General features: G+C 43.1%; 1 protein-coding gene across 1 annotated transcript; it reads left to right on the top strand.

Moving 5' to 3' along the window:
• The first annotated feature begins 7,781 nt into the window (after positions 1-7,781).
• On the top strand, positions 7,782-96,453 carry LOC147896766 (uncharacterized). Its single transcript, XM_087381515.1, has 13 exons — positions 7,782-7,913; positions 7,994-8,130; positions 8,211-8,259; positions 8,403-8,570; positions 24,744-24,880; positions 24,961-25,030; positions 25,131-25,221; positions 43,758-43,827; positions 61,978-62,073; positions 62,236-62,335; positions 82,343-82,417; positions 95,619-95,713; positions 95,931-96,453. The coding sequence occupies exons 1-13, from the start codon at positions 7,805-7,807 to the stop codon at positions 96,057-96,059; spliced, it is 1,326 nt and encodes a 441-aa protein (XP_087237641.1). The 5' UTR covers positions 7,782-7,804; the 3' UTR covers positions 96,060-96,453.
• Positions 96,454-144,179: the final 47,726 nt, after the last annotated feature.

The following is a 144,179-nucleotide window of genomic DNA, read 5'->3' on the forward strand; positions in this document are numbered from 1 at the left end:
GCATCTACTGCTGTGTGAGGTGAGAACTTGTGTAAAAGCTTTTCTTGTTAAAGGTGTTTTGATTTGTGTGGTATATCATTCAAAGTATTCTTCTATGTTAGATTAGTGTTCAATCGCATGCATTTGTATCTCAATTTGCCAACAATCACGGCATTTCTTAGTGCATGTGCATCTCAAGCTCAACGAGTCATAACTTCTCACTTTAATATTTGTGTTGGGGCCTCTCTCTCTCTCTCTCTCTCTCTCTCTCTCTCTCTCTCGATGGAGATTGTCTGACCAGAGGCATCACTATCAATATGGTCCATAGGATATAAAGATCTTGGAGACCACGTCCCATGCCACATCATGAGATGACCAAACAGACTTACATATGAGATATTTTTGTAGGTCACCAAGTTTGGTATAGTACAACACTCAACAAAGGGTCTTAGAGAGCCCCTTGCCTCAGCCCATAGCGGCTTGTATGAGCATGTGTCACTCTAATATTGTACTTTGACTCATAGGCCCACAACGCCTCCTGAAAATGCTAATACATCTCTCTCTCTCTCTCTCTCTCTCTCTCTCTCTTGCCCCTCTCCCTCCCCCCCTCCCCCCTCTCTCTCTCTCTCTCTCTCTCTCTCTCTCTACTATATATATATATATATATATATATTGATACCAGTCAAGTGGCTCCACCAATCAATTCATTGTATTAACTTCTTTCAGTCTCAATGACCCTTTTTTAACTTTTAATAGACTCTCTCTCTCTTTCTCTCTCTCTCTATATATATACATACATACATATATATATATATATATATATGTATGTATGTATGTATATGTAAATGTATATGTATTATAGGAACACACAAAAGGCGACACGTGTCAACACAGGGAGCATCGGGTATGAGGGGTCCCACACCCTTGCCCCATAGCCATGCATGCCCTCTCCCATTCCCAAAAAGAGCCGGCGGGATACAAGAGAGGGGTTTAATACCCTTATTATATCCAAGGCCCTTTAGGCCACATATATGCATATGGGATTAATCATCCCACAAATGTACACATGTCACCAAGTGCCTCCATGAGCCCTTTTTTTAAACCACAAACCACACAAGGGGCTTAGGACCATGTTCCAACACCCCCTTGTGGGCCAAGCACCTTGAAACATGGACATGGCCAAACAAAGGTCAAGCCCACAAAATAACTAGGAATGACACGAATAAACTATACGGGGGTCGACATAGCAAAGCCGCTCCAATGTACCTTCAAGTATGTGCCAGGAGTCACACTCCAAAGTCCATCATGAATCAATCGGCTCACAAAAAGGAGATGAGGAGAGAACGTGGGATACAAGGTTTTGGGGGCATAGCTATTCTTTTTAGATCATGCTTGAAGCTACCCATATTCATGAATCTGTTGAAGGAGGTGCATGCATGGCACATGTGGTTATGAGTTCAACCACTAGATGCACAACCAATTTTTCTTGCTATGTGCTACTTCCCCCCATATATATCATCTTATGTGCATAAAGTCACCATAGAGGGCCACATCCCATATGAGAATATATATAATGATAACATCGGGTTCTCTAGATAGGGTGATATCCTCCTTCCAGTTGACTACAATGCACATATAGGGGATAGGTAGGTGAGCTTACTTGACTTTGGATCAGACCCCTCAAAGTTCTAGAGATAGACCCAGTAGAGCTTGGGATAGTGAGACACTCGAAGGATGCACCACATGAGACAGGATATGGGCAACACTTATTGGAGATGGGAGCACAAAATGACTTGACTATATGCAATGATCTTCAAAGATGGTCGTTATCCCTCTTATAGGGATCACTTTTTTTCCACATGGGTTGACTAGTAGTAAGTACATTGGATTACTTGATGGTTCCCTACCACTTGTGTCGCGAGCACATAACTTTATTGTCCCTTCCCCCACACTTGGTGCTGGCCACATATCTAGTATTCAACCTTTCAAATGCCATGTTAGCCCCATAAGATGAGACCTACTTGCCCCCACCCATGTCCAAATACAATTTGAGCATGCTCTTGATGCGATCTATATGAGAGCCACCAGTCTATATGAGCTTGATGAGGTCTATATGAGCCACTAGTCTACATGAGCTTGATGCAGTATATATGAGCCACTAGTCTCATGAGTAATCGACCTTCCTTGAAGATGATGTAGGCCTCAAATGACTCAATTATTAGTGGTTTAGGATGTTGTTGGCAAATCCTTCCCCATGACTCTATTCTTAGCACACCTGTAGTTGGGAAGATGCCCTACAACCCATGGTTTGATGATGAGCACTGAGAGATTAGATCTTGCCTCATACATGAGTAGGCTTTGGGGAACTTGACAGTGGACAAGGCACAACAAATCTCATGTTGGTTGATATGCGGCAAAAGGTGGGATTTCCTCTCACATATTATGATGGATGAGATGATTGGACCATTTTGAGGAGGGGACCCCACTACTGCATGGGGGCTTCTCTTTGAGGGAAAGCCACCTATCCCAACACATATCCAAATATCTAGAACACATATGCAACACCACTCTATGACATCACAGTCCATGCCCTTGTCCTCCATTCCCTGGCCCACCACATCCATTTTCTTTGCTGCATAGAATGTGTGAGGCACATTGCATCGGCTCCAAAGCTAGAAGCTTGGGACCATGAGCGACTATGGACTGAGCACTTTGCACATGGATAGGATGTATTTCCCCCAATCTTTGTGCAAATGTTTAATCATGCTATATGTCATGGCTTCCCCCTTATTGCAAAGCAAGGAATCCCATGGACACTGGAAGCTACTGTACTCTCATGATTGGTCACATATTTGGCCAACCCTTTCTTGATAGACTTTCAAAAGGCCTTTGACACAATCCCATAACCTCACATGATTAGGATACTTTAGGAGATATAGATCCCAAAAGACATGATTTGGGGGGTGATGGGTCTGTTTGAGTCAGCCAGAGGGAGAGTGTGTTCCTCTGGAGGTTTATCATATTGGATTCAGGCCATGATTGGAGTGAAGTAGGAAGGACCCCTCTCATTAACACTCTATAAATTGATGGACTACGACTAATATTGAGGTCCCGATTTTTAGTGCACAACTTCACTTACCAAGGAGATCTAGCAGAGATCGTGCAACCATAGACATATCATGGGGTAGTCTTCATGGGATTGATTTTCATCATGATACCAGGACAAGGAGCTCTAGCATGATTAGAGTGATCATGCTTCCAATCACACTTTCACGACCCGTCGTCAACAATATGTTTTTTAGATACACTAGTGAGGCAAACAACCGTGTATGTAGCACCCTTCTTGGGGAGTGATCTCTTGGTGGCCAATTGATGGAGCTTTGAGAGGCTATATGTGATCATGGGGTCCAAGATGATTTGGTGTAAGCCCTCAGTTCCTCACCAAATAGTACAGGTAGAGTTCATCATGGCACCACTTCAGATTGATGCCGAGTCACGACTCATCCAGATTACTAGTTGAGAGGGATTAGCATGGCTTGGTACACACAAATATCCAGATGGTTTTCCAATCAAGTATTCATATGGACTGACTCCACCACTTCCAATATAGCCCCATCCCCTTGCTCCCACAAGATGAGATCATACAATTGGATCTACTCTAGTTCTATATGTCTCGGACTTTTGGCTTAGTTTTGTGCCACTCTCTTGATTGATCCATGTTCATGACCATGCCTGCCTGCGTTGGCCTCTATCTAATTGAGATGCAGTGACATTGAGAGACCTTGTTGAGAATAGCAAGTGACAGTGCCATATGGGGAAGAGACAACGCAAGCACAACTACATGTCACCAATTTCTATGCATTTGAGTCAGCCTTGAGACATAGTGTAGTCTCAGTGGAGTAGAGGAGGAAATAGTTGACATGAGAGTAGAGGTGGTAGGAGATGCACAATGGAGGTCCAACCTATCTTAGCTCTCCTTAGAGGAGATTTTCTAAGACAAAGTGTCATTCTTGATATGTCCTCTAAGTTTTGCAAGTAGGAAGGAAGAGCCAAGGAATGCCAAAATTTGTGTTCGAACAGTATGTGGAGGAGGTTATGCCACATTGCATTGTGAATAGAGAGTTCCATACTTGAGACATTGTCCATGATGATTAGCTACTTCTTCCATTCAATTTGAAGACAAAGGAAGAGTTGAGATAATAGGAGCATGGAAATACTAGAGTATTAGGAATATGACCAATATTAGAGTAGTTGTCTAAAAATTCCCACCTTTCACCTTTCGCAAAACAAGCTTGCAAATTTGATCACATCTCAAACAAAATAACACTACAAATGGTATTTGGGACTAGTACCCACACATTTTTGTCAAATACAACCAAGGGGAATCAAAGAGACTCTTGACCTAACATGAGGTAGCAAGCACATAGCTGGAAAAAGAGTTGAAGGGGTGAATCAATGATTTTTACTAGACATAGTCATTGTTAAGATTTGGAGGCTTCTCTAAGGGATTTGGTTTATGTATCTTACTCAGAAAGAGTGTCTTCCATGTTAATGAATGCTACAAGCTAGGATCAAGGGCAAAAAAATAGATGTTCATGGATGACCAATAATTATTGTTGCTAATACAAAAAACAATGATGCTTGAATAGGAGCTGGTGCTACTAGGTGGCTATTAATCTACATGTTCCTTCCTAATGGTAGTCAACTTTCCATGTTCCTCCCTAACGGTAGTCAACTTTCCATGATGGTAGTGTGGAAGGGTAATGGTATCCTTAAAATATCGCACTCCAAAAGGTAAATAGACGAATCACATTTGCCGATTTGCTTTTAATAAAAAAGAGAGATCTATAATACAATCCCACCACATTCATGGGGACCAAGTAGATAGATGCCTCTCTTTTCTTAGTACTCTAGATGTGCTTCTCCTAGGAAGCAAAGGTAGACTATTTACTATGCTATTGGATTTTTGTTCATTCCTATTGGCACGTAGATCACCAACAAGAAATATCATAAGACTAGCCATGCCTCAATTATCTAAGGACCTAAATGCTCTTTTGCTGTCTAAGTGGGGCTTCGATATAGGACAAACTTATAAAATGCGTAATAGCATCACATACATCAAAGCCAACATATCGCCATTAGTCTACATAAAGATTTGGTAAATCTTTGTAGTTGAGAGGCTTGTAGAGTAGCTAAGCATTAGCAAATATGGTCTCAAAGGCTCAATACAAGATCTCCATTAGATTCAAGTACATGTGCTCTCACAAATAGAAAATGAAGGGGATTATTGATGCCATAGATCAGCTCTCTCATTACGAAGAAGGCTTTCACCTTGAACAAAAACATCGAGGTCTCAAAAACTGTGATAGATTCATATAGCTTCATGGAGGAGTTGAAAGGATGTTCTTTGGAGGCTTATTAGCAATAAGTGTTGATATAAAGTTTCTATATTTTGGTTTCCTTTGGATGTAATACTATTTTTAGGTAATTATTTCTCTATCAAGGCTTTGTCTTGCCAATGAATGAAAACTATTCTAGTTGTTGTCTATATTCTAAGTGACGGCATTACCTCTACCTAATTCAAAAAGTTGATGGCCAACATGTGAAGCTTGCAAATTTCTTAACTCGATCATTTGAACTAGTAGAGGCCAACACACACAAGAGTACCTTGTGCACTACCAAGTAGATCAACAAGCTACACATGAAACATTGTTCTTACGGAAAGTAGTTATTTGGATAAGGGTAAACCTCACTCCTTTGAGTTTTGCACAGGCAACAAGGTCATCTAAGACTTGTAGTTGAATCAAGGAGGGAATAATGGATGCCAAGGCCACCCAATTTCACCCTATATATAAGCCCTCTCGATTGATTTTAATTTCCGACACCAACCACAATAAGCATGAGAGAGAATTCAGACCATATAGTATGGCATACCAAATACACAATTTGGACCCACCTATTGTGCTACTATTGAGAAAAAGAAATCTTGCACCTCCTTTCTTTTGTATGGTTCTTATTGTATGGGTGTTTGAGTCTTGCTTTGTAAGAGTCAAGAGCACTAGTAAGTGCTTGCTATGGATGAGAACTTGTAAGTAGAGCTAGGACATTCAAGCGGAAGCTACAAGTAATAAAAATGAACGAGGCATTTGAATACCTTTAAATGCATCTTCAAAATGAGTGTTGCGTGCATGGATCTAATTTTGAGTTACTTGTGATGTTTGACTACCTTTCAATTAGCATAAAGTACTATTAATGAGCTCTACCGATCATCATGGATGACATATAAACTCAAAGCCTAAAATAGAGTAGCTGTGGGTATTAATGAAAGGCTATTACATATGTGAGAGCTCAAGCCAAACATCAATAGCATCTTTATTGACAATTAATTTGGGTTCCCAGCCACTTTTGACTATTGACAATGACGATGAAAGAAACCACCAGGGAGGGCTCACTCTCTTGGTCTTTATAAATTAGAGAGGAAGCGTGCTACCTCTTCCCCAATCCTTGTGACGATATATTATATATGTAATTGCATGAATATGTGCTATGTATATTATATTCTGGTTTTAATTTCCACATACATTTTTTAAATTTGCATCTACACTACATTACGTTTCTACAACTAACCTATTCTTTTATATGCATGTACTTTAACATGGGTTGGAGTAGCTAGAGATTCACTGTTCTAGACAACAATGGACATGTGTTTTGAAGGATCATGCAAAGTTCAGTGCTTTCATGTCAAGTAGCTACTATCATGTGCTAAGTCAAGCAAAAATGTTATATATTGGGTTTCAATTTATCGTAATAGCCAACATTTGGCCTCCAACTGCTTGGAAATATAAAGCAACTCTACTCTTTATAGATTGCAAATAGAATTTTGTCCTCGTGGCTAGTACATTCCTCATCTTTCTTCTTTCTTTTGTTGGGTTCTTTCTTCTCAAGATGGTATGTGCATTAAAATAACGAGGGCACAAATTTCCAATTTTTACTCAACAATTTATTCTCACATTTTTTAAAATGCCATGTCACCAAGGCCTAGCCAGGGGTTGAATTTCACACATGGCACACATGCGCCTCAACCACCAAGCTAGGATCCCATTGGCCTAATATTGGTCTTACCATAGATCAATATTGAACAAAATGAACACATCTAATATACAATGGATGAGTTCATTCTCTTCAAAGTTGCCTTGAGTTATATTGAATAATATGGGTTCCAACTATAAACCCCACAGGTCCCTTAAGATCCACTTGCCCCCCTCCGCTATTAGCTATAAGCTCCCTATGTCGAGCCCAAAAATCTGAGTATCCATGGGCAACCAACGTTGCCTGCCCATGGATGCGCATCGCTACTGCTAGCCAGTGGTCGTCTCTTCCACGAGTCGAATCCGATTGTCATTGACCATCCTTGCCTGGCCGTCCCTTTTTTTTTAAATGTGCGGTTGAAGGGCGTGGGTGGGCATGTTTGGTAAAGGCTATGGTCATCCTTGTCTGCCCGACCCACCCATTTTTGGTAAAGGGCGCCCAACAAAGGGCAAGCGGGGGGGGGGGGGGGGGTCAGGCAAGTAGTCAAAGTAAAGACGGTGAGGAGGCTGGGTTGATAAGGGGTAGAGGCCAGGGATGCAAAAGGGGAGTTGGGTGAGGCACCAATCGAGGGAGCCAACCATACCGACCAAAGCATGAAGGAGCGAGTGCAAGAAGATATCCAAGTGGCATTTGAAATTTGACTGAATGGGACAGAATCCTCCAACAAGAAAGACAATCTCTATAGACAATCATTTATGTATGAGCAAAAGTGATGAGTTCCTTGGGAAGAACTCCAATGATGAGTACCTTGGGGTGGCAGTCCTCCTCACGCTTGTTTACTCATTCCATCTCAGCAAATCATCCATCCACCATTCCCACCCGCTGCGAAGCTTTCACCACCTCAGGTTTCCTTTTCTAGTCTTTCTCTTTGTCCTCATCTTTTTGCTTCTTTCATACTCATCGCCTTGCTTTTTTTTGGTATCAGCTGCCTTCCCTCCTCACGTCCTAAAGTCTCTTTCGACCTTAACCTCCACTTCATCTGGCTTTCTATCCAAGTTTTCTCCCAAGGATTCCTTGGTAGCAGGAACGTGGGTAAAGCTTATCTGCGGAGCAAGTTTTGAGGTATTCTCTTTTCGGAAGCAACGCAAACCAAACATTATGACGACTGCTCGACGCCTTATGGTTACTTGCTGGCTTTGTAGGATGTGGCTGACGTTCGCAACCTATCCTTGGTTTACACGCTTGTTGGCGGTGGGTGTCCCGTATTTCCTTATAGCTTGAAAGTACTAATTTTATGGCGTCTCCATTTCGTTTTTACCAAATTGGTCGTGTGTTTTATACTACGTACGTAATTGGATTTTAGCTTTGTAATGGTACTGTCGTTGTTGTGATAGTTGATTGCATCGACTGTGCTGCGGATCCGTCGGTAGTGCGCGCAGTAAGGGAAGGTATAAATGCAGCTATCCACGTAGTTGAGGCACTCGATAACAATACAGGAGTAAAACGACCTTGGGTCATGGTCAGCATCAATGATGATGAAGATCTTCACTTTCGCAAAGCTGGTAATATGTTGTGGACGTTTTCGTTGTGTTTACTTGCATTTCTTTCTAAACCAGCAAATTTAAAGCTGTTTTTTAGCTGCGACTTGCACATCCTTATTGCACATTCTTGTAGCACCGTTACAATGCAAACATGGCCTTTTCTTTACTCGATTTTCTTTCATATCAATGGAAAAGAAGAAAAATTAAATGACAAGATGTTAGCTAGCAAAATTTCATTACTAAAGAAAAGCATAAGATAAAACACTCAAAATGAATGTTGTGCAAGCGTCTTGCGCTACATCTTTCACCACCATAGACCGATTCACAATAGAATCAAATAAAGAAAAGGAAATTCAAGGCCAAACGAGGATGAGAACACCGTATAGCTTGGGCAATTTGCTGAAATACTGTGAACAACTGAAATATGTTTTGATTGCAACTTGCCTACGACTAACATTTGGGCAAATTCTGGCAATTTTTATGTTTGGATGATTTCTGGATAATAGTTCGTCACCTTTTTGCGATTTGTGGTGGATTATTAAGTGCAACTTTCGTAGGCGGCCGCAACTCTACACTAGTGATTGGCCGTCCGTCTTTGGGTTGGCATGGACTTTGAGACTTTGATTTGTCGAATCTCCTATATTTGTCTCGCATCACCCTTGGGTTTGTGGGCTAGTCTTGGGTTTGATTAGCTCACCTTCCAAGGTGCTTAGCCCACGGTGGGTGTTGATATGGGCTAAGCCCCTTGGTGTACCCCCCTTGTGGCTTGGATAAACAAAGGGTTGATAGGCTCCTTGTGGTGCTGGTTGACACATGTACAATTGCGCATTGGACTAATCCCATATGCAATTGGGGATGAGTATGGGCCTTGGATATAAAGGAGTGTTGAGACCCCCCTCTTTCATCCCACTGGCTTTTTGGTAGAGAGAGGGCCTGGCATGGCTAGGATGCAAGGAAGTGGGTTCCCTCGTAACCGGTGTCCCCCCCACGTGACACGTGGCATCTAATACGGGGCTTAACACTAGGATCCATCTCCAAAATGTGGTGTCCCCCCCACGTGATACGTGGCATCTTCTACGGGGCTTAACACTAGGATCCATCTCCAAAACAAGGCACCTGAGCCACTAGAAATAAGAGTAGCAAAATCATATCTTCAAAAACAGTCACGGAGTCCATCCAAGTAACTTCTCGGGCTTGCAGTCTCCACTGTACTTTGCCATCTAAGCATGTTTTTCTCCCAGAAATCTTTTGAATTGGGAAAGCTGCGAGGGGCAAGGGAGGGGAAAGGAGGCTAAGAGGAAGCAGGGGGGAAGGGGAGGGAAGGAGGAGAGGGGCTGGGGATGAGAGGGGAGAGGGGCAAGCTGAGAGGGAGGGAGGGGCTGAGAGGGGAAAGGAGAGGAGAAGAAAGGGAGGAGTGAGAGGAAGAGAGGGGGCGGGAGAGCAAGCAGGGAGGGGGCGGGACAGCAGGGGAGGGGGCGGGACAGCAAGGGGGAGGGGGCGGAGGCAGGGAGAGGGAGCGGAGCAGCAGGGGGGAAGGGGCGGAGGCAGGGGGGAGAGGGGGAGCAGCAGGGGGGAGGGGGGGGAGGCAGGGAGAGGGGGCGGAGCAGCAGGGGGGAGGGGGCGGAGGCTGGGAGAGGGGGCGGGACAGCAGGGGACAGGGGGGAGCAGCAGGAGGGAGGGGGCGGAGGCAGGGAGAGGGGGCGGAGCAGCAGGGGGGAGGGGACGGAGGCAGGGAGAGGGGGCGGGACAGCAGGGAGAGGGGGCGGGACAGCAGAGGGAGGGAGCGAGGGACAGGCAGGGGGAGGGGGCGGAGCAGCAGGGGGGGGAGGGGGCGGAGCAGCAGGGGGGGAGGGGGGGGAGCAGCAGGGAAGGGCTAGGGACAGGCTGAAGGGGGAGAGAGACGGGCTGAGGGAGGGGGAGCAGCAGGGGAACGGGGAGGAGCAGCAGCCCCCAATCCTAACATTCAATGAGCATGAGTTTCCAACTTTTGAAAGATAATCCTAAAAAAATGGCTATCAATCTTACTATCCCGGTCACTAATGATACTAGTGGTGAACCATATAACCTGAAAACTCCTTTGACAAGCATTCTTTGCTAGAATAAAATGGGACATCTTGGTTAATCGATCAACTATTGCCCACACAGAGTCATGAATTTTGGTAAACCAATAATCAAATCCATAGAGACACTTTCCCATTTGCAAGATGAAATCTCCAATGGATGCAGCAAACCGACTAACTTAAGACCTTCTGCCTTATTAACTTGGCAGTTTTGGCATTTAACAACATAGTCTTGTACACCTGTATTCATACCAAGCTAGAAGAATTGTCTTTTCAAAAGACGATAAGTCTTTTGAATCCTCGGATGTCCCCCACTTGGACTATCATTACACTTATATAACTACTGGTGCCTAGTGTCTTTGTTATCTTGGATACAAATCCTACTCTTATAGAGTAGTAGCCATGGTAGATAACTATCTACCATGGTATACATTCTCCATTTTCGTCCTTGCTTAATACTAACTATAGCTGCTTCACCAACAGTAGGCACATTTACTTCACCTTGGAAGCCTTACTATTGTCACCAACATCTGTTGCTTGTTCATTAACACCAACTATCGGTGTTGAAATATAGGATAGTCATCATCAAGATATGAAACCTCTACCAGACCCCTTTCACTTTCTAGATGTCAAAGAAAAGGTGATCATGTTCATATGTACCCTTCATTCACGATAATAATTATGCCTTCTTGAAGGGGAACACAGCAGCACCAAGCCCAGATGTGTTATGCCTCTTACAGGATTATCCATAATGTTGAGGAGTAGCCTATTAGCTGTTATGACTCACTTCAAAAATCCATGACATCTTTCATATTCCATTTTGAAATCCCATGTAGGTCACAATGTGCAAGACTGTCTAAGTTGTCATCCATGGAGAACGAGGGCCACATCTTCTACATCTCCGAGCACATATGGGTTTCAAGGATTGGGTCTTTTGCAACAATGTCTACATAGACTATCTCATCTCCCGGAAAGGCCTACCTGAAGATGAGAAGATTATGGCAGCCTGAGAGCATTGTGTAGGAGCACAATTGTATGGGCCATATAATTTTTCATATAGTATTTATCTAATTTGGCATTCTGAAATTTCATACTTACATCATAAGTGTCCTAAGTGTCATAGGTGTTTGAAGGATCCTAGGGGTCCTAACTGTCCTAGGTGTCATTTTGGTCATAAAAGTTATGGAACAATTCAACATGATTATAAAAGCTTTACAGTGATGATTGCTGAGGTTACAATAGGACTTTTGTCCATACATGCCCCTAATGGGGTAGCTGGCAGGATGCACTTTTGGATCGCCATCTTACAGACTCTTCTAGTTGCTCAAACGATGTGGCTTCAATATGCTAGAGGGTCCACATAATATCAGGGGAGGAGGAGAGGTAGACATTCTTAGAGGCAAGGATCGTGTGGCTTGGGAGGAGCTCATTCTCCATGTGAGAGGACATGATCCCTTGCACCTAGCTGAGTTTGGCTGCTCACCAGGATCTCTCCTCTTTTCTAGATAGAATAGACAAGTGTACGCCTGCAGGTTCTCGAGGTTCTGATAGAGGAGGGATGACCTGCATTGTTCCGGGTATGACCTTTTCCAATCTTCTCCCGTACGGATCATTCTTTTAGAGTAGCAGAGAGGGGAGCCTTTAGCTATTAGGATTCCTTACTTCTTATGCATGAGGTTTGTCTCAGCAAGCCGATTGTTGAGACATGGAGATCGAGGTTCTTTCTGAGGGGCAATCACTTAGCACAACTTAGAAACAAACTTCAACAACAACAAAGGTGAGGCTAGAATGCCCCTGCTCAATGAAAATAGTACATAGTGCACCCCACTGGCCCCAAATGCCTTGGCGCCCCTTATGGTATTTATTTAATGCTTCTGAATGGGAATGCTTTACAACAGGGGTTCAACCCTACACCATTCCTCTCTGCAAATCCTCTACTTGTCTTTAAGGCATCTAATCCAAAGTGCACCACTAGAATTCACACTGGCAAGGCATACCCAGGCATCCATACCTCTGACAAACTGAGCTCAAGGCAGCCTCAAGGCTATCACATGCATCCACACTGTCCTTAGGCCTTCCACGGGAGCACCCTTGTCTCTGGGTGCTTGCTAGAACCTGTAGGAGTCCTGAAAGGACTGCAAACAACACGCATGCACTGCAAAAAGTTGCAAAACAAGAAAGAACAAGGAAAAACGGAACCTGGAACTAATTCCTGCCGTCTATGGCAGAGGGGCGAGCTCTTTCCTCGCACCTATCCTCTGTCCAGGCTCCCCGCAAGGTGCAGGTGTCTTCTAGTAATTAGGATGAGAGAAATGAAGGTAGAGAGCAGAGGGTGAACAAGAAAGAGCTGTAGAGGAAAGATGGTCCACAAATCTGCCCCAAGATGATTGCCTCGAGATCTGTGCCCGAGTCCTCCTAAGAGCACATGCCAAAAGCATAAGGGAAAGTTCTTGTTGCAGCATGCACTGGTCCAGGACAGCTCCTGAAGTCACCATGCAGCCAGAAACAGGTGCAAAAAGGTCCAGCACAGCAAAAGACAACCCTAGGCACTTGTTGGAGGCAGCCGTACACGTCCACACGGATTCCGTACAGTCGTACAGACGTCCATATAATCCGTGCGAAAATTTTCAGAAAGTTGAAAAATGACTTCTGGCACTTCCTTACTAGCCTTGGAACAGCCAAAACAGGCTTAAAACGACTGAAAACAGGCTTGAAACAGCAGTTGAAACAGCTCAAAAACTGCACAAGAATAATTGAAAACGTCCAGCACCTCTGGGAGAGTGAGGGGAGAGAGATGGAAGGTGGGGGAAGGGCATGCATACACATGCATGACAAATGGCACCTCCTCCTTGCCATTTGTCCCTTCATTAAAGTCCTAACCCCATACCAAGGACAACGAACCAAGGACAACGTTCGTTGTCCTTGGGCCCAACTTTTAGACCCCTCTTTTAGAGCCTTTGCCTTGCCCCTAGGACATAGTGGTGCACCTAGACTTTGCCCCTGGGAAGTTCTAGGAAGTGTGCACTTCCTCCAGCCAATCCCTCACGGCCAAACCATTACAACACTTACCCATGGTTAACCTCGGGTTAAGCGTAGGTTGAGTTACGAAGATACTTTACATCACTTTTCACGTCCTTGTGACATCTACAAAGATTGGAGGAGAGGGCGCCAAGGAGTCCTTGGGTTGCAAAGAAGATGCCAATTGCTAGATCAAAGATTCAGGCCATGGAGGAGGTCAATACATGTTTCATGCTAGGGCTGCATTCTAGACTCAAAGTGGAGACTTGTTTGACTGAGGATATACTAGACAGACTTTCAGAGGGGCTGTATCATCTTATTCCTAAGGGTAGCAGAGACAGGCTTGAGACTTCAAAGGGGAGGCCCCTTACCTTGCTTGGATGTGCTTACGAGGTCCTAGCTAAGGCCATTAGCCTGAGACTTGCCCCTTTCTTACGAGACTTATTCGGCCCACCTAGACAAGCTTTGTGCGGGACCGAAGCATTTTAGATAACATCTTTACTTTTTGGGAGGCCATAGCGTTGGCATAGATTTTGAGAAGGCTTATGATACAGTGGATTGAGGGGTGCCAACACTCTACTCCTTGGCGCATAGACAAATAGGGAGATTAGTGAGATAGAGATGTCCCTTGGCCCCTCTACTTTTTCTATTTATTGCATGGGCTATGAGCAGAATTCTGAGAGGTAGAGGCACAAGTCTTCATGGCATTAGGATGCCCATTGCAGCTTTGGAGGACCTTCTTGATGTAGATGATATGACAATATATCTCGATAGAGGGGTAGGTGTGTCAACACTGTACTCTTTGCACATAGCCAAGATTTAGTCAGGGGAGCCAGAAGGCACAGATTTCATATAGCCAGATTAGTAAGATAGAGATGTCCCTTGGCCCCTCTAGTTTTTCTATTTATTGCACGGGCTATGAGCAGTATTCTGAGAAATAGAGGCATAGGTTCAGGATGCCCATTGTGGCTCTGGAGGAGCTTCTTGATGTATAGTTCACAAATGATACGACAGTGGATCTTGATAGAGGGGTAGACAACTTCTGGGCATTTGTTTCAGCCATAGAGGTTTTTTCCCTTGCTTCGGGAGCTCTTATCAATTGGCACTAGTCCTGCAGGATTTGGGTCAATGATACACCACACCCGTATTGGAGACTGCACGGAGATTTTACTTAAGTCCTAGTGCGATATGTGGGATGTCACGTAGGGCTGGCACTAGTCCTGCAGGATTTGGGTCAATGATACACCGCACCCGTATTGGAGACCGCACGGAGATTTTACTTGAGTGCTAGTGCGATATGTGGGATGTCACGTAGGGCTGGACATTTGTACAGAGCAGCAGTTGGCACCACTACTTCTGAACAACCCTTGCATTAGAGCTTGGCCAAGCTATCCTTGGCAGGTAGAGTAGTGGGTTGCCAACTACGTTTTGCTTGCTAGTATGTCGTACCTAACCTCTTACTGGATCTTGCATTGGCCAGGTGAAGCCACCCATCAGGAACTTCATTTGGTTAGAAGGGGATGGCCACCCAGCCCATCATTATCCCTCCACAATCTATAGGAGGGCTAAGCATTGTGGACCCAAAGTGCAGTAGAGTGTTGGTCTCAAAGTTCATTGTCAGAGGCATGCTGCCTGGTAGCCATGGGAGTCCCATACTAGGGTAGGAGCTGACTTTCATCCAAACTCTGGACTTTATACAAAGGCTATGGACGCCTGGACAGTGTCATATATGGGAGCTGATGGCGAGCATCGTTGTTTGGTATGTATGGTTAGCTAGGTGCAGACAGGCTATAGAGCAGCATATCACATCAGCCTCGGAGATACTGGTCGGCATTTGGGTAGATATCATTCATGCTCTCAAAGGTAGATGGAATAGACTCTAGGGAGATGGGACAGACTTTAAGGAGATTTGGATTGAGCTGGGTGCAGGAGGGAGGCTTTTATCAGTATATGAGAGCCAAGCCCTTTCCTTCATTTCATAGACGGTGGTATAATAGACCATTGGAGTGGCTACTGTGCTCGCTGTTTGGTATGTATGGTTAGCTAGGTGCAGACAGGCCATAGAGCAGCATATCACATCAGCCTCGGAGAGACTGGTCGGCATTTGGGTAGATATCATTCATGCTTTCAAAGGTAGATGGGATAGACTCTAGGGAGATGGGACAGACTTTAAGGAGATTCGGATTGAGGTGGGTGCAGGAGGGAGGCTTTTATCAGTATATGAGAGCCACAAGCCCTTTCCTTCATTTCATAGATGGTGGTGTAATAGACCATTGGAGTGGCTACTTGTTCAGCCCTTTGTATGGGGTAATCCCCCATAGAGCGGCCAGCCAAGTGGTTTTCCTTGTGATATTTTTCAAGCATATAGGCATGGTAAAATGCATGAATACGACACCCATTGAGTGTGACAAATCACAAAACATGAGATCATAGATGAATAGGTGCCCAAAATGGAATAACCAACCAAATTCCAAGTGCACATACACCGGAAGTGAAAATAGGTATTGCGAGGAAGTCAAAGGGAGAATAAAGGTATCGAACCTCCAGCTCAATGGACACTCAATATAGCAAAGAACCTCAAGTGGTGCAAAACTTTCTCAAATAGATTGGCACCCAAAACTCAACAATGGTGTGGGATCTCTAAATGTATATCTTAAGCCTCACCATCAACAAAGCTCTAAATCACATACCTTTCTCAACCAGAACACGAGGTAAAAGAGAAACTTTGCCTTAAAAGATAATTTTGATCAAACTTGATGCAGAACATGAAAAGTCAAACACATGTATATGTACATGTGAAACTGCACAAAAACTTGACAAGAAAGCAATCATGGAGGAGGCCTGCAGCTAAAGAGGGCATCCTCACCAACATTGTAAGAAATCCTATATTTACTATATTTAGAAAATGTGCTAAGGAACAGAAAGGAAACTGAAATAGCAGAGAACAAGAAATATTTGTATTGCTTGAGTGTCTGTAGTGTGTCATCCATACAATTGGGCCTTTGTTATATAGAGAGTGAATAGTCACACATGAAAAGGTGTGTACTCCAAAGTGTATGTGCATGAAGAGGTGTGTACCCCTTGTGAAGGGTGTGACCCTTGATGAGAGGGTACATTACAATAGGAGTGTCTCTTCCATAGAATGTCTCTTGTGAAGGGTTGTGCCTCATAGGAAGTGTTCCGTCGAAAGGGCATACCCTTCCACAAGTGTCCATTCATCAAACCATCCATAAGTCTAGATATAGAGAAAGGAATACGTCACAGATCGTGACATCCCCTCCCACTCAAAATAAGACCCTGGTGGAGATAATGAACTGATGTAGAAAATATCACGGTAAATTCTGAAAATACTGCTGTAAAATGTTAGGATACTGCTGTAAGTCTTCATCAGATTGCCAAGTAGCGTCGAAATCATCCAGATCTCACCAAAGAACAAGGAATTCCGTGATAAGTCGTTGTCGAGTCTCTCGCTGTTGATGGTCCAGAATACGCTCGGGAATAAGGAGAACATAATCGTCTTCGATTTCTGGGACATAATCACCTGCGGGAGGAATTGCTTCATCGCCTAGAATGTACGTCTTTAGCTAAGAAGTATGAAATGTCGGATGGATTTTACCCCATGATGGTGGTAATTCCAATTTGTAACTTAAAGGTGAAATTTTCTTGATGATCCGGAAAGGTCCATAGTATCTTGGTTGCAACTTAGGAAACACAGACTTAACCGTCTTATAGCGATGCGGGGCTACAAATAAGAGCACCATGTCACCAGTGTCAAATTCCAGGTGACGTCTATGTTTGTTGGCAGACCGTTGATACCGCTCTTGCGCTTTTCGCATATGATCCCTGACTTGGAGTAGAATGTCGTGCATTTCTTGAACCAGTTGATCAGCTAGGGCCACTCGATGTTGAAGTACAAAATTCGTCGGTACAATCGGAGTGTGTCCATAAGCTGCTTGGAATGGAGTCATGCTGATGGCACTATGGAAAGAGTTATTATAAGCAAACTCAAGGAGTGGTAGATACTCTTCCCAAGCTGCTAGGCATGACTGAATATAATGTCGAAGCATTTCTTCCAGAACTTGGTTGACTTTTCAGTCTGGCCATGTGATTCTGGGTGGTAGGCTGAACTAAACAGTAGAGTTGTACCCAAAGATTCGAACAGTGAAATCCAAAAGTGACTGGTAAACTTAGGATCTCTGTCGGATATGATATTCTTGGGCAATCCATGGTGTCGGAAGATGTGTTGTATGAAGAGTTTGGCGATGTCCGGAGCCTGTGCACTGCTTTTGCAAGCAACAAAGTGTGCCATTTTGGACAATCGATCAACAATTACCATAATCAGAGTGTTACCTCTGGAGGATCGTGGTAGTGTTGTAATGAAATCCATGGAAATACTTTCCCACCTTTCAGTTGGAACTGGAAGAGGCTGAAGAAGTCCTGCTAGAAGTCGTCGGCTTGCTTTCATTTGTTGACAAGATAAGCAAGATGTAACCATTTTGATGACGTCGCTTTTCATCTGAGGCCAATAGTATGTTGCATTGAGTAACCTATAAGTCTTGTTGATGCCTGGATGGGCAGCATAAGGAACTACATGATGCTCTTTTAACAAAAGACGTCGAACATCCTTGTCATGTGGTACACAGACGCGATCTTGATAATACAGAAGGTCGTCCGTATAAGAATAGGATGAGAAAATCTTCTGTTTGGAAGTCGAAGGTTGATCTTTTGAAAGAACTTGTACTGCTGTGCTGAAGTCTTTATCATTGAAATACTTCCCTCTGAATGAGTTCGGAACATCCACAGATAATGTAGAGATTACCATAGCTGATGCTAGAGTTAACCTGCTGAGAGCATCTGCAACTACTTGCGTAGTCCTGGAATGTACTCAATGGTCATGTGAAAGTTGGCGAGAAACTCAACCCAGCGTGCTTGTCGAGCGTTCATGACTGGCTGAGTAAAGATATACTTTAGAGAGTGATGGTCTGTCTTGACCACGGAGTCGGCTCCCATGAGATAATGTTTCCAAGAGCGATAAGCATGTACAACGGCAAGAAACTCCTTATCATAAACCGGGTATCGGGTTTGGATATCGGAATGTTTATGGCTGTCAAAAGCAATAACTCTGCCTTCTTGCATCAAGACTGCTCTTGTAGTGATGTCGGAAGCGTTGGTCATGACCTCAAATGGAAGGTTTGGGTCAGCAATAGCCATAACTGGTGTGGTAGTGAGTGCTTGCTTGAGTTGTTGGAAACTATACTCTGTTTCGGAAAGCCACTGAAAAATTGATGTGCTTTTCAATAATTCGGACATAGGAGCTGCGATTTCGGAAAATTGATAGACCTTTGTATGGTAGAAGTTTGCCAATCCGAGAAAAGAGCGGACATCATGAACATTCTTAGGAGTAGGCCAGTTTTGGATTACCTCGACCTTCTTGGGATCCACAGAGATGCCTTGAGCTGAAATAACATGTCCCAAATATTCGAGTTGGGTCTTGAAGAACTCTCTTCTTAATGTTGATGTAGAGAGAATTTGTGCGGAGAACTTCAAAAACTTGGTGAAGATGTTGTTTGTGCTCATATAGGGATCTGCTGAAAACGAGGATGTCATCGAGGTAAACGATGACGAACTTATCGAGGAAAGGCCTGAAGATGTCGTTCATTAGTGTCATGAATGTGGCCGGGGCATTGTTTAACCCAAAAGGCATGACCAAACATTCATAGTGTCCATACTTTGTTCGAAAAGCTGTCTTGTACTCATCGCCTTCTCGTATGCGAATTTGACGATAACCTGAATGAAGATCAATCTTTGAGAATTGTGTTGCGTGTAGAAGTTGATCGAAGAGGTCATCGATGCGAGGCAATGGATACTTGTTTTTGATAGTGAGCTTGTTGAGGGCTTGGTAGTCGATGCAGAGGCGCATTGACTTATTCTTTTTTTCCACAAGTAGTACAGGAGATCCGAAAGGGCTGCGATTGGGCCGAATGTGACCTTTGTCAAGTAGTTCGGTCACCTGTCTTTGGATTTCTTCATTTTAAGTATAAGAAACCCGATAAGGAGGTTTCGACGGTGGATTACTGCCGGGAATAAGTTCGATTGGGTGATCCACTGGTCGTCGAGGTGGTAACTGCTTTGGCAATTCCTGTGGAAAAATATCCAGGTAGGGCTGGAAAAAAGGTTGGTTGAGGTATTCAGGAGGATCCTTTGTTGGCGTCTCCTCTACTGCCGTAACCAACAGAAGTGAAGTCTTTACTTGACATTTACGAACCCACTTCTTTACTTGTAGGGCAGAGGCAACTAGGGTTGAAGGAGAGTCCCTAGAACCAGTTAGCTCAAAAAGTTTTCCCTGGTGGACAAACTGGATAGTATGGCTGCGAAAACTGACTGATGGATCATAGTCGTAGAGCCATTGTTGTCCGAGTATGACATCGTACCGAGAAAGAGGCATGATGTCGAAATTCAACTTGTCCGTATAATGTTGGATGCGAAAAGACAAGTTTTTGATCCTGGTGTTGCACAAGAAGGTAGTTCCATTTGCGAGTTCAATCTGATAGTCCAGGGACTAGGACTGGTGGTCAACCGAAGTTTATCGACCATAGAACTAGCTAGGAAGTTATGAGAGCAGCCTCTGTCGATGAGGATAGTGACCGTTGTTCCATGAATTGATCCTTGGACACAAAGTACTTGAGTGGCCAGGGAAGGTTCGGGGTTGCTGGCAAGGCTCATGTGGATGGTATTTGCCATTCGAACAGCTTTGCCTTTCTTTTCTTGTGCTGGGGTAGCATCTTCTGTTTGGGAAGTGCTAGGTTCCATATTGGAATTTTGCTTTGGTCGCTTGGGACAATTGAACCATCTATGGTCGCCTGTACAGATGGTACAAAGTCCTTTTGTGCTGGAGTTGTTCTTCTTGTCAGTGGCCGCACCTTTACATTGGGGATGACGGTGATGACTTTGTAAAGAAGAAGAGGCGCGATTCTTGGAGGAGTGCTTCTGTTGGAATCCAGCATACGATTTCTGAGACTTGTGGGGATCTTGAGACTGTCGTTGACCTTGATTACCCAAGTTTTTTCTAAACTTGGGGTTATCTTGAGGGCGAGCACCTTTGGCCATAGTAGAGTGCCGTGTTCTATTAGCACTCTGCTTCCCTGTGTTTTGGAAATCAGTAATGCGCTCTGCGTAAGCAATAGCGCCAGCTGTGGTGGTGATGTTTACTTTGAGGACATCAATGCGTAACGAGGGGTTTCGGCCTGAGATGAAAGCATGAAGGCAATCATCATCAGTTAAACCATCAATCTCCAACACCAATGTGGTGAACTGAGAGATGCAGGAAGACAGGGAGCCTGTTTGCTCCAACTGTCTAAGTTTTGAACGTGCTTGGAAGTTCGCATTGGCATGTATGAACTGCTTACGGAGCACGTGTTCAAAACGTTCCCAAGTTAACACACTTTTGCCGTCCTTTAAGCGTCGTTGCCACCATAGGAAAGCTGTATCCTTGAGGAGTGAGGCTGCCAAGGCAATCTTTTTGCCTTCAGTGAGGTCAATAGTATCAAAGTACATGCGCAGTTTTGCGAGCCATTGGTCAACTGCTTGGCGATTTCGTTGACCAGTGTAGGCTTCCGGAAGTTTAATGTCAAGTCTTTTAGTTTTGGAAGCTTGGAGTAAACAGTAGAGGGCACGGAGTTCAGTGTTTTCTACCTCAGGTGGGAACGAGTCCACATAGTCGTCCGGTTGCGTCACGTCATCCTCTGTATGTGTGGTACTGCGAGAATCTTGGAGTTGTTGGACTTTGTGGACCAAGTCGGAGATGCTGTCCTGAAGTTGGGATATTTGAAGTTGAAGTAGTGCTTCGCCTTCTAAGTTGACTCGAGGGGTCTTTTTTGGACTTGAGTCGCTTATCTCCGGAGAGGCTGCACGCGAGCGTTGCGACATATCTGAGATCCCTGTGAGAAAAGCATGAACCTGCGCTCTAGTTTGTACCATTCCTGGAAGAAGATTTGGGCTGCTCCTTGAGGTTGCTCATGTTGGAGGGGGCAGGAGAAGCAGGATTGAACCAGCCGTGGAAATCTGGTAAAGGAGGTCCTATCTAAGGTAACACTGGTGATGCCGAAATGGGTGTTACTGCTCGTGAGAGTATAGGGGTAGGTTGCAGAGTCCACGGATCTGAGAAGGGATAAGGAGCTGCTGTGAGTGGAGGATATCCAGGAGAAGGAGTGCCTTCAGAGTGTAAATACTGTCTTGGGGAAGGTAAAACCTGTGCAGGAGGATATCTGGGAGCTGAAGGAGGTGGAGAGTACCCTGGAGATGCTGAAGCTGAGGGGTAAAAATCTCTCCAAAGATGGAGAGCAAACTCGTGAGGAATATCGGGTTCTGGGTATCTACGTGTCTCGTGGAACACAACCTGGACTGTGCTGAGGAAGTAATGTAATTGAGGTGCCTCACGCATAAGGTATAGGATGTGGTCCAAGTGAGTGGAAGGGCACGTGACACAGAAGACCCATGATGCAAAAGCTCTGAAATGGGCTGGTTGTGCAATCTGAACACGATATTGTGTGGTAGATGATGCCTGAGGTGTCCTTGAAGGGACTGGGGAATTACCAGGGGTTTCCATGCTTTAAGGGGGAGGCTTTCATTTGCTGTAATTTGATAATGAGCGTCAATTAACAATATGAAAGAGAATCCTTAGAAATAGAATGGAAAGAATCCACCTAGAATAGATTAGAGCTGCCCGACTGTGCTGAAAAGCGTGTACCAGCGGTGGGCTTTGGGCTGGAAAAAGTACAGCATCAATTGCGAGTTGAAGGAGGTCCTGATGTCAGGCTTCAAGTTTCGAAATTAGGGTTTGCTGTAGAGGGAGGCGATTCAGCGACCAAACAGTCCGGTTGTGGGCAGAAAGATGTTGCCAGCAAAACCACGAACCACACAGGATCTCGATCTGTTGTGTAGAGGCGAGGTTTTCTTGTACAAGAGGGGCTGGCTGAGGAGATTTGCTGGACAGCAAGGCCTCTGTTCGCAGGCTGAGATGGCGAGGTGAAGAGATAGAGCAGGCTGTGCAGAGATGGGCGTCAGGCTGTCACTCTTCAGAGGCGATGGAACACATCCATGGCTGAGCAAAGGCTGGCGAACAGATTCAGAAGGCTGTGGGCATGATTGGCATGACTATGGAAGGCCGCCAAAGGCTGCGCAAAGCCTGGAAACAGAAAACGGCAAGCTTGGTGTGGGCTTGGCGTGGGCTGGCAAGCAGAAATTGGCAAGGGAGGGGCAGAATCGGCATGATGGTGGCGCGACTTTCGAGAAGAGGGCGCGACTTACGAGACGCCAAAGGCCGATTTGCGAAGGCTGCAATAACTGCTAGGCCTTGCTTTTCCCAAAAATTAAAGGTTGGGTTACTTGAACGCAAGGGTAATCTTGGGTTGGGCCTTAGGTTTAGGGCTGGTTGCCCTTTTTAGGCCCTTTTGTAGGGTGCTTGGTGCCGGTGTGCCTATTCTAAGGGGTGTGACCCTTGGAATAGGTGTACCTTTTTATGAAGGGGTGTGACCTTGTTTTAAAAAGGGCTGTCCCCACACGAAAAGAGGTGTCCTTTTTTCCATGATGGGGTGTGTCCCTTGGGTGAGGAGTCAAAACTCTTTGTCAGTTGGAGACTTTTCTTGCAGGTACTTTGTCACACATTGGCACTCTGTTTCAATGTGTGGATACTATGGCATCGAAAGGTGCACCTTGATCTTTACACAAATCTTTGCCAGATAGTGATTCACAGGAAGGGGACTGCTCAGGGTCTTTGTCATACAAAATTTATTTGCCATATTTGATTGGGAGATAGTTACATGTACTTAAGATGCATCTAAAAAGTAATCTCTCAATGTAGACATGAAGCCATGCAGAAAGACAAAACTTCATATTGGATGAAGTCGCATTTTCATGGTTTCACCCTAGACCCTCTCCTCTCTTACCTCATAAGGTCAGGAATCAATCATGTATTTGATATGGTTGGGGCAGGCCTTTATTTATACAATTCAAAGAACGAGTTGTATTTTGTCTTCTTACAAAGTCAGCAATCTTCTAGGCTAAAGGATTCACCTAGACAGGCGGTTTGTAGTAGTATGGGATGCCATGGAGGGATCATTGGACAGAGAGTCTACGTAAGCTCGGAGGAGCACGCGGGCTTAGAGATCTAGAGGTGCCAGGCAGATAGGAGGATGACATTTTGGTGAGATCATGGTTTGGTGGGACTAGGCATCTCCTTTGTAATGTGTCCAGTTTGTGGACGGATGGAAATATATAAGTGTTGCTTCTATATTTGGCTTGGATTCTGGCTTGCACATACACATCTATGGTTGTGAAATACACAGTATATGAAGTTTGACTCCATAGTGAAATACGTCCGTGTGTAATTCCTAGGCTCATCTATCAGTCTTCCACTCTGCGGGATGCCCTCTGATAGGATTTCATTTTCTAACAGGCATAAACAAGACTTATGATCTCAATGCAATCATGCTCCTGTTCTATTAGTAAGAGACTTGCCTAGACCAATGCCACAATCTTTACTGCAATATGGATCGGAGAAAACTGCCCTCTCCTATGTAAGCTCCCCTAGCCAAGTGTCCTTGCAAATCAGTCAGAAGTAGATCTAATTTGGTGCTTTCTAAAAGCCCACTATTTGCTTGCTGTCAATATTTGCTGGCCACTGTTCCATTTGCCTATTTAATGGGGGCTTAGATTTGTAGTGGAGTACACTTCCTTCCATGATCCTCTTATGCTGAGTAATCAGTGGGCTTTTGTTTCCTTGACTTCGTATGTCTCGAGACTTCTATATTGATAGGAAAGAAGAGAGGCCGAAACCATTGAGGAGAAAAATAACATTCTCTCGTTTTCAAACTTAAGGGACACTTAAGAACTATGCATCTTATAGCTCAGAAGATTGAAGCGTTACACATCTTGTAGGGTGGAATAACTCTTGGAATATAAAGATAAAGTCAGATGGAGTGTATCCTTCAGGGAATCTTTAGAAGTAATCCCAAACTTTATTTGGTGTAGCCATCAGTTGAAGTGTGTTTTGATTTTGCATGGAGCTGGGGAATCATGGAAGATGCTGTTCAAGTTACAAGTCATCTAGTTTCTGCAGAATTTGATCCCTGTGACTGCCCTTCCAACTGTCCCCGGCCTTGTGAGCGTATCTGTCCAGCATCTGCCATACTGTTTAACAATGTGCATGCAGAACCCCTTGACAAAGAAGGCAATCGTCAGAACCAACCGTTTTTGGTAAGCTTCATTCTTTTCTGTGATTTTGGTATGATTATCAATTATGTTTCCACAATCATGCCTCTGTGTTTCTAAAACAGGGGGGAGTGGTGACTGAACGTTGCTATGGATGTGGAAGATGCATTCCTGTCTGTCCACTAGGACTTATTGGTAAGTGTTTGGTGCAGTCATTGTTGTGCCTGAGTATACAGGAAGAGCCGTGCTAGTTGATGTACTGACAAATGGGCGATTTGATAATTGTTACGTGAAGATGCAAAGGCTTATGTTAGAAGTTTTGAATCCGTCTCTGAACTACTCAAGATGGGCGATGTTGATGCGATAGAGATACACACAACTGCCAGGTGGTATTTTCTCCTACAGGAGTGAACTTTCTAGCCTGCTCTTTTTCTTGTTTACACTCTATATTCCCTGATTGTGGGACAGTAGGTATTCTACAAGCCATTTCCATTATTGAGTAGGATTCGAAAATCTTTCTAAACTACAAATATTGTAGAAACAAGCAAGATACCGTGCTTGAAAACAGTTAGTGCCTGATCTTGATACCAATATTAGTTGATAAATTTATAGATGCAGTCCCTTGTTAAAATTTTTAGCCCTACCTATTAATGTAGCACTTATACTTCATCAAGAAGCCTTGATAACCTTGAATGGACATGAGTCCAGATAACAGGGTAGTTTACTAAGGAATACAGAGGACTATAGTTCTCAACCAGAATGACCTGGTTTTGAAACTTTCTGTTTTGAAGTAGCTTAAGCAGCACAGAAACCTTTTCTATGCTTGGTAAATGCAGAGCCTTCTCCAGCTGGTTGCCCTTTTATGGCTGTTTACTGTTTGACAGGGAAGTATAGTTTATAAGGTAGTAATTTTGGGGAAGATGACGGTAGGATGTATTGTAGACCATGTCCCTCCCTACAGCAAGAATGGTTCCTTTCGGCTCCCTGTCTCCTCCTCTTGATCTGACAGAGTCTAAGGGTGTCCCCGTGACAGTGTGTCTTGCTCTAGGTCTAACATTCCCCAGTTTCCTGCTGCATTGCCTTCATGAATCAAATCAATGCTTGATTAACAGCCTAGCTTTTCTATAACCACCATTAGACACCCCATTCCACTCTCATAACCCAAGATAGCATTCCCATGACCACCATCAGAAAGGACTGTTCAGGTGACCAGCAAAGGGGTGACTTTGAAGGGTGTTTTCAGATCAGAGAGGAGGTTTCAAGGGACGGAAAGCAAGGTGTGAAGGTACATTGGGCTGTCAGCCCCTGCATCCTCTTCTTCCGCCTTCTCCTTTCTTCAACCCTCAGTTCCCTTCTATCCCATCCATCTTCTCTTTCAGTTCATCATGCTCTTCACTCTGACATGGCGACTTTGTTCGAGATGGCAGAGAACAAGACCAGAATTCCAGTGCTGCCCACGCTCCCGGTTGACCGGCAGTTGGATGGGCTCAATTACGGCGTTTGGCGGGTGATGATGGAGTCTGTGTTACAGTCATATGATTTGGCAGATTTCATCCTGACCGGTGTTGCCCGACCAGATCCCCTGGCAGAGGACCTTGGCATCTTGGCTCGGCAAGAGGCCGTTACTCAGTCTCAGCTATGGGACCATGTTAATGCCAAGGTAAGATCATTTATATTTCTTAACTGTACTCCTTAGGTGATTAATCACGTGAAGCACATGACAATGGCCAAAAATATTTGGGAGCATTTGTGTCCATGTATAACCGAACCTCTCCCATAAAGAGGGTTTCACTGGAGGTCCATATGAGGTTGTTGGATCCCAAGAAATCTTCATCGATGCAGGAACACATCAACAAGTTACAGGAACTTCAGCAGGAGATCCTCCAGGCAGGGAAGCAGATTTCATCAGCTGACATGGCCATAACACTCTTGTCCCAGTTATCCTCTTAGTACGTGACCTTCTATTCATCCCTGATCACCAGTGGTAGGGTGAATGAGTTGACCTGGGAGGAATTGGTCCCCATGGTGCTTGGAGCGATTCGTCGATCGTACCTATGACAATCAGCTTGAGGCTTGGATAGTTGATCAAAGAGGAAGAAAGTAGTTGACAGCTGAGGAACGAGAAGCTCTCAAGGCATCCTGTACGTGTAACCGATGTGGTCAGACAGGTCATTATTGCGTTAGTATCCCCAAAGGAACGCAGAGGGGTCCAGTAACCAGGTAGCCAATAGTGTGACTGCTACGACCACAATTACTTCTGCCTTTTAGTAGCACATGGCAGGAGCTGCCAGCAGGCTGTCCGGATCCAGATGGAGGATTACTTGCTTGTTTGTAGCAGTTGGACCTGCCGATCAGGTGTATCGAGTAGGGAGTCATTTATTGAGGTAAGGCTTTTAGGCGGACCTCAAGCCACGAGGAGTTGTTCCCGCTGACTCATGAGGCAGTATGTTACCAGTTTGGATTTTGGTTGGATGTTATGACCCGGCAGATCCAAAGCGGCTCTCTTAGTGTTTTGCTGCAGCTATTGTCTGATGCTGGCAGAGATCTGGATGGGTCAGTAGATTGCCAGTGTGGGAACCCAGACATAGTTGATTGATCCTTGTGAGCTGTTATATGCCCATTGCCATTGGAGTACTGAACATCATCTATCTGGCAACAGTATACCAGTTTGGACTTGAGAGGGGGCTTCAAAGGGGGACTATCTAGCTCTACGATACAGGTGCCCATGCAGGGAAGCAGAGCTTGCAACGGAGGCAACATCAGTTGGATTATTGTTCCAAGCCTTTGTTGGAGTCATGTACCAGTACCAGCAGTTGGATTGTTGTACCAATTGACCCAGCATCTTAGTACTAGAGCAGAGGAGTGTACCTAGCATCTGTGGCCTGGAGCAACTGTTCCAGGTTTCCAGTGATCGTGCTGAGGCAGTTCAAGCCACGAGGGGACTTCTTCGACAGTACCTCTGGCGGTCTTCCGTGGTGGAGCATTACACGATGGATTCCTCCAGTTGTTCCAGTGGCACACCCAGCTCCTTGGCGTCTCTATTCCATCGAGGAGCTTAGAGGGGGTGTTGGATGTCAACATCTCTTGATGTCACCTTAGAGAGAGAGGGCCTTGCTTGTGGGTGTGCCCGCCCAGTGAGAGGCTAGGGTAGATGAGTGAGGGCTTGTGTTGTGGGTGAGCCCGCCCCCCGTGAGGATAGGTAGTTGCCTCGTGTTGGCCCGTGCTCATGCCAAAGTACCTAGCCATGGAGGCACCCTTTTGTGCAGGCTGCTCATGTGCTTGGGTAGAGGGAGTCGGCTCCTGCACAGGGCTGATTGCCAACCCTGTATATAGAGCAGAGGGGGTCGGCCATAGGCCCCTTACTAGTCAGCCCTGGTGTGGGGAGCTGTAGGGCTGGTATCAGCCGCTCTTATAGGGCTGTGGGCAGCCCTAGAGGTGGGTCGGCTCACCTGCTTGGTCGGCCCAGTTACAGCAGTGGGGTCGGCCCCTCATGAGCTGCTGGTCGGTGCCCCCATATGCTGGCCGACTAGGGGGGGGGCTGGGCTATATATGTATTATCTTGTGGAGCAGCAGTTTAGCTTATTCTAGGACCTGGCAGAGGAGCAGAGCCAGCCGTGTGGACTATCTAGCTCTACGATACAGGTGCCCATGCAGTGAAGCAGACCTTGCAATGGAGGCAATATCAGTTGGAGCAGGGTAGTGGAGCAGTTCATCCACTCCCTTGTACTCCCTTCCACTTGGTTGTTGAGTTGTGTGCTCCGAGCTCTCGAGCAGCCCGTTGTTTCCGTGGTTTCCCCCCAGATGTAGTGGGGTTTTCTCCAGAGATCACTTGTAGTTCTCTTGTGCTTTCCTCTCTCCTTTCCCTCCTTCTCAATGTGTGTGTGTGAGGCATGCTATCTCTCTCTCTCTTCCGTTCATTTCCACTGCACTTCTCACACCTTAATCTCTTCTTGGATATCATATTTATTCACCTTTGCTCCAAACTCCACAATTACCTCTCGCTTCGCTGTCTGCATTTCAGTTTGAACGAGATCCTTGACTGTGGAGACTAATTGGGGGTAGGTGGGGAATCGTTTACATTAAGAGATGGAATGATCTGTGACAATGGGAGTCGTTCATTAAAAAGTTAAATGCCTGCCTTATCGCTCTTGCACTATGGATAAGATTCCTTCTTGTTGCAAAATTTTATTTAGCCCCCTACCTTGCCACAATACTCACATTTGAGTTTGCTTTTGGAATCCTTCAGCGTCAATTTATCAAAGTGTTTCAATGCATATGCTGTCTTATCGCTAGGAATGGCATTGTATGTGATATACATTCTTTGCTTTGTGTCATTGACACAATTCCATTAAAGTTTATAGTGTTGGCACTCATGTGAAGGACGGTTACCAAATCTGCATATTGTGTTGGTAAACTTGAAAGTAGAATTGCCTTTGCATCTTTATCCTCGACATTTGAACCGAGAGTATGCAATTGCTTCAAAATAACTGGTATGTGATTGAGATGCATTCCCAAAGTAGCTCCTTCAGTCGTATATAGCTTGAATAGTTCTTGTTTCAATATTATTTTAGAGCTCTTCAAATTTTGCTCCAAACAAAGACTCTAGGATGGCCCAATTGTTAGTTGTTATTTTTGTCACATCAACATGGTGGAAGTAATCTTGTCCTAAAGCTTTTCCTATCATGCCGACTACTTTTTCATTCCTCTGCTCCCAAGCTGAAATATCTTCACTAACCTAGTTGTGATTGGCTTTCTTTTTTGCATCAGAAACCATGAACTAAGTCCTTTCTCTAGAGTAGAAGTCGGTGCTTAAGAGGCAAATGATTCGCAGGCATTACTATCGATGATGAATCGTAGGATGATAGAGAGTATGCATTTTAATCTTTTCAACTAGTTCCATAATAAGCACTATGATGTAGTACATGTTGTGTGTTCTTCTTGTGTTGATTGCATTTTGTTGTTTATCGCTTGCGTGTTCTGTTAATTATGAGCTTATGAGTTTTATTTGTTTTTTTAATAGTGCTTTGGTTTGTATACTTTTGTTCTTGCTGAACAACATTTGTGCTTGATCCTTGCTATAATTTTGCTGTGAGATTTCTCGTTGTGAGTTATCTTGATTGTGGATTTCTATGGACCTGTAGTGTGGTGTCTCTTTGTTGAGGTCTTGTATGATTCTCTATTGTCGAGATACCCACACTTGGGTGCCATGGGATCTTTGTATTGTGGCAGAGAAGAATTGACCGAAAATTTGACTGATGGCAGAGGGGGATTGTTGGGGTGGCAAAGCTTGATGGTGAAATTGGGCACTATTGTTGGCTACTTAGTACACATGGCTTATTGCCATGCTTGATTAACGGAGGAGATTGCGTATCATCTGGTAGAGTAACATTCCCAAGCCAGTGGTCATGAATCAAGGCAACATCAGTTTCGACTTATGGAACATTTACATCGTGCTTGTTGCGATGCTCTTGGATCAAAGATATTTGGCCGTGTTCTTATGGCTTTGTAGCATGTAGCATGTAGCATGGGTGTTGATGCTCGTTTAGTAGCTCCACCCTTTCAGCTTGTTTGTATCATTTTTTTAACAGTCTCATAGACCCATAGGCCTCCCGAAGACTTTAATAAACTTTCTTTCTTTCTTTCTCTCATTTGTGGAGTTTCATGTGGCTTTATTGAGGTATATCTGTTGCCCGCCGCCATGCAGTCCTCATTTGGGGGCTCATAGATGGGGAGGTGACAACTTATAATCCAACACTTCGTTCTCACTGACACATCGTGAGCCTAATCCTACACGTTGATGCAAATGCTTAATCAGCTCCCTTGGAAAAGCCCTTTGGAACAACTCGGAGTCGTTGTCGTCCTTTGGTGTTGTAGGAAGTAGTTTAATCTTAGTCCGTCCTCATGGGGAGTTAATCGACTCTAAGGTTGATGGAGGGGTCGAAATGGACATGACATGTGGCAGTCTTGCATGCAGTATTCTACTTTGTTTAATAGAGGTGACCTTTTGTCACCTTGAGAAGATCTCCCCTCCGATTTAGCTCGTGAGTTCTTGTCTCTCCCATGAGAGTTGGTGGTGATGCCTCTTGGCAGTAGCGAATCAGTAGGTTGTAGGCGACTCTTGGTGCACATTGATGATTGTTTGGTCATTGTTGTTGGTGAGCATGTGATTGTGGTGGTCCTCTACAACTCTTAGGTGTGAGCGCAGGTCGTAGTCATTGTGTGTGTTGAGTTGTAAGCCTTTGTTTTTTTAATTTTTGTTTTTTTTCAAGAAAATTACTTCATTAAGTATGAATGAAAACCACGAGAGCAATCTCCAATGTGGGAGTACATCATGCAATGCATGAGGAAGAAACAACTCAAAATGAGCTAATAAAAAACCAAGGCGGAGGCTGAAAATGCCACATCAACCCTGAGGGAGACTCAGAGAAGAAAGGAGATCCTCTCCAAACTTTGAAAAAAGTAACTCTCTTGGCAGTGGCTGCTTTGGAGGATCCGTGCATGCTCGCCCATATGGCCATTAGAGTGTGTACTGTGTCGATCCAAATACTGGCCATACCCTGGGAAGGGTGAACCTGGATACCCTCCATTGCCGCTGTATACCTGGCTCTCCAAATATGCCAAGCTGCAATGCTAGCCAGAATCTCCCAAGACGTGTCTACTAAGGCATGAGCAGCTCTGAAAAGAGTGAAGGGAACATCCCAGAGGGAACAAGGCTCAACTGAGTGTCGCTGTACAATGAGAGCTGGATTTGGATCATGTTTCTTTTAGATCGTCCTCGCCTGTTTGCACTCCCAAAGGCAATGCTGTACTGACTCAACTGCAATGTGACAACGAGAACAAGTAGGGTCAGCTGTGAACCTAGATCTCCACAGGTTCACTGCAATCCCTCCAATCTCTACTGCTGAGCTGAAACCTCCGGGCATTTCTAATTGTATAGCGAAAGAAGGGGAAGCTCTTCTCTTGGTGCCCCTCATCAATCCATTCCCACTACCGTGGGTCCCACTGCAAGAACCTAATAGGGGAACCACCATATAACCAGAGTCTCCAAGACCCCAGCGCAAGGAGAAGAGGATTGGGGTCAAGATACACTATGAGTCCCTGCCCCGCAATCTTGACAGGCTGAAAGGTAACCTCCAAAAGAATATCATGAGAAGATCTGATAAGTCTGCCTCCCGATTGAACATCAAAGACTAGGGTATCCTCATGTGCATCCTGCATGGCAATAATCTGTAACGGAATGCCAGTCCCTGAAAACGCTCTCCACCAAGTGGACTCTGTGATCGGCATGTCATCTGTGTCAATCCACTCTGGCGGAATGGGTGCCTGTATCTGCTGTATCTTGACTGCACTCCCTCTGAGGTGGCCAATCGCTATACGTCTCTGATCCTCGGAAGTCTCATAAAGGCCTGCTAGGTGACTACTGTAGAAGCAGGTCCCCTCTCCCATCTAGACCATTGCATATAATGTGAAACTCCAAGTGGCCTGCCATGGTCATCCAAAATCGAGTCATTTCACATGATTGGTTGCCTGTGAATTTCTTCATGAGAGGTGGGTGGAACTCTGCGAAGAGTTTCTGAAGCAGCCCCAAGCTTTCAGAATAGCAGCCATGAGAGGGGAAGGGGGAGATTTGAGATGGGCTGAAGTAAAGATCCATCTGCTTCTGTCCATCCAATCTCCCCTATGAGATGGGGTACAAGAATGAATGTTGTGTGAGAAAAAATCTTTCGAGGGCTCCTGTCCAGGCATCAATCCACGTACTACAAACTCGCAGAGCAAGGCCATACACTGCAAGTTCGGGTCAATAATATTGAGACCTCCTCCTATGGGGACAATGAGGGTCTCCCAAGCCACCCTGGCTACAACATCTGATGTGCCATCTAAACCGCTTAATAGGAAGTTCTTGATAGGTCTCATGAACTGAGCGATACAACCTCTAGATTTGCACCAACATGAGCAAACGAACCAGGCAGTGGCCAGTAATACCTGGCTCACAACCACAACTCTGGATGCAAGGTCAAGTATGGCAGAACTCCAAAAGATGAGTTTCCCCCTGATACTCTCCAACACGGGAACAAACTGTTGTGCCGGAGAGATGCCACTCCAACCTGGCATCCTAGATATCTGACGGAAACACCCCTTTGAATCCAAGTAAACCCTATGTCATTCCCCGAGTCTGGAGTGTCCTCATCACTGATTCAAAAGCCATTGGATTTATTCCAATTAATGTGTGAACCTGTCACAATGCAAAACAAATCCAACGCCGTCCTGAATGAAGTCAGTGTCTGTGGAGTGGATTTATTCCAATTAATGTGTGAACCTGTCGCAATGCAAAACAAATCCAACGCCATCCTGAATGAAGTCAGTGTCTGTGGAGTGCCTTAGAGGAAGCTTAAGCCCTTTAACACCAGCTTGAGCTCTAATGTAATAGCTCATAGGCTCAGCCACAAATAGAACAGAAAGGGGGCTAAGGGGCATCCCTGGCAGACTGATCTGGTAATCTCAAGCCTGTCCCCCCTGACTCCACCAATAAGAACCTGGCTGTGGGCTGATCTGTAGAGGGCTGACACCCCTCTAATCCATGCATCTGAGAAACCAAAGCGAGTAAGTGTGCCCTTCATAAAGCCCCAGTCTACCGTGTCATAAGCTTTCTCAAAGTCCAAGAGTAGAATGGCGTGCCTATGGCCACTATGCACGGCCGAATCCGAAGCCTCTCAAAATGAGATGATGTCGTCAAAGATGCTCCTGCCATGCACAAAAGCTGTCTGCGTATCATGGATAAGATCTGGGAGAAAGGGCTGCAGACGAAGGCAGATAGCTTTGGCTAGGATTTTATACAAGGTACCCAGCAAGGTAATCGGTCTCCACTGAGACACTAAATTCCTGCAACCCCCTTTCAGAATCAAATGATTGAGGCTCTCCGCAAGTGAGTTTGGCATCTCAAGCGAGTCCCCTACACCCTGCAGGGCTGAAGTAATGTGATCCCCAATTTGATCCCAAAAAGTAATAAAAAATAAGGGGGTAAGTCCATCTGAACCAGGACACTTGCCCTTCTGAAGGGCAGAGAGAGCAGTCCTGAACTCTACGTTGGTGAAGGGTACATCAAGTGAGACAGTCATATCCCCTGTCACCAACCCAGGTAAGTGTCGCCAAAGAACCACTCTAGCATCATCTGTGGCTTGAGTGTCAGGATCGGCTGTGAGAAGGTAGGCATAGAAATCGGTGGCAACCTGCAAGATGGCATGTGAATGTGTCTGAAGAAATCCGCCGGAGTCAACAAGTTGTGAGACGCTCTCCCTACTATGTCTAGGGCCAAGAGTAGAGAAGAACTGCTTGTTGACCCTACCTCCCGTCTGAGTCCAAAATGATTCTTTGGCATGAAAGGCATACTCTGCTCTCTGATCTAAAAGTGACTGCTGCTGGGCCCTTGCTGCAGCAAGGTGCTCCTGAATACAAGCATCTCTAGGCCTCTTCTGCTCCTTCCTCTCTGAAGGGCAGCCAACTGCTGGCGGATACCTCTTCTAAAAGTGACTGCTGCTGGGCCCTTGCTGCAGCAAGGTGCTCCTGAATACAAGCATCTGTAGGCCTCTTCTGCTCCTTCCTCTCTGAAGGGGAGCCAACTGCTGGCGGATACCTCTTCTGCTCCTATCGCTTCACGCGCTGCTATTCGACTTCACAACCAGGCCTCTTCTGCTCCTATCGCTTCACGTGCTGCTAGACCTTTGACTTCACGCGCCGATTCGTAACCAACTTCATCCAGGTGTTACTAGGGGACTCATGGATATCCTGATGATTCAAGAACACAAATTGGATGTCAGGGATTGTGCCAAGTCGGGTAAGTCTCTTCCAGGCTATACTTTTTGGTCACCCGCCTTGGGTACTAGGGGAGGTACTTGCATCTCTGTTTCTTCTTGTATACTCCCCTTGGTGATTGGGCATGGGATAATAGTTCCTTCCAGAGCTCAGTGGATTATACTTTTGATTGGTGGGCTTAAGGTTGGTCTTTTAAACCTTTATGCACCCAATTCTAGAGGGGATCGTGTCCTTCTTTGGAAGGGACTGCTCTCTTGGTCACATATTGCAGATGCTTGGATTATAGGGGGCAATTTCAACATGGTTGAAATGCCCTCAAACAAAAGGGGTGGTAGGGAAGGTGGTATTCACTCCCTAGAGAGAGCAACTTGTGATGCCTTCCTTTTTTAGGGATGCGTCAATTTTACGAGCAGGTTTATCCGAGCGTGTTTTTCAAGAGATTTAAAATTTTATATTTCTTTAGGAAACATGGTTTTGACACTTTTATTTTCACTAGAACTAGATCCCTTTATCATCAAAATATACAGAATTGTCACTCATTCAATTTTACATAACATAAATTTTCGTCTTCTTAGACATCCTTTGTACCCTTGTTATTGCCTTAAAAAAGTGTTGAAAAATAATTCCTTTAAGAAACATCCCTCATAATCACTCTCAATGTAATAATATTATACCTATAGAATTACTTATTGAACACAAGAGCTTTCTAGTGTTTTAATAGCATAAATAACAAGATATTTATGGATATGTTTCTAAAGAAGTTTAAATTACTATAAATAAGTATTAACTTGGGCTTATATTTCACTCTCATAAAATACATGTAATATTTAATAATATATATTGAAGATTTTCCAAAATATAACTTCACAGATGTGCTCAAATGGGGTTTTCCAATAAATTTGAGTGGCTGAATGTCTATATTTGGACATTGGATGTGAAAGTTATGCCACTTTTCAAAGTGTTGTCCATGGTAGTTTCGCCAATGAAACTACCTTGGAAGCTACTTCAAAGGGTACTTTGATGGCTTGCTTCATTGAGGTTTCTTTGGATAAACCCTTTCATGAGGCTACGTTGAGAGAGGGTTTTCAATGTCACCCCCTATTAAGTAAAAGTTGTAAGAAGGATCATAAGGGGAATTTTCATAGAGAAGTCTACTCTACATGTGGGTTTCTTCAAAAGCCCTCCCATTATGTTACCATTCCCAAAGATTCATGTAAAGATTTGTGTATAAGATAGGCATTGCTATAATACTTTGCATATTTCTAAGTGAAACTATGTTTTGTTCCGAAGTATTTTTGCCATATTTTTACATAGTTGGAAGCTTTTTTTTCCCTTTGCTCAGACGCTCGGAAGATTTCGCTCGGAAAATGCTCATCCCCCTTTTTCAGTACAGTGGCAGGGATGCTTGGCACGATGATGCTTTTCACACTTAGCCACATTCTCTCCTGTTTACTTGGTCGAACAGGAGATTGCAAATGCCTATTCATGCACGGATTGACAGATTTTATGTGGATGATTGGGCTCTTGATAGAGGTGGTACTGCTAGCATTGCAGCTGGGGTTTCCACTTTGGATCATTTTCCAGTGATTCTGATGGTTTCAGATCCTCATGTGAGGGGCCGCTCTACCAGTGTTAGGATTTCAGTTGCCTTTTATGCAGAGGAGGGCCTTACAGAGACAGTGTTAAGGACCTGGGTATTTCATATGCAGGATGGGCAGCTTTCTCCGTCAGAGTTGTAAGCCTTTGTGGTTGTCTATTGCAACATTGCAGTGAGCAACAAGCCTAGTAGGGATGTGCTCGTGCTATCTTATTGTGGTGTGATTTGTTGTGTTAATTAGTATTTTGGTTCTCTCTCTTCTTAGAGCTTGTATTTCATTCTAATTGTGATCAATCACGTAAATTATATCACATGCATCACTGATTTGAAGCAAATACCCATCAGTGGTATCAGAGCTTGGTCATCTGTGAATTTCTCTCACCAATTCTTGTGGTGCATGCATGTCTAAAGTTTATGCGAAGCCCTAGAGGCGTGCTTTCACATTCTTTTGAATGCACACAGACCGTGAGCATGGAATCTTTCAAGACGCATAAACACGGAGCTATTTTGGTTAACTTTAGAAGAAGAAACTTCACGTCCTACCCAGCTTCTCTTCATGCAAAAAGGGCTATGGGGCGAAGTATCTGGCACCAAGAAGAAGCCTAAAGAAAGATCTCAAGATGCTGATAAGATACCAATGTTGGAAGGATGAGAAGGCTTTGGGTTATCTGGGTAGAGCGTTAGGGCCAGAGTATTTTCATCACTTAGATGTCAAGGAGACGGCGGCTGAGAATTGGCAAACGTTGGAGACGCTTTTCAGAGTATGAATGAAGCATTCAAAGTCTAATCTGAAGCAAGATCTTTTTGATTTACAGATGAATGAATCGGAGACACTGGGAGTCTTTCTTAATCGAATGCAAGCAATTCTGAGACAACTAAATGATCTAGGAGCATGTGTAGAGGACGAAGACAAGAAAGCTATTTTGCTCAGGACTTTACCAGTAGATCAGTTTGGTGAGATTGTTCGAATTCTCAGACTTGATGATGAAATGGACTTCTTGGATTGTGTAGGAATGCTCTTAAGTGAAGAAAAAAGTAATAATTTTATATGGTTGGATAGTAAAGCATACGTAGTAGGAGATCAAAAGAAGAAGTTAGCCAGAGACGCACGGAGGTGTAACTATTGTGGCGAAGATGGACATATTGAAAAATTCTGCTATACCAAACAACGAGATGAAGTACTAAAGCAAGAGAAAAGTAAAGCGCTTGAAGTTGAATGTAACGAAGAGAAGACCATGTTGGTAGAAGATGATTGTGTCAAAGATCAAAACTGGGCCTTCTAGATGGCGGGAGGGCAGAGCTTATTGCCAGGTTTTGAGTTTTTTGGATAATTGTTGGTTGACAGGTCCTTTGTGGACACTGGTATTTGTGTACTCTTTGTGAGCGAATTCTTGTTGAGCTCTTTGTGAGCGTGATACTTCGTCGTTGATGTAGCTCTTTGTGAGAATTGGTAGTTTGATAGTAGTTCTTAGTGGATGCTCTTGTTAGCTCTTTGTGAGCAAGCTTTGGTTCTGTTGAAGACGAGTTGTTTTCTGATATGATAGTACATGTCCTTCCCATTTTGGCCGACGGGGGGTATGTAGGAAGGAGTTTAATCTAATTCCGTCCTCATGGGGAGTTAATCGACTCTAAGGTTGATGGAGGGGTCGAAATGGATGTGAGATGTGGCAGTCTTGCATGCAGTATTCTACGTTGTTCTATAGAGGTGGCCTTTTGTCACCTTGAGAAGATGTCCTCTCCGATCGGCTCGTGAGTTTTTGCCTCTCCCATGAGAGTCGGTGGTGATGCCTCTCGAATTTGCAGGTTGTAGGTGACTCTTGGTGGACCTTGATGATCGATTGGTTCATTGCTGCTGGTGAGCATGTGGTTGTGGTGGTCCTCTACAACTCTTAGGTGTGAGCGCAAGTCGTAGTCAGTGTGTGTGTTGAGTTGTAATCCTTTGTGGCTGTCTATTGCAACATTGTAGTGAGCAACAAGCCCAGTAGGGATGCGCTTGTGCTATTGATGAATAGAGGTATCTTCTTGTGGTGTGATTTGTCGTGTTAATTAGTATTTCGGCTCTCTCTCTTCTTAGAGCTTGTATTTCATTCCAATTGTGATCAACCATGTCAATTATATTACATGCATCAATGATTTGAAGCAAATACCCATCGGGAGTTTCAATTAATTGCTCCTGCTCTTGCATAGTGGAACCATTCCGGTACATGGATCCTTATGCTTTGCCTTTCTTCTTTCTGCAAGCCTTTGCAATGTGTCTTGGCTGATCGCAGTAGAAGCAATTTTTTTGATATTTTCTCTTTTCCTTGCCGTTGCCTTTGCCCTTGCCCTTGGCGTACAAGGCCTTGTCATCACGAGATCCATCTTAGTTCTTTTCTAGAGTTTCTTGCTATGGTGACATAGGCACTAGCTCCTCGAAAGCTACTGGTGCCGACCGCAGCCTACAACCATTATCATGACAAAGATCTTGTAGCTCCTGGGGAGGATTGCAAGCAAAAGCCTGGGACAAACCCTCAATGGGAAATGAAGGTTTGGAGCCGCCTAATGATGAGATCGACTTGGGAGATTGGGATAGTAGTGGAGCTCATGCCTCAGCCCATTGTGACTCCGGCCATTGCGATTATGATGGTGCCAACGGATCCTATAGCAACAAGAGATTGGGTGACGCGTGATGTGGAGGCCATGGCCATTATTATTGGCATCATTGCGGTCCGATGTTCTTGCATATTCAAGTGACGAAAACTTTTTTTGCCTCTTGGACCATACTGAAGGATATGTACGAGGTGAATAACCATGCAAGGATTCTCGACCAGGGGGATTCAGTACAAAAACACATCACCAAGTCCCCAAAGTTTGGAATTGAATATCTTACAGCCATGAAACGAAAGAGATAGAGATGTTATACGCCTATCTGAATATGAGTTGCCCTCCTTCTCGCAAGGGCACTGGTCCTTCAGATGTAGAAGCTGATTCCCACAAGCTTGAATCGAGGTGGTCTTTCCCAAGGTATTCGTCTTCGAAACCACTAGTGACTTCTTGATACCATGTTAGAGAACAGAGGGTACTTACAGCAGAATCTTTTCCAAAGAGAGTTATGGAGCCAATAAACACACAGTGGAATATTTCAAATCCAAACTTCTTATCCTTAGTGTGTACTATGTAGGTATACAATAACTGAATAGACAACGCTCAAGAGAGAGATAGAACGAGCAAAATAGATTTCCATCTAATATGGACACAGTCATATACAAAAGAAAGATTTAGTGTGCAACTCTCTATCAACTTAGTGTTGATTGTAATGAACTAGATTCTTTGGTTCTCCTCGATTTCTTTGTTGCTGCTCGCTCTTTGGAAACCTAGGCCTCTATGGTTGCTTGCCGGCTCTGCTATAGCCTTTACAATGCAGTGAGCGCCCTTGTTGTTAGCACTTAGCCCTAGTATCTGCCTTGTAGGTTACGTCAACTCATAGATTTGACTTTATTGGTCAATCATATGGTTGACTTGGGGGCCATATAGACCCCCCCTTTGTACTCTCTCATTATCCATTTGCAAGTACTTCTCGTTTCCTCAGCTTGTTGTTTGCTTCCTTGCATTCCATCTCCATTCCATTGCTCCCCGCACCCAACATTGGTATCAGAGCAGATTCTCTTGCTCCTACTTGCCTCCCTTGTGCTCATTACTCAACCCCCCACTACTGATTTGCTCCTATTCAGTCCGGTGCCTCATTTCGTCGCCAGAAGCTTGTTTTTGGAACGAAAAAACAATCCAACAGCTGTTTTTTTAACTTTTTCAGATCCAATTTCAACTTTTTTTAAAATTTCTAGGTATCTGTATACAAACGACACTGTCTCGCACCATTTCGAACTAACATGTGTAACTGTGATATAGATTTCAAGTATTCTTGAGATGTTTCTAGGATACTTCAGCCATACCATGGAGGGGGTTTGTTAGCACTTAGCCATGGTATGCGCTTTGTAGGTTAGCACTTAGCCTTGGTATGTGCCTTGTAAGTCAGGTCAACTCATATAGTTGACTTCATTGGTACCATAGGGTTGGCTTGGGAGCCATATAGCCCACCCCTTGTTATTTTCTCGTTTCCACAGCTTGTTATTTGCTCCCTTGCATTCCATCTCCCCACACCCAAGACCCGTGACCTCTATGTCGGGAATTTCTTTCCCTGTCCAAATGTAGGCTGAACATGCTATGTGCCTAAGACGTATTGGAAGTGCTCCCTTGATGGGAAAAGTGGAAGATGGGGTGTAACCACATGAGTGGTCACACCTCATTAGATGTGCCTTTCCAATTCTCCCTAAGACCTAGGGTAACCCTTAGACCTTAGGTACTAGAATTTCTAAGGTTCCTTGACCCCTCTCCCTACACGTCAATTATTTTAATCCCTTTTTTACCCCTAGGCAATGACCTATAAGCTAACATGACCATTTCTCCTTCCTATCTCACTCAATACGACTCCGTTTTCGGAGCCATCTCAACCAATGTTCATCTCTTGACTAATCCCATAGATTAGCATACTAATTTGGATACTACGGGTACTCATGTCATGACATTCCCTCTTGCTTAATATTTAGTTGTCCTCAACTAATAGCTAACCAGGATTTAGCTCCTATCATGGATAGTGTTTGTGGACTACATTCATATATAATCACTAGACGTTTCTTAGATTTCTAGGATAACCCTTATCGCTTTTCTTTTCTATCTTACCACTTATCCTCAAGTTTCTAATGCAGACCTAATCCCTTAGGTTCATTTTATCTTATTCATTCCTTCTAATAAAGTAAGAATCAAAAGAAAGGGCAAAAGAAAGGGAAAGTATACTTAGCATCGTTAGTGTCCAGTTGTTGTCTTTGATGTCTTTTTTTTGTGCACCTCATTGAACTTCTCCTGCAAAATAAACAAAAGGTCAAGTTCCAAGTGACCAGTTGGGAACTACTCTTCTGTAATAGAGAATTGGTCTAGTTTCAAGTGGCCAGCTTGAAACTACTCTTCAATGCCAGCATTTGAGTAATACATTGCCTTCAAGTTCAGTTTACCAGGCTGAACAGATTAACAAGTCCAGTCCTCAATCCCTTTCAATGTATTGTCCCATTGTACTCTCAAAGATACAATTGGTAACCTCCTTCAAGGATCCAAGTAAATTGGCCATTATAAGTCTTCAAATGTGGAAAACCTAACTTACTCTTGGGTACCCTGGAACTCTTAATTACTCTCGGTTCAAAGTACCCTCTTGCTCAACTCTTGGTACTTTTCAAAGTACCCTCTTGCTTAACTTAAGCCTCAATTACTCTTGGTACTTTCCAAAGTACCCTCTTGCTTAACAGCGCTGCTATGAACAATATTTTCTTTTTGCTAGCTTTTTCTCTTTTCCATCTCTTACTCTCTAAAGTTTTACCTCCTAATATAACTTCAAGCAAAACACAGGCTTTAATTTTCTAGGAACATTTTCCTATGCCTGCCTGTAATAAATGTTGCAAGCTAGAAGGTTGAATCTTATTCCTTGCATTAAACAGGTGTAACCTTTCAGCCTCTCCCATTTCTGTAAGACTTCAATATATCCAATTGTACAAATTCAGATTTGTTCCTCTCCCATAGCCTAGCTTTCAATTTGTCTCTTTATGCATACATTGATAGGTTCCTAAAACCTTATTTAATGCTTCCAGCATTTCTTCATGCTCAAGGATCCTACTAATGCAATCTCTTTCTTCTACCTTCCTCATTCTTTCTTGGTAACTCTACTTATGGATTATCTAATAAAGGTGTGTCCAAGGTAACTTAGCGGAATTTTCGTCCAAGTGGTGATCAGTTCAGCTCTTTCTTGGAAAAAAAAAAAAAAGACTCCGATTTTAGAGCCGTCTGAACCATTGTTCTTCTCTTGACTAATCCCATTGATTAGCATACTAATTTGGATACTACTGGGTGCTCATGTCACGACATTGACTAGATGTGGACCCTTGTACACTCAAAGGGCTGGTCTTCTACCTCCTTGGCACTTCCGAAACACTTGGCCTGCATTGTTCACCTAAAGCTTGTGTGGGCTTCATAAGTGTGTCCCATATACACACCGTCCAACTGATCCTCCTGGACAGCCTCTCGTAAGGCAGTGCTTGCTCTTGATCCCTGACTACCCTGCTACTCTGAATGTAGCCCAAACTAAGGAACAATTCTCCTCCAATTGTAATCTTCCTTTTCTGCTCTTGCTAAGTAAGTCTGGTAACCAAACCACCCCAAGGTTGTGAGAACCAATGGGGTCCGCTAGCCTTTTGCCGACTCTCCTGGCCACATGGCGCCCTTCCATTGGCGCATGCTACTTCTGCCCTGTCTCCAGTCATTTCCAGGCCTTTGCCTGGTCTAGACTCCACTCCAAAGAAACCAACTGACCCCACCTTCTGTGAAAACTGACTGGGTCCGTCACTCTTGTACTGACCTGCCTGGCTACGTGGCTGCCTGCCACTGGCCTAGGCTACTCCTGCCCTAGCTCGGGTCATTTCGAGGCCTTTGCCTGGCCCAGACTCCACTTGAAACAGTCACATACCTACTCCTGTTACCCCGCCTGTTTGCTGGACGTTCTCCATCCCTGCTGCATCTGCAACAGCCTTGCTCCAAGCACCTGTACAGCTCTGTACACAGGCACCACCTGTCAGTACATCTATGCATCCTGTACCAGCTCCAATCGCATCTGTTCTAGGCCTTTCCAGTCCCACACAAGTGTACCAACAGCTCCAGCAGGTCAACGTTTCAACTCCACCTGTTTGCCACATGTCTGCAGGGTCAGCTCTGATCACCAGATCTCTCCTATTGGATCCTTCTGTCTGCGCAGGTTTCTAATGCTGATTGCATGTCTAGTGCCATCCAGGTGCACTTCCCTATGCTGCCCACATGGCAGTCCATGTGGCAGCCCTGTTTTCTTTGTGTGCTCCATGTGGCAGCCTTGCTTTCTCTCTCATGTCTTCTTCCGTGGCTTCTTAGAGGTATACCTGTTGCCTCTGTCCCATGCTCTGTTCATTGGGGGCTCACAGATGGGGAGGTGACGATTTATACTCCAACAGTGCCTCCAATTTTGGTTTTTAGGTGTTTCCTAATTTCACATTTTCATCAAACATGATCTCATATATGCTTGCATAAAATGTGTGAGGAAGTGTATCTAGGTGTACAACTTACACTTAATTTATGCAAGATAGCATGCCAGTTGTGACTATGGTGTTATAATGTCTAAATGTTAGGAGCATAGACTTATATAATAGGGCATTGTGTGTCATTAGTGATGATATCCTGTAGTGCAGATGAAAGTTAGAACAATTTTAAGGGGGACTATTTTTCTAGTTCTCATCAAAATCCTGAGAATCGTAGGGTTTTTTTGTCATTTGTGCCAGTAAATGTGTTGGACATTATGTAACATTTTCTTTGCATCCGTGCTTGCCATTTTCAGCGTAAGTATATGAGAGTAGTTGGAACTTTTTGGAACTAGATTGTAATAAGCTCTTCTTCTCCCTCCTCTTTTTGTAGGCATTTGGAGTCATTTGAGCATTTGTGGGAATCTCTTCAATATACAATGCAATCCCTCAAGCTAATTGCTGTATGTAAATCAATGCTTATTAGAGAGAGGGAGAGCTTGAATCAAATAGAAATAATTTTAACTTTTTTGGAGAGCTAAAGCATCTAGTTCAAGTACATTATCAAGTTCTGTAGTAAGGATATCTTCTACATGCATGTAACAACATATTGTGCATCCTTGCACGACTGCTTTATTATAAGATTTTGGCTAAGGCAATTATTCTTTGCCTCATCCTGTCCTGTTTTGATTCACGAGATGCAGCCATGTTTTGCTCAAGAACGTGATAGCCAACAGTTTCATGGGCACAGGATTAGTTTCGGGACCTTGACATTTTGCTTCATGTTTCTCTTGTGGCTTTTTGGTTAGGTAAGGAGGCTCATACCAAAATATATTTTGGTTCAGTGAAGATCGTACTTCTAATACAAAGGCATATCGTTCTCGGCTGGAGATTTGGGATAGATAGATGTTGAGATGACAAGATCTTCATCTTTGTCCTCAGTCTACCCTCTCATCGCTAGTGCCACGTGTGCTTTGTGCTTTAGGTAGGATTCTATGGAGATTTTCAAGCTTCGCATCTACTCATGACATGGTTACTTACCACTCCCAGCTTAACGAATCTCCACACAATGAGGATCAATGGCTCATGAAGGGAGAGTGCAATTTAATATCCCTTGCAAATAAATGATGAGTCAACCTCTAAGTGACAAATGTAGCTGCTAGACCACTATTCTCGAAAGTTTATTAGATATCAGCCATGTAATGAAGAATGAGGCCCAAATGTTTCAAAATTGGGTCATACAACAATTGGTTGATGATCAACCTCGCTCGGGGTTGCCTTGTTGATTTGGGTCATGAAGATTGTGTTTGGTTCATTGAGATATATGCTTCTACCATATCAGCGGACATGCGAATTTGACCTTGTGAAGTTTGCATCCATGTTGCGGCCTGCTCATATTGTTATAATTCTTTCTACCTTAAGTGGTGTGTTGTCCTATCAACTAGATGTCTAAGCAATGTTTTTCGGCTTAGATGCTGTCTGGGAGAGACTAAAATGAAATCGTTTAGTCTTCACAAGAAGTTGAAGAGATGGGTGGGATAGAAGAGGTTCATGATGACACAAAGGAAGAGCACAAGTGAAGCCAAAAGCAATGAAGGGAGAACCTCCCTTATATAGAGTGGAGAGGAAGGTGTCCTAGATCATAGGCACCTCCCCTATATCAGTGGCAATCAGTCCCTACATCATAGGAACTCCCAAATCAAAGGCATCTCCCCATGTGGGGGCCTTTGCATTACATCATCACTTATGTCATGGTCTAGACACCTCATAGCACTAGGTGTGCTTCTACTACACACACACACACACACACACACACTTTTTTTTTTTGTTGGGTGAAATCATTGATTGATGATATTATATGAGTAGTAATCTCAAAGAAAGGTTCTACAATTACATCAACTGAAAATTTCAGTATATGCCAAAAAGACCTCATGATCTATGCAGCGAGTCTGCAAGCAATCAAAGAAAGATTGCTGCAGAGAACGCCTAAAAAAGCCAAACAGAGAGAAAGTAGGATCACCAAAGCCTTTACAATTCCTACATGTCCATAAAGTCGATAGTGCCCAGTAGCGAACCCAAACGAAGAAAAGATGAAACTCCGGTCTGGATGGATGAAACCCAAATAGCCAAAAGAACTTCCCAGACGGAACAGATGGGAATCTCGCTCGCAGGTGCTGTCGAAGCAGATCAAAAAACTCACGAGAGCACGGACAATGCCAAAACAAGTTAGGCACAGTCTCCGAAGAAGCAGAACATCTATGGCAAAGTGCATGAGCAATGTGTCGATGAGCTAATAGCTATCTAGATGGAAACACTTCCAAAAGAACTCGCCAAAAGAAAACCTGTTGCTGAAGCAGTACTTTATAGGCCCAAAGTTGCTGCAATCTTTTCCTCCACCACTCGGCTGGGCGATGCATTAGCCAAACAAAATCATCTCTCTCTAAAACCCAAGGTCGAGGCAAAAGGATTTTATACAATGCAGGTACAGTAATCTGAGATAGCCTCAAAGGACGAGAAGAGGACCCTGGAGAAGTCAAAGTCCAATCTTCCAGTCGGTCCTGGAGTTCCAAAGGAGGAATCGGAACAAAGGGCGAAAGCTTAGAAGTAATTTGTCGCCACAAAGGACGATAATGAGAGCCCAATCCATATGTAGTGGCTGCTAGAGAAAAGGGGAGCACAGTACCAGCATCATCTATAACATCAGCAACCGAGGTGATGCCTTTAAACGAGACAAAGTAGGAACGTTGAGGTTCCTGTAAAGCCAAGGGAGGCTGAATGACTTTCGACCAGTGAATGCTTTCAGCTCTCAAAGAATTCCCAAGCAAAGATTGCCGTCCATTCCATTCCAGATGAGAAAGAACATGCTTCCAATCAAGAAGCAAGCGGGAGACAAAAGGGCATCCAGGCAAAGTGCCATTAGTGCAGCCAAAAAAGAAATCCCAGTGATCGAGTTGCCAATGACCAAACGCAGAAATATTGATATGAGTGACCAGAGTCCTAATCATAAGAGCCCAAGGCTGATCACCTTGCAGAAATTGCAGCAACATTTTCCCCCTATGGGCAAGAATATGCACATGAATATCCGTGATGTTCAATCCACCATGCATCTTGGGAGAACAAATGTGATGCATCGAAAGTAGCCTGAGACTTTTTCTGCCATGTTTGGATCATCAGAAGAGTTCCATAAAGACAGACATGAAAGATGTAAGATCTGCCTTAGTGAACATGATCAATGGCAAGTAAAATTGAATATATGCCACAAGGATGGACTGCACTATTCGAAGACGAACGTGCAAAGGCCAGGTTGCGAGTTTCCAATACTCAAGCTTTTTTCGAAGCTTAGCCAAAACCCAATCAGTTTGTTGTCGGCGAGTGAGTTCCCACCCCAAAGGGTAACCAAGATGACGAACAAACTCAGTGGGTGGAATGATATCCCCGGGCCATAATAGACCATGCCAGTCTTTGGAATGCAAAGGGAGCAGCTTAGACTTCTGAAAATTAACATGAAGACCAGCTGCCAAACCATAAATAGAGAGGGCCTGCATCAAGGCACCAAGATCATGGGGCGTATTCTTCGGGGTAAAGAAAGAATCATCAGCATAAGCTTGAGCAACCATGCTGCGATTAGCATCCAATTCCAAGCCATGAAGTGATCCTGTAGCCACAAGATGATCAATATATTGCAGCATAGGATGAGTAGCAATGGCATACAGTAAAGCACTGAGAGGGCATCCCTGGCGGACCGAACAACGAAGAGTCCACTCATCAGAGATATCCCCAGAGATAATGCAAGCCGCATTGCTATCTCTGTAAAGCGAGTAAATAACCTGCTGCATTTTTTGTCCAAACCCCAAAGCTCGCATAGTTTGCGAGATGAAATCCCATTGAACTGTGTCAAAGGCTTTTGCAATATCTACCTGCAAGAGTAGAACATCCTGCTGCGTGTATTTGGCATATTCAATCCCAATATAAGCATTGGCAATGTTATCTGTGATATGGCGACGTGGAACAAAGCCATATTGGGAGGGATGCAACCCATCATGCAAATAACCTTTAATCTGATCAACCACCATTTTGGCAATGATCTTGTAAATGACTGGCATGAGTGTGATTGGCCTCCAATTACCCAGTGAATCACATAGCTGCTTTTTTGGAATTAGCTTGAGAAGACCCTTTTTCCATGACAAAGGCATATGCTGATTTTGCCATGCTGTATTTACCATTTGCAACAAGGTGAATTTAAGAAGATCCCAGAATGCAAGAAAAAATTCAACAGTGAGACCATCCCATCCTGGAGATTTCCATCTGCCACAGGATCTCAGTGCATCAAACAATTCCCTTTCAGTGAAGGGATGTTCAAGTTTCAAAGCCTGAGCATCAGACAGAATTGGATGAACATGCTGCAAAAGAAGCTGATGTGCAGACACGACCCGAGGAGAAAGAGTATCCAGATGCCCAAAATGAGTGGAGAAGTGCTGCACACATAAATCAGCAAGCTCTGAACGAGATGTTGACCAAGAACCATCAGGCATCCGGATCCGACAGATATTGGCAGGCTGTCTTTTGTAGTGTAAACTCTTAAAAAATTGCTCGGAAGAGCAGCCTTTATCCAAAAATGCCCGTTGTGTGGATCGAGTTTCCCATTTAGCAAGCTTTTTGCGATCATTAGATTGAAGAGGGAATTGAGCCTCACATAAGAGCATGCTTTCCTCTGAAGACAAAGGGCGAAGATGAGCAAGCTCAGTCAAACTCTGACACATAAATTTGGCATGTGCCACAGTCTCCCTTGTGGCTTGCATATAGGATATGCCATAATCTCGAATAATTGCTTGCATCTGAGCAACAAAAGCCTGCCAGGCATAATCTAAACCAATGCGTATCTGACGAGAGAGAGGCTGAATAGCATTAGAGACCAAGGCTTTAAAGTCAGCATGCTCAAGATAACTATTATTAATCAGCAAAAGCCTTCGGCAAGGCAATCTGTCAGTGGCAAATTCATGTAAGAAAAGCCTCAACTAAAGAGGAGCATGATCCGAAAGTGTGAAAGCATGATCAACCCAAATTTGACAAGTAAAGGCATCACAATGCTGTGGATCAATCTGATACCACCTGTCCAAGCGTGCCCGATAAGAAGATTGAGCATTATGCTGAAAGGTATAACCCGGAAGCATGGTCTGTAATTCCTTCCAGAGATCAACCAGGCGCAACTGAAGCAAAAAATCAGGCCATGCCTGTGTTTCAGAAACCAACATATGAGTGTGGCCTGAGGTGTTGTCACCCGATTGAGGGGCATTATTAAAGTCACCACAAATGAAGGCATGTTGTCGCCATGGATAAGTATGCATGGCAGCCCAGATCAAAGCTCTATCACGAGAAGACTGGGGGGCATAAACCGATGCAAATTCAAAAATTTCCCCTTGAACAAGGCATTGAACAATAATCCATCTACCATGGCGATCATTGAGAGCCACAACAGGTTGAAGGTCGTGCTTTACCGAAAAAGCCAATTGAGAGCCACAACAGGTTGAAGGTTGTGCTTTCCCAAAAAAGCCACACCAGAAAAGGAGTGCTCTCCAGCATAGAAGATATCATAACCAGCAAAATGGCCTATTTGACCAGCATACATATGCTGATTATGCTCTTGCAAAGCAATTATATCAGGCTGCAATTGCCTGATATACATCCAGACCAGTTTCCATTTGCGACCACACATTCCCTGTACATTGAGAGTAACACACTTCAGATGATCAAACATATTTACAGTTATGGGACAGGTATGTACAGCAACTAACGGGCTGTCTACGTCTGCATTTCCACCTCAATGTCCGGGCCTCTGCCCTGGGATGAAGCATCAGCCTGAGGAGAGGACAAAAGTGCAGCAACTTCTTCTTCAGGAAACAAGGTCCGATTTGCAGTCACAACAGCCCAGGTCAAGCCAACACCAGAGTTTTCAGCAGGTGTTTTTCCATGAGAGGATGCACCACTCCAAGTCCGAGAAGGCAAAGGTCGCCTGGGGGAGATCGCTTTGCGAGGAGTTTGCCATCCATCAGTAAAAAATTTTCCCCCCTTCCCTTGAGGTGGAGAGGACAAAGGCAGAGGAAAAGAAGCATTACCATGTGAGACAGACGGGGCTTTGCCTTTGTCTTGAACAGAGAAAAACTGTTTGACCCCTTTTTTCTAAACCACAGAAGAGCCATTTGCATTCTTATTCAAAGGCTGAACCATTTCAGCTTGCACTGGCATCCGTGGAGCTCGGGAAGGGCATTGTGAAGCCATGTGCCCAAATTGCTTGCATTCAAAGCAAGCAGCTGCAAACAGCCCCCACTTGAGCTTGTAAAAGGCACTCCCCATGGAAACATTATTCACAGTGACCGAATATGAAGCTGGAGTGGGATGATTTGTATCCCACAAAATGTAGAAGCGATTCGAATTTCCATTGGGTCGTGGTGGACATACCACCTTACCGAGCGAAGCTGCAATTTTAGGTAGAAGAGAAGACAAGCATTGAGGAAAATCCACAACTTCTACCTAAACAGGGCAACGATGCCGAATCAATGCCTGGTAATCCCGGGTGGGAGACCAAGGTAGAACATGGACCATCTGCTGGCCATAGAAAAGAGGAGAGTGCTCCAGCAAAACCTGACGGTGCTCTTCATCAGCCATGATGATCTCAAAAAAGCCCCTTGCTGCATAATGAACTTTTTTGACATAAGAACCACCCAGGGTTCGAGTCAACCAATTCCCAATATCTGCAGCAGCAGGCATCCGTCCTGGGAAGAAAATTATAATGGCATGCTTTGCATACTCCTTAACTGGATCAAATATATCATCCACTTCTACCATAATGCCAGTGGTGGGAAGTGGATCTTTCCAACCTTTACGGGTGTCTTCTAACCCTTCATGCATAACCTCATAAACAAGCTGAGCCTCAGCACAGTCATGAAGGGAATCATCTAAATCCATCACCTGTTTTTGTTTCTTGTTGGAAACCGACTTGTCTTTGTGAAAGGTTTTCTCATAGGAATAATCCGCCATTCGAGTTAAGCTTTACAAGGAGGAAAGCACAACAGGTACAAAACTGTACGGTGTTTTCTTGGATGTACGGACGAAATCGTACGGATTTTGGACAGTACGAAAAATTATTTTTTTTTCTGACAGGCAAATTGTCACACACACACACACACACACAAACAAACAAACACACACACACACACACATACACACACACACACACACACACACACATGTGACTCCCCTAGATGCACACATTGTTGGAACACTGAAAGGAGAGAGTAGAGTTGACACAAAATCAGAATACTTGCATGTAGAATGAAGAAGAAAGAGGTCCTTAAGTAGGTACCTCATACAAGGTCACTGACATCACTGATGACCTCAAAGCTCCACAATCATCTCCTCAATCTGCTCCTAGATTCACTCAATCATACTATGTGGCTTTTCCACCACCTAACTGTGCTTGTGGGCACCTAACTGTGCCTCTAGCACTCACACATAGAAACATAAGGTGTGCCTGAGGCATACACCTTGAGATATCCCAACAAATCCCCCCTCAAGGAAATGCCTCAGGCTATGTCAAGGATACATCTAGTCTCATAGTTTCTCATGCCATCTCATGGTGGTCAAGGATAAATCTATGGCTAGGTTCTCATGCTAGCAAGGGTTCCCTTGGGTGTAAGGTAAACAGAAAGGGATACAAACAGACCTTCCAATGGTTATCTCCCCTGCATGTACATGCACACAATGTCTGCAGGAGGTACCATGGAACAAAACATACACATGGCCTACATCATAAGGTGACCAGAGGTGTTTACAAAACACACAAAACATAATAGTTTATTTTCATTCATTTTGGAGGACTATCCAGGCTGAGTACCTTGACATAAAAGGAGAGATCTGGAGCATACATAGAGATGATTTAAAATGCATAATCTTCAAAGGATGCCTCATCTTGTGGAGGCAAATTCACTGTAAGTAGATTTGCATTTTCTGTCTTTGCTTTGTCTCTGCAGAACTTCTCACTATGGTTGTTTTTGCCACAGTGCTTACATGGATTAACTTTGAAGCAGTCCTTTGAAAGGTGATTTGTCTTTCCACAGTGATTGCAAGGAGAATACTTGCCCTTCTGGAATTTCATAACATAAGCAGTGTCATTGCCTTTCCTTAACTCCATATGTCTTTCTTCTTCTTGGAGAGCTGAGATGATGCCTTCAAGGTTTGGATTGGGAAGATTCTTCAAAGTGCTTACAATGTGATCAAAGCTTTCAGGCATACTCTTAAGTAGTACTGCCATAGCATCATCAGGGGTGATAGGAGAGTTGATAGAAGCTAACTGAGTCATAAGACTCCGCATATAGTTGACATGAGCAGCTAAAGTAGTATCACTTGCCATCTTTAATTCAAAGAAAGAGATTTTAAGTGATAGTTTAGAAATATGAGAGCTTGCACCAAAAATCAAATCTAGCTTCTGCCATGCTTCCGATGGAGACTCCAAGTCAGATATATGATGTATGTAATCATCACCCAAAGCTAAAGCAATTATACCATATGCTTTTTCTTCTCTTGCTGGATCCCTTGCCGGTCGTGTCGGAGCTGAAGATTCTCCAGCATTTGAGGCCGTAGAAGAAGCGGTAGGAGTAGGTTTGACAAGTCCCCATAAGTTCTCCCGCATTAATGCAAATTTTACCTTCATTTGCCATGTATGAAACCCCTTTCCATTGAACTTCTCAAGATTATATAAAGTAGCCATGAGAGGGTCTAACCCAGATATTGGGCAGTGTCTATCTCTCTTACAAGGCAAAAAATACTTCCAAAGTATATCCACTTGATGTAGCAAATAGTAGTGACTAGTTTTCAAACAATGATGCTACTTTTGCATGCTTTATAGGAGTGAATGAAATAAACACTTTCCAATCACAACCAAGTCTAGCAAGTCAAAACAAAACTGAAGCAACACTTGTAGTGAAGTTATTAAAAACTTCAAAAGACCAGAAATGCTAGAGTAGCATTTTATGTAGCATCATTTTCAAAAGTATCTCAAAACTGTCAAAACTAGAGAGCTGAACTTGGAGGGCTCATATCACACTCTTCAAAGCAAAAGAAAGAGGGCTTTCTGAGGCAAAAGAAAACTGGTATACCACAGTAGATCCTCTGGGAAGAAGAGGCGAAAATATGCGTCAGGTCGCCTTCACCTTCTTGAACAAAGTCGACTGGTTTTTCTCTGTTTTCTCCTTCAATATGCAGCCATTGCTGCTCAGATTTCAGCACAAGGTAGCTCTAGGTATGGAGAAGCTTGCCCTGGAAGGAATTAGGAAAAGACAGAGCAGGCGCAGAGAACTTGCTGTAGAGAATTTCGACGATGTTTCTGCAATGGCGACGAGCAGCGCGCGTATTTCGTCAATTCCTTCCAGCCCGAAGTTCGCCCCAACCAGAATTATCTCCAGCAGAAAGGGCGTGGGAAATGGTTGAGGATTGAAGGAGAACAAGCTCAAGGAAATTTTTGGGAGAAGAGGGAGAGATGGTGGTGAAGAAGAAGAAGAAGACGATGATGTGGCAGAAATGGGCTCAAGGGGGATCAAATGGCTCTGATACCATGTTGGAACACTGAAAGGAGAGAGTAGAGTTGACACAAAAGCAGAATACTTGCATGTAGAATGAAGAAGAAAGAGGTCCTTAAGTAGGCACCTCATACAAGGTCACTGACATCACTGATGACCTCAAAGCTCCACAATCATCTCCTCAATCTGCTCCTAGATTCACTCAATCATCCTATGTGGCTTTTCCACCACCTAACTGTGCTTGTGGGCACCTAACTGTGCCTCTAGCACTCACACATAGAAACATAAGGTGTGCCTGAGGCATACACCTTGAGATATCCCAACACACATGCATCTTAGAGCAAGCCCTTGATCTCATTTATCCCAACATACCCCTCCTCAAGGGTTTGCCTCATGCTATGTTAATGATACATCTAGTCACATAGTTTCTCATGCCATCTCATGGTGGTCAAGGATAAATCTATGGCTAGGATCTCATGCTATCAAAGGTGCCCAAGGGTGAAGGTTTACAAAAATGGGATAGACCAAACACATATCACATGGCCTACATCATATGGTGACCAGAGGTGATTTACAAAGAGAAAACACATAACATACTTTTTGGAGTACTACTCCAGGCAGAGAACCTCAAAATTGACCAAGTGATGATAAATAAAATTTCAAAAGACAAAGTGCTCAAAAAGCATAGTCTTTATCTTTTACCACAAAGTTTGATTCTTCATTTGTTAACGGAGTTCTCTCTTCAACTAGATTTGTCATGTTTTTCTTCTTCTTATTGCAAAACTTCTCTGAATGATTATTCTTGCCACAATAAGTACAAGGATGGATCCTGTAGCAATCTTTTTCAAGATGATTCTTTCCACAATGCTTGCATGCCTTGTACTTACTCTTTGATGAAAACTTTACTGCAAGTGCTTCTGTGTGCACTTTACCGATTCTTGAAGTGTTCTTTCTCTGCTCCTCTTGTAAAGCATTGATGATGTCCTTCAGTGTAGGATGGGGAAGATTCTTCAAAGTAGTCACAACATAATCATAGTGTTGAGGCATACTCTTCAAGAGCACAGCCATAGCATCATCTTCAGTAACTAGAGAGTTGATTGAGGCCAATCGTGTCATAAGACTCCTCAAAGTATTAACATGAGCTGCAACATTGTCTCCATCCATCTTAAGTTCAAAGAACTTAATTTTCAAATTCAACTTAGAAGTATGAGAGCTAGCACCAAATAACACATCTAACTTATGTCAGGCCTCAAAAGGGGATTTCAAATCTGAAATGTGATGCACATAATTATCACCCAAACCTAATGCAATTATTGCATAAGCTTTCTCTATCCTTTTAGCATCTGCAGGTGTAGTTGAAGAAGAGTCACTTGCCTTCCCTTTAGCTTTGGTTGTGGTTGATTCACCTTCTTGAGATGATTGATTCCTTGACTTGACCAAGTCCCACAAATTCTCTTTCATAAGCACAAATTTTATTTTCATTTGCCAAGTGTGAAAACCTTGGCCATTGAACTTGTCTATCTTAAAGGTAGCCATGAGAGGGGCTTACCTTTATCAGGTAGTGTCTACTCTCTTACAAAATGATTAATCTTGCTGAACAAAGAAATCTCCCTCACCATATAAATATAGATTGCTAGAGAGAAACTCAGAAAAGCCTAGTTGTTTAACATAAGTATACCCAGTTGGCTTCTCCCAAAGCTTCTTAGCGGGGATCTTCTTTACCTTGTACTTTGTCCTTGTTGTAGTCTTCTTCAAATGCTTAGCATTGGAAGAGCATTGAGAACTTGGCATTTTGACAAGATATCAATGCCAACTGAACTTCAAACTGAAAGAGCATTCTCTGAACTGTAGTTTAGCACCACTTCAAACCTCAAGCATCAACTTTAGCATTTACTTTAGCATTAAACTTCAAGAACTGTAAAAAATGCTTGCAAAAAACAGAGCAACCTTGGAGGCTTGATATCTCACTTCACATAACTTTAAATTTGGGGCTTTGTGAGCTGGAATGAAGTCCCCCATAGGGGCAAAAAATTATGTCACGTTGCTCATGAGAGTCACGCCAATACCGACTGGTCTGTTGCTAAATGCTCAGCAATTACTGAACGAAATGGGCTCATATTTCACCAGGAGCAAGCTCTTAGCATTGCCTAACTTGTGCTTGAAGGGCAGGTCGTCATGTGTACTGTAGAGGCGGAATTTCGGTAACAGTCACAGAGAACAGATAGTGTAAGTACGCGCATCAGAGATGATATGTCGGGGAATGCTTTGAGCCAGAGGTGCGCCCCAGGGGAAGGAAACTTCAGTGCAGATAGTTTGGCAAATGGCACAATAGATGAGGAGAATAGAGCTTAGCAAAATCTGAAGAGAAAGGAAGAGGGAGCTTAAAAAATGGAGGTGGTGGTGTGCGGATTTGTATGTGTGAGAGCATATGTGTATACTGTGGTCTACACCCACTATTGGGCACTGATGACGTTAGTGGGAATGTCGTATAGCTTCTCCTTGCTATGGGTGATGTAGTTTATGGTTTTCAATCTTATGATTGACTATCATGAGATTGAAACTGCACTATGTTGTGCTTTCAGAGGATGAGTCTGGGTATGTTCCTAGATGCATCTAGATCTATGCTTCTGCTGTATTAGCTAACATGCAAAATTTCACCTTGTGAAGTTTTCGTCTAGGTTGCGGTGTGCTGATATTGCGATAATTATTTCTATCTTAATTGGTGAGTTGCCCTATTAACTAGATTGTCTAAGCTTTTTTTTTTTTTTGGTGCTTAGATCATCTGGAAGAGACTAAAATAAAATCGTTTAGTCTTGACAATTTATTACAGCTTGAAGAGATTGTGGACTACTTTTTGATCAACCTTCTCCTTTAGTGCTAGCCTTCGTCATGGCTGAGTTTACCCTTCACCTTTGGAGTGCTGATAGAAACCTAGTGCGAAGACCTTTGTTGTGGGTGTGTGGACACTAGATTTGCATGTGTGAGAGCATATGTTTATACTATGGTCTACACCCATTGTTGGGCATCAATGACATCAGTGGGGATGTCGTAGTAGCTAGTCCCTGCTAAATTAAGAGATTATGGACTACCTTTTGATTAGCCTTCTCCTTTAGTGCTAGCCTTCGTCACGGCTGAGTTTGCCCTTCACCTTCGGAGTGTCGGCAGAAACTCAATACGAAGACCTTTGTATAAATGGTTGCTCAAGTATGGATGGGTGTGTTGATTTGTATGTGAGAGCATATGTTTATAATATGGTCTACACCCATTGTTGGACGTTGATGACGTTAGTGGGGATGTCATAGTAGCTAGTCCTTGCTATGCCTGATGGTACTTTTTGGAGTATATGACATGTATCGGTTTAATTTTGTGCTGAAGGCTCATCTTTGTCACTTGCCAATGCTCAAGGGATTCCATATCATTGGCTGTGACAGATTCCTCCAAAATTATGGCCTCTTTGCCAAAAGGGCTCTCTGTTGATGGTGGTTTGCAGGTGATGGGTCTCTCTTACTGTTCACTATTTCATTTGGGACTAGAGAACCTTTAACATTGTCCTCCGAACTATCTGTTTGCTCATCAAGCTCAGTTGAGAGTGCTATAGCGTGTGCTACAGCAGTTCCTTTGTTTCTCAGAGTGCTGTAGCTTGGTGAGCCCAAGCGGGCCTGCACTGTAGTATGATTTGCTGTGAGAGCCATGCTTGGAGTATTGATGTGGGTTCGCGCCAAGGTTGTCTAAGATTTTACTCCCTTTCAGCTGGTTTCAGATTGTGTGGAGCGTATTGGGAGTTTGGCTGCTTGGCACTTTTGGATAGCACACTATTGAGAAAGAAGGCAGATAGACGTAAAGTACTGAAGCAAGATTCTATTACAATAATACTCTCACAAATGATATTGGAGGCAGAGCCACATGGCATAACAATCGGGAAAAAAACATAGATGTGTAGTGCACCTGCCATACCTTAACGTAACCAATGTTCCAAAAGCTGCATTCAAAACCTCATACAAAATTTACACATCAAACTAATTAGTATCTTTTAACACCTGCCCGTAATGCTTATTTTCCTGCAGCCCAAGTATGCCTCTGCAACACTTCAAATTTCTCTCTGCTGAGAGATTCGGTAAAGATATGAGCAACCTGCTGTTTGTAGTGCAAAATCCCATATATTGACCTCATGTGATGGCACTTTTTCCATGAAAAGCTGATGTTGCACATGTATGTGCTATGTCCTTGCATTGAAAAAACAAGATTTTTTGTCAAGCAAACACAGCTTCAATTGTCATAATAGATGGCTATAGCATCATTTTGGGGAGTCATATAGAAGAAGCCTTACCCAAGTGGCTCCATGACCTAATACATGTCTTCTTTGTACTTAGCATCAGTAGATGACAATGCAACTGTTTGTTGCTTTTTGCAGCACCAGGCGATAGCACATAAACCAAGAGAAACATATATCTTTAGTTGAGCTTTTATCATCCTACCCAATTGCCATCTATATATCCATGTAATTCAATTATACCAAGTTTAAGTAGACAATACCCTACTGCAGAGTGCCCTTTGGGTAACCTCAAGAATATCTGAAGTTCTTTTTGCTAATGCATAAACTGGCTCACTTTATGCATATTATATGAGATGTCTAGTCTTGTATTGGTCAATACAGAAGGCTGCTTACAAGATCCTATATTTAAGCTGAGCCATCATGAGGTGTCAACTTTTGATTGGTATCCATTGGAGTGTTCAAACTTTTTGCGTTCCTGTGTTGAAATATTTTTATAAGTTTTCCTTGAAGCAGCCATACTTTGATATCCCAGCAATAATGCTTTGAATTCAAATCTTACTTTGCCACAATGTATCATTGCTACTCATGCTGAGTATGCCATTCACATACTAAATGCAAGCACAATATTTGCATTCATTTTACAATTTTGATTCAGCAAATTTTTTGCTTTAGTCCCTGTTGAGAAGATGTTGATCTATTTTGGCATATATGCCCTCAATGCTTATTGTTCTTACTAAACAAAACACATTGGCTATTGTATATACACCTCCTCTTCGAGATAATTTTTAAACAGAAGGCAGAATTCCGCTTGGAAAACAGCCATTGACCTTGCCTCGATCCTCAGCTGATGGGACGAGACCTGCATCTGTCCCAATGGCAATTCTGAGGGCGTGTGGGACTCTCCTGTCCTCCAGACACTAGGTCTGATGATCGCTTCATCCTCTGACACTCTCAAAAAGTGGTTGCGGTGTATCCGGGTCTTGGTGGGGAACTCCTGGTCCCCCCTCCCAAAGTCTGTGACATATAAATCTAGAGTAGGTCCAACCATATAATACGATTGATCTGATCTGAATCATCATAGATCCCATAGTCACATGCAGCCTCTCGAAGCGTTCACCCCTTGGTCGCTGTAGGTCACCCGGGACCCCCCAAGAACGGTGCTGCGTACATGGCTGTCGGTCTCACCAATGGGTCAAATAGCCATCCCTTGGTTGGGGGTCCTGAAATGGAGAGAGAGAGAGTTTATTAAAGTCTGCTAAAGAGCGATTGGTCTATGAGATCGAAGAGATGTATTAACGTCTTTGATCTTGGTATCTTGGTGCCATAGTAACTCTTCAGTGGGATACAAAGATATTGTATGTCTCCCTTTGTTTCGAGTCATCTAACGTTGCGGTGGGAGGTCTCCATGATCTTTGTATCCATTGAGCCACATTGAGAGTGACACCTCGACTCTGATGGTCCCCCCCGAGTAAGGTTGAGATGGGTTGGACCTCCATCGTGTGTGCTTTGGTCATCCTCTGCATCGTGCATGGTCTGTGTGTCTCTGGCTCCGCAGCTCCACATCGTCTCTTCCGAGAAATCCACTCTGCCCTCGTATAAGCTAGCTGCTGCTCCTCCACTCCACTGTGCCGTGGGGTTGGCTCAAATGTGTAGAAATATGTGGCATGTCGCTGTGCTTGAACTATCTCTGTCTCTTGTGGCACTGTCACCTCCTGTTGCCTGATTTGTCTCAGTAGGTTCTCTTTGCGTTGTTGCAACTCAATAAGAATCACAAACCTGGTTATGGAATTGGATCAGGAAAAAATTGAGCCCTTCCTGAAATAGACAATGGTATCATTTGCGGATCTCATAATAGGCTAGGCAAGTTTGTAGGAAATGCTTCTCTCTATCCACTACCTTCAATGTGCATAGTTTACAGTTCCGCTGCTCTCTGGGTATGCCTGTGGCTCTCCTTGCCTGATGTGACGTGACCTGCTGAAACCAGCCTTAACAACGTAAAGGGTGGTAGGATCCACTTAATTACAGCATACATAGTAAATTGACAAAATAATTATGCACCACAGATTAAATCACAAGGGAGCTAGAGCGTTCCTACTCAGATACAAGGACACTGATTGGCCCCAAACGTTGGTTCCGCTTGTGGTATTCATTTAACATTCATTTGAAGCAAAGCGGCTGATTACAAAGGTCTTTGAAGCTGCACTACAGGCAAACCAACGCCTACAGACTCCCCGCCGTCCAGTCCACCCTGTAATTCCTTGCTCAACTTCAAATGGCGAATTACTAGACAACCCTGTGTCCTCAGCCAACCAAAGCATGCAACAGAGGCCCCAAAAGCATCCATTGTCTATGCCACACCTGCAATTCCACAACCAAGTGCCCAACCAGCCAAACACGGCTGCACGACTGCAAGACAGTCTGGGGGGAACTGAGTGGCTGAGTGGGCTGCTAGTAACAGTTCCAAGCTGAGTGCAGTCTATTTGGAATAGAGATGGATGCTTATTGCCAGGTTTAGTGAGAGCGGTGAACAGTGAAGGCTATGCAGGGTATGTGGATGCCCACTGGGATGTGGAATGCCCCAGTTGTCAGAAGGAATGTATCCTTATGTAGCCTGGAATTCTAGGCCTCTCACTTAATTAAAGAAATACCGAAAGGGGCGCCAAGGTTTGGGGCCAATTTGTCTCTTTGTCTTGGTGCAAGGGCACTCTAGCTCCGAGTTTGCTGGTAATACTTTTGCTGAATTGTTAATGAAATATTGTTGATTGTTTACTTGTTAGTTTTACTGCCCTTTAATTTATTGAAGGCCGGTTTCAGAAGGCATGGGCGAGATGTGGTCAAATATGTTGCGGAATGCTTGCCTTGCCAATACAATAAAGTGGACAGCAAACTACCAGCTGGTCTATTACAACCATTACCCATTCCAGAGGGCAAATGGACACATGTATCAATGGATTTCATGATAGGCTTGCCTTCTATAGAGAGGGGATGTGACAACATTTATGTCATGGTGGATAGATTGACAAAACAAGCCCATTTCATACCCACTAAGACCTGATATTCAGCATCACAAGCTTGGCAGTTCATTGATCATGTGTTTAAGCACTATGGCTTCCCTAGGAAATTGTCAGTGACAAGGATGCAAAATTTATGGGTCAATTTTGGCAAGAATTATTTACAGCTGATGAACAGTTCGAAAGGGTGAACAAATGGGTGGAGGAACACTTGAGGCATTTTTGTCATGATAGCCATGACTGTAGCATGAAACACAGGCATGAATGAGGCAAAATGATCACTTTTATTGCTCCAAAAGTTGCATTAGCTCCCAAATATGATAGGCAATGATGTAGTATTCACAGCCGAGACCTGTTATGCTTCTATACGATGTATATCAGATCTTCTCTCTTGAAGGTTTTTCAGTGGACCCATCCAAGGTACAAGTGATTAAATGATGGCCCATCCCTTCTACTCACTTGCCGAATTTTGCTACAACAATACCAAGCATCTCTCTATTGGCATGAGCCCGTTTGAGGCAGTGTATGGGTATAAAGTGGGAATGCCTTCCTTAATTGCCGACGCTGCTGTGAAAAACCAGCAAGCACGAGACAACTTGGAAAGGATGGAGGCCCTTTTGCAATTCGCTAAAAAGAGAATGCAGGATGCCCAAGCCAAGTTGAAGAAATATGCGGATGAACGCAAGAGATACTTTGTCTTCAAAGAAGGAGATTATGTGTATTTATGTCTCCACAAAAATCATTGAGGGGTAATACCAACACAAAGCTTGGTCATCGGTATTATGGCCCTTACAGGATCATCCGCAAGAATGAAGCACCTCCAAGATTCACAATGTGTTTCATGTGTCTTTGCTGAAACCACATGTAGGTCACCATGTGAATGTACTTCCAGAGTTGCCACCTATGGATGAGCAAGGTCATATCCTCTATGTTCCCAAGCGCATTGCGGGTTTCAAAGATTCGAGTACTCTGCAACAGGGTATACATTGAGTACCTCATAAGATGGAAAGGGCTTACTGAGGATGAGCAGTCATGGCAGCCAGAGAGTATCGTCCAGGAGTACCCCTATCTTTTACCAGGCTGATCATCATCACACTTGTATGTCCCAGCACCCTTGCGTAGCAGCTGGTACAGCTGTAATGAAGGGGGGAATGGGCTATTTAGCGGCCCTTTTGGTGAGAATTGTGGAGGGACTATATAAGTCCCCATCCACCACTCATTGTGTACTTTTGTTGATGTGACATCTAATCTATCTACTCTCCCTCCTCTCTCTCTCTCTCTCTCTCTCTCTCTCTCTCTCTCTCTCCTTCCCACCTCTTCCTCTCTCTCCAACCCCTTCTCCTTCTCTCCCTTCCTCTTCTCAATCCCCCTTTCTCTAAACTGTCCCCTATCCCTTTTCTACACTCGTGGAAACATGCAGAAACAACATCTTGGAGATAGCAGGCAGCAGCAGCATGGAGAGATGGTGGGGAACTAGCTGCTAGGCAGGGGGAGCAGGGAGGTAGCTGCTAGGCAGGGGAGCTAGGTGGAAGAGAGATGCATGTTTCAATGTTCCATTTCGAAACACCTGAAAACTACTTGGGATTTTTTCATGCAAAAGTTTAGAATGATCCCTGCATGGATGCTTTCTAGGATTTGATTAGGCACACGAACATGAATAGGCCTGTCATGGAAAGTTGTTTCCGTATTATGCTGAATTTACGGTATATAGATCACACTTGGGTGATTTTCTTGCAAGTATTGTGCTGGTTTTTTCAGGTAAGTTTGCCAGACCTTGGAGATGATATGCTTGCTACAATGTGGATATTGTACGGCATAATGAAACCATCTCTAAAGGCTTTAAATCTTTGGCAGGTAGGCTTGGTACTGTGAACTTGATTTACAAAGCTCTTAATATCATCAATGCATATTCTGTGCCCAGATATGTCCAACATCTAGATTGTTTGCTCATCAAGATGGTTGCTGTTTTCAAATGAAATTTGACTTCTATTGGAATTTCATTGATATTGATGGTAGATGGATGGCCGACCTATGAGTGGTGACATTGGAGGTGGTGCAACAAAAGCCGCTGTATCCCTTGCAGAAAAAGTTGCAGCTTATCCAAATCGGCCTCCTGGTGTGCTCAGAAGTTTTTAAATATAGTTTAAGATGATGGTGTTTTTTTCAAATTCTTGGAATGTGAAGTATACATGAAAACTATGTTTTCTCTTTTTGCATCTTGATATTGGACACCACTTTTCAGGATGCTGTTTTGGTGTTTCTCTGGTTGTTACGTTCATGACAAGGTTATTTTTCCATTGTATTCTTGACTCTTACATTTTTCCCCAAACAAAAGCATGGTAATACCAAGACTGGCACCAAAATAGAGAGTCACAAAAGTGTCACACAAAGGCCTTAGGGAAACATGAAGAGTGTGTAGCAGTATTTTTGTCCAATCATGCCACCTCAAGTGACCCCTTCAAGGAGATATTTCAATAGCTTTGGAGACTATACATGGTGATATCTATGATATCTCTAGCTAACAGTTTGAACCTTCTTCCTGGATGTAACTTAAGGACATATATAAAAGAGCCGAGGGAATTACTTTTTCCTTTGGCCTCTTTCTATTTATGAACAATAACAAATCCTTAGTGGCAAGCTAGCGGCTATCCTTGGGCTAAACAGGGACATAACTTCCTTGCCTTCCTTGAGAATCTCATCATAGATTTGAATTATCAAATGCTTCGTTATCTGCGCTCCTAACAGGAATCATGGTGAGTTGGGTTCTCATCAACTGATTTGATCATCCGTTTAGCTCTCTTTTGTGAAAATTGAAGGTCGTGTTAAACAGTGCCAAATTTTTCAAATGATCAACCGAGCTACGCTCCTTTTGATCTGAACATTGTAATCAGTAGCTTGACTCATCCTTTAAGGACTAATCTAGCTCACCCTATCGAGGGATATTTTTACTGTTATGGGTTTTCTTTAGGGTTTCTAAGAACCACATTTATGGATCTTATGGCTATAAAGTTCGTCAGCATAGATTATGTCTTGATCCTTTGCATAGAAAATCTAAAACTGATCACACTTTAACAGTTTCTAAGTCCCATGATCGAGGGTCACCATCTGACTTTGAGCATGTCCCCAGTTTTGAACTCAAATTGAATAAATGCTATGATTCGTGATTGTCACTTTTTGCAACCACAGTGCAGTCCAGCTCTATCTGCAAACAATTCCATTGCTTTCAGCACAGTTCAGGGTCAACATATTGCAAGCAGAAGAGCCTCCATGTAGGGATCAGGCCAGGTACCTATGGGAGGTGCCCAAAGAAGAGACGGCACACATCTGGGCAATATTGTGAGCGCCTACGTAGAGTTGCAACATCACCTCCAAAACATGTGCCAAGTACCATACATCGCACATCAAGTGGCCCAGTCCTTCAAGCATGTCGTGGAAAGATGTCGTCTCCAAAGAGGACATCATGATGATCTGGCTGCTAGAATCAGAGAAAGAGGATGAAGAAGTAGAGCGAAGTTAGAGGAGGGGAAGGTGCAACACTTGCTTCATAGGGAACTTGAGAATCCCGCCCCGCCGCCCCGACTGCTCCCCCCCATCTACAACTCCCTGCCAGCTCCGCCACCCACTGCCCCCCGCCAGCTCCAACCTCCAGCTCCGCCACCCCTTCTTGGTGCTGCCCCCCCCGCCTGCAGCTCCTCCGCTAGAAGCTCCCCCCGTTTGCAACCCCGGCCGGCCCTCTTCCCACCTCTTTCCGGGCAACTCTACCTCCTTTGGCTCCCCCGCTCTTGCTCCTCCTCCATACCTACCCCCCGTAATGTGTGTGCCTCCCACAATGGGGGGGGACCTTGTACTCCTGCTCCCACTCCATCTCCTGCACTAGGACCTGTGCAAAAGGAATCAAAGCGAGTCCAAGAAAATTGGCAAAGGCGATAAAGAGACGGACAAATCCAAGAAAGACGACAAAAAAAAAAACAGCCAACACAACTGAAACTCGAGAATGTGAACACACGCTACAATCGGAGTGAGGACTTGGGGTTGGGAGCAAGGCAAAGACGGGATCCACCTTAGCTTCAGCTTAAGCCTCAATCTCAGTCTCTACTTCCACTTCAGCCCCCGCTTCAGCTTCAGTTTCAGTTTTAGTTCCAGTTCCCGCTTCAGTTTCACTTTTAGTTCCAGTTCCAGCTACAACATCTACATCTCCAGCCACGGTTATTGTCCAGCTCCATACCCATGACAGTCAGCTACATACCCATCACATCGGCCCCCTCCCTTTCCTCTGGGATAGGGAGGTTGTCACAGTCCTCATCTGTCCCCTCCTCCCCCTCACACTGATTATGACACCTACTTCGGAGGTATCACACACTGCTTCACATTACGCCTCGACCTTTCTCTCCCCTCTCCCTCTTAGTTAGCCTACACTCCCACATCCCGTTGGGATTGCCTCATCAATGCCACTGTCATCTCCGTACCTCACCTAGCTCACCCAGTCAACGCCCAGCTTCCGGCCTCATCCGCATACTTTTATGTCATAGCCATTCCAATTTTAGCTAGGACACGGATGGGCTCACACACCAGAGGCCTGGGAGACCTTGCTCATGGAGGTACACAATATCCATGAGTGCGAGATGGAGTTGGCACGCTTCGCAAAGGAGTAGGTCTACTTCAACTAGGAGCAGAGCCACGTCATACATGAACAGGCTCGCGCCATTTGGGAGCAAGCTAGTCTCATTCAGGGACTTAGACAGGATATCTCGCAGCTTTGACAGGAGGTCACAACCATACACACAGTCCGAGGGAGCACCCCGATTGTTGAGGCACAAATTGCGAGCATGCAATCTATAATTGAGGAGACTTCCAGATGGGTTGAAGTGGCCAAACGGGAACCTGCAAGGGTAACTGTTTCGGCTACTCTCATGGAGCAGTAGCAGAGAGCCAGCAAGGCTCTCAATATCAGAGTCTATGGGATCCTGCGCTCTGAGGTTACACTGATGGCAGATGCGACGGCCTTTGTGGCCACTACTCAAGGTGTGGTTGAGCACATGGTCGAGAGGGCATGGCGGGTGGGGAGGGACCCCAATCGAGAGCAGCCCCTGATCATACGGTTTCATGATGCTCAGACACGACTTTCAGCTTTACGGCGCAGGTCAATCCTTTGAGATCAGCCAACGATCTCCATGGATGAGGACCTCACCCCCCTACAGGTTGAGGAAAGGCGCTCCTTGTTGCAGTAACGGGATCAGGCTTGGAAGGAGGGGAAGTGGGCAGTGGTACGAGAGGGACAACTTCTTATAGGCTACACCGATGGCAGATGCGACGGCCTTCGTGGCCACTACTCTAGGTGTGGCTGAGCATAGGATCAAGAGGGCGTGGCAGGTGGGGAGGGACCCCAACCGAGAGCAGCCCTTGATCATACGGTTTCATGATGCTCAGACACGACTTTCAGCTTGACGGCGCAGGTCAGTCCTACGAGATCAGCCAACTATCTCCATGGATGAGTACCTCACCCCCCTACAGGTTGAGGAGAGGCGCTCGTTGTTGCAGCAAAGGGATCAGGCTTGGAAGGAGGGGAAGTGGGCAGTGGTATGAGAGGGACGACTTCTTACAGGCCCCCGTTGGGCACCAGCCCCCTCCTCTACATAGGGAAGCAGTCTCTATGAGACTGAGATTTTCGAGACCTTATTTTGCATCATTTGGAACTATAATGGTATCTTATGGTCAGAACCAGGGAACTTCTCGGAATCCTACACAGGTCAATACATAGTCTTTTACACAGAGACACATCAGAGTCCAGAGCGCTCACTACCAGTAGTTAGCGAGTACACATGGGAGTCTACCTGTAGGATATAGTTAGCTTCTCGTCCTCATGGGGAGAAGACTCGACTCCAAGGTTAATGGAGTGGTAAAAAGACTAGTGCCATGTGGCACTATTCCATGCAAGCTTCTACGTGGATCTTCATAGGCGGCTATGTCTCGACCCTTCGAGTTCTTGTGAAGGTTCATTCTCTATCGGTGTGGAGCTCCTCCATGAGAGTCGGATCTGTTGATTGTTGGCAGCTATGAGGAGGTCACTAGGAGGTGTGGCGTGATGTTTTGCTCTCACTTCTTGGGTCGGTACCGTCTCTCCATCAAGCTGATACATAAGCTTGTGTTTTGAGGTTGATAGTTGCTTTTGTAGCAGTCGTTTGTGCTCTTTGCGAGCTTATGAGTGTGTGAGCCTTTGTGGCTTGTTGCTTACAAGTTGTAAACCTCCACAACAAGCACAGTAGTGATGCGTGGAGGTCTCTAAGTATTTCTTGTGGGAATAATAAAAGTTTTTGACTCATACTGTTCTTTCATTTTATGTGAACTATTTTGCATGCATGATCTACTCCGTGCATCTAAAAGCCAACAATTGGTATTAGAGCCTAGGCTCCATAGTCTATGTCTGAGAGGGTTGGGAGGTGAACATCTATGTCCAAAAGAGTGTTGCGTAGTCGATCTTGTGTGTGTCCATTACCCGTCGTACTAAAGGAGCTGAGAAGACCACGGAGCAATCGAAGTGCTACTAGACATCGTTCACTGCTAGTACTGTTATCAGAGGCGTGTTTCCTTGAAATCTTGAATCAGTAATCATGGATATGCCTAAGAACGAGAAGCCTGGTGTAGCACTTGTTACATTCAATGGCAAGAATTTCCCTTCCTGGCAGTTGGCAACCCAGCTATTGTTCATGCAGAAAGGTCTATGGAGCGTCGTTGCAAGGACAGAGAAAAGACCAAAGGAGAGATCACACGATGCTGATAAAATTCCAGTGTGGGAAACAAAGAATGAAAAGGCCATCGGTTACATGGGCAGAGCTCTGGGTTATGAATATTTCCACCACCTTGATGTGAAGCTGATAGCAGCAGAAATTGGTAGATCTTAGAATCCCTGTTCGGAGTACGTATGAAGCATTCAAAGGCCAATCTAAAAAAAGGCCTTTTTGATCTATAGATGGAGGAATCAGAGTCTCTTGGAGTCTTCCTCAATCGCATGCAAGCTTTGTTGCACCAGCTTAACGACTTGGGAGCTAAAGTAGAAGATGATGATAAAAAGGCTATATTATTGAATAGTCTACCAGTCGAACAATATGGAGATACAGTCAAGATACTTTGTCTGGATGACAGCATGGACTTCCTTGACTGTGTAGGTATGCTTCTCAGTGAAGAGAAAAAATCGAATGCACTCATCTACGATTCGAGAGCTTATGCAGTCTTGAATAAGAAGAAAGGACGCGATACTCGTAAGTGTGTGTACTTTGGCAAAGAATTTCACAGTGAAAAGTTTTGCTATACAAAGAAACGGGATGAGCTTGAGAAGAACAAAGAAAAAGCAATGACAGTGGATAGTGAAGAAGAATCGAGTATGTTGGTAGAATCCGAGACTCTCAAGGATCAGGATTGGGCTTTTTAAGGAGGGCAGAGTCGAGCTCTTTGTGAGCAAACACACTGTTCTTTGTGAACATGATCAGATACTCTTCAAGGTTCTTGGTGAACAGAAGGTTACAGTTTACGAAATGCTCCTTGTGAGAAAGTTATCTTGCTATTGCAATGTCGTAGCTCTTTGTGAGCATCTGATGATTGATTTGCAAGCTCTTCGTGAGCTTTGCTAGCTATTTCCTTTGTGGATGTTTTGGGTTTGAAAGTATATGGCAACTATATTTTGTAGATGGTTCCGGTTTTTTTTTTTTTTTTCAAGAAAATTACTTCTTTAAGTATGAATGAAAACCGCGAGAGCAAGCTCAAATGCGGGAGTACATCATGCAATGCATGAGGAAAAAACAGCTCAAAGTGAGCTAATAAAAAACCAAGGCGGAGGCTGAAAATGCCATCTCAACCCTGAAGGAAACTCAGAGAAGAAAGGAGATCCCCTCCAAACTCTGGAAAAAGTAACTCTCCTGGCAGTGGCTGCTCTGGAGGATCCCCGCATGCTCGCCCAAATGGCCATCAGAGTGTGTACTGTGTCAGTCCAAATACTGGCTATAGTCTGGGAAGGGTGAACTTGGATACCCTCCATCGCCTCTGTACACCTGGCTCTCCAAATATGCCAAGCTGCAATGCTAGCCAAAATCTCCCAAGACGTGTCTACTGAGGCATGAGCAGCTCTGAAAGGAGTGTGGGGAACATTCTGGAGGGAACAAGATTCCACTGAATGTCGCCGTACAATGAAAGTTGGATGTGGATCATGTCCCTCGAAAAACACCTGTGGGCCAGTAAGAGATAACCAAGCCACTGAACCCCAGGTCATATAGAAAGGTGTTGTATGAACGATGCTGAAAATTCTAGCAAAACCTTTCCAGATCGTCCTCGCCTATCTGCACTCCCACAGGCAATGCTGTACCTACTCAAGTGCCATGTGACAACGAGGACAAGTAGGGTCAGCCCTGAACCTGGATCTCCACAGGTTCATTGCAATCCCTCCATGAATAGAAAGCCAAAATAAAAGAGTGACCTTTCTATTCTTGAGGGATTTCCAGAGCCTATGCTAAAAGTTCTTTTGCACAGTTGCAGAAATCTGAAAACTATCCCGATGTGGTGTTCTGGAGGGGCTCCAACCTCTACTGCTGAGCTGAAATCTCCGGGCATTTCTAATTGTATAGCGAAAGAAGGGAAAGCTCTGCTCTCGGTGCCCCTAATCAATCCATTCCCACTCCCCTGGGTCCCACTGCAAGAACCTAATAGGGGAACCACCATACAGCCAGCGTCTCCAAGACCCGAGCGCAACGAGAATAGGATCAGGGTCAAGATACCACTATGAATCCTTGCTCCACTCCATGAATCCTACAATCCTGACAGGCAGAAATGCAACCTCCAAAAAAATATCATCAAAAGACTTGATAAGTCTGCCTTCCGACTGAACGTCAAAGACAAGGGTATCCTCATGTGCATCTTGTAATGCAATGACCTGTAACGGAATGCCCATCCCTGAAAACGCTCCCCACCAAGTGGACTCTGTAAGCGGCATGTCATTTGTGTCAATCCACTCTGGCGGAATGGCTACCTGTATCTGCTGTATCCTGAGTGCAGTCCCTTTGAGGCGGCCAACTGCTAAAAATCTCTGATCCTCTGGAAGTCTCATAAAGGCCTGCCAAGCGCCTACAGTAGAGGCAGGTCCCCTCTCCCATCTACACCACGGCACATAATGTGACACTCCGAGTGGCCTGCCATGATGATCCAAAATCGACTCATTCCACATGAGTGGATGCCTTTGAATCTCTTCACGAGAAGTGGGTGGAACTCTGCGAAGTGTGTTTCTGAAGCAGCCCCAAGCTTTCAGAATAGCAGCCATGAGAGGGGAAGGTGGGGATTTGAGATGGGCTAAAGTAAAGATCCATCTGCTGCTGTCCAACCAATCTCCCCCATGAGAAGGGGAGACTGAATGCTGCGTGAGAAAACATCCTTCCAGGGCCCCTGTCCAGGCATCAATCCATGTACTACAAATTTGCAGAGCAAGGCCATACAATGCAAGCTCGGGTCAATAATATTGAGACCCCCTCCTCCTGTGGGGAGAATGAGGGTCTCCCAAGCCACCCTGGCTGTGGGCTGATCTGTAGAGGGCTGACACCCCTCTGATCCATGCATCTGAGAAGCCAAAGCGAGTAAGAGTGCCCTCCAGAAAGCCCCAGTCTACCTTGTCATAAGCTTTCTCAAAGTCCAAGAGTAGAATGACCAGCCTGTGGCCATTATGCATGGCCCACTCCGAAGCCTCCCAAAATGAGAAGATTTTATCAAAGATGCTCCTGTCATGCACAAAACCCGTCTGCGTATCATGGATAAGATCTGGTAGAAAGGGCTGCAGACGAAGGCTAGGTACCTAGCAAGGTAATCGGTCTCCATTGAGACACTAAATTCCTGCAACCCCCTTTCGGAATCAAATGAATGAGGCCCTCTGTAAGTGAGTCTTGCATCTCACCGGAGTCCCATACACCCTGCAGGGCTGAGGTAATATGATCCCCAATTTGATCCCAAAAAGTAATAAAAAATAAGGGGGTAAGTCCATTTAAACCAGGACACTTGCCCTTCTGAAGGGTAGAGAGAGCAGTCCTGAACTCTACATTGGTGAAGAGTGCATCAAGTGAAACAGTCATATCCCCTGTCACCAACCCAGGTATGTGTCGCCAAATAACCACTCTAGCATCACCTATGGCTTGAGTGTCTAGATCTGCTGTAAGAAGGGAGGCATAGAAATCGGTGGCAACCTACAAGACGGCCTTTTGATGTGTCTGAAGAACTCTGCCTGAGTCAACAAGCTATGAGACGCTCTCCCTACTATGTCTGGGGCCAAGAGTAGAGAAGAACTGCCGTAGTGAAAAAGGAAGGCATCCCACGCTGCTCTCTCTAGGGAGTGAAGTCCAGCTTCCCTACCACCCCTTTTGTCTGAGGGCATTTCAACCATGTTGAAATCGCCCCCTATAATCCAAGCATTTGCAGTATGTGACCAAGAAAGCAGTTCCTTCCAAAATAGAACATGATCCCCTCTAGAATGGGGTGCATAAAGGTTTAAGAGATCAACCTTATGCCCATCAATCAAAAGCATAGTCCACTGAGCTCTGGAAGGGACTATGATCCCGTGTCCAATCACCAAGGGGAGTATAGAAGAAGAAACAGAAATGCAAGTACCTCCCCTGGTGCCCAAGGCGGGTGACCAAAAAGTGTGGCGTGAAAGAAGCTTACCCGACTTGGAACAATCCTTAGCATCCAATTTGTGTTCTTGGATCATCAGAATGCCATGGGACCCCCAGTAACACCTGGATGAAGTTGGTTACAAATCAGCTGCCTGTGGCGGTGGTGAGGTACACCCCCAAGGCCCTGAACGTTCCAACTGACAATTCTAATTTGCGAGCGGAGGAGGCCAGATGGAAGATCCTATCCAACCTGGTAGCAGAGAAAGTCCTCTCTTGCGAAAAATTCCTCCTATCAAGAGGACGGAAGTCAACTGGGGAAAGCACACCCCCCCCTGCTGAGGAGGAAACTTTGTCCTGGAAGATATGCTCCCCAAGTGTGGAGGGTACAAACTCCTCCTCTGCCTCAAACTCAGCCAAGTCTGCCAGAACTGAAAATGAATTTCTGCAAAGTACCTCTGGCGCTGGAGTGCGAAGGAGCCCTGCGGAAGGAGGAGTGGAACCAATAATCCCCTTATCTCTGTCAGGTGTAGGTAGACATGGTAACATCTGCCTAACCTCAGCCACAATTCTGTCACCCTCCTCAAGTAAAGCACGGGCCTCTGCAGAAAGGTTCTCCCTAGATGAGTGCTCCTGCATTTGAGCAGAGTCAGGAGCAGTCTCATCTGCACATGGAACCAGGATAGGGATGTCTCCTGCCTGAAGAGACGTGTCCACGGCCCCGTCAGTGGTAGCCTGAGGTACTAGCTCACCAACTTTGACAGGCACCCAAAGGGCGACAATCGGAGCAGGACGTGCTGGCTGTCCTGTACGCGTTGTAGAAGTACCAGGACGAGAGGCTGATGGTCCTGGCTGTGAAGTCGAAGGTCTAGCAACGCGCGAGGTGGTAGGAAGAAGGTCCAGGTCGGGGGTGAAGCTATGAGGCGCACTCGTGGATCTTTTTGGTCTTTTCTTTTTCCTTGGGCAATCTCTGGCAAAGTGCCCAAGGGTCCCGCAAATCCTACACTAATCCTGTCTCCCTCTCCCTGCAATCTCGACTCTCTGTCTGAAGAAGGAGCCATCTGGATGCTGAAGCATAATGTGGTCATCCGAGATGTTAGGGTCAGAGACAATGACCCTAACACGTGGTACCCCATCAAACCTGATTGCCTTTGCTGCTGAAGCAGGCATCTTAGGGAGAGAGGGGATCTCAGTAACCACTCCAAAGGCGGCTCCAATGGAATGTAGCAGTCGATGGTACACCTGAGGAAGGCCTGAAAATATGATAAAGAGTGATGTCGTCCGGCTGTCTTCCTCGACAAGATCAAACCCCAAAGAAAAAGGGGTTTAAAAAATCCGCCTGGAGCTCAGTGCTAACGGGCTAGCCTGCAGCACCGTACGAGCTACCTTCGAGGAGTCAAAAACAATCTGGAAGAAACCTCACCCAAGCAGTCGAACATCTGTAAGGTGCCTTGTGAGGTCTTCAGGTAGAGTGGCGAGCATCCACCTGGCGTGTAACCTGGAAGGGTGGGACCCATGGATGCGAGCAAAGAGCGATGTCGAGCTCTCCTGCTCAGTATCTTTTTTGAGCTGTTGCAACTCGTCTTTTGAGAAAACAATTGTTTTCGCGGCCAGTGGGAGTGGACGGAGATTGGCTGAAGGCAGAGCCATCACCAATTGAGGTGGGTGAGGCCGACTCAAACACGAACAAGGTTCCTTCCCCACTAAGCTGCCCGGGAGAGGAGGAGGAGGAAGGTGAGCTGAGGAGGAGGAGGAGGAGGGGCTGAGGAGGGAAGGGAGGAAGGGGAGGATGAGGAGGAGTAGAGGGGGAGGGTGGAGGGGCTGAGGCTAGAAGGGGCAGGGTAGAAGGGGCAAGGGGAGGGGAGGTAGAGGAGGCGGGGAGGAGGGTAGAGGAGGCAGGGGGGAGGAGGGTAGAGGAGGCGAGGGAAGGGCTGAGGCGGGGGGAGGGAGGGAAGAGGTAAGGGTAGAGGAAGGGCTGAGGCGGGGGTAGGGAGCGGGAAGGAGTAGAGGAGGGGGGTAGAGGAGAGGGCTGAGGCGGGGGGCAGGGAGCGGGGGTAGAGGAGAGGGCTGAGGCGGGGGGTAGGGAGCGGGGGAGAGGAGGGGGGGGGGAAGGGGCCGGGGTAGGAGAGAGCTGAGGGGGCGGAGGAGGGGGAGTGGGCTGAGAGGGTGGGGAAGGGGGGGCAGGCTGAGAGGGGAGGGGGCGGGCTGAGAGGTAGACGGAGAGGGGGAGGGAGGGAGGGGTTGAGGGAGGGGGAGGGGGAGGGGCTGAGGGAGATGAAGGGTTAGGAAGGGGGAAGAAGAGCAAGAGGGAGAGAGTGTGAGGGAGAGAGAGACTCAAATGTGCGGGTGTGAAGTGATGAGCCACACCACAAACTCATTAGTTTTATTAGGATTAGGTTTTACCCTATGACTGTCTTAAGATAGTCATAGGTGTCCTATCTTTAATAAAGGGGTGGCAATGTGCCTTTACCCCAACAACCTCCCACCTAAAGGCCAATGTGCCTAAAGGGGAGAAAAGAATAAAAATTACAGCAATATACAGTTACTGTATACAAGACCATAAAATAAGAATGGTCTTATCCTAATCCCATGATGTGGCGGCGATGTGCAAACCGCTCTGTAGGCAAGCTCTTAGTGAGCAAATCTGCAGGATTATCATCAGTTTGCACTTTCACAAGCTCGAGTCGCTTGTCTTCCAGTACCTCCCTGATGAAATGATATTTCACATCAATGTGCTTGGTCTTTTGATGAAAGACCGGATTCTTTGCCAACATGATAGCACTCTGACTATCACAATGCAAAACTGGCATATCTCCTGTAATGCCCAAATCTCCCACCAGCCGAGTAAGCCATATTGCTTCCTTGCAAGCCTCAGTGGCTGCAACATATTCAGCTTCAGTGGTTGACAGTGCAATACATTTCTGCAACCGAGACACCCATGATATAGCACCTCCTGCAAATGTGAAAATATAACCGGTAGTAGACTTCCGGTTATCTGCATTCCCTGCATAGTCTGAATCTGTAAAACCATGCACCAATGCATCTTGCCTACCATAGCATATGCACAAGTCTTTGGTACCCTTGAGATACCTCAAGACACCTTTCACTGCTTCCCAGTGCCTCTTGCCTGGATTTGCCATATACCTGCTGATGACTCCCACCGCAAAGGCAATATCCGGACGAGTGGCAACCATGGCATACATCAAAGAACCAACTGCAGATGCATACGGAACCTTGGCCATTTCAGCCTTATCATCATTTGATCTGGGGCTGTCCTTACTGCTGAGTTTTAAATGTGGAGGCAACGGGGTACTAATAGACTTCCCCCCCTCCATTTTAAACCTCTGCAGTACTTTGTCAATGTACTCCTTCTGTGACAGAAATAAAAGTCCCTTGGACCTGTCACGAGTAATCCGCATGCCAAGAATATGATTTGCATCACCCAAGTCTTTCATGTCAAAAGACTTATGCAGTTGTTTCTTCAAAGCACTAATCTCATGCTGAGATTTACTGGCAATTAGCATGTCATCCACATATAGAATGAGTAGCATCAAACTGCCATCCTTTGCCCGTTTGGTGTACAAGCAATGATCGGTCTCACACCTATGATACCCTTGGGACTGCATGAAGGCATCAAACTTCTTGTACCATTCTGTGTACAAGCAATGATCGGTCTCACACCTATGATACCCTTGGGACTGCATGAAGGCATCAAACTTCTTGTACCATTCTCTTGGTGCCTGCTTGAGTCCATACAAGCTCCTCTTGAGCTTACACACAAGCTGCTCTTTCCCTTTAACAGCATATCCCTCTGGCTGACTCATATAGATCTCATCATGGAGATCTCCGTGAAGAAAAGCTGTCTTCACATCCATCTGACATAAATCCATGTCGTCATGAGCAACAAGAGCTAACACTGCTCTCAAAGTAGTCATCTTGACTACAGGGGAAAAGATCTCATCAAAGTCAATGCCCTTCTCCTGCTTAAAACCCTTGGCAACCAATCTGGCCTTATACCTCGGTAAAGCATTTGAATCCACTTTGACTTTGTAAACCCACTTGCATGGCAAAACCTTTCTGCCTGCAGGTAGCTGCACCAAGTCCCATGTATCATTTTGAAGTAGGGAGTCCATTTCTGACTGCATGGCTTTCTCCCTTTTTCTCTGTTCTTCCCATAGCTTCCTTGAAGCTGGAAGGCTCACCACAATCTGTCAGCATGATAAAATTAGCCACATTATTGGCTCCTGGAACAAACTTGGCAGGAGGCCGTTGTACACGGGTGCTCCTCCTAACAAAATGTTCCGGATTAGGCTGCTGTCCAGCCTGTTCGTCATGCATGACGGGTGGCTGTACCACCATATCTGGCTGTTCTACAGCCCCATCTGCTGGCATATCCAGTGGTGCATCATTGGCAAAATTATCTGGCTGATTTTCAGCCTGTATACCCTCTTGAACAGGGTTATCTGCAGCAGCCTGCTGCTGCATATAAATGGGCATTCTTTGCTGTCCAACATCATCATAAATAACCCTCCTGTATTCCACAGGTTGCACGGGTTCCTTGTGTACACTATCCTCTTTAAAGATGACATCATTGCTGCGTATAATCTTCCGTTTAGCGGGATCCCATAACCTGTACCCCATTTCACCTTCGTCACCATAACCCATAAAGATGCATCTGATAGACTTTGGATCCAGTTTGGTGCGCAGTTCTTTGCGTACATGAGCAAAGCACTCGCAGCCAAATACACGTAAGTGCTTATATGAAGGTGGCTTGCCAGACCACACCTCCTCTGGCACTTTCAACTCCAAAGCCTTGTTTGGCGACCTGTTAATAATGTGAACTGCTGTTTGCACGGCTTCTGCCCAAAAGCCATGGGGTAATGCAGCATAAGACAACATACATCGAACCTTCTCCTGAATAGTTCGATTCATCCGCTTACTTGCACCATTTTGAGATGCATTATGAGGGGCTGTGAGTTCCTGTTTGATGCCCTTAGCTTGGCAAAACTGCACAAAAGCATGTGACACATACTCACCCCCATTATCGGATCTGAGGCATTTCAGCCTACGACCTGTCCGATTCTCAACCTGAGCGACAAACTTCTTGAAAGCATCTAAGGCATCGCCCTTATGCTTCAAGAAATAGACCCACACTTTGCGTGTGGCATCATCAATGAAAGTAATAAAATATTTTGCACCCCCTAGTGATAACTGTGGCATCTCACACAAATCAGTGTGCACTAGATCAAGCGGTGCTCTATTCTGGGGAGTTCTCCTCTTATGAGGAGTCACAGAATGCTTGCCAAATATGCAATGATCACAAGTAGGCAAATCTGAAAAAGAAAGAGACGGCAGATAACCCAAACATGACAGTTCTTGCATTCCTTTAACAGACATGTGTCCCAACCGGCTATGCCACAATGAAACCTTTGGCAGCTCGGTTATGGCAACAACATGATTACCCACACTGGAAACATAAAGAGGGTACAAGGTATCACTCTTAAAACCCTCAGCCACTACAACCTGGCCATCAGTAATCACCCATTTGGAATCCCCAAATGTGGTGTGGTAACCACTGTCATCCAATAAGCCAGTGCAGTGTGCTAATCAGATTTTTCTTGATTTGCGGCACATGGCGAACACCATCAAGCATAAATGTGCGTCCATCAGGGAACACTATCTGTATACTGCCAATCCCTGCAATCTGACATGCATAGTTGTTCCCAAGGTGAACAACTCCATGAGTACCTGTGTAGGAAGTAAACCACTCCCTATGAGGAGTAACATGAAAAGAAGCACCTGAATCCAAGAGCCAGGTGTGCATGTCATGGCCATCAATAACCAAGGTATGTGCAATTACAGCAGAAGAACATAATACCTCATGTCTGTCACTGTCACTGTCCTCTGCTGCAACATTCACTGCATCCAAGTCATCTACCTTGGCCTTGCCTTTGCCTTTGCTTCCACTGCTTGCATCCTTTGTTTCAGCCTTTTTGGCTTTCTGATCCCGTATGAACTTGAAGCACTTAGACTTCACATGTCCCTTCTTGCCACAATAAAAGCATTCAATATCCTTTTTACCACGGGACTGACTGCGGGATTTGGACTTACTAGCAGATCTGCCCTTCTGCTGAGTCCTGCCTCTATCCTGTACCTGCAAGGCATTTGAAGACTTGCTGCTCGCATTATTCTTCCTGCTCATCTCCTCCATAAGGAGAGAGCTCTCTACATCAGCATACATAAGAGTGACATTCGAATTTGACAGGGTGGTCTTGAAAGTGTCCCAACTCTCAGGGAGGGTACACAACAAGAAAGTAGCCTTGAACTCCTCATCAAGGTTCAATCCCTGTGCAATAAGCTGTGTAAAGATGGCATTGAACTCACTCAAGTGTGAGGTCATAGCTGTACCTTCCTTCATGCGAAGATCAATCAGCTTCTTCAACCAATAAACCTTACTGGCTGCTAGCCTCTGCCATAGGCCATAAGAGGTCTTTTCAGCCTGAACATTGAACACAAGAGTATCAGAAATAGTAAGCATGATAGCTGCCCTTGCGGACAAATCAAGCTCTTCCCAGTCATCATTTGTCATGTCAGATGGCTTGACACCCTTCACCCTTATGGGCTTAGAAATCTTCTTTAACAGAAGTACATTCAAACACTGTTCTGCCCATAATGCATAGTTGTGTGCCCCTTCCAACTTCTTTATGTTCAGAATTGATGATTCACTTCCCCCTGATGCCATATCAGATAAGGAAAGTACCTGACTTCCTGTAAGTCAAAAAAAAGACTGAATAAAATTCTGATTTCTCAGAAAAAACCTGCTCTATCAAGAGCCAGGAGCACTCACAATAGTGCTGTTTTTACTGTCAGAAAATCTGCAGCACAACAGAAAAATTTCTCTCCAGTTACTGTACCTTCTGAGTCCTGACACACTGTACCGTGCTCAAATAGGCATAAAAAAAAGTAATTTCAGAATGCTGCAGATGCTCCACAAGTGCTTTAACAGCGCATTATCAACTGACAGGGCACAAAACACTGCTGTACTGATGTCCTGATCACTTCTCCCACCTCAGATGAGGTATTGCACTGATTTAATATGCATAAACCACTTGGCATATACTGTTTTGTTTACCGAAAGAAAAAAAGAGCTCCAGACACTTCAGCCTGTCACAAAACCTGCAACAGAAAATGGGATAAATCCCAAGCAATTACCCTTCTGCCAAGGGAATAAAATGCATCTGAAGATCTCTGACAGTAACCCAAGTGTTCTCAAGCAAAATCTGGGCAAAAGCCCCTTGATCTGACACTTGTACCAAGTGAAAACAACCTCAACAATGAGGGATAAGGCATACAATGTGCAAATCTCTCTGACAAAATCAACTAACAGTGTAATGCAAATACTGCCCTGTGTAGAAATGACATACACAGATCCCAACGTACAAACACTCAATGAGGAACCTTTTGAGCACTGTCAACGATGGACAGTTAGGGACCGAGTAAACTCGATGCGCCCTGGCCAAGCGTGGCTCAACTGAGGTTCTCTGAGTGTTGCACAAGAAATGTGACCTGCAAGAAAATGTCACCTCCACACTGCGGAAATCGAGACAAATGTGTGCACTCTGGCACCACACTACCTCAAGGCATACAAAGCATCAACTGCTGGGCAAAAGCCCTATGATCTGCTCACCTGTAAACTGAGATTCAAACCCAGTAAAAGCATATATCCTCTGTCAGATGCATAAATCACGATATCTGTGCACAAGTCCTCCTCCAAGCAGGAGGGAAATAAAAGAAAAGTACTTGCTGTACTTCACGCAATACAATGCATCTCGGGAAAAGTCCAAAACTCCTCGCTTTTTCTCCCAAAAAAAAAACTGATGTACTTGCTGTACTTTTGTACCAGTGTACTTGTGCAGAGTACCTGTGTACCTGTTGTACTCCTGCAGGGTTTAGAAAAAAGATTTCCGAAAAATGTACTTCCCCTTGCTGCAGATCTTGACGAAGAAGAATAGACGCAGATCCCTTCCTATCGCAATCCGTACGGAGGTCCGTACGGTACGGACGACTGCTGTCCGTACGGTTGTACGGACGACCGTACGTCCGTACACCTGCGCGCCGCCTCTGTGCTCGCGCTGCCTGCGCCCACGCGTGCGCGCCGCCTTGCCTGCTCGCAGCTGTAGCAGCTGCAAGCGCTGTTCGGCGCCGCCTTGCCCTGTTGCAGATCGTGCTCCAGCCCGCACTACCCCACTGCAAACCTGCGCTGGTACCCTGCGCTGCCGATGCAGCTGCTGCTGTGCTGCCGCCCTGCCGTTGCCCGCACTGCCTCACTGCAGTCCGCGCTGCCTTGCGCTGCTGCCTTGCTGGCCACTAGGGCAAAGAGGTAGGGGGAGTGGGTAGACAGGGATAGAGAGGGAGGGGTAGGCTCTGATACCAGTTGAAGGGTTAGGAAGGGGGAAGAAGAGCAAGAGGGAGAGAGTGTGAGGGAGAGAGAGACTCAAATGTGCGGGTGTGAAGTGATGAGCCACACCACAAACTCATTAGTTTTATTAGGATTAGGTTTTACCCTATGACTGTCTTAAGACAGTCATAGGTGTCCTATCTTTAATAAAGGGGTGGCAATGTGCCTTTACCCCAACAGGAGAGGGGGCAGCAAGGGTCGGGCAGGAGCAGCAGCTCACTCCGGATTGGGAGGGAGGTGCAGCATCAATCCAATGCCACTCTCTAAGGTCCCATGGTAGATAATGTTCCGGTTATTTGTCGTTTGACAGTCTGTTATAGTTAGTACCTGTTCTCTCCATTTTGGCCCCAGGCCGAGGGGGGGGTATGTAGGATATAGCTAGCTTCTGGTCCTCATGGGGAGAAGACTCGAGTCCAAGGTTAATGGAGTGGTAAAAAGACTAGTGCCATGTGGCACTATTACATGCAAGCTTCTACGTGGATCTTCATAGGCGGCTATGTCTCAACCCTTCGAGTTCTTGTGAAGGTCTCATTCTCTGTCGGTGTGGAGCTCCTCCATGAGAGTCGGATCTCTTGACTGTTGGCAGCTATGAGGAGATTGCTAGGAGGTGTTGCGCGACGTTTTGCTCTCACTTCTCGGGTCGGTACCGTCTCTCCATCAGGCTGATACATAAGCTTGTGTTTTGAGGTTGATAGTTGCTTTTGTAGCAGTCGTTTGTGCTCTTTGCGAGCTTATGAGTGTGTGAGCCTTTGTGGCTTGTTGCTTACAAGTTGTAAACCTCCACAACAAGCACAGTATTGATGCATGGAGGTCTCTAAGTATTTCTTGTGGGAATAATAAAAGTTTTCGACTCATACTGTTCTTTCATTTTATGTGATCTATTTTGCATGCATGATCTACTTTGTGCATCTAAAAGCCAACACTGCCCACAGAGATGAGATGAGAGATACAGGGGGAGTGCGAGGGTCAGGTGGAGTAGCAGTCCTTTATAGATCCACACTATTGGGGACCATTTCAGTAGAGCTTAGAGATGCACATTCTAGGTTTCTTTGGATCCGGATCCGACACTTGGAGAGCCGGGACCTGTTTGTTGCAGTATGCTACTTCCCTCCAGAGACCTCCCACTTTGCTAGAGATACCCGAGATGAGGATGAGACATCTCCATTTGCAGCTCTTTATTAGTCCATTGTTGACTTTTCTAGCCACGGAGAAGTCCTCCTAGTTGGGGACTTCAACGCGGGGATAGGCGCCCGTGAGGTACTACTCCTCGACTTCAAGGTTGATTTCATTCTACTGCCAGACATTGACCTTGAGAATGCATGTATGCTACGGGTTTTTCGCTGACAAGCGAGGTCCAGTCACATCCTACAGGAAGGCCCTTTTAGACCTTGCCAGGATGCATGATCTCATTATTTATAATGGTCTTGACAGATGGCCTGCCTCAGGTGGTTTCACATGTTTTCCACATGGGGGAGGTTCTAGCGTTGTTGATTATATCATGGGATCCCTTTCACATCACTGATTTACTGTAGCACCTCTCCCTCCAGGGGTTGATCATACCTACCTTTTCTTTAGCATTTCTACTCCCCGTCGCACACCACCCTCCACTCCACTGAGTTCTTACTCCACCTATCATGATATACGCTTTGACCGCGACCACTCGCCTACTTACTCTGGCTATTTGTACAGATTGCTCGCCTATATTGACTTCATATCCCTATTAGAGAACCGTGTTGCCTTGGTCAGCCGCTCACTTTTGCTTTGATGGCACATTGCATGGTTGCCCTTTGGTCTCTAGCTTGCGTCTTGCTTGGAAACACGTCCTTTCTCGCTTGGAATGACATGGCCGCGATTCTCAGATGGGAAATTCCTTGAGGGCTGAAAGCATTCACTGGTCAAAAGCTTTTCAGCCTCCACTGGCTTTACAGGAACCTAGACGTTCCTATTTTATTACCTTCAAAGGCATTACTTCTGTTGCGGATGTCATTCATGATGATGGAACTATTTTACCTTTTTTGATTGCAGCCACATGGTATGGCTTGGGCTCTCATTATCGTCCTCTATGGCAAAAAATTACTTGTATGCTTTCACCTTTTGTCCCAGTTCCTCCTTTGGAACTTCAGGATAGGCTGGAGGTTTGGATTTTGACTTCCTTAGAGTCCTGCTTTCGTCCTTTGAGGCTACATCAGATCACAGTGTCTGCATTATATAAAATCCTTTTACCTCAGCCTTGGGTTTTAGATAAGGCTAATTCTATTTGGCGAATGCATCGGCTAGCTAAGTGTTGGAGAAAGAGACTAAGGCAACTTTAGGCATATAAAGTTTCTCTTCAACAACAGGTTTTTTTTGGAGAGTTCTTTTGGGGGTTCTTCCATTTGGCCAACTGCTGGCAAGTAGACACATTGCTCCTGTTGTTTGTTGCAGATGTTTGACTTCTCAGGAGATTGTGCTTCATTTTTTTTGGGTTTGCCCGTCCTCGTGTGAGTTCTTGGATTTTCATCGACAGTGGTTGAGAACGAGATTTCCGACTCCTACTTTTGGAAAATTCTTATGGCTTTTTGGGTTTCATCCGCGCACTCAAGAGTTTGATCTTTTCTTTGTTTGGGTTCGTTATTGGGCACGTTGGACTTTATGGATACAGAGGAATTGTAAAGTCTTTGGTGATCCAACATTTTCTTTGTTCGCTTTCTTCAAGCGTTCTCTGCAGCAATCCTTTTTTGATTGTTTGCAAACTCGCTACATACATCATGATGTATATTTAGCTTATACTGAGATTTTCAATTGATGTAATTTATAGCTCCACGCTTTGAGGTGGCTTTTTTGTAATATAAACAATCATGGCTTTCACTTTTTTTAAAAAAGTGTGTGTATAGTGTTGTGTTTGCTGTTCATGTATGTTTCAAGCTCTTAAACGTTCATGAACCTTTGAGATCATAGAATAAGGAAATGATGTAACAAATTTCCTAACATTGGTAATTTTTACCAATGGTTTTCATTCTTGTAGTAATGTCATTGATGGAAATGTGTGCAGGTTTTCTACAGCTTGCGGGTGGTACAAATGCACGTACAGTGGAGGCGCTAAAAAAATGTGGCCTATACCGGCATGGTAATGGACAAATTTCTCTCTAACAAAGACAATATATATTTTCCTTTTAGACAATTTAGATGAAAAGTAAACCTTGTTTGCCGGGCTGCCTTTGCTAGCTTATATTGAAGAGTTATGAATAGAAGCTCTAAAAATATCTTCAACATGACAAAACCTAAAACCCTAGGTTACTTGAAACAAGGCCTCAAACACACAAACCTAAACTCAACCACTAATTGTGGTTGGGGGGGAAACCTTAGAAGGAAAAAGTGACCCTAACCCTCCTAACTAATGAATGCATTGGGCATTTTCTTAAATATTACAATATATCCAACACCCAATGCATTCACAATGTCTTGATGTACAAGGAGTGATTTTAATCACCAAACATAAGTAAGCCCAAAGCTTTGTGGGAAAGCTACAAAATTTTCTATGGATAGATCCTTGTGAAAAGATCTGCTGCATTCCGATGTGTAGGACAGTAGATCAAACTGATTTATCCTGCATGCAATCTCTCTCTTACATAATGATAATGTATCTCTATGTGGTTTGTGCATGCATGAAACACAAGATTCTGTGCCACTAAAATAGCACTACACTTGTTAGTGAGTATGGGAGTAGATGGTTTTAAACCACCACAAAGATTTGATGAAAGCTGCCCTGTACTCAGCTTCACAAGATGATGTTGCCACAATGGATTGTTTCTTGCTCAACGAAGAAATGTGTAAATTGCTAATAAAGAAACAATTTCTACTAGTGGGGTTTACTTCATAATCCCTATCATGGTTTGAATCTCTTAAAGCATGTACATCAGGGTCATCCCCTTGGCACAGAACAAGCCAAGAAACTGAGTACACCACAAGTATTTGAAAACACGCTTTACAATACACCAATGCTGTGTCTTTGGGATGTGTCTTTGGGATCTACATATACTTGATCAACTACGATGCACTGAATTGAATATCTAGACGGGTGTTGTAGAGATAAATGAGGCATCCAACCGCCTGACTGTAAATAACAGCATTAAGAGGTTCACTTGCATTATGCATGGACAGCCTCGCCCCTGGCTCCATGGGAGTTGAAATAGGATTGCAGCCCTGAAAATGGAAGCTTTGTAACAGTCCTGGTTTATCTTTTGACTGTTTTAGCACAATGCCTTCATTTGACTGCATGTACACCTGAATGCCCAATAGTAGTGTAACAACCTTATATTAAACATCTCAAATGAAGCTTCGAGATGTTTCTTGAAATCTACAATTTTCTCTTCGCTTGTGCTTGAGACCAGCGTATCATCCACATACAGGATGGCTATCCACAAATCCTTCTAGTCCTTCTTGGCATAGAGGCTACTCTAAGTTGGATTATTCTAGAGAGCCTTATTTGTCAAATATGTATGCATTTTCTCATACCAATCCTGTGGGGCTTGTGTCAGCCCATAAAGTGTCTTATTCAAAATCTTCTATCCTTAGAGAACCTTGTTGTTGTAAAAGTAAGAGATTCCAAAGCTTCGTTTATGCTGATTTAGGACATGTAGTCACAGTTGATACCTCGATTTTGCTTTCTAGTAACTTAAGAGACCTTTTCATGAAAGACACGAAATTTCAATTGTACTCTTTTAAAGAGTCTTGCCTTTTAAATACTACCGATAAGGGAATCTCAAAGTTGGTTTTGCAATTAGAAGAATGTTTAGGATTTCAAAATATCTTATGAGAATGGAAAGGGAAGATTTTGAAGAAAGTTGCTTTGAAACTAGAAGAAGTCCCTTCCGTTAATTGCTCAAAGCAAAATAACCATCTTTCTAAAGAAGATGAAACTCTTCTTCGAAAATTCCATAGGAATTTTGTCATTTCTTATATGGACAAATGTTCCAATAACTTTGTTTTTATTTGCAAAAAGTTTTACTTAGAGTGTCTTTTGAGAGAAGTGAACTCGTCTGCCAAAACTTACGCCCCTGCCTTAGTTTCTCAAAAGGATTTGATCTCAAAACATCAGAGTTTTTGCAAATCTTCTGGGCTTGTTTGCAATCCAAGTATACCTTTTGTTTGTGCTGCTTAGAAGTTTCACAAAACTTTAAAAAAGCCAAGGTTTATTGCAGCTGCTTGTGAGACTACTCTGACGGATGTCTCTAAATGGCTAAGCTACTGCTTCAAAGCCATGTTGCCTAGTGTCCATGAACTTTGGAGAGACTTATTAAAAGAGGTAGATGTCCCCTCGCACTCAAGCTGGATTTTAAATGACTCTGTAGGAGTGATTCCTGTTGTAAAATTTTTTAATTCCTCTTGAAGCATTCAAGAAAAAGAGTCTCCTATTCTCCTTCAAACCTATGATTTTACCACGCTTTACACAAAGATTGAGCTGGAAGATCTGAAGTTTAGAATAAAAAAGCTAGTGGCTGAAGTTTTCAAGCTGAGATGTGACAAAGATAGATGCAAAGTACTAAAAGTTGAGAAAACAGCCTTATGCTTTGACTTTTTGTGGCTAAAAAATAAAGATCATGACATAGGTTCTAAAAAGAAAAGACATACAAAGGTAGTAAGTGTGGAAGATGTTTGCTCTTGGATAGATTTGCTTTTAGATAATCTTTACATCACAATAGGTGATTCTTTGTTTCAACAAATTATAGAAATCCCCATGGGCACTTATTGTGCCATCTTTTTAGCAAACTTCTATCTTTTCACTCATGAATTTGAGTTTATGCAACGTTTTATTTCTATCAATACTTGCCTATCATTTTACATAAGCTTAGCCAAGTTAGGTATTTTATAGATGATTTATTTGTACCAGATGTTCCTAACTTTCAAGACTTTATGTACAAAGACGCTAGTGCTTTTGGAGAAGGAATCTATCTTCGTGACTCTTGTGAACTGAACTGCACTTCAAGAGGGGATTCTTGTGTTTTCTTAGATCTTAGACTTTCTCAATCTACCATAGGATTAGAGGTTGATATATACAATAAACGTGAACAGCTTGAATATAGTGGTTTACACATTATAAAAATGCCTCACATTGACTCAAAACATTTCTAATTTGGCAAAATATGGAGTCATTTCTTCCCAGTTCCATAGATTTTCCCGCCTTTGTACACCTAAGGAGTCTTTTATCACTCAATGTAGTAATTTGATCACTTTACTATTACACAAGAGGTATAATCCAAGAAAAATAATGAAAAAAGTACGCACAATCTTAGATATGAAGTCTTTTATCTATGGTGTATCGGCCTTAGGTATGTTTAGAATGATTGAACATAAGCTGAAAACAAAAAGCGGGGAGCTGAATAGCCCGTTTTTCTTTTAGTTTCAAAAGAGAGTTTGTTTGAGTATGCTTGTGCTTTCTAAGTTAGAAATGTATTTTTGCCTCTTTGTAGGAAACGATACGTCGATACATAAGTGTAAAGGGCCATTTAGCTTTTTATGCTATAAATAAGAGTGAGAGTGAGAGTGAGAGAGAGAGAGAGAGAGAGAGAGAGAGAGAGAGAGAGAGCGTTATTCTAGTTTTATGGAAGATTTTGTTTCTTGACTTGCTTGTTTATTTTTGCTTAGTCACTTGCTTCCTTTCTTCTTTTTTTCTTGTTTTCTTTCTCTTTTGTTTATTTGACGCATTTTAGTAAGCACTTGGTTTGCCCAAGAGATTCCGCGGGTCTTTAGAAACCAAGTATAGCTGCTTATGCTTGGGCACTGATGATGACGTAAGTGTTGCTTTGCTTGCTAAGTATGTCTTCCTTTTGTTTTTCATAAAAGTTTTTGTTTACCTCTTTTTCCTTCTCTTTCATTTTCTATTTTATTTTCCGTGTAGATTTTTGATCTTTAGAACAACAAAAAATCTAAATTTGTATGATTAGACTTATTCTAGTCTTACAAAGGTATATATATATATATTGGATACTTTGTCTTCCTAGCCAGGCATCTGGAAAAAAAAAGAGGCTGATTCACATACGCTTCTTCCTGCAAGTCCCCATGGAGAAAGGCTGTTTTGATATCCAACTTATGTACTTTCCACCCAAATTCAAATTAAAATGAAACAACACGTGATGGTGGTCCTTCTAGAAGTGGGGCAAAGGCTTCATCATACTCTATTCTCTTTTTCTCATAATATCATGACGCCAACCAAGCCCACAAGCCAACACACAACCATGGAAAATAGATGCTGATGAAAGAAGCTTCAAATGAAATTTCCTCATCCAGTTTTGGCAAGATGAAAGCGGAGACTTCATCAGTGAAAATTTTATTAGACGTGAAAATTGGGAATGACTTCGCCTTTCTCTTCCTTCGACAATCTATCATTGCGCATTTCTTTCCGGTCCACCTTCATAGCCTTGGATCGTCACCTCTTAAAGAAGCAAGTGAGCCAAGCTCTGATACCAATGCAACAATCTCGGATGCAATTCCCATGGGCATGCCAATGCAAATCATTGCTGATCGTCAAAGTACTTCGATAATGGGACATACGGGCACATCAATTCCAGGAAGGATTCGTATGCTGATTTACAGCTTGTTCCAGTTGGCAAGAGTGTGTCTTGTGCCAACAATTCTTCATACCCTTTAAAGGGAGTTGGAAGGACTTTGCTGTCATTAGTTGATGGGACTAATTTATGACTTCTAGATGTCTCTTTATGTTCCACGGATTAAGAAGAATTCACTATCCGCTTTTGGAAAAAGAGGCTTTGCTGACACTTTTCAAGATGATAAGTTCATTGTCTAGGATAGAGAAAAGGACTATCACATAGTCAGTATAGGCACTTTAAATCAGGGTTCGTACTAGTTGGACAAATATAAGTGGAGAGGAGAGAGTTGCTTCAGAGGAAGCTAGAACAATCCCCAAATGGCTGCAACATAATCTGCACGACAGCAATTTCTGTCCTTCCATCCAGTAGAACAAGGGCTGGTTCAAGAGGAACAGGAGGAACAAACTTTGCTAGGATGAGTTCAATGTATGATATAGATGAACCTAATAGTTTTGAGGATGCTCAAGACAATAAGTATTGGATGAGAGCCATGAAGTTAGAATGAATTCTATCCTGAAGAGCAAATACATAGGAATTGGTGGATTCTCCCATAGGGAAGAAACCACAGTCTAGCCTTGTGGCCTCATGGCGTCCTTGGAGGAGGGCATAGGTAAATGCAGCCATCCACGGTGAAAGCCCAGAATCCTTCATTAATATGGTGAAGGACATTGCACCCTTTGGCCATCTTACATTCCTCCCTCATGTGAGGCCTGGCGCACCACAATTTGGGCAACAAGGAAGACCCCATAGAGCAAGCTTTGACTCCCATCAAAGACATATGGTTGAAATGTGGTGTAACATTGATGGGAGATGGATGGATTGACACTAGGAGCCGCTCTATTCAAGGCATCATCGCATACTCTAGAGCTGCCAACGTTTTCATTAAGGCTATTGATAATTTAAGTCAGCCTAGATATTGGCTAGCATTTGGATGGAGGCCATTCAATATGTGGGGGCTGATAATGTTATTCAGTTTGTTTTTGATGGTGAGAACTCTAACAGGGCAGCAGGGAAGATCTTGGAGAGAAGTACCCTTACCTTACCTTCACTCTTGCATGGCACATGGGCTGAATAATTTATTGAAGGACATTGGTAAGTTGGATTGTATGGATCTTACCATCGATATGGGTAATTATGTTGTCTCTTTGATCACTGTCCACGACTACATTTTGGTTGTTCTTGCAAGATATCCCCAAAGAAGAATCTCTTGACGTATTTTGACACACACTTTACTTATAATTTCATCATGTTGAAGCAGCTTCTAAAGCAGAAAGCTCGATTGAGGAAGCTTGTTGTTTCTTATGAGTGGAATGCATGGTGTGAAAACAACTGTGTAGGGCTCATAGAATTAAGTCCATTGTCTTGGTTGACATATTTTGGTATGACACTAGCCTCTTGATTCAGGTTATAAAGTCTATTATTGTGATGTTGAGGCTTCTTAATGTGGATAGTCCTTCTATTGGGAACGTGTATGAAGGGATCGATAGGATGATTGAGACCATTCAAAGTATAGATGCTTCACATGCTTGGAGGAAGCAAGAGTTGAGGGCTCTTGCAACCTCTTAGTGGACAGAATATCATTCACCTTTGGAGGTTGCAGCCTTTGTTTTGGATCCAAAAATTCAAGGGAAGGGACAAGAAACATAAAAAAGCTGTTGAAGTTAGCTAGCAAATTTGAGTGAAAAACAAACAAGCTTCTTGCTGCGGGAATCTCTACCAGTGCTTCTATACCGTGATATAGTAGAGGATGCTCTTGAGCATGAAGATAATGATGGGGCCTAAGACCAAGATGAGGGTCAATAGGATAATGGAGAGGCCTCTATTACTATGCCACCTTCGCCATTAGGGCTGACCCTCTCTTTTTCTCATACCATGTACTAGACTCAAGAGTCTCGGGTCCTATTTTGTATTGAGGCCCTCAAGCCTGAGGCTTGGCCTCCTTTTCTTGTGTTTTGCATATCATATGCTCTTTGATCTATAGAATACAACACTTTTATGGCATTTCCGCATTGCAAACATATACAATATACATTTCAGTTTTCTAAGAATTTTGTGTTTTTAAAAGTTTAAATGGAAAAGTGTACTTGCTAAAAGTGGTTTTCTTTTCATATTTTGGTATATATTCTATAAAAGTGACTCAGTGAGGTCCTTTGCATTTAAGACATCTGGAATCCTAAGACTAGCAGAGCGATCTCTACTATGAGGCTCGAAAATCATCATCTCCACTGGAAAGTGGTCTGAGATAGAAACCTCGTGAGCCATGTATGTCAAACCACCTCTATCCAAAGCCCAATCGTCAACATAGAATCTGTCAATGCATGCATGGGTGGGTATCTAAGGTCTCCTACTCGACCATGAGAACTGGAGAGACTGTGGCAGAGTGTGCAAAGCATCATCCAACCAAACATCTCAGCCACTGAACTGAAATAAAAAAGCATCCCAAGTTGCTCTTTCCAAGGAATGGATACCTCCTTCTGTACGCCCCTTCTTATCAAAAGGCAACTCCACCATGAAGTCACCCCTATGACCTAAGCATCTGCAATGGGGGCCCAAGAAACAAGTTCCTTCCATAGAAGGACGTGGTCCCCTCAATTGTTAGGGGCATGAAGGTTGAGAAAACCAACCTTATGTCCCCCAATCAAAAGAATGATCCACTGAGCTCTAGAGGGGATAATGATACCGTGTCCAACTACTAGGAGAAAGGAATCTGAATCTGAAATGAATGTCCCCCGCCCTAGTACGCAAGGCATGTGACCAAAACGTGACGTGAAAGCAATTTATCTGACTTGGAACAATCTCTGGCATCTAGCTTGTGCTCGTGAATGAAACGAATGACAACGGAGCCCCCTGTAACACCTGGGTGGAGCTAAGTACAGATAAGTTTCCTATGGCGGCAACGATGAGTTATACCACTGAGGCTCCGTATGTTCCAACTTACAAGCCTCATCGGCGGGAGGAAGTAGCACAGAACACCTTACCCGACCTAGTAGCAGAAACAAATCCCTCAATGGGGAAAGACGTCCTGCTCAAGGAGCCAGGGAGAGAAGCAAGCGGAGGAAAATCCATGGGTGAAAGAACCCGTCCACCTGAGGAGGTATTTAACCTGGGATCAAAAGGAATGCCAACCACTGCCTCACCGAAGCTGGAAGGCACGAAATCGAAATCCTCATCCGGAAAGTTCGCTAGATCTATCCTGAAGTTCAAGCCTGGCATCGAGGTTGCCTACAGTCAAAACTGGAGAGACTGTGGCTACAACCCCCTTCCCTCTGTCCAGGAGGGAAGATATGGACGAAGGATGAGCCTGCTCGTAGGAACCCTGACCACGAAGATTTGTAATAGGCTCAGGCGAGGGGACTGCAATCAGGGCAGCATCTAGAGCAAAATACTGAGGTAAGCAGAGGGTAACCTCAGGTATCACTGGGAGGGCAGCTAAAGTTTGGGCAGCTTCTTGAGCAATAGCCTCTCGAACTGTAGAAGTGTAGGCCATCTTCTTCCAGTTCTAGTGATGCCCTATGGGCCCTGGTATGTGCCTTGTAGGCATAGTTATAGGCACTTAGTGTATTAGTGCCTTTTATGCCACATAGGACATTTAGTCCAATGCGACACCTAGGACACTTAGTCCTAGGGTCTACCTTCAAGTACTATGTACTCTTCATTCCATCTAATCTAGTTGACGTGACAGCTTATCTTCCTCGACTCCTGTACTTGTTCTTTTGCACACTGCCCCTTCAGTGGTATCAGAGCCCAGCAGGTTGGACCTGCTTCCTGTCCGCGGACCTTCATTGCTCCCTGCGCCCCCTTCTGTACAGTCCGTATGACTGTACGGACGTTCGTACAGATACGTACGGATCCCGCGTCAGATCCCATACGTCTTTTACCAGCTGCCCGTTTTATCCGTATGTACCTACGTAGTACTTGCTCCATACGGTGTACTTGCGTCGTGCATTGTACTTGTTCTGTACAAGTGTGTTTGCAAAGTACTTGGTCCGTGCAATCGTTACTGCATTGTACCTGCGTCGTACGTGCGTTGTACAACAGTACTTGCACATCAGTTGTTCCGTACAAGATACCCGCTCCTACAGTGGTATTCCATACAGGTATACGTGCAGTGCTGATCGTATAGCTCGTACCTGCTCCAGGTGTTCCGTATAGTTTCGCACGTGCAAAACTGTCTTCAGGTTCTGTACTTGTTTTGGCATTGGCTGTGAACCAGGTACTTGGTTCTTGCTTGCTACACCTTTTCTGGGTCTCACTGCAGTCATCTACAGATATTTGCAGTCCTGGGGCTTTTGCAGGACATTGGCAAATTTGGGGCTTTCAGTTCTTTTCACCTCCTTGGGTTGCAATTTCTTGCAAGAAGATTGGAGTTTTGGGATTTGGTCTGCAATTCCTTGTTTAGATTGCAGGACATTGGGTCAAATTGCAGGACATTGAGTCACATTTGCTAGACATTGGGTCAGATTGCAATACATTGGGTCACATTTGTAAAATCTCAGCAAAATTTGGGGTTTTTCTGTATTTGCTCTCTTTTTGGCCTATATGCCCTCATTAAATTTGGGGATTTTGCCAGATTTGCTGTTTTTTGCAGTGAACATTGCGTGACACAGTCACATTTGGGTCAAATTTGCATTTGCCCCTTGATTTGGGCTGGGAATTTGCAGAACATTTACTCGCAGACATTTGCTGTCATTTTTGGACAGCCAGAACTTTGCAGTGATAGCGTTGAGGCTTTTGTGTTTACAGGTCTCTTCTTTTCAGGGTATGCCATTTGCAATGGCTGGCAACAATCATGATCTATTTGGCATTCTTCGTGAAGATGATAAGTTGGATGGCACCAACTATCCGATGTGGTCTTATCTCATGAAACACATTCTTGTTGCACGGCATTTTTGGAATATTGTTTCTAGGATTGATCTAAGGCCAGCCAATGCTACAGTGGCTGGTCCTCTGCAGAGGGTACTCGTCCTGATGCCTTATCCTCTAGCACCCTTGCTGCTGCTTCTCCAACTCAGGAACAATCAAGATGGGATGCAAGAGATGCAAATGCACATTCCTATATTGCTTTATCATGCAAGAGAATCATTATTCCACACATCCGGTCTTGCAGGACAGCAAAGGATGCTTGGGACAAATTGGCTTCTCTTTATCAGATTTGCAATGAGGCACGTGTTGCATATTTAAGAAGGCAATTGCAGGAAGTCAGTATGAATGAAGGTGACTCTATGGATGCATACCTGACAAAGGTCAAGGACCTCATGGAACAATTTGCCAATATTGATGAGGTGGTGCCAAATTCTCAGCTTGTCAGTACCACATTAAATGGACTGCCAGATACATACCAAGGGTTTGCTACAACCCTTCGATTAGTGGCCATGGGTAATCCAGACCACTACTCTTTTGATCAGCTAGTCACTTTGCTTTTGCAGGAAGAGCAAAGTCGAGCTAATAGACAAGCTATTATTCCTGATCATGCATTTGCTTCACAGCAGACAGGAAGAGGTGAGGCTTCCAAGCCTGTGGGCAAGCCTAAATATGGGGCTAACAGTGGCAATTCCTCCAATGCATCTAAAAATACAGCAGATAAGTCAAAGAAGAAAAGATGCAACTATTGTCGCAAGCCTGGGCATGAAATTTCAGAATGCAAGAAACGCATTGCTTCGGAGAAAAAGAAAGCAGGATTGACAGTTAATGCCTCACATGCAATTGAATCCCATGAGCCAGCAGATGCCTCACATGCACATGCTCTCCAGGATGATTAGGCATGGGTTGTCCATTGCTCCTTTGATCCCTTGCAAGTTGATGCATTGTTTACTGATAATGATGCTCAGTCTTGGTATTTTGATAGTGGTGCTTCCAAGCACGTCACATCGTGCAGACAGTTGTTTCATTCCTTAGCTAATGCACCTCGTGGGGGAACTGTCACATGTGCTAACAATACTCACAAAGGAAATTGCAGCTAGTGCACAGTGATGTCTGTGGCCCAATGAGGACAAATGCGATTGGGGGGTACAAATATTTCATGACTCTCATTGATGACTTCACAAGATATTGCTGGGTATATGCTTTAAAAGCCAAATCTGAAGTGTTCTCATGCTTTCAGAGGTGACTGAATATGGTTGAGAATGAATCAGGATGCAAGCTTGTCACTTTCAACACAAATAGGGGGGAGAGTATATGTCAAAAGGAGTTTGATGTTTTTGTCTTCACGGGGCATTGTTCACTCATGCACTACTTCTTACACTCCTTAGCATAATCATGTTCCTGAAAGGAAGAACATGTCCACTATGGAGATGGCCAGATGCATGCTTAAGGCCAAGTCCTTGCCCAATAAATTTTGGCTTGATGCAGTGATTGTGCCAACTATGTGCTGAATAGATCACCTACAAGGGCATTGAAGACTGTTACACCTTATGAAGCATGGAAAGGCAAGAAGCCTTTACTTTCACACATGAGAGTTTTTGGGTCTCTTGCATATGTTCATGTACCATCTCAGCTGAGACATAAGCTTGATGACAAGGCAATCAAATGCATATTTATTGGCTACAGCCAGGAGAGCAGAGGGTATAGGTTATACCAACCAAATACTGGGAAGATTATTGTCAGTAGAGATGTAATCTTTGCTGAACATTCGGCTTCTCCTCTTGTGGATTGCAAAGCTAAGCCAGAAGTTGACATGTTTGATGCCTTTGACTCTTGGTTACCTCTTCCTTCCTCAGAGGGGGACTTTGACCAGCAACATGAGCCTCTTGCAGGCCCTCCAACAAGCAATGATTAGCCTCTATCCCATGCTGATCTGCAGGTTTCTCTTCCAGCACACATGGGATTTAGTGGATCTTCCTCCCGGCAAGCATGCCATTGGTACCCGGTGGGTCTACAAATTAAAAAGGAAATCTGATGGCAATATAGATCGACACAAAGCCCGTCTTGTTGCAAAAGGGTATGCCCAACAATGAAGGCATTGACTTTGAGGAGACCTTTGCTCCCACATCCAAGATTACTACTATTAGATGTGTCATTGCCATTGCAGCCCATCACCATTGGCAAGTGCACCAGCTTGACATCAAGACTGCTTTTCTTCATGGGGATCTGCAAGAAGAAGTTTATGTGACACAACCTCTTGGCTTTGAGGTTGTTAATTCTGAAAACAAGGTATGCCAGCTTAGAAAATCCCTTTATGGTTTGAAGCAGGCACCTAGGGCATGGTATGCCAAAATTCATGCACACTTACTATCCTTTGGTTTTCAGAATAGTCCCACAAAGCCCACTCTTTATGTCCGTGGGAGTGGATCTGATTTTTTAGTGCTGATTTTATATGTGGATGATATGCTAATCACAGGTTCTACTGGGTCAAAGCCTAGTGTGAAGGGTGCCAACAAAATCCTCCTGTGGCCCAGTTGCATAGGGCCGGCTTTGAGCAAGATGCTCACAGCCTTTGCAATATCGAAAACTACCTGGGAAAAACCTCGTCCCAACAAGCGAACCTCTTTAAGTTGAGGGGCTAGGCTGGTGGGTAAAGCTGCAAGCATCCAATCTCTGGCCTGTGGGATGAGATTCATAGATGCGTGCAAAGAGTGTGGTAGAGCTCTCAGAGCTCTCAAGCTCTACGTCTTTCTTGAGCTACTGCAACTCGTCTTTCGAAAAAGTGATGGTTCTCACAGCCGGTGGAAGCGGTCGAGGATTTTGGCTGACTGAGAGTCCATTCGTCAATCGAGGATGGAATTGGCCAATTCAAACACTATGAAGCTCCGTCCAACAAATTCCTGCTGTGGGAAGGCTAATGGAGAAGGGTGAGCTAATGGACAAGGGTAAGCTGAATCCCCCCCCCCTTTTTTTGGAGGGAGCTAAGAAATGTGGGGGGGGAGTAGGTAGTGAGGAGAGGTGGAGACGGGAAGGAGGAGGGGCAGATGAAGGAGGCAGGGGGGAGGCAGCCTGCCGAAGGGGGAGGGGGGACGGGGGGGAGGAGTTTGGGGGGGGGGGGGGGGATGGGGGGCAAGAGAGCCCGCGGGGGGAAGCAGCCCGTGATGGGGGGGGTGGGAGAGAGAGCCCGAGGGAGTGAGGAAGGGCAGCCAGGGAGTAAGAGGCAAGGCGGGGCAGGGAGAAGGGAGGGGAGGGGCTGAGAGGGGAGCTAGGGGGGGGAAGCAGGGGGAGAGGCGGGGAGGAGCAGCAGCTGATAGATTTGCAATGAAGAGCTACATGGTTGGGAATTCTGTGAACCATCAACCCATCAGCTTTTCCATGATCTTTCATGGGTACCAAATGCATAAAATTTCAGTCCAAACGGTCTTCAAAATAGGAGAGATGTTTCTGCTATGTTGTACTATAGTTGTGAATGAATGAAAGTGCTCAAAATTGTAAAAAAGCATTTGAAGGGGCAATAGAAACTTATGATATTCCACAAGCATATAGATTCTACAATGTCAATCTCGTAAGTAATGGCATCTTGTGGAGTAAAAACGTGACTAGTGCATCGGTTTGGGTCATTCATGGAGAGACAAGTACGGGTTTCAAACCATACATAAGGAAGGGGATCCTTTCTACTGGAAATGCGAAAACATGGAATTTCATACTGTGTGTGGTTTGCCTCTATAGTGGCTTTTAAAGCTATTTTTATTGTTATCTCACCTTAATTTTGTTGTGTGCTTCAGTAACTGTTCATCAATGAGTCACAGAAAATGGGTGAAGCAGACATGCTGAGCTCACTACATCTATGTTTTAATGTAGGAGGAAGAAATCTGCATGCCTTCAAGGAAATCCAGGAACAAAGCGTTGAGCATGCTGCCATTGCCGGGATAGCGTACGGAGGTTATGCACGGAAGGTAGGGTGAATTCATACTCATGGTGCAAAGTTTGTGCTTCACATTTATGGCCTTCTCTCTATCATTAATGATGCTGCTTGAAGGGCACAGAATTATGTGGAAAGGGGTTTGACTACCATCTTTTTGTCTTCGTGTTTTGTTCCTTTTGGAAGGGAAGGTTAGTGTTTGGACGTTCACGTTGCAATGCCCCTGTGATTGATGCATTGATGATTTGCAGATTGTGTCCCAAGTTCTCAAAAAAATGGACCCAAAGGAGAACCTTAAGCTGGAATTCCACCCGTTGCTATTGTTAGAGGCTTTGGAGAAAGCCATGACTTTGGTGGGCCCTTCTAAAGGTCTCTTGTAAATGAGTACAAAATGGAATCATTGCTCTCTGTTTTATAACAGCTCTCTCTCTCCCCCTCCCCCCCCCAAAAAAACACACACACACACACACACACTTACTTTTTTTTTTGGGGGGTGGAAATTTGGATGCTTTATATTACAGAATCACTAAGGCATTTGACACGGTCGAATGGGATTTTATTTTTTGCACACACACACTCACACGCGTACACACATTTTTTAGTGAAAGCCATGTTTCTTTATATCACAAAAAGACTGTCCCCAAAGCGGAGATCAGCCAATACAAAATCAGAAAATCTCAGTATAAGACGAGTAGACAGCAAGTCTATGCGGTGAACGGACAAGCAATCATAGAATGGTTGCTTGAGTGACATCCGAAAAAGGAAGAGAACACACACACACACACACACACACACACAAGTTGGAGCATGCATAGTTGGTACCGATAGAGCCTTGCTGAAAGATGTTTTTCTGGTCTAGAGGTTTTTTGTAGACCTTTCTGAGGGTAAAACAATGCTTTTTACCCCCCTCTCTCTCTCTCTCTCTCTCTCTCTCTCTCTCTCTCTCTCTCTCTCTCTTTCCGCAAGGCATTCGACACCGTTCCCCGCGCCCGACTCATCAGATGCCTGCAGGAGTTAGGCTACGACTCGGTGATTATCTGGGCAGTAGTAGCTCTCTATGAGCGGGTGACGGGGCAGGTCAGGATTGGCACCAGCTGGACCCCAGAGATCACGAGCACTATCGGAGTCAAACAAGGATGTCCCTTGTCACCGACTCTATTTGGCCTCTACATCGACGAGCTCGAGACCACCATCAAGACACTCAGAGGTGCAGGCTGCTCTCTTGTGGAGGCTATCATCCAGATTCTCCTATACGCAGACGATGTAGTACTACTATCCTCTTCTGCTACTGGTCTTCAGCGACACCTGGATGGACTTCAGGTCTTCTGTGATACACATGACTTGAAGGTCAACCTTGGGAAAACCAAGGTGATGATCTTCAACACTTCCAGACCCGCTATGCACCGAGAGCAGTTCCTCTTCGTCAGCGACCCTGTTGAGATAGTTGACTCTTACACATACTTGGGCGTTGTCTTCTCAGGCCCGATCTTCACGATGCGCCCGGCCATACAGGCCAGGATCAACCGGGGATACGCCGCTCTTGCCAAGTTGGAGCGACAGTGCTACCACTCCCACTTCCAGGGCCCGCGGACCAAGTCTCTCCTTTTTTATTCTTTGGTCCGCCCAGCAGGCATGTACGGTAGTCCTTGGTGGGGAGTCGACCTTTTAGAACACAGAGTGGGCTCGAGTCGAGCGCCTACAGATACTGATGTTTGCTCGGATGATCCGCAGCAAACCATTGGTACCACACCAGATCATTCTAGCAGAGTTCGGCGCCTCACCCCTACAGCTTGATGCGGATTTTCAGGCTATCATCTATCTCCACAGAGCCAGGGATTTCAGCTCCTCCGTCGACGGTCGCCTCCGCCTACCTTGGCTACCCCTATCCTCCTCTATGGCCTTATTCGTTGATGGGGACCAGCGATGCTGGTATAGTCGTCTTTCCAGTTGGTTCACCCGACTGGGCCTCGACTTAGACCGGTTGCCTCCTTTTCAGTACAGCCTCGACGCTCCACCATCTCCCCTCTCCCCCACTGACCAGGAGGTCAACCGACTCATTCGAGCGGATCTGCTCCAGCTCCACACCTGGCGGACCTGGTTTCTTCACTCCGAGCTTCCTGTGAAGCTCGACTTCTACCGCCGACACTGCCTCCAGATCTCACAGAAGGGCTTCATCACACCTGCGGGTTACACACAGCTTCATCTACCACATGCGCTCCGGATCTCCCTCGGTCAGTTTAGGGTCTCGTCACACCGATTACGGATCGAGAGCGGACGCGCAGAGGGTATTCCACGAGAGGACCGCCTTTGTCCACTTTGCGACTTGCAGGAGATCGAGTCGGAGGAGCACTTTGCTTTCAGATGTCCTATCTATTATGCCATTTGAGGCCGGTACCACTGCCTCTTCCGCGACGGATTCGGCTCCCTCCCACACATGCTGCAGTTCCCGGATCAGCGATGCCTAGCCGCTTTCTTACATGAGATGACTCGCCACCGAGATACCTCTCTCCAAGCACGGCGACACGAGCAGCACACACAACGTGAGGACACCCAGCGGCCTATCACTGATTTCTTCCAATCACAGAACACCTCTCCTCAGTCTAGCCGACGACGCAGACGTGAGCGAGAGCCAGAGCCACGGCAGCTACGCCAGCGGACAGACTCACACATTCGGGTCCATGACATCTCGTCTCTGCTCTCTGCTTGGCCCACCGGGGTTACCGTTGCCCTCATCCACAGGGCCACCCGTCGCCCCCGACGACCGAGCTCGACTAGGCCACATGACGTCAGAGGCCAATCATCTATCGCAGGGTTTTTTTCGACCTCCCATTTGACGGCCCCTCTATGATTGGTCTCTGAGGATCACCACCTGCACATATATACTGTATCTCCTCCCTCTGCCCCATTTTTTGTGCCCCCCCCTTCTTTTTTGTATCATCTGGAGGTAGACACATATTTTTTGTATCAGGACTAAACACACCGTCCTTCATAACCTCTTTTTTGTAGAAACGGTTGGCTGGCCCGTTTTGAGACCGCCACCGTTATGCTCATTGTATCAGTTATCTTTAGTCTCATAGACCTTCACGGTCTCCCGAAGACTTTAATAAACTTTCTTTCTTTCTTTCTCTCTCTCTCTCATGTTTCTCGTATAATATAAAATTCTTTTCTTAGTAATTAAAATTTATCTTTTGTGATCGCCTTTTATATATATGCAAGAAAATATACATCTTGCTCTCATTAAACCTATAATTTCCACTGTTTAGATGCACTGCTACAAAATCAATGTGCATTGCTCTCTTTCACACATAGACACATGCCATGCCCCCATGTACAAACAAGTGCATGAAATGAATACATTTCAAGATGAATCATCGATATTAACCTAAACACTCAAGCAAAAAGAACACACTCAAGAGACAAAGGAAGTGCAATCTTAATGCCTTGAGAGTCTAGTGAAAATGTCGTTTGCAGGTGGGATTTGGAGCAAATGATAAAACAAACAATGACCTCATGTGTTGGGAGAGGCCAGAAGGCATGGACTACGATTGCTTTGTGTATAGTCGTGATAGGTTGCATTTGCTTCTATAGTTTTCAAAGACAATCAGGCCTACTCAACTCTACTGCATGGTGCCCAAGTGGCCTTAACCTTTGCAAGAGGGTCCCATTGTAGATTGAGTGAAACTATACCTAGTGTCGCTAGCTTCTACAACTCAGAGATAGTATGATGAATACATCTTATTGGGTCTTTATTGCCTATGTCTTCGTATATGTGTGTTATGGTAGCATCCATTATCTCAGCAAAATTAAATTAGCACTGGAGTAGAACCTCGATAGTTGCATTTGTGATATCCTCTTTGGTCAGTAATGAGCTATTGCTCTTTCGGTTTTTGTCAAATGATCAAGCAATATTGTAATCCATGTATTCCAGTGTGACGTCCTCGTTGGATTTTTGGGTATTGTGAAAGGAGAAGTTATATCAAATTTTAATCCCCAAGTTTGATTCAATCTCCATGATTATTATGAATGGTAATTGCCACCTCCATGCAATTTGCATGCAACCAATTTTCTTCATCTTCTTTTGTTGTTTGTTTGTTTTCTTGCAAAAAACTCTTTTAGTGTTCGTTTTTCACTTCTTTGAAACTTCTCTCCTTACATTATGTGTGTGTTTAGTTGTTGCATAGAGTAGTGAGTCTCCCCCTTAATATGAGATCATGGGGGTATAGTTTAAATTGATTGCTTTTGAGGGTAAAACGGTGCTCCTTTACACACACACACACACTCTCTCTCTCTCTCTCTCTCTCTCTCTCTCTCTCTCTCTCTCTCTCGGAGCATGTGTAGGCTACAACTGTGTCATATAAATGTCCGATGTCATTCCAATTCACGAGTATGAATTCTACTAATGATGAATCACCATGAACTATTAACATTGACTTGCTTAGATCTTAGAACCACTTCTAGATCTGCACTATTAACAACACTAACTTCCCCCTAGACCATATCAGCTATCTGAAATTGCTACATCTCGGCTTGTCAAAAATATGTCCAAGGAAGGTCTTGTCAAGGATAGGCTCAACGAAGGCTTCCATCAATGCCTCTTACATAGGAGGATTTCAAAGATCCATTTGAAAACTAATCTTGGTTCCTTTTGGAATGGGGGGCCTCATCAAGCCTCCACCATGCCCAAAGATAAGGATACCCCATCTTAGTTTTAAATTTGATAAGACTGAGAAGGCATCTTCTCTTTGAAGGAGGGTTTAGCCAAAGAGTGTCTTCTTTAGGATAGCATCAAGCATTGCCTCCGCCAATGCCACATCGTTGCGATAATTTTTAGGATTAATTAAAAAACCTATTTTGGTAACACCTCACTCACTAGAGCATGTCCATGAAGCAACAGCAAGATACAATTGTGTCTAAAAGAATTAGATACATTTTTATGGGCTAGTAATATGACTTATATGAATAAAAGTTTTATGATCCCACAGGCTTGCTTTGCTTAACTTGGATGTCAGAATTCCTAAGGGCTTTGTGGTCAAATTGTTCAGGGAATACATGGGACTGGTTCCTTGATAGGTTTAGTGAAAAATTAGACAGATGGAGAGGTTATCAAGCCAATTTGGCGGGGAGGAGATTGATCCTTAATCAATGTACCCTGTAGCTATCTTCTATCCTTCTTGCTAGCGCCCTTCTACTATTGCTCTAGAAAAGTTCATTAAGATCGATAGGTCTTTTCTTTGGGAAGGTAACACCATCAACAAGATCTCCAAAGTCAGGTGGGAGTTCTATATTACACCTAAAAATGAAGGTGGGTTGGGTTTGGTTGACATTCAAGCCTCTGCCTACAAACTAGCTACAAGTTGGATTATAAAAGCTATACTCAATTCCCAGAAAGACTAGGCTCAACTCCTCCTTAGAAACTTCTAGATCCTTGAGGGCTCCCATATGGAAGAACTTCCCCATGCCCTGTCTGCTCTTTGCAACCTTGAACCTTGCTAGAAATAAGGGATTCCTCTCAGGAAATCCATCTGGAAAGCCTTTGAGGCCATCAAGGCTGACATCATCTTCTTTGACAAAGGGGATTTCATTGACTTTGCACTCAATATGGGTTTCAGTAATTCACAAGACTCATCCCCTTGTGACCCAGATCTCTTCCGGGCCAGCCTTCTATTCAAGAACGAGCTTCAAAAATAGGGCCAACTTTGGTTAAAGGGAGAGTTTAGATGGAAAATTTGGTTAGAAATAAGAAGCAAATTTAGGCTATCCAACCAGGACCATCACTTGTAATGAGCAGGATCCCCTTGGGGAAAGGAAACCTCAATGGAAGGGAGACATCACCTTGGTGCTCAGGAAATAGTTCAGTTGGGTTAGCTCAACACATCTCTTGCCTATCCCAAATCCAAGAAGTGACATAGAAAAAGTGTACTACTGCTTTGACAGTCTGCTTCAGTGGAAAAATAAGTTTAAGACCATTTGGGACATGAGGATTCCTAAAAACATTCATGTCCCTCTCTAGCTCATCCTCCACAAAGTAGTATGGATAGACAATAGAGGGGAGAACATTGGCAAAGGTGATGGACAATGTAAAAGGTGCCCAGGTCACAAGGAGGAAATCTTTCATTTCTTTGTAGCTTGCATTATTGCTAGAAATGTTTGGAAATTAGTGTAGATGCATATAGGAGAGCCCATCAACTGGAAAAATATTATGCTAATGGATGCCCAAAAAACAAAGCAGGAGGTTTGGCTACCTATTAGAGCCCAATCTCTTTCCAAATACGAATTGCCTGGAATAATTTGTAGTTTAACACCATTCTCATTATTCCACAAGAAGCCTTGTGTAACTGGTTCAAAAAGCACAATACAAACGACAGCTTGCCTTAATGAAAACTTTAAACGACAGCTTGCCTTAATGAAAACTTTGTTTAACCAGTAGACATGATTTTATCTTGAGCAGGCCGAGGAGCAATTGATCTAGACAAGATGAATTTCAATAAAGCCTACTTCCAACTTCTCAAGGAAAAGGATGAATGTTTGAAAAAGTTCAGCAACTATCCCAAGTTCCAGACTGGAGGTCAAAGCAACAAGCCCCTTACCCAGTTTAATGTCAATCTTGAAGAACAATAGAACTTTCATGTGGTTTCTTTTATGTTTGGTAAAGATTAGCTCAGTAGAGACTTGTTTATGTACTTAGTTGTTACTTCCTCACTATGAGGATTTTTTTCGGGGATGACTGTGTACAAAGCTAATGATAAAATACAAATATTAACCTTTTGTTTTGCTTTAAAAAAACAAAGAAGGTACCCCAAGATAGGATTTAAAGTATTATCTTAGTATCATCCGTTCTTATTGAAGGAGGGTTTAACCAAGTAAGTTTTCTAAAGGGAAAGCTCATGAAAAGCCTCAAGCCACCCAAGATTGGTTTCAAAATTGGTAGTGGTACATGCAACAAGTAGGAGGACACCCAATACTAGTTTTGAAACGGATCTTTGTAGCATGCCAGGTCAAGATCTTGATGAGACAACTCTTCACAAATCAATCCTAGTAGCATGCCATGCGAACATCTTGATCAGTCAACTATTCACGAATTCCTAGTTCATGGATCTCTAGAGTATATCATCAGGGGCCTTCTTGGACTACATCATTAGCTGGATCCTTGATCCTTGGACCTTGCATAGACCATTCTGGCAACAATCCACCATTCTAGATCAATTCACCATTCCAACTTAGTTTTCCAATCAATCATAAATTTCAATTTGAAAACTAGAAATAAAAACCTAGACCCTTGAAGCATATCAAGTCTCACCTTGCTTGAACTTGGATGATTTTTGAGATTCTTGGATAACCTTGGAACTAGATCTTTCCCTTGAAAATTGGATTGATCGAAATTAATTTTTCAAACAAAACCTTCTTTTTCAAATGTATGTGATCTGACAAGTAAAAGTGCATGTGAATTGAACAACCCACCCTATGTACGCAAAAGACAATCACTTTAATATAGTCATATAACCCATCTCTAATTAAAACCACTCTGAAGATACGTTGATCAACTAGTAATAGCACTATTACATCGTCAATTTTTTAGAACTTTAAATACAATCCACAATTATAATAATAGACTTTAGTCTTCCACCAATAGTACCTTGATCTCTATACATCACATAATGATTATCCCAAGCTACCATATCTCTATGCTCATTAAAACTCTTTACGCTCCCATCTCGATTCCAACTGAGGGATAGTCCTACCCATTGCAAAATAGAATCAAATCCTAATGATACAGCTTGTTGGAGCCACCATTTCAAAAACGGTTTGAGGTGCACTTAGGCAACTCTATGGGCTACCTATTGGTGAATTTTGAGAGAAAATGGTCCAAGGAATGAGGAGAAACTACAGAAAAACTAGTCGGGTTTTTCAAGAAGACATGGTTTTTGGAGGCAGAGAAGATGCTACTGCCCCTAAAGGTGTGAAGCTTCTTTTGGTCTGAGACTTGCATTGAGTCTTCTACTCCCAAGGATCATTAATTGTGTAGCAAATGTCCTCTGGTTGATTCTTTGTGGTGTGAGGTAGCAATCCTCCAAGGTTACTCTATTTCTGTAAGCATTTCTTAACTATTTTTTGAAAATAGATGCTACATTAAAAGTTGATGGTTGAGGAGTTAAAATTCAAATCAGAGATTCAAAGATTTATTTTTTAAATCAGAGAATGCTCGTTTAATTAGTTGAATGCTTTTTTCACCTTTTATGTTGAGGATTGAGGTTATGATACTTTGAAGTGGATTTTAAGTCGTACTATCTTGTTGACTAGTTGACTAGTTGACTAGTGTGGGTTGACTATGACAAGAGCTTACATGAAGGAAGAATATATCATGACTTGCATGATGATTTCTAGTGGATATGATTGGAACAATGGTTTCAACTACAACCATTATGATTCTTATTTTGAAGATGCCTTAGTTATGGTTTCAGTATCTTTCATGATGTATGAAATGTACTTGCATTTGGTTGACTATACCTTGCCATACAATCATGACCACCTCTTGTACAAGAGTAGACACTGCCCTTGCATGACAAGTGGTAAGACCCTCTTTGGACATATGATTCACAAAATGTTTTTAAGGCTTGGAGACTCAAAGAAGGTGAAGGACTACAAGGATCTTGTATTGCAGAATATGGACAAGATACATTAAAGAGTGTGGAGAAGGACAAAGAGCAAAGGAGTTATAAGACTGGCTACACCAAGAACCTCTCCAATGACAATGAACCTCACACTATAGTAGCTTGTAAGAGGAGGAGGAAAAGGACAAGATATGCCATCAAAGGGGGGTATCTCCCCACATCTTCAATTTAGAATATTTGTGTGTGTGGTCAATAAGGGTTCTCTGCCTTGGGATGTCCCCCTCAAATGATTGTTAGTCTTATGTGTTACCTTGTTGGATCTAGGGGTATTCCCATGCATAGTCATTGTTTATCTCCCAATTGTAAACCAACAAACCTAAGTCAGAGTGAGATCATGTTGGGATGAGGATGCCCAAATGAGTCTACTGCAAATGCAACTAGAGTGATTACCAAGTTGTGGATCATGTGTGCTGCCACTAGAGGTGGGCAAGCCATGAGGTGTCCCATGGACTACTGCTAGGGTTGAGGTCATCAATTTATGGGAGGAATGAAGGACAACTTGATGTAATGGGATCTAGAGTCCTAAGGTCTAAGGTTGTGAGTGTGTGAACACATGGTGTGCCTGGATAGGTGTCAGTAGGTGTGATTGAGTGAATCTAGGTGTGTGGTGTGTGATTGAGAGAATCATGGAACTGATTGAGAGATTTGTGGATCTAGATGCTCTACTGAGCTCACATGTGATGTCACTACTGGATGTAGCTAGAGCCTATATATTGGGCCTATCTCTCTTGAATAGACTCTCTCTTTTCCTTTACTTCTCAATCCTTCTTGCAACTCCAACACAATAACCTATTCAAAACCCTAATTTCTTTCATGGTTAGAATTGAAAACAATTTCTTTTATATTAGAAGGAGATTTATACATCTCAAAACCTCCCCCAATTTTCCTTTTCTCTTATTTCATTTTAGCCTTATAGATTGGCACCTTAAGGGAGACCATCCTTATTTTAGTGATAGCACCTCATCTTTCTTCTACTTAGAACTTGCTCTCCATATTTAAATTACTTACCTTAGGGGAGAGCCTCTTTATTCCAAATAAACACCTTAAGGGAGCGCATCCTCATTACAGTGATAACACCTCATCTCTCTTCTACTTACAACTGACTTTGCACTCCTAAGTTCAATTAGAGGTAGTACCCCATCTCTTTGAGCATAGTTCTTGGGGAGCTAATTAGTCACACATACTCTAATATCCTTAATTTTGTTTGGAATTATGATGATCCAGTCAGACCTTTGTATTTCCATTCTTTTTAGATACCCTTAGCATGCATGGTTCCAATGGTGGCTATAAGGTTTTCCCTTCAATCAGAGCCCTCCCTTAAAAAAATGAGAGATTTTCCACAAACTCTATGAGAAAATGACTTACAGAACCACTTCTACCTACATCTCAATCCAAAATGAGTGAGATTGTGATAGTAACAATAATATAACATAAAATACTTCAAAAAAATCACAAAATACACAACCAAACACCAAAAAACCAAAGGACATGGTATCTTAACAAACCCTAGCATTGGCACAACCCCTCCTTGACAAAATTCGCAATCCTTAGTGAATGGTGACTTACTCAACATCCACCCATGGTTATGTGTAGTACTAAGTTGTTTGCATACTATTTCCTTATTACTATCATTTCTTCTTCTTATAAGGCTCCACTCTATTTTCTTGTTTTTATGAGGCTCCTTTTCTAATCATCTTCATCATCTTGCCTTGTTCCTCTATGTCTCCTGCCTTAGAACTCTAATTGTTCTCATGGTTAGAATTGAAGACATTTGCTTTTATATTGGAAGGATATTTAACCATCTCAAAGCCTCTACCAATTTTTCTTTCCTCTTATTTCATTTCAGCCTTACATATTGGCACATTATAGTTACTAGCTTAAGGGAGAGCCTCCTTATTATAGTGTTAACACCTCATCCTTCTTCTATACAACTTGCTCTCCATTCCTAAATTACTTACCTTAGGGGAGAGACTCTTTATTAAAATTACTTATTTAATGCTCATTACAATGATAAGACCCCATCTATCTTCTATTTACAACTTGCTCTCCACTCCTAAGTTATATTATAGGTAGCACCGCATCTCTTTTAAAATAGTTATTCGGAAACTAATTAGTCACACGTACTCTAAGATTCTTAATTTTGTTAGGAATAATGAATCTGGATAGACCTTTGTATCTCCATTGTTTTTAGGTAAACTTACAATAAGAAACATCCTTTTAGTGTTTGTGGGGCAACCAACCTTGCTATTGATGTGTTCCACATTCTAATATTCTAGCTATCTCTGCTTGAGAGGGCCTTGGATTGGACCGTTGAGGCCTCACATACATTTTTTCATTGGGTAATCTCTCTTGGGTACTTAGGTTGTTATGATAAAAGGTATATTTTGTAAAGGATGGAGTGTTATTCCTAATATCCCCATCCCTCTCAAACTTTGTAGTCATCTCAATGGGTTTGAGCTCTATTATCTCGATCCATGCATTTTCATTAATAGGGAAGGGTTCAACAACTTTTAATTTCTCCCATTACCTGAAATGTTGAATCCCAAAGCAAGCATACCACAAGATTTCCAGCTTGTTCAAGGTTGCTCAAAAGTTTCTCAATTTATGTGCATTAGACCCTTGATTACGAGAACAAGCTGTTTCGTTAAATCCTAAGCATATGTAATATGGAATCTTCCTCATCGTTCCCTTGGAATCTATCATAAGATAGTCCTAAATTACAACTTCTTGCCCCCCCCCATCTACAATGGACTCATAAATGCTCTTCACCATCCTATGTGTCCTAAAGGATTCAAAGTGGTCCTTATATTGGGCTCTTGATCTTGATTTCTCTCGCATACATTTACTCATGCCATGGAGATTTCTTGTCTTGTAGCCCACCATTGTGATGGTCCAATTGATGATACTTAGAGTAATGGGACATGATCTCACAACCTGTCCTAATGGTCCACAATGATGACAATGAGATGGTGTGGATTCTTTGCCCCTTTCTTTCCCACATGACATATTACATGATGCTCAAGCTTGGATGTGTGCACATAATGTTCTTGTCTACTAGTATTTTCAAATGTCGAGGATCATCACCTTTTCCTAACTTCTGTGGGGTTAGTGCTACCATATTGACAACATATTCTTGATACATTTCTTACTTTGAGATTCTTGTGTCTATGCATCCTATATTTTCTTGCATTTTTTCAGCTAATCCCTCAATTGGACTTGTCATAGTCCACAAAATCTAGCATTTGTTGTCTAGCCACATTTAAATATCTTAGTAACTATCTCTAGGTATACTCCTAGCCAGTATAATATGGCATGATCGGAGTCCTGATTGTATAACTTAGAATTGATGGCTCTTTCTCATTAGATAATGGGGCTAGGGTAGTCTCTTTGAAAGTCTCATAGCTACTTCTATACTTGCCTCATGTTCCAAGTACACTCCCAAATTAGTAATTATCCCCTTGAGCCTCCCTTATTTCATGCTAGTACATGCATTTTGTGTTCTTCCTCCTCCTCCATGAACCTAGTGACCATACATAAGTTATTGCACCAAAATACGATCATTAGAATCAACCTTATTTTTTTGGACCTTTAATTTCATTATAAATTTTGATCTCTAACATTTATTGGCCATTCTATTTCAATAATATAGACATCCTTTGAGGTAGAGTACTCCCTCATTTGAGATTTTTGCATCATTTTTATGGGCAATCCTCTGCTTAATTTCCCTATCCTCATTCTCTACATAGCGGGATGTAGTCAATTGTTTTCTTGATGTTGGGATAGAACTAACCTGTATGTCTTGGCTCATGACAAGGGAAACAAGCCACCAAATGAGTATACAAAATAATATCAAACTCATGTCGTTGACCTAGCCACCAATATGGGCAGTATGATGCAACAACTTCTAGCTTAAGGGGGAATTGTATAACTTATAGGCCATCACTTCCATAGGAACATTTTGCCCTATAGTCCTTGGTTAGGACTTGGGTTTCCTCCCAACGTTGGATTCATTATGGATGTTCCTACCATAGTAGGCAGCATGGTCATATTGATATCCCACAGATTAGGATGCCACTCTAGAATCACAAGGGTCAACTTGCATTGTCATGGTTGTAATTCTATAAGCATCCATTGATTCCAAGTGGGTATTTATGGCTCCCACAATTGTCCACTATTGCAGGACCATAACATAGTAATGACTACTACATTAATGTTCGAGACATATTTGGGATCTAAAATTGGGCACCCATCTAAGCAATCTCTTAACTACCTACCTAGAATCATCATAGGAGCATATCCAAAATTTCCAAGTCTTGGCCATTTACCAATAAGCCTTTTAACTTTATTAGCATCGATCTATATGGACTCATATATAGCCTAGTGGTCTAAAGGCATTAAGAAACGTTTTTTAAGGTCATTCCATGTAGCAAATTGACCTATTGCAACCTAGATGTACCAAGTACTAACAAAGTTGGAAATGAGCCACTGTTGTTGCCGCTTGTGGAGGCGTGATGCTTGCTGAAGGTGTGCTAAGTTACAAGCTGCTGGGTTGTGGTCGTCGAAGCTTTGGATGCAGAGCTTTGGGCTGAGGCTTTGGAGCGACTGAACAATGTAGCCACGCCACTCCCCGATGCCATTGCTGCAATCTAAATGCTTTGCTACAATGGACAAGCTCCATTAATCATCGTTGCGGTAGAGAACTCCATGGATTAGACATGGAAATATGTACTCCATCACCAACAACATAGAATCATTTCGGTCAAACTCTCCTTGAATTCTATCTCCCTAAGACATTTTCTTCTCTCAATCTCGTCTCCTTGAGCTCACGATGTTACCTCAGGATGTCTATCAATCTGTTAGCTTCCTTTCAATCTCAGATATACATATCCTCTCTTTCAAAGAAATGAGATCTCTCTCTATCTCTTGCTGAATAAATAAGAACTCAAACTAATTCTCTCTTTCTCTCATGTGAACGGAAATATCTCAAATGAACTAAGATTCGCTCAGTGGAAGAGAACTCTCAATATGAAACTACAACTAATCTAGAAGAACTCATGAGTTCCTAAGGCATGCCTACAACTAATCTAGGAATGGGAGCAATCCTAGTGAACTACTAATGAGCTAAACCTATGCTCTCATACCATGAGAAAACATGTGTGCCTCAGGATCTAAGGATCTCTCTAAGGTGGATGGAACCTGTGTGGAAACATGATGAAGAGAGTGCTCATGACATGTACCTCAAGTCAATTAGGTTCCAAGATAGATTAGCTTGGACTCATAAACAGAATCTTCAGTGAATGTGCATTTCTTCCTTTTGTTTTAATCAACAATACATGATAGGCCTCTTATATAGAGAGTGCCCTTTGAATAGTCAACATTTGGGTGATCCTCTCATCCACATCTCTCCTTGTAGATATCCTTAATCTACATCTCCACATCATGTAGTCCACATCCTAGGGTGGCTACTCTAATACATTGCTTAGCACATACCTTAGCCTTTAATCTATGTGCTCATGGCACCACAACTCTCAACAGTGATGTGTGCATTCATGCTTTGATTTTCCATTTGTTGCAAAGGTCTTGCCAATTGATTGCTTTCAATATTGGTAGTCTCTAATTGCTAACAATGATTCTGATCTGACAAGCGCGTAGAGCTTGAAAAGATGATCACTTTTCCTTTTTGGAGTGTGTCCAAATTGTTCCTGGATTGGAAGTTATACCTTGTCGAAGGTTTGGTGAAGAGAGGGGCCTTGATGATGTGGCACATGGGTTCATATGCAGAATACAAATTGTGCTTGGTAGGGGTTGCGTGGTTAGGTGGCACTTAACTAACCCTGAACTTAAATCTAACCATGGTTTAGTGTAGGTTGAGTTGACTAACTTGGGTTCACTTTACCATTGGCCAAGTTAGAGTTAAATTTAACCATAGTAAAGTCTTGCTTGCCACGTGTCTTTTTACTTGGCCAGCCCTAGGACGTTTTTTCAAATTCTGAAATCCTGTGCTTCCACATGGCACAATATACACCCTTAGATTTTTTAAATTCTGAAAGCCCAAAAGCATACACCTTAGATTTTTTAAATTCTGAAAGCCCAAAAGCTTTGAAAGCTTTTGAAAAGCTGCATAAAAAGCCAAGGCAAAACCTTTAAATGTAGGCGAAACATAAAAAAACATTGTAATTTCAAGTGTGTTGCTGTTTGTTCATCATCACCATCAGGTTTGCTTCTACTTCCTTACTTGCCTTCAACTCATTTATTAGATCATCAATCGTTGTTTGTGCTTGGATTCAAAGTAGGCAATCGTAAACAGATTTTTAGTGCTTCACTGTTGCAACTTCCCTGATCTCCCACTATTTCTTTAACTCTTTATCACCCCGAGAGCCGTCGGGAAGCTGGTTCCTCTTAAGCCATTCGATAGAATTTGGGAACTGAGGTCCTCGTCCGCCATTTAAATCTGGCACTAATGCAATCCAGGCCGTGTCATAGGCAGAAATACCGAGGGTCATGTAACGGAACAATGCCCTGATCATTTCAATCCACTCTCGCAATTTTTTTGCATTACCTAGTCCGACCTGTGTTGAGATCCCGTTGAGATACACCAGACAAACTAGCTTGTATGCGATTAACTTTCTTTCAAGGATGTGTGAAACGAAATCACGAAAAAATAGGTTAGAACCACAGGCAGCATAATTGGCTCTCCTTCCTTACGTGAGGTACTGAAATGGTTGAGGCCGGGGTTTGATGTCAAAGCGCGCATCCCAGCATAAAAATTAGCTGAAAATTACCTGCAGAGGAACTTCTTGAATTGGACCTTGTACGCTCGAGTCCGCTGGAACATTCTTATCCGTGTTAATATTGAGTACTGCAGCCGCTGTTTAGTATATATACGTGAGTGGACACCCTTTGTGGTTCTAAAGTCTACCAAACATCTTCGTAGAAAAGAGGTAGAAAAGGTGTGTTTACCGCTTGCTGCGTTTGTAGGAAAAGGTTGAACAGCACGGGAGGAGACATATTTGACGTGAAGTGGCAAAGGCTGGTCATCTGGAAGTGCTACAGCGGAACTGCTGGAGCACGCTTTAGAGTCACAGGAAAATGAAAATACATTATACTGTAAATAAATTTTAAGTTGATAGCAAAGATGAGCTTCATCGCAAATGCGAAAGAGTTTCAATTCGGTTTGAAGTGATCAAAGTTGGCTATATAATAGTGGAGTGTACTGAAGAAACGATGACACACTGCTACATTGAGTGAGAGTTGCCGATTCTACTCAGCATGCGGAGTTTAGAGCCGGTTAGAATGTGTAAGATGGAGTGAGGAAGTCGAGAGAGCGTACTCGTGGGTAGAATGCTGTGTTTTTTTTTATGATATTGCTTCTGATGCGCCTGGTCGTTCTGCATACAATCGGTCCTGCGGATCGTGAAACTGCATTGGAGAAGCGAGAAGCAGCATTAGCAGGAAGACCGGGGGCAGTGGAAGGAGCCTGAGGGAGGCAGCTGTTGGCAGGGACCGGAGGTGGAAAAGACTAGAGCCATGGCGGGGTTTAATAAAGCAGCTATGGCAATGGAGGACAGCTTCAGGCTTCTATGTATATAGAGAAGAGATGCCGAATTTTATTAACGGCCGGTCACACGCGACAAGCAATTCTCCAAGCACGATGAGAATATCACCTCACAGGCTTCGTAATTCCCACAAGATCCTATTGAAAACTCATTCAAGTAGAATGCTTGGATGCTTGGATGCTTGGAGCTGCTAAGTATATTTACATTGGATGCTTGGAGCTGCTAAGTATATTGTAAATAGCTAATAATAGGCCAATGGACCTAAGGGCTTAGGATGTGCCACATGCATTCCTAGGATTTGACAGTTCTACAAAAGCCTCTAGTGCTGGCAAGCTTTTGAAAAGCTGCGTAAAAAGCCAACTGCGTAAAAAGCCAAGGCAAAACCTTTAAATATAGGCGAAACATAAAAAAACATTGTAATTTCAAGTGTGTTGCTGTTTGTTCATCATCACCATCAGGTTTGCTTCTACTTCCTTACTTGCCTTCAACTCATTTATTAGATCATCAATCGTTGTTTGTGCTTGGATTCAAAGTAGGCAATCGTAAACAGATTTTTAGTGCTTCACTGTTGCAACTTCCCTGATCTCCCACTATTTCTTTAACTCTCTGTGAACGATTCTTCTCTGAGTGCACAACCAACAGACTTCAGCTAACAATTTTTGCTGCCTCTAGCCCAAACTTGAAGCCCTTCCATCTCATTCGCAGTGCCCTTTTTGAACTCCTCAAGCTTCAATGCGAATCCACTTGTTTTCTGGGTTTCATGTCCAGAATTCGTTGCATGTGTGTTCTCGTTGTAGGATGCATGATAACATAGATATCGACCTTGGCTTTATGTCTTTTGTGCCTCCCTCGTTTAGTTGAGTTGTGGCGGCATGGGAATGGTCTAGCTTTATAATGTCATCAATGCCTTTATGTAAACCTGGGCATGCTAAGTGACCTCACCATCATTAAATGATTGTAATCTTGCAAAGGCAAAAATTGTAACTACAACTGCTCGAAGATGTGTGAAGATGATTACCTTGATGGTTTGAACATCTTTGATCGTTGAATTGTGTATAGCTTTTCTGCTTGAATTTTTCATCTTTAGGAAATTGCACATATGCTAACTAACATATCCAAACATGCAGAACATGAGGAATGCATATTGACTAATCATGATTGTTTTTCAGATTCCAACATTCCAGCAAAGAAATAGGCGACTTCTCGTCGAGCTATGGACGTCACAAAGGATACTCCACGTAAGTAGAATGTACGGTCATTTCAATTCTGAAATGTTTCTGCACCGTCTGTTGCTCTGGTCCGCATTAATGCGCTACACCTCCAACACTGGAGGTGACTATTCGAAACGGGGGGATGGCACGTTCCCCTATGATATATAATTTTTGGAGAGACATGTGTCGGCTCTCCACCATACATTACGTATGGTTTTTTTTTTTTACACCTCATCTTGAGCACGCACACTTCTTCGCACATTCTGTTTTCACAAGGGAACATTACATTTGCTTGGTTCGACCAACATACTAATCATGTCTGCAACACTTCTGTTTTCGAGATGCTTGCAGCCTCCAAACGAGTGTCTTCTCCTAAAGGTCCAACAAAGCGCTGCTCATATTCTGAGGAGTGTTCTGGCCTAGCATACGTGATGTTGTCCAGAGTGACTGAGAGAACGAGGCTACGCATACTACATTGCCCACATCAAGACATATTCAGACCAATTCCACAAGAGTTCTCACAGCCGACAACACAACCACGTGCATAAAGGTATTCACTACCAGAGATTGAACAAGGCAGAGACAAGTCATGAATATGTTACGTCAAACATGCGTGCAAGGAAAATGGTTTTAATATCTTGCCTGTTGTCAAGAACAGGTGCTGAGAATCAGAAAGCTCAAGACATTGCAGCATAAGACATGGACGCAGACAAGGTAAATTCCACCAGCATGAAAGAATCTTTTCTTCTTGAAGATTTAAAAAGACGGCTCATTTGAAAAGACGGTGTAATAAGTCATGCCTGCAAGCAGCTATTTGAGCTATACAAAAGCAACGCGAAGGCAACAAAACCTCCACCAGCAAAGAGGAGGTTCTTCCTAACCACAAAGCAATTCCGGCTAGCAAACAATGCAGGAGAACGTCGGGGAGCTTGCATCAATGGCTTCAACACGTATGCGGAACTACGCGACTTCATTGACAACTGCAATAGGCGTTTGCCAGCTAAAAGAGATCCGGGAGGCTTGAGATTGGCAAATGATGCGTAATGCTTCCGAAAATTTAAAAAAACCGCAACAATTGAGAAAAAGAATTAACGAGTTGCAAGAACAACAAACTCATCATGGATTGCACTTCTCCTGCAGGACTCCTCAAAGAGATCCTTGTCGAGCTTGACATTGAGTTCGATGAGACCGATAGGATGATGGAAAGTTTGGAGGGGCAAAAGCTACTAGACACAAAGACGAAAGGGATCACAGCGTATGCATGTGAGCTGCTGCATTACGGGTACAACGTATCCTTGGAGTTGCTGAGGGACACGACGCGTGATCAAGGAATGGCTATACTCAAACAATTCATGGAACAATTTGGAGGGACAAACGACGCGACGCACCCGGTGACGACAATGGAGAAGCTTATGTATATTTTCAACAGGGACTTATACGAGGAGCGCTTCGGTACTAGAAACAATCCTTTCACACCAACAGAGAAAAACCAGGGCAAGTAAATAAATGCATTCTATTATGGACCTCAAACGGAAAAAAAAAGACCGAAAACCTCGATGACTAACGTAATTGTCAATGCTTACGCAGGTACGACATTGAAAGATGCGAGCCTCGAGATGAAGGAGGAGCCTCCACTGAAGCGCCCACGCAAGGGAATCGCGCGAGCCTCGTCGTCTACTGCATCACGTGCAAGCCCCCAACAACAGAAAATACATAGGGAGCACAACGGACCTGCCGCGGAGGATCAAACAGCACAATAAAAAACCACCGGCGAAAATGAAACAGGACTTGCAGCGTTACAAGCCCTTCAAAGAAAATTTCGAAATCAAAGTTTTGGAAACAACAGACACTGTAGACAAAGCACAAACTTTAGAGCAGTACTACATAAGGAGCCACAACACAGTAGGTCCATTAGGTTACAACACGCTCGAGGGCCATTCGGCTAGAGCGCGGAAGTACTATTTCCTAAAGCGTAGGAACATAATTTGACCCAAAAAATAAACATTTGTGCCTTCGAAAAAAGGGATCCAATGAAGTTGCAAATGGTGCTGGAACTTTTGTCGTACATGCAATGCAGCTTTCGGTTTGGATTTTTCCTGTCACAGTTGCATGCTTCTGGCTCAATTTGGTTTTCATTTATTATTTATACATTTTTGAAATACATCTCCCCATCGTTCGCTCGAAGTGGAATGACAATAGAAAAATAAAAACTACGTTTTACTGTCGACATGAACAACATCAAGTGCAAGCAGGACTGGATGATAACGAAATCTCTAGAAAAGTTTGCATGCAATTGAACATCAATCTTTTGCATCATTTTCGACAACGTGACTCATGTGAACCTCAACAAGATAGCAAAAGAGAGAAGTATTCATCAAGAACCCAGCTGGCCACGCACTCTAGTTTTGGAACCTTAGGAAGAAGGCAGAAGGTCGTTCGTCTCCAAATTTTGATGAAGGCGTCTCGTCGATGAAGACGCGTAAGGTCTGAGGAATGCTTTGCTGGACTTCTGTCCTAGAATTGGAGAGCTCTCTCTCGATTTCCCATTGTCTCTCCATTCATGTTTTCCTTTCCCTTCTGTCGTGAAATCTAATGGCTTCGATGACGGAGAATTGTGATCCCTGTCCGGAGTGCCGCAACTCCTTGCCTGTGTCTTTCTTTTGCTTGACGAAGCTGCCAGATGTGTCACATCCCCTGAATCTGCGTGATTATCTGATCTGCTGGGAGATGAGCTTCTGCTGGATGGAGTCTGCACTTCAATCTTGGATGATCCGCTCGTGTTTTGCCCAGTCGTAGCTCTGGAGGCGTCGAAGAGTAGACAAGGCTGTTGGTGGCACAGCTATTGGAGCTACAGCCCATGGCTGTTGGAGTCGGCTGTTGTAGATAGGATGCTGGGGCTAGAGAATATGGAGGAGCAGTGTAGCTGTGCTGTTGGAGAGCACCCGTGTTGGAGCGAAAGCCGAATCTGTGGCCTGGAGAGCTGTGGCCTTTGGAGCCTTGTGAAGTCTGCCGTGGAGCATGGGTGAGTCGGTCGCTTGGAAGACCTTGTTGTAGTAGAAGCCTTCGTTGTTGTAAAGGTTGTAGCTGGGATGGAGGATGCAACCTAAGTGCAAACATGATGAAGAGAGTGCTCATGACATGTACCTCAAGTCAATTAGGTTCCAAGATAGATAAGCTTGGACTCATAAACAGAATCTTGGGTGTATGTGCATTTCTCTTTTTTTTACTCTACAATACATGATAGGCCTCTTATATAGAGAGTGCCCTTTAAATAGTCAACCATGTGGGATCCTCTCATCCACATCTCTCCTTGTGGATGTTCTCAATCCACATGTAGTCCACATCCTAGGGTGGCTACTTTGATTCTTTCCTATACCATACCTTAGCCTTTTAATCTATGTGCTCATGGCACCATATCTCAACCCCATGGATATGGTCAAGACATACAATTAGAAGTCCTTTTTATCCTACCTCCAGGCTACTCCCTTCAAGGAAATTTTAGAAAAGTCAAAGATGTGGAATCGGGCTAGTCTGCATCTAAGTATTCGTACCCAAGTGAGCATTGAATGCAAGACAAAACTGTGAGATATGATGCACTCCACCCTAGTAGTGGTTAAAGAAACAAAGAAAGATTTACTACGGATGATGGCTACTAGCATCAAATGAATTACATACATGAGAAGTCGCCATACTTAAGTAGGGAAGCTAAGAAGGAACTCGAAGAAGCAAGTACAAGCTGCAAGTGATGTGTTCGGCAACCAAAGGGAGACCACTACAAGAGAGGAGAAGGATATGTGGAAGATGTTGTAGAGTAGCTATGTTAGTGAAAGCTAGAAGTGCACCGTAGGAGGAGATCTAGGAACCAAAATTACCACCATAAGACCTTACCAAAAATGGCTTATGCCCACCGCTTCACCATAAGGCTTCACATGGTTGCCAATAAGACAATTGTCACTATTTAATGTCCCATGTAATGGGTTAGGATCCATAATTAACACCAATATGACTACTTAATAATATTTTAATTACATTTTTACCATTAAGAGTCACTAATTTCCAATTCTCCGATGCTATAAAGCACCGATGTAGAGCTTAAACCTTTATGTTGAGTACTTCCATTTGTCAGGGTATATAGTTGACATATAAAGAAACAACCATACCAGACAAAGTAAATTTTAACACATGTTCCATGCCACCATCAAGCTGAAAGCCCAATAATATCCAAATAAAAACCCTCTGTAAGTCATTAAACTTTCGAATTGCCAGTTTCCACTAATCTCCTGAAGTAATGTCCTAAGGGAATTATTACAAAACTCAAACTTCCATCAAAGATCAAACCATCCGATACATATAATTACAATAAGGGATGATCCAAGGTTTCTTACAGTAGCAGAAACATTTATTATAAAATCAAATCCCTCATAGACCTGGATGGGCCTGTCCAAGAGCTAACTAATAATAGCACAATCCAAACAAATCCAAGGCAGATGTATATAAACTATCCATGCAACAATCCTACTGATAGCTACCTTTCCTCATGTAGGATCATCCAATAGATACCGCATCATTTAGAGTGATGGCAACCTACATAGAACATACAAGGCACATCACAATGTGAGCATTAGTGGCCCATTCATTAAAAACACTCACGACCGGTAAGTGTAACTTGGTAAAGAATAAAATATCTGCACTCGTGTGTGTGTGTGTGTGTGTGTGTGTGTGTAGATTAAAAAGTCCCATCAATAATTGAGCCATACAGTTAATTCCATCAATTGGATTAAAAGTTAAAAAATAGAAACATATTAGGGAAAAATGTTTGAGACATCTAAGTTGAAAATGCAACTAGAGTTTGTAAAAATTTCAATCAAAATTAAGAATTTTAAATAATATTGAGTTTGACAAACATAATATTGAAAAAAGATGTCGAATCCTCAGGCAATCTAGGTCCCGAGGTCAGGGTCCGCTTACCTGCTGCCACCATCCAAACAAACTAGGTGTTTGAACATCATAGTTACTTTTGGGTAGACATGTAATGCCTGTTTTCCCCGGCATGTTATCGTTTTACCTAGGAATATAGACAACCATATAGATTCTTAGATAATTAAAAAAAAACCATTTAGCCACAAGTGAAGTTTAAGTCACAAGTGGAGTAAGAAGTGAATGAGTGCATGGGTTACGAAGGGATTAGAGGAGGTATGGGATGATTAGTGGCCTTTGTATGTGGATTGGTTAAAGGATAATGTAAAGGAAAGATTTCACAGGGGTACCTAAAAGAATAATTCATAGTTAGAGAAGTATTCATGTGTGTGTGTGTGTGTGTGTATGTGTGTGTGTATGTTCGTGTGTAAAGAAATGTCTATTTGTGTAAGATACATTTACTAATCAATTATTGTTATTTTAAAAAAAAAAAATTTGTGTGTAGCCCACCCCCAACCCAAAGGGTAACACCACATGGCGGGGAGTAAGCCCACCATTTGGAACTTACTAATGATAATAAGTGAATAAAAGTGGATCTGTATGATAAGTGTCAAAATGAAGAAATAACGCCAATAGTAAATGCGTAAACCACTTCTGTAAATAGACATAAAAGTTAGTAAAAAATAAGGTGGATCACAACATGACTAGGGATTTTATCCATGCTAAAGAATTATCCAATGGATGTGAATTAATTGTATGGTACTAGCCCGACCAAAGGCTAGTTGGGAAATCAAAGTGTGTGTTTTGATTACATACAATTAATTCCATCAATTGGATAAAAAGTTCAAAAAAGAAAACATATAAGGAAAAAATTTTGAGACAACTAAGTTGAAAAATGCAACTAGAGTTTGTAAAAATTTCGATCAAAATTAATAATTTTAAATAATATTGAGTTTGACAAACATAATATTGAAAAAAGATGTCGAATCCTCAGGCAATCCAGGTCCTGAGGTCAGGGTCCACTTACCTGCCACCATCCAAACAAACTAGGTATTAGAACATCATAGTTACTTTTGGGTAGACAAGTAATGCCTGTTTTCCCCGGCTTGTTATCGCTTTACCTAGGAATATAGACAACCATATGGATTCTTAGATAATTTAAAAAAACCATTTAGCCATAAGTGAAGTTTAAGTCACAAATGGAGTAAGAAGTGAATGAGTGCATGGGTTAAGAAGGGATTAGAGGAGGTATGGGATGATTAGTGGGCTTTCTTTGTGGGCTGGTTAAAAGGACAGTGTAAAGGGAAGATTTCACAGGGGTACATAATAGAATAATTCATTAGTTAGGGAAGTATTCATGTGTGTGTGTGTGTTCGTGTGTAAAGAAATAAGTGTCTGTGCGTGTAAGATACCTTTACTAATCTTTTTTTTTTGTAGCCCAACCCCCAACCCAGAGGATAACACCACATGGTGGGAAGTAAGCCCACCATGTGGAACTTACTAATGATAATAAGTAAATAAAAGTGGATCCATATAATAAGTGTCAAAATGAAGAAATAACGCTAAAGAATTATCCAATGTATGTGAATTAATTGGATGGCACTAGCCTGACCAAAGACTAGTTGGGAAATCAAAGTGTGTGTTTAGATTAAAAAGTCCCATCAATAATTGAGCCATACAATTAATTCCATCAATTGGATACAAAGTTAAAAAAGGGAAACATATAAGAAAATTTTGAGACATCTAAGTTGAAAAATGCAACTAAAGTTTGCAAAAATTTCAATTAAAATTAAGAATTTTAAATAATATTGAGTTTGACAAACATAATATTGAAAAAATATGTCGAATCCTTAGGTAGTCCAGGTTCCGAGGTCGGGGTCCACTTACCTGCCACCATCCAAACAAACTAGGTGTTAGAACATCATAGTTACGTTTGGGTAGACTAGTAATGCCGGTTTTCTCCCGCTTATTATCGCTTTACCTAGGAATATAGACAACCATATGGATTATTAGATAATTAAAAAAACAATTTAGCCACAAGTGAAGTTTAAGTCACAAGTGGAGTAAGGAGCGAATGAGTGCATGGGTTAAGAAGGGATTAGAGGAGGTATGGGTAGTGGGCTTGGTATGTGGGGTGGTTAAAAGGAAAGTGTAAAGGGAAGATATCACGGGGATACATAAAAGAATAATTCATAGTTAGGGAAGTATTCATGTGTGTGTGTGTGTTTATGTGTAAAGAAATATGTCTATCTCTCTCTCTGAGTGTCTTCCTCCCTGCCAGTATAGTTTGGATGCCCCTGACTCCTTGGTCCCATAGGAGGCAACCAACCATATTATACAATTAGACCTACTCCAGCTCTGCACATCATGGGCTTGGGGAGGGGGGCATGAACTTCCCACTGAGATCAGTATTACCGCTACCACTTCCTAAGAGTATGGGAGGATCGAGTGTGGTTATTAGACCTTAGTACTTAGAGGACAGATGAGTCTTACATAGCCTAAGGATTGCCATTAGATAGGTGTGGGTCTTGTCCATTAGCTAAGGATCCGGGGCGGGGAGGGACATAGGTACATCATGAGATCCGAGGGCAGTACAATTGTCCTCTCTCTTGGCCGATTCACTTCCGAGACCAGGTCTATGTTGGCCTCTACTTGATGGAGATGTGACAACACAAGAGAGACCCTATTCCACCAGATTAAATAACATATATGAGCCATCACGATGGGAGACATAGGTGGATCAAACTCAGCATCACGTCATTGATTTCTACACATTTGAGTCCATCCTAAGACATAGCAGAGTAGAGGAGGAGGTGATAGATGACATGAGAGTAGTATGGGTCAGTGAAGGTGAGATGACAGGGAGAGGTGCAGCCAGATGAGCACGGACCACACAAGACACAGCGACGGACCCAAGCACGCATGATGGAGGTTCAGTCCATCACAGCCCTACTTGGAGCAGAACATCCGAGCAAAGGTGTCACTCTTGACATGGCATGCCGTATATAGAGATCACCGCCGAGACCATGTCCTCAACCACAGTGAGAGATGACATGGCAGACATAGATATGGGAGATCTTTGTAGCTCATAAGATAGTCGACATGGCACTTGGTTATGTGTTTTGACTCTGAGATTGAGTACTAGTTGTTGGGTTAGCTATTGGTAAACCTCATAGTTAAGGTGATGCATGAAGTGGGTTGGCACATGGAGTTTCTTCGTGTAATTTGGGACGTGGCTCTTAAGGCAACAAATCGAGGTCTCTAGGTCTTCTTTCTTCTGGCAACGCATGCAATTTGGAGCTCCATGAGAGCCGGAATGTCTTGTGACCTCTGGTGACAATCAAGTACATGATGAGAGCTGCTGATTGGTTCTTATTGCTGGCAAATACTTGGCGGTGTCATCACGACTATCTTCCAAGGCAGTTTCCTCTCACATAAAGTCATTGCTACTACATGGAAGGGTGTGTTGGCTAGAAGGTCTTCACTATGTGTGCCACAGTTTGGTGTGATAGCTACAAGCCTGTGTGGCTTGTCTTGTGAGCACGAGGCAGGTTTTGTGTCGGCCATATTCTCTATCATTTTATCATCAGTCTGTGTTACTAAATTTTGTGTCTTTGTAAGTCAATATAAACCTGGTTGTGTTGCATGAAAAGTCCTAGTCTTCTATCATTTGCTTAATAGTCAAGGCTTTTAGATAGTTGTTGAAGGATTTCTCTTGTCATTTTATGTAGAAGCTTGCTCCATAATACAAGTGTTTTTGTATTGATCACTGAATTTTCAGCAAGTGGTATTAAAGCAGGTCAGTAAGGATCTGAGTGTTGTTTTGAAGCTTGTAGGCAACCTTTGCCAATCGAAATGGAGAGTGGGTCGAAGTCCTGGAGAAAAGCCAGCTTGCTAGACACATCTGTAGTCAAATTTGATGGGTGCAATTTTCCTTCATGGCAATTGTTTGTACCACTCCTTTTCATGGAGAAGGATCTCTAGGGGGTTGTGTCAGGGATTGAGAAGAAACCTGCCAACAACAACCAGGGTTTGGAGAAAATGTAGGCTTGGGACTAAAACAAGAGAGCGTTGGGACTATTGGGAAGGTCCCTTGGCATGGAGTTCTTCCATCTTGTGGACATTACCAAAACCGTAGCTCAGAATTGTTTAATGCTCAAGAGTTTGTTTGGATTAAGGGTACAAAACTTAAAAGTAATGTTAAAGCAAGAATTGTTTGCTCTACACATAGGAGATGGAGACTTTCTTGCTACTCATCTCAACAAGAAGTAGTCTATCATTAAGCAACTTTAAGCGCTCGGTTTGGATGGACGTTGATGATGCCAAAGCCATACTTCTTACCAGTCTTCCTTCTAGGTATAACGAAACTATTACAATCTTACGGATTAATTCTAATGCTCTAAGTTTTTAGGATGTGGTAGCAATGTTGCTTAGCAAGGAAAGAAGAGCCAAGTCAAGTTTGACAAGCATACAAGAATAAGATTTTGTTACTAAAGTGAAAAGGAAGGCCAAAGAACAAGGAAAGAAGGTTTTACCAGTTTGTGACTATTGTAGACGAGAGGGACATGAAGAAAAGTCATGCTATAAGAAGGCTTTTGACGACAGATACACAAAGGAGGGAAGGACACTAGTAATAGCTTGAAGGCCTACTTGGTTGGTAAAGAACAAGATACACAATTTTAGGGGTTGGTTCAATATGAACTCCCCTGATAATTGACGCAAATGATTACACTTTTTAAGCTCTAGTGTGTGCAACATTTTTGGTGGTGTGTTGCCTTTGTCTACAGTTGTGTTTTTAGTTAGGTTCTCCCCTCGGTTTATGGGGGAATTGTTGGGTTAGCTGTTAGTAAACTTCGTAGGTAAGGTAATGCATAAAATAGATTGGCACGTGGAGTTTCTTCATGAAATTTTGGACGTGGCTCTTAAGGTGATAGATCGAGGTCTCTAGGTCTTCTTTCTTCTAGCGACGCATGCAATTTGGAGCTCCATGAGAGCCGAAATGGCTTGTGACCTCTAGCAATAGTCAAGTATGTGATGAGAGCTGATGATTGGTTCTTGTTACTGTACTTGGCGGTGTGATCACGGCAGTCTCCAAGGCGGTTTCCTCTCACATAAAGTCAATGATACTGCATGCAAGGGCGTGTTGGCCAGAAGTTCTTCACTATGTGTCTCACAGTTTGGCATGATAGTGCTACAACAAGCATGTGTGGCTTGTCTTGTGAGCACGAGGTGGGATGTGTGTCGGCCATTATCTCTATCATTTTATCATTAGTCTGTGTGACTGAATTTTGTGTCTTTGTAAGTCACTACAGGGTCACTACAAACTTGGTCGGGTTGCGTGACAAGTCCTAGTCTTCTATCATCTGCTTAATGGTCAAGGCTTTCAGATAGTTGTTGAAGGATTTCTGTCATTATTTTATGTAACAAGCTCCATGATACAAGTGTTTCTTTCTATATTGTTCACTAAATTTCCAACACTAGTTCCGAGTTTTGAGTTTTGAGTTTTGAGTTTAGTCTAGTGTAGTACTCAACAAAGGGCCTTAGCGAGCCCTTTGCCTCTACTCCACAGTGGCATGTATGAGTTACTTTTGGTTTGTACTTTCTCTCATTGGCCCGTGAGGCCTCCTGAAGATGGTAATACATCTCTCTCTCTCTCTCTCTCTCTCTCTCTCTCTCTCTCTCTCATATATAGGTGACATACATAGGAGGATAGACATGGTTAACAAGAGTGATAGTGGCACTTGTTTGTCGTCGCAGGGCTATAGCTAGGAGACCACAGCGGACCACACATATTGTGACTGCCACAGCATCCTGGCACATTGCCGACAACCTCTTAGGGTTGACATTCCCACCAGCTCCCAGCCGATAATGGATGAACCATGCTCTAAGGGGAAAGTTGTAATAAGGGGTGACATAGTGGTTAAACAAGGCTGCCTCCTCTCGCCAACAATGTTTGGTCTTTTTATCTCAATGAATTGGAAGAGTGGATGAGAATGCACATCAAGAAAGGTGTTCAGATTGCAGGGTATGCTTTGTTAACGCTTATCTATGCGGATTGTGTTCTTTGCAAAGACCAAGGAGAACCTACAAACACATTTGGATGCATTGAGTATTCTACAAACACTCGGGAATGTAGGTCAATATACACAAGACAAAGCTAATGGTCATTAGGACACATAACAAACAAGTGGATGCCACATTTGAAGGGGAGCTCCTGGAAATATTCAACTCATATAAATACTTAGGATTGGATTTCAAAGACAACTACAATGGAATGCATGCGTGGAAAGGAGAATTTTGAAAGGTTTAAAAGCTCTATATAGCTTCCAAAATAAATGCAAGAAGGCACATTTGTGAAATTGGGAAACGAGAGTTTGTGTACATCATGCTTGTGGTGATAGTAATCCTTTACTCATTCCCCACTTGGGCACCCGAGTTATCTAGGATATACTAGGAAAGAATAGAAACTTTACATAAATGATTCTGATAAGGGAGTTAGGGATTAAGGCACAGATAGCCTACCCCATTCTACTGGCTTAAACAGGTATACTACCGTCTACCTTCTCAACTTTGTTGAGGTAAGCCACGAATTGACACAATGCTTCCCTTTTAGAGGTATTAAGATACCACACAAGGCGATGGAAACTACGCAAATCACAGGTTGGCACAGACAAGGAATGAAGTCTTTCCTTATGAACAGGGTAAGCCATGTATTAAATTGTTGTCTTGAGGTGGAAAGGATGATTATGTTTCAAGTACTATGTACATTAGAGAATTTCCATATGCATACATACATCTTGAAACATTACCCATGCATATCATGAAGAAAGTATATGTGATTATGACTATGAATTCTCAATTTGGCAATGGCTTACAAATTAAATTTTTTTGCATAATTTTTATAAGTTGCACATTCATGACAATTCATATAAGTTGCATGGGTTTAGTTAGAGATTACTGACTAGGGTTGGACTCACATGCACTTCTAACCCTAGTTGGTGCTTTTCTTCCTCAATTCTCATCTTGATCTTTGCTTCTCACCTCATTAAAATGTACACACAAGAATCATTTGTTCTAGGTGGACTTAATGCATCTTTTAGGACATACATGCTTCCTATGCAATCTGTTTTATAAGAACATTCCTAGTAACAATCTAAGTGTGGACTTAGTTGTGTTGTGCATTATTAAGACTACATTTGTGCACATGCAGGCTTTAGCCTAGATTCCTAAGTCAAAAGAGTCACCCTACAACTATGGAGGGTGCATGAATATACATGTATTAAATGTTAGAATTACATCCAATTTGGCAATTTGCATTATGATGGACTTACACAAGACCCAAACTTGTAAGCTTCTGACTGTCATGTCGATTTTTCTTCATACAATCCAAAGGAGTTTCTAAGGATCATTTTTTGTTTACAATTCAATAAATATTTCTCTTGTAATTGGATAAATGCATTGTTTCACTAGGATGGCCTTTGTAGCTTTGACTTATGATTCCTTCACAAATGGTCATAAAAACCCAAACCCTATTTATGTTTCGAGATCTATTGGAAGAGCATCAATAGGCTTGGAAGGTTTTGCTCGGTTTTGATCTCTCAGCTCTTATCAGTCAATGTTTCTTCACACATAGTATTTATATCTATAAGAAACCAATGTACTTACATAATTTTTAGGTAGGCAGCATTGTGCCATCAAATCAAAATTCGAGCCCTCATGGAGCCACGTGTCATGCTATTTTTAGAGTTCCATGTCTATGTTTACCTTGGTAGCTTTCAATCTAATAATGTTGCCCATTAGATTGTTGCCCACGGCTCTTCAAATCTTGTCTTGATTTCTTGAATCCATATCATCTATTGAAACGATTAAGTCTTCATATTAGGAGCTTTGCTGCACCGACGATCAGCCTCCCTCCATGGTGATGTGATGCTGCTTCAAGTGCTTTGATGGCTTCGTCCATCGCTATAGTCATCGGCTCCATCTTGTTGGTAAGCATCGATCATCCCTTTCTCAATTACCGATAAGGCTGAACATGTCTGACACCATCGAGAATGTCAAATCGAGAAGGAAGGCATCCACCATCGAGATTTGAGGTGGAGGAAGGCTTCGAGAGGGAAAGGAATGGACAAGATCCATCTGCTAACTTGGGGCTCCTCGCTACATGGCAAACTTCATGTCTTTGATCGTTTTCTTCTCTGCTGAAAAATGTCTACCTGGGCTTCCCTCCTCTGTGATCGTTCGTCGTTCAAATTGCTTCATGAGTCTACTAGATTCTCTTGTAAGATCCATAAATCTAAATCTGCAATCTGTATTTGTTGGCGGTCTTCAGTTATCTCATGTATTGTGTTCGTCCCTGCTAAATCATTCAACATAAGTTTATTCTTCTCCATACATTCAAAGGTTGCTGAAGATCTTGCTATATCCCTACGTAAGATCCATTTGTTAAATCTGTGTTTTGTTATCGTGCACACCGTACACAAGAAAAGCGAAGGGCAATAGCTCCCGGAGGAAGCGACGAACAGACAGCAACAGACTAGACAAGTCAGACAGCAACTATTGAAGCAAAATAGCAGCAACTACACAGTACTCTTGAGGTATATTTGCGGTGGCAAAGACCTTTCCAATAAGTGATCCCTATTCTCAAGAAACGGCATGGGCAATGGCATAGACAAGTAGCCTTGATTTATTGGTTTCACATAAGCCGAAAGATCATTGCATATGTTCCTAGTTCGATTCATTGAAGCATTTTCTTGAGAGAGTTTATGGAGGCGGGGGGGCATCAACATTCGATAGTCCAACATAAGAGTCAGCTCAATTGTGGCTCGAGGAGATCTATGGCGTGATGAGTCTTTGCATGGGAGGAATATAGCAAACCGACGCTTTAGTACAAAGAGGACCTATTTTGTTGGTGTGACCATCCTTACAAAGAGGACCTATTTTGTTACCAACAGTAGTTGTTGTATCATGGCTTTGGGAAAAGGGTATACACTCTTTTCGTTTTGTACCCTTGTCTCAAACAGATGCTCTTCTAGTCTGTTTTTGTGGAGGAGGCAATTACATCCTAAGAGTCAGTATTGTGCCCAGGGTCTTCAATTTCTATTTAAACCACTGGCATCATATGTCTTACCCATAAGAATTTTCGTTGCTTTTCTTAAGCAAATATTCATTCACAATGCTTTTATGCTTTAGGGAGGCGAGACAGCTCTTGTTTTAGGTGTATAGTATACACGTCTTCCGTAACTGCAGTAAGAGAATGCGAAAACGGTGCAATCCGAATCTAAGTTTGACAAATTTTCATGGATGTTTGTGGAATTTTGAAAGTAGGCTCTTTGAATTTCTAAGCATTCTACTCTCTCCTTTATCAACTCAAGAAAAAGCTATTTGTTGAATGCAAAATCTTATTTTTAAAACAAAGTGCTTTTTGTAAAGCACAATCTATAGAATGCAATGTGCAATGTACTCAATATAACATGCTATGTACCAAATATAAAATGCTATATGTGAAATACAGACAATGTGCTAAGCAACAAGGAAGGGCACGTTTCTTGGTCTTATAATTTTTGGAGAGGAAGCGTGCCAACTCTCCCCCACATGTGATAAGTCCAAAGTGCTATGTGAAATGCAATATGCAATGTGCTAAATGCAACATGTAATCTACCCAAGGAAGGGCACGTTCCTTGGTCTTATAGTTTTTGGAGAGGAAGTGACTCTCCCCCCCACACAAATGTGTGGTTTTGTGATAAGTGCAAAGTGCTACGCGAAATGAAATATGCAATGTGCTATGCAATCCACACAAGGAAGGGCACAATCCACACAAGGAAGGACACGTTCCTTGATCTTATATTTTTTGGAGAGGAAGCATGCCAACTCTCCCCCCACACGAATGTGTGGTTCTATGAAGAGTCCAAAGTGCTATGTGAAATGCAATATGCAATGTGCTAAATGCAACATGCAATCTACCGGATGCGTCAATTTTATGAGCAAAAACCTATGAGCAGGTTTATACAAGCGTGTTTTTCAAGAGATTTTAAAAATAGTATTTCTTTAGAAAACATGGTTTTTACACTTTTATTTTCATTAGAACTAGATCCCTTTATCATAAAATTATACAGACTAGTCACTCATTCATTTTTACATAACATATATCTTCTTATTCATAGACATCCCTTTGTACCGTTGTTATTACCTTAAAAAAGTATTGAAAATTAATTCATTTAAGAAACGTCCCTCATAATCACTCTCAATATAATAATATTATACATAAATAATTACTTATTAAACATATCATATGGCAATATCTTTCAAGAGTTTTTATAGTATTAATAACAAGATATTTATGGACATGTTTCTACAGAAATTTAAATTACTGTAAATAAGTATTAACTTGGGCTCATATATCACTCTCATAAAATACATGTAATATTTAATACTATATATGCAAGGTTTTCCAAAATATAACCCCATAGATGTGCTCAAATGGGGTTTTCCGATCAATTTGAGTGGCTGAATGACTATATTTGGACATTGGATGTGAAAGTTATGTCACTTTTAAAAGTGCTGTCCAAGGTAGTTTTGCCAGCGAAACTACCTTGAAAGACCTTGTTCAAAGGGGTTTCGCTGGCGAAACTACCTTAATAGCTTGCTTCAATGAGTTTTCTTTGGAGAAACCCTTTCATGAAGATAGGTTGAGAGAGGTTTTTCAATGTCACCCCCTATTAAGTAAAAAGTTGTAAGAAGGATCATAAGGGAATTTTCATAGAGAAGTCTACTCTACATGTGGGTTTCTTCAAAAGCCATCCCATTATGTTCTCACCATTCCCAAAGATTCACATAAATATTCGTATATAAAATAGGCATTCCTATAATACTTTTCATATTTCTAAGTGAAACTATGTTTTCTTCTGATCCATTTTTGTCATATTTTTGCATAGTTGGAAGCTTTTTTTTTCCTTCGCTCGGACGCTCGGAAGATTTTGCTCGAAAAATGCTCGTCCCCCAATCTACCCAAGGAAGGGCACATTCCTTGGTCTTATATTTTTCGGAGAGGAAGTGTGCCAACTCTCCCCCCACACCAATATGTGGTTATCTGGTAAGTGCAAAGTGCTATGTGAACAATGTGCTACATGCAACATGCAATCTACCAAAGGAAGGGCACATTCCTTGGTCTTATATTTTTTGGACAGGAAGGGTGCCAACTCTTTCCTGACACCAATATGTGGTTATGTGATAAGTACAAAGTGTTGTGTGCTATATATTGAATGCAATGTGCAATATGCAATCTACCCAAAGAAAGGCAATTGATAATTTTAAAGATCCTTCATGTATAAGTATTTCATTACTTTCTTTAGGCAACGTTCTCTTCTCTCTCAACAATGCTGCCTCCCCAGACCTAGTTGGAATTGTCAACTACTGTCCATTAACACTGATCATGCAGGAGGTTAGCCTCCTCTCTCTCAGCTCTGATCTCTCAGAAATTAACAGAGAAAATAGGGGAAATCATGCATCTGATAACTTCTTCTAAGAGGGAATACAATGAATTTCTTCTAGGAGTTACATGAACTAAAAGAGGGGGGAAAAGGAGCAGAGCACATGCACGCTTGGACTGATGCGCATTCCCGCCCATCAAGGGAAGCCACAAGGCATGAGTGCCTTTCTAGCACGTGATCATGCCCGACGGTTTTTATTTCAGAATCTCAATTGTCTGTTACAAAGATCCGCTCTCGCAGAGAGCACATAGAGGAAACTAGCAAAATCATTGTTACAACTGAGCTGCGAGCTGATTGCTGATCGTGACAATTCTTGCTAAAAATAGCAATCTTTAACGTTTAGCACTTTGGAGGCTCAGTTTGCATGCCTTCATTCATCCTGGTACAACCATCAACTTCAAACAGAGATACAGCTATTAATGACTTCATATGAAAGCCATCACCTTGATTCTGTCAACACAGCCAGCGACTCAGCCATTTGCAAGACACTTTTAGCAACTAAATCACGACTCCCAAGAACAAGGGCAATCAGGTTATTTCTACACCATTGACTCTTGGACATATATTGATTGATATTGCAGTCTAGTTCATCATTGATGCTGCACAGTGCATATTAGAAAGAGCAAAGAATTTACAGGACTCCTCCAAAGGATGAAGGTGCCAATACCCCAGCACAGCCTAACAGAGTGCTAGTATTGTGCCAGTGACAGACTAGTATAGGACTTTGTATACCACAATATCAGACATTTGTTACAGCCGCCTCTTGTTCGGAGGTTGCCTTCATTGGTAGGTTCTTTTCCAAGACACTTTAATCTATGACCTTATGAGACTTATAAGTTACCATTAGATGTAGGTTCTATGCCCCCTGAACATTAGTCGTCTGGTTGATAATCACTGTGTTTTTATTATGCACAGATTGCAGACCTGGACACACGGGTTGGGGAAGCATTTCGCCAAGCATAAGATCATCCGTGCCACTTCCAATTACAATGTTTAGAAAACAAAAGCTTCACGAACTAGCAAACATTGAAAGTTTCCAGCTAGCCAATATAGTCGACTCAACATCATAGAGAGACCCAATTCATACATGGCCCATGCAGACTTGCCAGCTTTACAGACAAACGGCGATGATGATATTTTTGTATGTTGATACAACTGCTCTCCACTCTCTTGCACGAATGCTCTACTAAGGTTCCCAAGGTCGTCGCTTCAAATTCATTGAAAAAAAAAAAAAGGTCGTCGCTCCAATACCAGATGACAAGATTTAAGCACTCATACAAGCAACCCGAAATAAAGTGACTCATATTACAACTAATTGCAGAGTTTATTCTAAAGCCCTAGTGGATCCTATTGACTCTCATCGTTGCCTCATACCACTAACAAATCAACCTCCAAAGTTTGATCACCATTAACATGGCCCTTGTCGATTCGATTTAAGCTAGGAGAGTTGACAAGGAGGTTACCAACGGATGCTTGAAATCAAGGTTATGCACTTGTCACGCTCCAACCCTTGATGTCAAGCATTTGTTAGGATGCATCAGCTTATGCAAAGCAGGGGAAATGCACTTTCATGTTCAAAGAAGGGGAGTATCTGGAGTACATTTGAGCCTCGATGGATAAGGCGAACTAGTTCGATTGACGCAATTGTAGAACAACACCGATTTGAGAGAGCTCCTCAGCCTCTCTTCTTTTATATAACACTATGCAAAGAAGGCATCCCCTCTCAAGAAGCTTTTTCTGCTCCTAGTTTGGTATACCCTGATTTCAGTGGAATCATCATGCGGATTGAAAGGGTTTGGGAGTCGGTACGCGATCTTACAGTAGCATCACGTGACAGTAGGGAGTTCAAAGGGGCCACTGATGGGGTTGATGATTAGCAAAAGTTAGCTTTTTTTTTGTGCCCTCCAAAAACAGTCATGGGGAGGAAAGGTGACTGCCAAACAAAGAGACTACGCTGATATCAGTCCTATGATACGTCACGAAGTAGTGGTGTATTGATGCTCATATCTCGTACAAACAGTTGTTTAAAGCAACTTGTTTATTACTTTCAACAGCATCATCATCAGCTCACCTATTTTGATCCAGGGTCCTCTCGCCTTCGACGACAATGGCCAACACTTTGGTGGTGCCACTGGCCCAACGAGAATGACCGATTCTTTTGGTGGTGCCATCTCCTTGCCCTGAGAGCTGCTGGATTTGGGCCAGTGGAGTGCGGAGGAATACGTGGAAAGAGTTGATTTGAAGGAAATTCCGAGCTAAGAGCACGCAATTTAGGGCCTGAGTCACACTATAACTGTTGTCAAGGAATGCTTTCAACTGGTTCGTAGCTGGAAAGCTTATCGAAGTAAGTTCTCACCACAAACCAGCACTACACAAACAACTAGACACCACAAACCACACAAATACAACTGCATCAAGCTGTGCAAGTGCAATTACATCTAGACACTATAAACCACAATGTGGTTAATGGACCTCAAACATCAAACACACCACAATGTGTAAGCTTCAACACATCTAAATGTACTCTATCTAACACATGCACGCCTTCATCCATCCGCCTAAATGTAAACAACGATTTGCTGCTTTTGTATTTAACTTATGGCTTGGCGTTTCCCCCTTCATATGTGGGTTTAGTGAAAATTCCACTTGTCACTCGTTGAGCATTGTCTCATTTCGCTATCTACCTTCACCTTCTTGGCTTCTCTTTAGCTCATGTTTGTTGCCAACACATCCTTTTTGGCCTGCCGTAGGTAGCCTTAGTGAAGGTTGTGGTTTTGAGATGGGAAAAATAAAATCATTGTTATTATTTATGCTCTCTTAGGTGTTAATTTGTGGTTGGTGCACTTGTATAGTATTGATGATTTGGGGTCCCCTTTGTAGAGTATTGAAGATTTGGGGTCCCCTTGAATGACTTTTGGGCCATTCTCATTTATTTCTCTTACCTCGGGCCTCCAATTTTATGCTCTCTCTTTGGCAGGCCTAATGAATGATAGATATATCATTCACCTTGTTTACTTATAACATTCACACTTCATCTTCTTGGCTACTCTCTGCTTCATGTTTGTTGCATATCCTTTTTCATTAAATTCTTCTAGCTTGGGTTTTTTTAAAACATGGTTCGTTTGTAGAAAGCTCGCTACTTCTTTTACTATCCATACCTCCAGAATTCAAGCTTCAAAGTGTTTCAAAGTTCATGTTCTTTTCGCTTTTCATTTTCGATAAACTTGCCAACTTTTATCAAGGGTTGCTTCGACCCAACACAATAAGACCAATTTGGCCAACTACCGCTTGTGGCCTACATTTCCAAGCAACTAGGAGACTGGCTTTCCAACATCAATAATCGAATTGCTATGGCCTTTAGGGACATACTCTTATCCATCAAATAGGTCAAATAGGTTCTCAGAAAGCTCAAGATTGCAGTTCACCTATCAATCCATGTGATGCTTTGCTAGCTTCAATAAACCATTTAGTCTCTTCCACCCATGGGGCTGGCATTTAAACATTTTGGGCAGCCATTTTGTTAGCACTGAAACATTTCTGAGACCCACATTTGGAAGCCCTAGGACCCCCTTTCTTTTTAGGATCTTCAGAGTCTCCCGTGGTACATAGTGCACTGCACCTGTCACCCTCTTTAGCCCACAGAAAATGTCGTAGCAATTTTTCTTTCTCCCACCAATGAGATTTCTTGAAGTGCCATATAGGTTCCACATAAATAGTGGCAACCAAAAGCACTTGGTTGATAATCTAAGTCCTAGCATTCTAGCCTAACCTACCAACCATGAAGCTTCACCGTAAACTTATCTCTAAACCATTAAAAACATTGTCTTAGACTAACACCCAAACCTAGGGGCACCTAGACACCTGCCATCCCACCCCTCCTTAACCAATAGCTGGTAATAGGTGTAGCACACCCCTTAAATTATTCACCTTCTCTTGATCTTAAGATGACACTATGTCATCAACAAAGAGCTGAAAGCAGAAATGTTTACTTAAAGTTTTGACGGTATAACCACACCTTGATTTTCCCCTCCTCTCTATTCCTTTTTTATCATGCATGTCAATGGCATAATACCTAAATTAAACTCTAGAGGAGCTATTGGGTATCCCTTCCTCACCAATCTGCATAATTCAAACCTATCCACCACTATAGCATTTAAGCACAAGATGACAGAGGCATTTCCAGATAGCACATTCACCATTCATATGAATCTACTACCAAAACCTAGCTATTCTAGCACTACGCTACAATACAGACTCTATCATAAGCCTTATCTAAATCACAACAAAAAAAATGCTTTTTTGACTCATGGCATACACATAATCCAATGCAATATAAACATTTAAAACTTTTTGAAAAAAATCCCTCTCCCTTATAAAGCATGTTATCTAGCAACCACCAACATGCAAAGGTCATGGATTCTTAGTGCCAAGGATTTGGGCAACACCTTGTAAGAAGTATTCAACATGGTGGTAGGGCCCAATCCCCTACCTTCATCCTATTCTTGTATTTTGAGAAGAGTTTCATTAGGCTAGCATTTACATCTTTTGAAAGTTACCCACGTAACACTGAGAGAACATTCTTTTTCTATTAGGGCCCCACCTACTGAGCTTAAGAGGCTCTACAACTTATGTTGGTTATAACCTCTTGCATCTTACCATTCCATTCAAGATTTGACACAGGAGGGGTGTCAACAATCTCCCCAAGTTTCCTTTTGTTATATGTTAAAACTTTGACACCCCAATTGCCACTTTTATCCATTACCCTTATATCCACTTTCTCCCTTCTATGCTTTGGCTTGACTACGTGAGAAAAGGCATGAGAGGGGCGATCTCCAACAATGATCCATAACTGCCTACCAACATACTCCACTTATTCCAATTTTCAAGTATTTATAGTGGATTTATAGCAACTTCCGATTCCATTATCAGGGTGGCAAGCATTAGGTCCTCCGTATAAGATTGCAAAGCCAGGTATAATGACTCTCTGATAGCCTTTAAGCTCCACATATACTATGTCTCGAGGATATGTAGTGCATGTCCCATTTGATAGCACATGCCACCCATGATACAGAGATCCTTTACATTATGGCGGTTTTCATAGGGACCAAGAACCAGGCCCTCATCACCCTCGCAAGTTGCACTAGAGCCAGAAGGCTGGGCCAAAATGAGAAGAGACGAATACGACAAAAGAGAGGATCATTGGTAAGACTAACGACAAGATAGATTAGATGAGAGTTGGGAAGATTAGCAAGAAGACAAGAGGGACAAACGCCACAAAGAACGGCAAAATGACATAAGAGAGGAGCACTAGAAAGACTAGCAAGAAGACAGGAGGGACAAAAATCAAGAAGACCGTAGTGATTTCATCTATAGTTAGCATCTCTATACAACATTGGCCATAATTTTCCTCAACATCTTTGTGCCTAGTGACCATTAGTTTACTCTCTAGTTAGTTGAAATTACATAATTAATTGGGAAATCTAGAGCTAAAATTGTAGAACCTCAGTCAAGATTGTGTAACATTGAGAGCCAAGATTGATGACCCAAAAGTTAGAGCATAATGCAAGTAGATGGGAGATTTAAATGTTTGCATGCAAGTTGAAGAAGGAATGTATAACCAAGGTGAGGAAGATGTAAAGATAAGCTACTTTGCACTGCTTGAGTGAGAATATTTGAGGGAGATGGAAGAGATGTAGAGCGATTCAGGTGTCAAGTAGTTTGCATGCATAATACAACTATTAGGAGGAGGGTAGTGTTGTATCAGCAAATTGGTAGCCACCACAAGAATGAAGGTGTTAATCCGAATGTGATTTATTTTATAAGACGTTTTCAACTCATAGGGATCATGTTATGAGGTAGGCAATGCATGCAAAACGCTTGAAGGTTGTGTAGGTATTCTAGCTCTTTGTTTGCTCTCATTACCACATGTGCCTTTGATCTAATATTAAGGATTATTATGCCCTTTTTTATTCCAAATCTCACATAATGATGATCCAAGATCAGAATTTCAATTCTCCTAAAAGAACATTCAATGGACATTTTTTAGGGGTCTCTTATCAGTATCCTTGAACAAATGTCTTCATGTAACCTATTGGGATCCTATGGGATGATTGATGGATACACCTCATATAACATTATGAAAAACTATCTTTTTATGCACCAAATATGAACCTTGCTATGTGGTTGAATGATTGATCTTTCATGAATTTGGTGGGTGTTAAATTTATTAATGATAATTTTCAACATGTTCTCATCTAGATTATGCAACTACACTATAAGATTTTTTAAAAAGGGGGAGATCGTCAAAGAGGGGGTGATCTTTTTTAACTCTTCTCTCAACCTAAAGGACTACCATTGTTGTAAGCATAAAAAACAACTCTAAGACATAAGCGTTGACATTAGCATTGGTGTTTGTGCTATAAGTACTAATGGGATTTCAAGATTTTTTCTAATTTGAATTTTTAGAGTTTTCTCATAGATTCTTTTCTCCTTGCAAAATTCTCTCTTAAAATGCAAGGTGTGCTTAAAGCAATGGTTGTGCATGCTCTCACAAGGTTTTTGCAATTACATCAAGTTGAGGGAAGATGAGCATAATGGACAACTAAGCCAGCTCTATCTAGCTATTCTTTTTTACTTTGGAAAAATGTTTTGTGTGCAAGGTATCTTCAGTTTCTAAAAGATATCTCAATTGATTCTTGAATAATGTTTTGTGTGAAAGTAGATCTCAATCTGACTAGCACCATAAGGAACAACACTCTCATTTTCATCTACCCTTAACTCCCAAAGAATGCCCCAAATTGAAGAAGAATGCCTTCATCTCTATCTTCCTTCTTAGCCCATGCCTTTTTCCTTCTCACACTCACCTCTAATGGATATCCCATGTTAGTTACTCCCTCTCTTGTCCCTTCACACCGATTCATCCTTTGATCAATATTTATTGCTTCACCTTCATCCTTCATCTAGTCCATGCCTTTTTAATTCCTACTTTATTTGGGGTGCCTTTGTTTTGTCTTTTTTGTCCATCTGGGTATCAATAGTGTTGTTCTATTCACGAGCATAGATAAAACACTTGGTTTTTTTCATGTACTTTTTGTAATAGTGATCTTTTCACCGATGATCAACTCCTCTCTATCTTTTGCTTCATCATTTTCACCATTGTATCTAGAAAAATTATTGAATTATTCATTGCCATAGCTTTCATCTTTTGGGCCTTCTTTTGGCATTAGCTTTGACTAGCCATGACCAAATTTGCTCATGTGTTGCGAGCCACTTTCAATACATAGGTGAGACTATCTCCCTTTTTGTGTCCATATCATTTATAACATGCAAATATGGCTCAACAAAATTACTTTGAAGATATACATCACACCAATTTTGAACAAAATGAAGAAATTTCAAGAAATCTTTAAAATATCAAGGAACGTAACTCTTTGATATAAATTTATTGAATCTGTAAAGGAGCTTGATCCTAGATTTGTCTTTCACCTGACACCATCAAAACTCTACACAAGTCATCACTAGGTCTTGGTGGGATTTTGAGTCCCCAGTTTATGATCATAAGTTGTACTACTATAGAGAAGAAGACTATAAGGGCATAGGGAGAATTGTCAATATCTAACCCGAACTCTAAGCTTCCTCATGTTCATAATACATCTAGTGTATAGTTCATATTTTTTACACTCCTGTTTCCCTACTTTCTCAACATGGTATTAGAGCCTGTGGTTTCTTGTGTTGTCATCCTTTGTAATATATCTTCTACATATCTTATAGTCTAGGGAGAGAGGTATACTTTTTCCTTTTACAGCATCTAGATATAAGCTCCATAGCTCAAGATACCATGTTTCAAAACATTTATGTTCTTGTGTTCCCATATTTCCATTACTGTGACAATTTGACTTAACACTTAGGAAAAAGTTTCTTGTTCTATATTTTGTAGGAGTCCTAGTGTGGAGTATCAACTTGTGCAATTTGACTATAGTGTCTTGAGCTATGAAGCCTTCATATCTTTCTTGAACCTTGATGTGCCTCAATTTCCATCGTCTCACGCTATGCCACACCCATCAATGGCTTCCTTGACTTCCAGCCACATGAGCCCAGATGGACCTACCAAATATTTGAGTGCCAGGCATGCTTCTTGCAAGTTAAAACTTTTATTTTGTGTACCACATTAGCCTTGTACTTAATTCTCCATCCACATCTCCTCACTCTAAATTCTTGGTGGTCTATTCTACCTCATCTGTGGTTGGCCAATCCATGAACTTGGATATCCCCCATGTCAACTCAGTTCATGCATGCCGACCATCTACAATACTTTCCTAGCTCTAACACCAAGAACAGACACACCTCGGGCAGACTTGGAGATCAAGTATGGAAGAACAGACATGCTCAATCAACAACTTAAGCCTCTTTGTAGATTTGGATGGCAATCTACAGCATTTTGCCTTTGAATATGAGAGTTGAAACAGAAAAGCTTTTGACTAGGATGCGTCTTTCCAAGAAGAGACTCAAAATGCAAGAGTAAAGCATGCAGATTTGGTGAGAAAGGGAAAGCAAAGAACATAGGTCAAACCACCAAGTCATTTGGCCCAAACTGTAGCACACAGATTCACGCAAAAGAACGGCACAATGAGCAGAAGCAATGGCAAGAAGAAAGGGAGAATCGCAAGCAGCTAAGGATGAAGTAAGGAGGAGGCACAAGCATGGCAAGGAGGGAAGAGAGAGTTGAAGAAGAGGTAGTAGGAATTGGGGCTTTGAAGTAGAATGCAGGAGCAGGAGGTAGGCCGCCATAGCAGAGGAGGCTCTAGGCAATGAGATCCTAACCCGATCACTCTACCACCTCCTTTCACTTATCCTAATGATTCTAAACCTAAACTTACCCTCCAAGTCCCCTTCCATATCATGATATCTTCTTTATCATCATTGCCCCCCACGTCCCCCCTTAGGTCCTTTACACACCAAATCGTGCCCACCCATCATTAATGGGGGGAGCCAATCATAATGCTCCATTGGGTTGGATGGGCGCCCCCCCCTTTACACACAACAAAAATTTAGGGGACTCAAAGGCTGAGACAACTACCACCTCTTGCCCGCCCAAGTTTGGGCACCCATTTCTCAACCAATCAAATTCAAGTAGAGGATCACTCCCCCTTAAATGCTACCTTTTTATAAAGATTCTTACTTGGATAGTGTGTAAAGCCCATGCCCATTCAAGATTTCCCAAAACATTTTTTGGATGCCCACAAGTTGGGCACCTTTGGGGCACCCTTTGGCAGTGTGTAACCACCATTAGACCTCCAAGAAGGTGAACCCTACAAAAGATGAGAGTCCTTGTGAGTATCGATGCATCCACTTAGACCTCCACAAAGGCAAGGCTGCCTATGGACTAGAGAGATGGGAGACATGAGATTTCAGCTCTACAACCAGTCTAGCCACTAGCCAAATATCAAGGAGTCCTATTAGATATGAGGGTTGAGGGCTTGTATGGGGATCAGGTTGGTAGGGTTGGAAATGGAGGGTTTGTTTTTTATTGATGGCACAATGGAGGATGAGATCATCTCACTAATGCAGTATTTAGAAGGAGATGGACAAAGCGCTGATGACAAAACAAGATCATGTATAGCCTTGGAAAATTGGAATGATATGTTGGAGAAATCATAGTCAAAGAGTGTGTTCTAGTGTCTAGGAACTAGTTCATGGGTCTTTGTGTGAGAGAGTGCCATGTGGCATCTTGGGAGTTATCCCATATACATATGGTAATTGAGTGTGTGTCCACTCTATATGAGTTGTGTACTTTCACTTGTCCCATCAATCAACTCGAGTGGAGATTTTGGTCTTTTAAGTGATGTCCTTTGGTTCTTGCCTTTCTTTCCATTTCCTTTCATTTCTATTTCAAGTTATGCTTCCTTCCTTCTAGCTCCCTTGCCTCCTTTCCACCTTCTTCCCGTTCCTTCATGTGGTATCAGAGCCACGTCCCCTTTCTAGCTCTCCCTTCCTTGGGAAAACCTTAGGAGTGAGGTAGCCCAGATATGGAAGCTTCTTCTCCCAAAGGGAAACCCTTCCCTCAAGCTCTAGCCACATCATGGAGATCAAGATATCGATTTGGAGGAGCTGCTCTCATCACCGATTTGCTGCTACGCTTGCTATTATAGCTGCTTGTGTAAAAGCCTGTGCTGCCTCCACCTTCTCTTTCCTGCCCGTGTTGCCCCTGCACCTCTCCTTTCCTACTCGTGCTGCCTCCTCTTCTGCCCGTTGCCCACACTGCATCTCCTCTTCTGCATGTTGCCTCCTCTTCTATCGCACTTGCCCGCTACCTCCTCTTGGTGTTGCCTTCTCTTTGGAGCTACCACACCATGACTTCTCTTTCCACATCCCTCATCGTCAATAAGTTCAAGGGAGAAGGGTTCCCTATGTGGTCAACTAAGATGTAGCTACTTCTCATGGAAGAAAATGTATGGGATGTGATTGAGGATAATTGCGACTATGCCACAATAATGGATCTTCAACAACTCAAGATATGGAAGCAACAAAACCCAAAATACATTTCTCTAATTGGACTTTGCCTCAAGTACTCTTTGATTCATTGTATCAACTTCAAATTGATGGCCAAGGATATTTGGGCGTGTCTCGAGAATATTTTTAGGAATAAAATCACAAACTCCAAGGTTTTCTTGAAGCTGCAAGTTTATAAGTTAAAAATGGAGGATAATGATTCTATAGTGCACACTTTGCAAAAATGTAATCTCTTGTTCAATAACTTTCCAACCTAAAGTGTTCACCTAATAACGAAGAAAAAACGGCTATCATCATGAAGAGTATGGAAGGAGTCTCTTATTTTAAGAACATGCTTTGAAGTACTTAGGCTTGCCTTGACAACCTTTGATGATATGGTGACTCTTCTTCTCGAAAAAGATCACCAGAACAAAGAATCTCTTCTCTTTATATCAAGCACTGAAGAGGCTATTTCCTCCAACAAATGGAAAGGCCATAAGAACATCATGTGCAGATATTGTAAGTGCAAGGGCCATATTGAAGCACATTGCTACACAAAGAAAGGAAAAGAACAAGACCAGCATCATGCCAAGTTGGTTGAAGGAGAGGAGACCCCAGAGAAGATTCCAGTCATCGATCAAGCACTATCTACCCATATCACCCTCATTGAGAATGACGACCCATATGTATTCTAACTTTTTTTATGTAGTCTCCCAAAAATGATTGTATTGGGTGTTTACTCTTATGGCTATGCAAGACCCCTACCCAGTTCAGAGTAAGGGGGGGTGACAAGGGATGGTTCTCACTCGTGGTTGTCGCAAGCTGAGTGAGAAGTCACTATCATACGAAAGGTGTTGGATACTTGGACTTCCTCTTTGCAGTATTGCAGTGGAGGGGGGATTAATCTACTCCTTGTGTTGGGCGTCACACTCTTTGCTCTGAGGGGGGATGTTGGAGAAATCATACTCAAAGAGTGTGTTCTTGTGTGTACTAGGAACTAGCTCATGGGTCTTTGTGTGAGAGAGTGCCATGTGGCATCTTCAGAGTTATCCCATATACATATGGTACTTGAGTGTGTGTGTCCACTCTATATGAGTGTCATACTTTTACTTGTCACCTCAATCAACTCAAGTGGAGCTTTTGGTCATGTAAGTCATTTCCTTTGGTTCTTGCCTTTCTTTCCATTTCCTTTCATTTCTATTTCAAGTTATGCTTCCTTGCTTCTAGCTCACTTGCCTCCTTTCCACCTTCTGCCTATTCCTTCATGATATACAACAAGAGATTGTTGCAAAGGACATCGGAATGTACACTATTGAGATGTTGGAAAGTAAGGAATCAAACCAAGGACAAACGAAGGAGATGGAAAGTAAGGATGAACCAAATAAGCAAACCAAGTCAAATGTTGAGAGCCTGAAGAGGAACCTGTAGATCATCCGAGAGGAAACAGAATGCAAATTGTGCATCATAAGGGCTCATTAGAATTTAAAGCAGTGATAATGTTGGATAATGCAAAGAGAGATTGATTGATGCGAGCACTCTCGATAAGAACGAGCTCCTTCATTGCTTGTTCTTTGATTGGCTTCATTCCCTGCAATCATGAACTATGAGCTTAACATCAACCAAATTCCCTGTGATGACGAGATGTGAGCTTAAACATCAACCACATTAGTTCAATCGGAAGAGACGAAAGACAACATAGAAAATCTATATTCCTTGGAAGTTTGTCTTTGCCAAACGCACCTACAAGGTCTATCATATTGAGATTCCAACCCTCGAGAGACACCAGTAGTCTTTTCATCGCTTGTGATAGTCACCATTAACACTCTAGGAAAACATAGGAGCCAAGATTCTCCTGCAAGGATTAGAAACGCAGATATATCAAAGACTTGATAAATAGGTTTGAACTTTGGAGTAAGTAGCATGCTATCTTGATTTGGTGGTGGCACAAGGATATTTAGAAAAGTGCCCCTGAAGTTGTCTGGGTTGGTTGAAATGACGATGAGAAGGGACATTGACCCAGATTTTTGTTTGGCTATTTCAGTTCTGGACAACCTGTGCCCGTTCCTCTATTCAAAATGCAATACAAATGTTTCTTTTCTTTGATTTCTGTAGTGTTCTATGAATTGCATTTCTTGCATTCAACTTCCGTGGTTTTCACCACTTCCAGAAACTATCACTCAATTGCTCTCTATGATCAGTTAAACCACTACTTGAATTGACTGTGATAGATTATGAAGCAAAGTCGTAGATCTCATTTTGTTGCTCTAGAAATGGAAGCTTCTGCTCTCTTGGTTCAAGCTTTGTGCTCCACCTCAGGTTCGCTAACATTTTTTGCTCTTACTTTAACCAAATGTTAAGCGAAGCAAAAGATTGTCTACTCCATGAATGGATTGCATCTTCATGCTGCTGCAAGATTTTCTCTCTGCTTCTCTGTTGTGTTTGAGCTTTAACTTTGTGTTTTACAACCTTTGTTTACCCAAAAAACACATCTCAGGATTTTGATGACCAAAATGTGATGGCATTAGTGTCATTGCCTAGTTCTCCTCTATAATTAGCATGATAAAGTTTCTTGCACTGCAATAAACTGCAAATACTACTTCTCCTATATTAGCCATGTCTAAGGTCCTTGAGTTTTGCAATGTGCAAAAATGCAATTCTGCTCCAAGCTGCTTGCTTGTAAAATGTGGATTAGCTAGCGGCGATTTTACTCAAGCATTGCCCATTTCATGTTGATGAAGCAAGCTAGGAAAATGTGGCTATAATAGGCCACTTCATCTATCTCCTTTATATGAAGCTCAAATGCACAGCTTAGTGAGCATTGCTAAAAAAATTCCATGCCTTTATAATTGATTTCAATGTGGTGTAGTATAATGTTCAATGTCCACTACCCACTTGGGAAATCCTTATGTGCAATTATCAAATCCTCTCCCTCATTTAGCAACATCTGAGCAAAGAAGCTGAAAGATCGTGAATGGATTGATAGAAGAAATTGAGAACCTCTTAAGCGTGAACTGGTTAACATTGTTTTCACTTCATGGATTTTGTCTGTTATGGGGTAGATACGTTGGTTGAGAAGATGGTGTTGGGCTAATGTGATATCAATTTCAAAAGAGATTGAGGAGCGAGAAGCATTCATAAACGAGATGGACAGGCTAGGACCAGCTACGATATACAAGAAACATGTGCAACATGGCTTGCCATGTGTTGCACACTAGTAATAATGAAGGATGAATGTGTCTCCAAACTCATGTCTCTACATTATCTTAATACCATTAATGCATAGGGTGTATCCCCATCATGATTGCATATGGTCCCAATATCTATTTTAATCATCCTAGACAGTGATGGAGTGCTTCCACCACAGCACCCACCATTCAATTTTAAAAGACTAAAGAGTATCATAATTTATTAATGCATCTTCAATGGATGAAAAACCACCCAATGTAAGCTGTATCCAATACCATGCCATTAATAATAAATATCGTGCATGATCATGGTGGGTGATTCTATTCCGCAGATCTGCTTGAAAGGTAGTAAACTTAATCTTCTTCTCATAACACTTAACCATATTTCCCTTAATGTTTTTCTTATTACAGAGGGATTAACCTTGGGGTAGAGGCCAATCAAGTTCTCAAGGCTCATCAAAGTGTCAACAAATCCCCAGATCGCAAGGGTCCCCTAGGGGATGTGTGTATGTGTGTGTGTGTGTGCACCCACGTTTCAACCTACATTTCTACTCCTCTTTTTCATATCTCAATCCAATATCCTTGACACATTCAGAATCATATGACTTCAATGCCCTTAAATCATTCATTCATTGAGTTCATTAAACAACTTCAAATCTATTGTTTGTAATTGCAAAAATTACACCCATCTCTCATGAAATTTTCCAAAGTCCCTTAAATTCTTAGTCTTAACTGTTTCCTACATAAATGGATCAGAAAGTACTATAGATAATTATATTGGCATTGCAGAAAATAAAGTTTCTGTGATACAATCAACTCTATAAATTGAAAAGGGAATACAAGGTATCCCAAATCAGTCATTACTTGCATAATAACAGTAGTATCTATAGATCACTGAGTTATCTCAAAATTCCTTGTTTATGGTATACCCATACAAAGGAAAATCTGCTCCCAAAATTCTCAGTATTAGCCAAAAATTGTAAACCAA

Source organism: Dipteris shenzhenensis, chromosome 11 (assembly GCF_047967505.1).
Source record: "Dipteris shenzhenensis isolate YYH24624 ecotype China chromosome 11, Dip_SZ_1.0, whole genome shotgun sequence".
Lineage (NCBI taxonomy): Eukaryota > Viridiplantae > Streptophyta > Polypodiopsida > Gleicheniales > Dipteridaceae > Dipteris > Dipteris shenzhenensis.

Bases quoted from the DNA above. Each gene is read 5' to 3' on its own strand.
- LOC147896766 (XM_087381515.1), top strand. From the start codon at position 7,805: ATGATGAGTACCTTGGGGTGGCAGTCCTCCTCACGCTTGTTTACTCAT. The intron at 7,914-7,993 runs GTTTCCTTTTCT...TTTTGGTATCAG, and splicing joins CGAAGCTTTCACCACCTCAG to CTGCCTTCCCTCCTCACGTC. The intron at 82,418-95,618 runs GTAATGGACAAA...GTTTTAATGTAG, and splicing joins ATGTGGCCTATACCGGCATG to GAGGAAGAAATCTGCATGCC.